The sequence below is a fragment of the Heterodontus francisci genome, chromosome 27, assembly GCF_036365525.1.
Source record: "Heterodontus francisci isolate sHetFra1 chromosome 27, sHetFra1.hap1, whole genome shotgun sequence".
Classification (NCBI taxonomy): domain Eukaryota; kingdom Metazoa; phylum Chordata; class Chondrichthyes; order Heterodontiformes; family Heterodontidae; genus Heterodontus; species Heterodontus francisci.
The window spans coordinates 22,998,949-23,143,127 of NC_090397.1; the positions used below are offsets into that span (position 1 = coordinate 22,998,949).

The following is a 144,179-nucleotide window of genomic DNA, read 5'->3' on the forward strand; positions in this document are numbered from 1 at the left end:
GGTGAGAAGAGCCCTCCCCGTCAGATCCTTCCTGCACACCTGGAGTCTCACCCCTTCCGCACAATGCCCTCGAGGTGGTTGTAGTGGGGAAGAGACATTTGCCCCCCTCCTCCTGGAATGTGTCTTTGCAAAGCAGGTGTGGAAAGAGAGGTTCATCCCAAGCAGCTCTGTAACACAGGAGTCTGTGCTCTATGGGCTGTTCCCAGGGACACACACCGAGATAAACATCAACTGCTGCTGGAGCACCATCAATTCGGTGAAAGACGCTCTTTGGTCTGCCCAAAACTTGCTGGTCTTCCAGCGCAAAGAGTTGTCCACGACCGAGTGTTGCAGACTAGCACATTCCAAGGTCCAGGACGACGTGCTGAGGGACACACTAAAGCTTGGGGAAGCTGCAGCAAAGGCTCAATGGGGAAAGACTACTGTGCAAGGTCCCCCCACCAAGCTGAACTGAGGGGCTGGATCCATGGAAAACCCCTCAGGCAGTATCCAGAAAATATGGTTTTGCTGCAAAATGGACATGGCATGTAAAATGAAATGGAAGGGTTGTGAGGCAACTCACTCCTGTATTGAAGGAAACTGATCTCCTTTGCACTCTTTGTATTGTTGACTTGGTGCTGTTTTGAACTGTTTTGTAATGTATTTTTTACAGATTTTTATGAATAAAGTTTATTTTGGAAAAAAAAGATTAGCAACTCTATAACACGTTCACTGTGTCATACCACCTATCCTTCGTGGAAAAGTTTCTGCGGAAAAACACCTTTGACCACCAATCCATCAGGCAGTGGTCTGCACGGAATGTCCTCAAGGCCCTACAGGAAAAGGAGAAGCTGGATCCGGTCGGATGGTACCCCGAGCAGACTGCCAAAGTCATTTGGCGGAATGTCTTATCACCAGAACTTTCAAACAAGCACCAAGATGTAGCTTGGTTGGTGGTGAGAACAGCCCTCCCCGTCAGATCCTTCCTGCATGCCTGGAGTCTCACCCCCTCCGCACAATGCCCTCGCGGTGGCTGTGGTGGGGAAGAGACGGTTGCCCACCTCCTTCTGGAATGTGTCTTTGCAAAGCAGATGTGGAAAGAGATGCAGTGGTTTTTGTCGAGGTTCATCCCAAGCAGCTCTGTAACACAGGAGTCTGTGCTCCACGGGCTGTTCCCAGGGACGCACACCGAGATAAACATCAACTGCTGCTGGAGGACTATCAATTAGGTGAAAGACGCCCTTTGATCTGCCCGAAACCTGCTGGTCTTCCAGCACAAAGAGTTGTCCACGACTGACTGTTGCAGACTGGCACATTCCAAGGTCCAGGACTATGTGCTGAGGGACGCACTAAAGCTTGGGGCAGACGCGACAAAGGCTCAATGGGGAAAGACCACAGTGTAAGGTACCCCCACCAAAGTGAACTGAGGGGCTGGATCCTTGGAAAACCCCTTGAACTGTATCCAGAAAATATTTGTTTGCTGCAAAAAGTACATGGCATGTAAAATGAAATGGAAGGGTTGTGAGACAACTCACTCCTGTATTGAAGGAAACTGATCCCCTTTGCACTCTTTGTATTGTTGACTTGGTGCTGTTTGGAACTGCTTTGTAATATATTTTTTACAGATTTTTATGAATAAAGTTTATTTTGGAAATTTAAAAAATCATTTGCAACTCTATAACGCATTCTGACAATTTAGTATCAGCAAAGTCACAATATTGAGCTTTGTCTTAGCACCTTGCAACAAACTGGTCAATGGACTCCGTTTGCCTTTGCCGGTAGGTCCTGAGCTCAAGCCTATGTATGGGGGAAAGTTAGCTGCTCTAGGAATGTCCAGATCTTATTCGGGTCCTTCAGATCTTCATCTGACAAACCTGAGGTATTGAGACGTTTCAAACCTTCGCTGCCCAGTGCAGTCTTAAACTTCGTAGCTTGTTTCTCTAGTTCAGTAACTTCCATGTGTAAGAAACATGGCTCCATTTTCTGTCAGAATAATTTAAATGCAGGCATCTTCCTTTCCATTACTGGGTATCTGAAAGCCATTGGCTTCATGATCCTTCTTTTTTTAATGAATGTACTTTAGCAGGCATTTCTCACAGGAACAGTTTTTTGTTGCCCTTTTAAGAGAGATCTGGTACCTGACCCTTTTAAGGGAACTAGACAGTTGTTTGCATAAACAGGCTGCCTGTTGACACAGCTGTTGTTTTTTGAAAACAAAGTGGCTGGGATTTTACAGCGGTCTCGACGTCGTGCTCGCGGCGGGAGGGGCTGGTTGATCATTCCGGCAGCTGCCCGCCATGGAGCACAATGGCAGGAGTGCCAGGCCGGGCCTGATCCTCCCGGCAGTGGTGAGGCTCCGTGGCTGCCCTCCTGCTGCTGGGCAACAGGACCCGGCTTTCCATACTTGAATGAGCACAATGCATAAATTGAAATAAACATACCTGCAATCTTACGGTACGGCCATTACTCACAGGCATTCACTTTCCTGTCTGGGGAAAGCAGGCGCCACAGTGGTGGGGATGGGGAAGAACCTAAGATTTTTAGTGCGGAGGGGGCGGTGAACGGGGTCAAATTTTTATCCTTCGTGTAGGGGATGGTGGGAAGGGGTGACCTCTGCACTTTGTTCAGTTTGGGTGGTGGGGAAGGTCATGTTTGCAAGGTAAGTGTTTTGGGGAGGGAAGGGCATATATTTAATGTTATTGTTATTGGGGGTTGGGAAAGGGGCAATAGAATTTTGAAAGGAACACTGCGGGGGGAGGGGCGGGGGCTTCACTTTAAAAATGTAAATTAACCAGCAGGGCTGCCTGCCTTTTAAAAATGGCGCCTGCGCAAAGGCAGCTGACACCATTGCCAGTGTCAGGGAGCCCATCCCCTCCAAGCGATTCGAGGGGGTGAGCCAACCGACACATTTAAGTCAGCCGTCGCGTGGTAGATTGAGGCGCGCAGCCTGCAAGTGCTAACTTGCAGTTACTAACAGCTCCACACTCTTTCTTACAGTGCTGGGCCTCCAAGTGGTACTGTCTTTTTCTTCCCATTCTTTTGGGCTTAGGGCCTGCCCACGAAGGAGAAAAAAATCTGGGAAAGCTGAAACAGTAATGGTTCCAGCCACAGCCCATAAAACTTTTTGACCCACTGCCAGACAGGTGAAATCTCAGATCTCGCAGCAAATTGCCTGCTGTATTTACAGAGCTCCAACCTCCCAGGGTCCTGAATGTTTCCCTGCTCACAGCAGTTTTGTGGGGTATCTTGCTAGCTGTTCTCCCGCTGTATCTTCAACCACTCAGGTAGGCACCTTGCTGTTGTTGTTCTCTTTTTCGATGTATTCTTTGGGAAAAATGAAAAGTTGCCACAATGATTTCCGGTCGCCTTCAGAAAAAAATGAACAGATTCCGATGCTGCCAACACGTAATATTAATTACCTTTTGGTGTGTAATCGCTTGTTAAGAGTTACAGGAATACAAGTAATATTCATAATAAACATGGGGTTTTATTATAACAGAAGTGGAACAAATATACAAGTAATAACTGCAGGAGCTAGTCTTGAACATGTCTTACTACGTCAGGCTCCTCTCACAACTAACTGCTCATGTGTGACTCGACATCAATTCCTCTGATGATGTTTATTTGCAGTCCTTAAGGTGGTATGAAGATATAAATGAAGAGCAGGAGTAGGCCATTCCACCCTTCGAGCCTTCCTTTCAGCAATCACCCTGTCAAGTCCCCTCAGGATGTTATATGTCTGAATAAGGTTACCTCTCATTCTTATAAACTCCAATGGATACAGACCCAACCTGTCCAACCTTTCTTCATAAGATAAACGCCCCCCATCCCAGGTATCAGTCGAGTGAACCTTCTCTGCACTGCTTCTAATGGATTTATATCCTTTCTTAAATAAGGAGACCAAAACTATAAACAGTACTCCAGATATGGTTTCACCAATACCCTATACAACTGCAGCAAAACATCACTACTTTCTATTCCCCTTGCAATAAACAACAACATTCCATTTGCCTTCCCAATCACTTGCTGTATCAGCATGCCAACCTTCTGTGATTCATGTACCGGGACCTGAGGTGCTACGTTTAATGTCCCGTGAAACTGTATCCTTGAATCCCTTTGCTCTTCCACAGCACCATCAACTTCCATTCAGAGTATAATTACTGCTTTCTTTTTACAAAGTGCTTCACTTCACACTTACTGATACTGAATTCCATCTGCTTCTTGCTAGCCCATTCTCCCATATCGCTTTGAAGTTTCTTCTAAAGAATTAACTATATCTTCGAGTTTGATATCTGAAAATTCCAGCACCACTCCTTCTAGGTCTATACCCAGCCATAGATATTCAAATCATTGCGCCTGCGTTTTTCATGTCCTTTGGGGATTTCCTATATCAAACTGACTCTACTGTGTTCTTGTCTGAAGTTACTGGATATAATAATACTTCTGATGAGGCATTATGTACTGGTTCCATTAATAAAATTTCCTCAGGGAAAGGGACTGCAGCTGTTGGTGATCGTGTCAACGGCAGGCTATAATCTACCCACAGTCACAATGCACTCTTATACGTCATGTTGTTGAAAAGGGAAGGCTTGATAAGCCCAAGCCAAGCCGCAATGTTAAATAGAACAAGCCTGGGCTAAGTGTCAGTATCAAAAACAGAGTCAGAGTGAAATAGATAACTAAATATACTGGTATCTATTCATTTAGACATATGATGTTAAAAGGATATTAAATAGAAGCTCTGCTGCTACAGATTAAAAAGAGTGAATGTTGCATCAATATTGAATTGCAACTTTGCACCAGTAATGAAGTAAGGGAGCTTTCTCTGTGAATTGCTCGTATGATCAACAGCTACAGGGTGGAATTAGAATTGTTGCACAGAAAACAGCACCTTTATTTATCATGTAGTCAACGAATATTACACTGGAAAAACAAGACATTCGGACCTTCATGTGTATACTAGGGTTGCTCCACATGAGGCAGCTAATCTAATCTCGCTCCTCACTCTTCTGTTATCTTCCCCATTCCTCCTATTTATTAAACAATTTAGCACATTCCAAGGTCCAGGACTGCATGTTGAGGGACACACTAAAGCTTAGGGCAGCCTCCGCAAAGGCTCAATAGGGAAAGGCCACTGTGTAAGGTCTTCCCGCCTTAGTATACCGAGGGTCTGGAACTCGTGTTATACCCCTTGGGCTGTATGCACCAAAATATGTTTTTGCTGTGTAATGCATATGTTCATTGCATGTAAAATGGAATGGCAAGAGTTGTGAGAAAACTCATGTTCTGTATCGAAGGAATCTGATCTCTACTGCACTTTCTAAAATGTCAAGTTTGAACTGTTTTGTAATGTATTTTTTTTTACAGATTTTTATGAATAAAGTATATTTTGCAGAAAAAAAGCAATTTAGCACAAAAATCTTTGTTGTTTATAACTAACTGGCTTGATGAATTAAAGCAGGAAATATACATATCTTTGGCTACAGCGATCCAACAAGGGCGGCACAGTGGCGCAGTGGTTAGCACCGCAGCCTCACAGCTCCAGGGACCCGGGTTCGATTCCGGGTACAGCCTGTGTGGAGTTTGCAAGTTCTCCCTGTGTCTGCGTGGGTTTTCTCCGGGTGCTCCGGTTTCCTCCCACAAGCCAAAATACTTGCAGGTTGATAGGTAAATTGGCCATTATAAATTGTCACTAGTATAGGTAGGTGGTAGGGAAATATAGGAATAGGTGGGGATGTTTGGTAGGAATAGGTGGGGATGTTTGGTAGGAATATGGGATTAGTGTAGGATTAGTATAAATGGGTGGTTGATGTTCGGCACAGACTCGGTGGGCCGAAGGGCCTGTTTCAGTGCTGTATCTCTAATCTAATCTAAAACTGTGTTTAGAACCTGGATTCATTAGCGGTGCCACCAATTTTTTAAAATTTTCAGTCGATATTGAACAGATTAAAAGCATGAAATTTTCTTTTGCAAGTCATATATCTGAGGGGACTAAAAACATAAACATGCCTCCTTTATACTTTACTTTTACATTGTTTCTCTTTCTCCTAAACAGATTACTTGGATAGTTGTCAAATTTGCAAACTTCTTTTACTTTCTCTGAAGTGCTCTGTAGATTTAATTGCTTGAGCCACCATCACTACGAATCCTGGGGTAGCCCTGCCTACACAGACGTTTATCACTCTCAAACACTGCCAATAAAAAATAAGGACATTGCAAACATAACTTATTAGAACAAGGCAGTGGGAGTCAATGGGCTCCACACAGTTTTCAGTGCTCACTCATTTTAATGATTGGAAAATCCTGTAGGCTGGACTGAACCCTGTGCCCAAATTCCTAGTATTGCCATCCCAGCATATTAAGCTCAGTGTTGGAAGCCCAGACTAGAAAAAAAGCAACTCTCATAGGGCTGGCCTGACCGTATGGGATGGATGATAATTCAAATGCCTCCATAAAAGCTCTCCACCCATTTTGTGGGTGACTACTTTCATTTTGTTTTTTTTTCTCTGTAAGTACACCTTGAACCTTATTGGTGATTATGGTTTGTATGCTTGCACGTCTACTTGAATACTGAGTGGCAGAAAAGCATGGCTTTGTGTACTCTGAATGGCATAGTGAGGATCCTCAGGTGCAGGGGTCAAACAACAAGTGATATAACGTGTGAGTTCTTTTTGTAAGTCTTGCTCGTGAGTGGTACAAAGTCTATGGCCAGCAGCCTATTCCCAATCACAGCATCATAAGAAATGGGAGCAGCAGTAGGCCATTCAGCCCCTCGGGCCTGCTCCCCTAGTCAGTAAGATTATGGCTGATCTGACTGTGGCCTGAACTCCACTTTCCTGCTGGCCACCATAAACTTTGAGTCCCTTTTAGATCAAAAATCTATCTAACTCAGCCTTAAATATATTCAATGACCCAGCCTCCACTGCTGTCTGGGGAAGAGAATTCCAAAGATTAACAACCCTCTTGAGAGAAGAAATTCCTCCTCATCTCCATCTTAAATGGGAAACCCCTTATTTTGAAACCATGCCCCCTAGTTCTAGATTCCCCCATGAAGGGAAACATCCTCTTAGCATCTACCTGTCAAGCCCCCTCAGAATCTTATATGTTTTAATAAGATTACCTCTCATTCTTCAAAACTCCAATGACTATAGTCCAATCTGCTCAACCTTCCTCAAAAGGTAAACCCTTAATCCCAGGAATCAGCCTGGTGAATCTTCTCTGAACTGCTTCCAATGCAAGTATATCCCTCCTTAAGTAAAGACACCAAAACTGTACAGAGTATTCTTGGTGCAGTCTCACCAATGCCCAGTACAGCTGTAGCAAGCCTTCCCTACTTTTATACTCCATCCCCCTTGCAATAAATGCCAACATTCCATTTGCCTTCCTAATTACTTGGTGTAACTACATGCTCACTTTTTGTGATTCATATACGAGGACAGCCAGATCCCTCTGTACCGCAGCATTCGGCAGTCCCTCTCCATTTAAGTAATATTCTGCTATTCTATTCTTCCTGCCAAAGTGGACAACCTCACATTTTCCCACATTATACGCCATCTGCCAAATTTTTGCCCACTTACTTAACCATCCATATTCCTTTGAAGAGATTTTGTGTTTGTACACGTTGTCACAGACTTGTAATTATTTTTCTCCTCGGATTAAAAAGAGTGTGTATGCTTTTAAGACCCTGTTAAAAACAGTGCACCTTTAAGGGAGAGAAGATTCTGGAATTCCTGAGACACAGTGTGCAGCAGCTGCATTTTTGTTACCCTGGGCAACAGTAGGAGAGAGAGAGGTCACATGGTAATGCTTCCACTTAACGGTTTGTGGAGCTGGCAGGGACTGGTCTGAACCAGTTAGTTCTGAGAGACTTTCCAGCAAGGTGTACTTAAGAAAAAGGAGCTGTTTTATTTCCTCTCAGCAGAAATTATACAAGGAGCTACAAACCTGAGTAAAGAAGAAAAGACTTATTTTTCAAGAAACTGTTTATATTGCTGTGCTCATAGTTCAAAGAGCTGTTTAATGCCTACTGCAGCCAATGAGTTGAATGCTTATCTACTGAAGGACTATTTTCAACAGATCCACATGAAGACTTTGACTATTTCCACATTAGAATTCCTCATCCATCAGGAACGTAACCTACAAAGACTTTCTTATTTTCCTTATTCTTAAGAAACAGCTAATTTTAAAACTCCACTTTTTAAAAACCGGTTAGTTACTGGTATTATGTGTATGTGTGTGAATTAGATTAAAATGAGAAGTTATACGCTCTTTAGACATAGGTTTATCATAATAGTGTGTTACAAACAAGTGAGGAAGGGGTCTAGGGCTCCCCCCTTGACCTTTTCCTGGTTTGGCCATAACAGGGTTTGACTTTTAAAGCACAGTGTTTTTAGTCCTTGCTCACTACTCTCTAATTGTAATTGTAAAGGAATCAACCAGACAGGTTTTCTTAGGTTTAAACAAGATAGGTGTAAGTTTTTTTAACCTTTTCATGCAGGTCCCCACCTGCCAAGAATCTCCTTTTTTTATCTTTGGCCTCCTTGTCTTGAGCGACAATGGGTGAGCGCCTAGAGGTGGTCAGTGCTTTGTGAAGCAGTGCCTGGAGTGGCTATAAAGGCCAATTCTAGAGTGACAGACTCTTCCACAGGCACTGCAGATAAAATTGGTTGTCGGGGCTGTTACACAGTTGGCTCTCCCCTAGCACTTCTGTCTTTTTTCCTGCCAACTGCTTAGTCTCTTCGACTCGCCACTCTTTAGCTCCGCCTTTATGTCTGTCCGCCAGCTCTGGCGATCACTGGCAACTGACTCCCACGACTTGTGGTCAATGTTACAGGACTTCATGTCACGTTTGCAGATGTCTTTAAAGTGGAGACATGAACGGCCAGTGGGTCTGATACCAGTGACGAGCTCGCTGTACAATGTGTCCTTAGGGATCCTGCCATCTTCCATGCAGTTCACATGGCCAAGCCATCTCAAGCCTCGCTAGCTCAGTAGGGTGTATATGCTGGGGATGTTGGTTGCCTCGAGGACTTCTGTGTTGGAGATACGGTCCTGCCACCTGATACCAAGGATTCTCCAGAGGCAGCGAAGAAGGAATGAGTTGAGATGTCGCTCTTGGTTGGCCTCGCTGCCATAGAGCAAGGTACTGAGGACACAGGCTTGAAACACTCGAATTTTTGTGTTCTGTGTCAGTGCGCCATTTTCCCACACCCTCTTGGCCAGTCTGTACATAGCAGCGGACGCCTTTTCTATGCACTTGTTGATTTCTGCATCAAGAGACAGGTTACTGGTGATAGTTGAGCCTAGGTAGGTGAACTCTTGAACCACTTCCAGAGCGCGGTTGCCCGATATTGATGGATGGAGCATTTCTGACGTCCTGTCCCATGATGTTCACTTTCTTGAGGCTGATGGTTAGGCCAAATTCATTGCAGGCAGCCGCAATCCTGTCGATGAGTCTCTGTGGACACCCTTCTGTGTGGGATGTTAATGCAGCATCGTCAGCAAAGAGGAGTTCCCACTACCTAGAACTGTACTCCAGGGAAAATGTTGTCACTGATACCGCCCTCAATGGAGCCCAGTCTCTGCCAGTCATGGATGAGCTGGACGAACAGCCAACAAAATCGGAACTCAGTGATGCCATTGATTCTCTAGCCAGTGGAAAAGCCCCTGAAAAGGACGGTACTACCTCTGACATAATCAAGAGTGCCAAGCTTACTATAATCTCAGCACTCCATGAACTGCTTTGCCTGTGCTGGGATGAGGGAGCAGTACCACAGGACATGCGTGATGCCAATATCATGACCCTCTATAAGCACAAGGTTAACAGCGGTGACTGCAACAACTACTGTGGAATCTCCCTGCCCAGCATAGTGTGGAAAGTCTTCGCTCAAGTCGTTTAAACAGGCTCCAGAAGCTGGCTCAGCATGTCTACCCTGAGGCACAGTGTGGCCTTGGAGCAGAGAGATCCACCATTGACATGCTGTTCTCCCTTCGCCAGCTACAGGAGAAATGCCATGAACAACAGATGCCCCTTTACGTTGCTTTCATAGATCTCACCAAAGCCTTTGACCTCGTCAGCAGACGTGGTCTCTTCAGACTACTAGCAAAGACTGGATGTCCACCAATACTGCGAAGTATCATCACCTCATTCCATGACAATATGAAAGGCACAATTCAGCATAGCGGTGCCTCATCAGACCCCATTCCTATCCTGAGTGGCGTGAAACAGGGCTGTGTTCTCGCACCTACACTGTTTGGGATCTTCTTTTCACTGCTGCTCTCACATGCATTCAAGTCTTGAGAAGAAGAAATTTTCCTCCACACAATATCAGATGGCAGGTTGTTCAACCTTGCCCACCTTAGAGCGAAGACCAAAGTATGGAAGGTCCTCATCAGGGAACTCCTCTTTGCTGACGATGCTGCATTAACATCCCACACAGAAGAGTGTCTGCAGAGACTCATCGAAGTCCTGTGACAAGGGGTTGCCAGGCCCTTGGCTGGAAAGACATTTTTGCATATTAACAGACAGTGCTTGGAATAAAGGAGTTATTCCCTGCTCCAATACATCCGCAAACAGATCAAACCAGTTAGTCACATGACTAACCTGCTTGGCAGTCTGGGCTTTTTTTCTGAATCGTACAGTTTGAACTGAGAGTCAGCAGAAAGCTGTTTTCACCTGGATGAAAAGACCTCTCCTGGCTGGCTCACCATAGCCTCTCCTGTCTGCTCCCATCTCTTTCTCATGAAACTCCAAAACCCACTGAAGTTACATGGACCCCAAGAGAGAAAAGTCTCCTCCAGTGAACAAGGTTTAAGAAGAACACTGGGCCCCAATGAAAAGCAAGATCTATCTATAATCAAGGACTCTACAGCAAGCCCGAAGCACAGTAACAAAAAAACCCTCTTCAGAGATTGCCTCAAACTTTTCCACTTTATTTTTCTTCTGCTCTTTCTGTCCCTATCTGCATGTGTGTATCGTGTATGCATGCTAGTGTGGGCACATCATGTATCCATAGGCGTTACCCGAATTAGAGTTTAAGTTTACGTTTAATAAATTTCACTTTTCTTCTTTAAACCTGAGAAAACCTGTTGTGCTGGTTTCTTTGCCTTATAATTGGAAAGCGGTGAACAAGGATTCACCAAGGGGGAACTAAAAACATGGTGTGTTTAAAATTAAATCCTGTTACAGTAAGACCAGGTGAAGGCTGAAAGGGAACCCTAGACCTCTTTCTCACCTGGTTGTAATAACCTTAAAACTCCAACTCAGATAAAACTAATAAAAATACACAACATGACCACGCTAGCATGCATATGTAATAAACACATGCACAAATAGATACAGAGGAGGAGAAAGAATTAAAGGGGGAAGATTTGAAGTAGTAGGCGGAATTCAGTTACTGGTTTTGGGTTGGATGTAAAGTCTTTGATTGAAGTTAAGTCTATCAGTTCTCGTTGGGGCCCAGTGCACACTTTCAAACTTGTTTTGCTGGTAGCAGAAGGTTGCAGGGATCTTCTGTCTTGAGGCTTTAGTTACTTCTGTGGGTCCCTGGAACTTCGCGTGAGACAGAGAGACAGAGAGAGAGAGAGGCCTGGCTTATCTTTCATCTTCAAAAGGCAGTCTGCCTCAAAACATTTCTGTGAGCACAAATGAATCAATCCCCAGGTTGGCCAGCAGGTTAGTCATGTGATTAGCTCCTTGTTTGAAACAACATCTCCTGTAACGTTTGTTGATTCTAACAAGCTTCCCAGACACACTCAATGGTGGGGGGGGGGGGGGGGGAGCGGAATGCTGGCTCTTACACATTCAATGACTCTCATTGTCTCTTGATCATCACTATTGACAAAACGCATCTGGCTAATTGAATCCAGGAGTACTTCCATTGTCTCTCTGGGCAACTGTCTCTCAGAATGAAAATGTGCAGCCATGTTTTCAGCCATTGCACTCTGGTCTTTTTGAACAAGTTATTTCAATGTCCAGTAAATGTTCAAATAATGTTCCATATGACAAAATTAATATGTTTCCATTTGGCAGGTGTGGTGTTCCGTCACTCGTGTTTAAGGTTTAGTTTTTTAATAAATAGTTAATTTGTTGTTGTCTAAAGATTCTTGGTTTAGTTTGTTTCATTCTGGTGTTACTGGAGTGTTTAATTTGGCTGTTTTCCAAATGGCTGTGAAAGGTTAATAATATGACCTGTGGAGTGATGGGACTGAACTGACAGTGTGTTTCTCCCATCATGGCCGTAACAACATCTATCATTAAATGAGACAAAAACAGAAAATGCTGGAAATACTCATCAGGCCAGGCAGCATCTGTGGAGATAAAAACAGAGTTAATGTTACAGGTCTGTGACCTTTCTTCTTCATCCCCTCCCCTTTCACTTGCTCAAAACCTATTAAATTTCTAACTTTTGACAGTTCTGAAATGTTATCTCTGTTTTTCTCTCCTCCCTGACCTGTTGAGTATTTCTGTTTTTGTTTCAGATTTCCAGCATCCACAGTTTTTTGCTTTTGACATTAAATTAGACATTTGGCTAAATAGCTGTTGTGCTAAACTTGCAGTGAAGCAGTTGAATTGCTATCTCTGCTGGAGTGTTGACATTTTTGATATGAAGTGACAGACATGACATAATTAGGAGTCTGATATTCCATACTAGTGTCTGTGATAACAAGATTATAAAGCACCATGCAACAACATTACTTTGAACTAGGTCATTATTTGGTTTTGTTTCTAAGTAAATAGTTTCTATTTATCGTAGGTGTGTGGAGGCATGCTATAAATGTTCAGTTGTTCATCGTCTTCAAATGCAAAATATCTATTAATCACTAGAATGGCATTGTGACTCAAACCCGTTCCACCAGTACAACCTTCTTTGTTTACAAAAAGCTCATTCTTCTTTCATACAATGTGGGCAGTATACTATTACAGAAGTTTGAATGTCGTACTATTTGTAACATAGCAAATGTGCCAAGAAACTGCTGCCCTGTTTAATCATTTGATTTCTTGGGCTCAATTTCCTTCTAGAATTCTGCTAAGTTAGTCCAAAGTGCAAGCTGTTATGAGCGAGGTGGGAGGAGTGCACTGTCTTTCTCTAGTTCCACTTCTCCACAGGTCACAACATATATTTAAATGTTTACCCAGTTACTGAAGCGGTCAATCATACACTCGACTCTTGATCCCAGAATAAAATACACCATTCAGTTTTCTTTAATAAACAACAAAATTATCAGTTTATTATTTTTCTTTATTTTGGGCCTCCTTATCTCGAGAGACAATGGATACACGCCTGGAGGTGGTCAGTGGAGTGACCTCTCCATGGCGCATGCCTGGGCAAATTTATGGAGGTTGAGAGTTGCCCAGTCGTCAAAACCCCCTTATAAAACAAGGCTTATCCAGTAAAGAAGCAAAGCAATAACACTCAGATTGAAATATGAAAATTCCATTTTTAAATACCCAACACACATACAGTCACTTAGATATTGTTAAAGAAAAAACAAAGTAGTTTTCTCTGCAGAGGTCTTTTACAAAAGAAAACAAAAAAACTTTGGCCAAATACTTGTTAATTCTTGAAGAAAAAGGATGAGATATGTTGTGTCCCAAAAATGGCTTACAGTCTGGCATCTGAGTACACAGATGAGTCACTGGGATCTTTTCTGGAGCAGTTCTTTAGTTTAGTTTTTAGTTTAGAGATACAGCACTGAAACAGGCCCTTCGGCCCACCGAGTCTGTGCCGACCATCAACCACCCATTTATACTAATCCTACACTAATTCCATATTCCTACCAAATCCCCACCTGTCCCTATATTTCCCTACCACCTACCTATACTAGGGGCAATTTTATAATGGCCAATTTACTTATCAACCTGCAAGTCTTTGGCATGTGGGAGGAAACCGGAGCACCTGGAGGAAACCCACGCAGACACAGGGAGAACTTGCAAACTCCACACAGGCAGTACCCAGAATTGAACCCGGGTCGCTGGAGCTGTGAGGCATCAGTGCTAACCATTGCGCCACTGTGCCGCATCAAGGATTAATCTGGCAGGCTTTCCAAGAGCTTCTCAGGAGAAATGTGGCATCAGGAGTTTTAGCTCTCACATACTGGATTCACAGGTTTTTTTTCAAAGAGGTAGAGAAAGAGGAGCTAGGTGTTTTAGATCTAATACTATGTAATGAGGAAGGGCTAATTAATAATCTTGTTGTGAAAGAACCTTTAGGGATGAGTGACCATAATATGATAGAATTTTACATTACGTTTGAAAGTGAGGTAGTTCAATCTGAAGCCAGGGTGTTAAATTTGAACAAAACAGATTATGAATGTATAAGGGGCAAATTGGCTGAGGTGGATGGGAAAATACATTAAAAGGTATGATAGTACATAGGCAATGGCTAATCCTTAAAGAAATATTACATAGTTTATAGAAACTATACATTCCTTCAAGGCACAAAAACTCCAAAAGTAAAGGCAGTCAACCGTGGATAACAAAGGACGTTAAGGATTATGTAAGAATAAAAGAAAAGGCCTATAAAGTTGCCAGAAATAGTAGTAAACCTGAGGATTGGGAAGATTTTAGAATACAGTAAAGGAGGACAAAGAAACTGATAAAGAAAGGGAGAAAAGAATATGAATGTAAGCCAGCAAGAAATATAAAAATGAACTGTAAACGCTTCTATAGGTACGTAAAAAGGAAACATTTGGCTAAAACAGATGTGGGTCCATTACAGGCAGAGTCAGGAAAATTTATAATGGGGAATAGAGAAATGGCAGAGAAGCTAAATGATTACTTTGTGTCTGTCTTCACTGAGGAAGATACAAGAAATCTCCCAGAATTAGAGATCCAAGGGATTAGGGGGAATAAGGAATTGAAGGAAATTAATACTAGTAAGAAGGTTATATTGGGGACTGAAAGTTAAAAAGTCCCCAGGACCTGATATTCTACATCCCAGAGCATTGGAAGAGGTAGCTATGGAGATAGTGGATGCATTGGTGATCATCTTCCAAAATTCTATAGATTCTGGAGAGGTTCCTGCAGATGGGAAGCTCACAAATGTCACCTCACTATTTAAGAAGGGAGGGTGAGAGAAAACAGAGAATGACAGACGTGGTAGCCTTACATCAGTCGTTAGAAAAATGCTAGAATCTATTCTAAAGGATGTGATAAATGGACACTTGGATAATAATGACCTGATTGGCCATAGTCAACATGGATTTATGAATGGAAAATCATGTTTGATGAATCTGTTGGAGGTTTTTGAGGATGTTAATAACAGAATTGATAAAGGGGAGTTGGTGAATGTGGTCTACTTGGATTTTCAAAAGGCCTTTGATAAAGTTCCCACAGGAGGTTGATTAGCAAAATTAAAGCACATGGGATAGGAGGTAATATACTGGCATGGATTAAATATTAGTTAACACCCCCACCATTCTCCTACCATTTACCTACACTAGACGCAATTTACAATGGCCAATTTACCTATCAACCTGCAAGTCTTTGGCTGTGGGAGGAAACCGGAGCACCCAGCGGAAACCCACGCAGACACAGGGAGAACTTGCAAACTCCACACAGGCAGTACCCAGAACTGAACCTGCATCGCTGGAGCTGTGAGGCTGCGGTGCTAACCACTGTGCCACTGTGCCGCCCATGATGTTGAGCTTCTTGACTGTTGTTGGAACTGCACCCGTCCAGGCAACTGGAGAGTATTCCATCACACTCCTGACTTGTGCCTTGTAGATGGAGGACAGGCTTTGGGGAATCAAGAGGTGAGTTACTCGCTGCCGAATTTCCATTGCCTGACCTGCTATTGTAGCCACAGTGGGCTGAAATTTATACTTCCTCCGCTTTAATTGGTGGCAGATGTAAACAATGGTGGTCCGCCTGTGCGGGCCACACACCGTGAAGCCGCCGCAATATTAAGCGTGGCGGCTCATTTAAATAGCTGGGGTGGACCACCCACCCCGATGACATGGAGGGGGCGGGCAGTCCGTCCCTGGCAATATCATTAGCTGCCTTTGCGCAGGGGCTGATGCCATTTTTATAGGGCTTCGAGCCCTACATTTCAATTTAAATATTTAAAGAAATACTACATTTAAAAATTAAATAAATTCATCCTGACCCTCTCCCACCCCCTCCCCAGTGACCACAGAATTAATTACCTGCTCCCCCCTCCCCACCAGTCTTCGGATGGGGATCCGAAGGCACGGGAGTGCCAGCCACTGGCACCAATATCGCATCGGGACAGACAGTGGGAGGGGAAAGATAATCAATTTGTCTATTTAAATATTTAAATGGGGCTCCCGTCGCCGAGTGGCGGTGGGGTGGGGTGGGGGGCTGCGGTTGCGGGAGGGCGCCATGCGGTCTTGCCACCACCAGCAATATTGGGCCAGGCCTTCCCGGTGTCGAAGCCCTTGGCGGGCCTCTGCCGCAGGCATTTTCCAGCCCTCACCCCCAACATGACTCCAACGTCAGGGGCCTGTAAAGGTCAGTCCAGTATTTATACAGCCTGTCCAGTTAAGTTTCTTGTCAATCATAACCTCCAGGATGTTGATGGTCGGGTAATCAGCAATGGTAATGCCATTGAATGTCAAGGGCAGATAGTTAGATTCTGTCTTGTTGGTGATGGTCATTGCCTGGCACTTGTGTGGCATGAATGTTACTTGCCACTTGTCAGCCCAAGGCTGAATGCTGTCCAGGTCTTGCAGCATGTGGACTTCTTCAGTATCTGTGGAGTTGCGAATGGTACTGAACACTGTACAATCATCATTGAACCTCCCCATCTCTGACCTTACAATGGAGGGTAGGTCATTGATGAAACAGCTGAAGATGGTTGGGCCTAGAACTCCTTGAGGAGTTCCTGCAGTTCTGTCTTGGGACTGAGATGTTTGGCCTCCAACAATCACAACAATCTTCCTTTGTGCTATGTATGACTTCAACCAGTGGAGAGTTTTCCCCCTGATTCCCATTGACTTCAATTTTGCTCGGGTTGAAGATGTGATTTAAGTGCCTCAACAGATCTGGGGCACCATTCAGTGTGTCCAGGGGTGTCCAGAAAGGTAGTGGGCTGCAGTACCAAGTGCAATATCGTGCTGCAGAGGGGAGGAAGGTGAGGACTGCTCTGCATTCTCAGAGGACGAGGAGGAGCAGGAGCCTGAGGCAGCTCACTGAACTGCCAGAGAAGTCACGATGGACTCACCCAGCATGGTTCAGATAACCTGTGTGTATAAAGCATTATGGCACAACAACATTGATCCCACTGCCCCCCACACCACCTCCAACACACATCAAACATCCGTCTATCTATTCACACTCTTTGCTCTGGTCATTCCATTCACCTGAAGGTTAATGTCCATTTTGAAGGCGGGAAGCAACAATGGAGATGAGCGGACAATGGAAACATGAAGTAAAGTGTACAATTCATCTACATTTTGCAATAAATTAACACACTGACATGTTATGATCCCTTTGTGTAACTAAAAATTCTTTCCTTTCCTTTTCTGATTACTTCTACGTAGTACTACCCCTGTGGCTTCAGCAGAGCTAGAGGCAGGCTACTCATTCCCTTGCTCTGACAGCTGAACTGCCCATGGCATCTGTCTCTGCCTTTTGGGGCCCACAAGGGCCCCGCCAAAAACTGCCTCACCTGCATCTGTACAGAGATAGACTCGGTCATTAGGGCAAGAGGCAGCAAGTAATGCTTTGACTGAGGGGAATGGGACAAGGGATGAGAAGTGGCTGTGCCTTGAACAGAGTCCCCACATACATGTTCCCTTTCTCCATCTTCCCTCTCATGGCTCACCCACAGTTACCTGTTAGTAAAGAGCTGGAGAGCACTTTGCTGCACGTCAGGGAGGTGCTGAACAGCCAAGGCGAAGCTTTCCTTCATCCTGCTTAAAGTGTTCTGAGTGTGCGGGCATTGGTCAGGGCAAGCATGCACTCAGTTGCCTGCTGTGTCTGCTGCTCCAGCAAAAACAGGTTCCTGACCTGCTGCCAGTTCCCCTACCCCAAGCAGGTCAGTTCCATTAAAACTCTGCCCTGAATTTTCACGCTTGATTATTAGCTGCAATTTTGTATCACACTGGTAGATTTATCGTAGACAAATTCTAAGGAGAAAAATGAAACTGGGAAGGAAAGGACAAGATGATGCAGGAATGTGAACCATCAGCACAGAGAATGGACATTTTAATCCAGATAACATCTGAAAGAATTGAGGGGCAGGGACCTTCCTGGCTAACTTTGAACTTCTTGAGGAAGTGACATCCCAAGTAGACTGCGGAAAACCTTTTACCTGGTGCACATAGACTCCCAAAAAACCTTTGTCAAAGTTCTATGCCAAAGTCTTAAGCTTGAAGTACTGGGGATTCAAGAAATGGATAAGAAATTGGTTGAAGGTTAGAATGCTTCATAGGAGAGTGAAGTCATTTTGGGGGGGGAAGTGTTGATTCTGTATTGCATTATGGTCATGCACCATTGCCAGTTTTTAAACAACATTAACCACTTGATGTCAGAAACAATGCAAACTGCCCAGATGTGTGAATGAAACCAAAACAGAAGGGATAAGAGGGCCACATTTGAATCAAAAGTAACAGTCCGGGGCTACAAAATAAGTTTAAGAAAATATGCAAATGTGTAAACTATTGATGGACATTTAATATTGAAGAGAATAAAGTACTGCATAAAAAGTAATTAGGCAATATATGGTTTTTCTGCATAGTTTTGAAATAGGGCGGAACTGAAATAGTGGCTTTAGTTATCTCGATGCTTATCACATCCAACTACTGCAGAAAGGTAAACAACACAGGAAATGGAATGCTGAGTTATATGGCCAAACAGTGGGCGGGATTTTCATTCCAGGGACAGGAAGCCAAAGACTAGATCAGTTCCGGGTCCTGACCCCACACCGTGTCAAGGTCAGTGACATGACGGGCTTTTTAAAGGGAAAGGTCCTAATTGGCCCAAAGGTGTGTTAGTCACCCAATTCGGGGTGCCGGGCATGGGGAGGAGGTGGGAACTAGTTCTGGTGGGCACTTTTAAAAGGCAAATGGCAGCCATTACTGGGCTTGCTGTTGCCTGGAGGAATGGAGCAGGCAGGAGTGAAGAGGGCCAGCAGCCTCACAGTCCACACAAGTGCCCAAACATTCACTGCTCAAGTACTCGAGCCTCTCTGCTTAGGTGATGGGAACTTTGTGCCACAGCATAATCACCTCAGTTTGACTGTCCTTTTTTATACAAGGTTTTTCATTAGCAATTGCAATCAATAATGGCTCCCCACTGTACTCCTGACAGCTGTGCACTAACGTGTCCTACACTGTTTGCTCTTCCCATTATTACCTTTGGAAATTTGATTCTGTCCCTCTCCAACCTGTTAAGAAGCTCATCAATGAGCTTAACAGCTAGTTAATTTGGTTTAAAAATTCCAGTGTGACACGATGGTTTCAGAAAACTGATATACCATCCGAGTGCGCTATTTTCAGAGCACGCCCACACCTGACTTCGCTCCCTAGGGCAACTGAAAATCTAGCGCAGTAGTGTACAATTATCAAGAGTTATGCCAAAGATGTATTTTTCTCTGGTCAGGCTAGACCTTGAGTATTGAGTCGGCTTGTGGGCGCTGAGGCACAGGGAGCACTGGAGGTGGTAAAAAGAGAGTTTGACACCAGCATAAAGCAAATCTTGGACTGAAATTAGACGCTCTCCTTATCCTGCAAGGGAATGGGCTTCTGAGTAGAACAATGGAAGCAACTGGCAAGCACACTGGAAGCAATTTAATGCTGCAATGGGGGTGGGAGATATGGATTCCCTTTGGATTGATGAACTAGGATGAGTTGAACAGTCTATCTTCTGATTTTATGAAATTCATGCCATTTTATATGAAACTGTTCTGTTTTTAAACTGAAAGAGTCTAGAATGACTTTCTTTTGGAACTAAGGAAATAAAATTAGAACAGAAAGCAGCACAGAGAGCTGTCCGTCTGTCAGTTTTTCTTCAATTACCAGATTTCATCCAATGCTTACAACTTTACAAACAGAATTCAAGTGTACTTATCTATCTTATGACAAGCTTTGTCTCTGTAATATAATTACGTAGAATTTACAGCACAGAAACAGGCTAATCGGCCCATCTGCTCTGTGCTGCTGTTTAACCTCCACACAGGCTTCCTTCCCCTCATCTTCATCTTACTCTAGCAGCATAACCTTTTACATTGTCTCTGACATTTCTTGGTAATTGTGTGATGCTACAATACTTACAAGAACACTTGGTAAAATACTTATTTGAATTTATTTTAGGGTTCTTTGTAATACAGGATGGAATGTGAAAAAATCATAACTTTACTATGGTTTAAAACGTTACACACAGCAGAAATCAGTACCTCAGTTCTATCTCCAGAGTCAGATCAGACAGACGCCTATTTCATGTATTATATGACAGTTGGAGCAATGGCAGCTGGCATGGTGCTTTGTTGTTGTGGCTTTTAGATTTTTTGGCAGTGATTCCCAGGGGATTCTCCCACAGACGCCAATGGCTGTCTGGTGTGCTAGTAACACTATTCTTCATCTGGATGTCTAGGCACCAGCACCAGCTGTTTCAATATGGCTACAGGAAAAATTTTATTTCATGGAAATGCCTACTTAAGTGCTCTGCTCTTCAAATAGCTTCTGGACTCACTGAACCTATTTCCACACCTGAACATCAGTCTGTCGTCCAAAATCCCTACCATTCAGTACTTCTTGACCTTCCTTGTCTCCTGCCCCCAAGCCAGACATGATTCCTCTTAGATAATACTACAGCTTCTCTTGGTGCCTCTTTTGCATCCTCTGAGGGCCCACTGAGACACTCGTCGCTGCCTCCTTATGAGTAGCAAGCCCAAATGTCCCAACTTACTCTGTCCCTGGCCTTCCCACCCAACACATCCACTGGTTGCTAATCTTACCAACCTCCTTATCCACTTACCATTCCCAGCACTGACCTATTGGATTCTTCTAGCGGATTGACTGTCACTTCACCTGTCTTCACCACCTTCCGGAACATGCATTCAGTTGTGAATAGGGTGCTTACCATCCATGAGCTTATAGTAGATGATCGCATTAACATCACGGCCTTGACAGAGACCTGGCTGAGGGGTGAGGACACCTTCCCCATCAGGCTATACCTTTCACTACTAAATCACCCCTTGGTCCGTCCTCCTACTCCTCTTGCAACTTCTCAATCTTTGAGCACCTCACCTTGTTCTACTCCTCTCACCTCTCATTTAAAATCCTCATTCTCTACTGCCTACTTAAATATCACACTGGGTTTCTTAACAAGATATCCTCACTGCTTTCCTCCCTCAGCCTCTGCACTGAGCAACATCTCATCATTAGTGACTTCAACTCCCATCTCAACCGATCATGCTTTCGCTCCTCTATGTTCAATGCCCTCTTATCCTCCTCTTATCTTTCCCTCCTACCCATATTGGTGACCACCCCTCAATTTTGCCAACTCATGTGGCCTTGCTACTCCAATTGTGTCAATCACAGATAAGGGCCCTCTCTGATCACGTCCTTGTATTCCTCTCCACCCACAACCCCACTTCCTCTCATGTTCATCCCAGAAAACACTCTTCCCTCAAGTCACTTACAACTGTACTTTCAATTTCCCAACTGTCTAGCTTTTGGCCCTCAATTCACAATGGCATTTCTGCAGCTACCCCATCTACTTAATCATACCCCCGATGCCCTTGTTGAATTATTTGGCCCATCATGTCCACACCACCCGACAAGTTGCCCTCCAGCCTAATCCCACTTTCCAGCTCTTGGATCGTAGCCTTGTATGTTCTGGCACTTCCAGTGCATAGCCAAGTACTTTTTAAATATTATAAGGGTTTCTGCCTCTACCACCCTTTCAGGCAGTGAGTTCCAGATCCCCTCACCCTCTGGGTGAAACAATTTTCCCTTGAATCCCCTCTAAATCTCTTGCCTCTTACCCTAAATCTATGCCCCTTGGTTATGGACTCCACAACTAAGGGGAATAGGGCCTTCCCATCCACTCTATCTAGACCCCTCTTAATTTTATACACTTCAGTTAGGTCTCCCCTCAGCCTCCTCTGTTCCAAAGAAAACGACCCACACCTATCCAATCTTTCCTCATAACTAAAATTCTCCAGTCCAGGCAACAACCTCGTAAATCTTCTTTGTACCCTTTCTAATGCAATCACGTATGAACTATAGTGTGGTGATCAGAACTGTATGCAGTTCTCCAGCTGTGGCTTATCTAGTGTTTTATACAGTTCCAGCATAACCTCCCAGCTCTTAAATGCCTCGCCTAATAAAGATAAGTATCCTGCATGCCTCCATGACCACCTTATCTACCTCTTCAATCACCTTCAGGGATCTGTGGATATGGACTCCAAGGCCCTTCTGTTCCTCTACACTTCTCAGTATCCTACCATTTATTGTGAATCCCCTTGCCCTGTTAGCCTTCCTCAAATGCATTACCTCACACTTCTCCATTTGCCACTGCTGTGCCCATCCAACTAGTCGATTACATCATTGGCAGTCTACAGCTTTCTTCCTCATTATCAACCACATGGCCAATTTATGTATCGTCTGCAAACTTCTTAATCATACCCCCTACATTCAAGTCCAAGTCATTAATATATATCACAAAAAGCAATGAACCTCATACTGAGCCCTGCTGAACTCCACTGGAAACTGTCTTCCGGTCACAAAAACAATCATCAAACATTACCCTATGCTTCCTGTGTCTAAGCCAATTTTAGATCCAACTTGCCTTCATTAAAGCTATTACCCATTCTCACCTTAGTCATTCCTGCTAGTATGGCCCTCATCTCCCCTCCCTTACATCTAAAAGATGAAGAGTTCAACCTTTATGATGGGCAACTGACTTAACCATTCCTTGCCAGATCTTGTTAGACAACTTAAATAATTATCGGGTCCTGTTGTCCTTTATCAAAACTGTTCAACATTCCAGGATCATCCTGGAATGCAAAAAGAACCCCCGGCTTCTCTTCTCCACTACAAACTGTCTTATCAAACACCTCTGCCCTGCCTTGTCTGTCCTCACTTCCAATCATAACTGCAAGGATCTCTTGGACTTTTTTTGCCACAAAGATTGAGACCATCTGTTCACCTGCCTCTGTCACTTCCCTCCCTTCCCCTTGCCCACTGGGCCAATCTTCCCCTAAGGCGCCCCTCTGTCCTAGCTCTGAATTCTCATTTTTCTCTAGTTTATCATTTATCTTCTGTCACGCCCTCTCCAATCTCTTCTTGTCCATGAGACCTACTGCCTGCTTCCATGACTATTCCACCAAACTGCTGACCGTACAACAACCCTTCCTGGCCCTCATGTTAGCCGATGTTGTTCTCTCTCCTCAGATATTGCCCTACTCTCCTTTAAATCTGTCATCACCTCTCTTCTCAAAAAATCCAACCTTGGCCCGATGTCCTTTTACACTACTACCCATCTCTCACCTCCTTTTCCTCTCCAAAGTTCTTAATGTATTGTTGCCTTGCAAATTCATGCCGATCTTTCCCACAATTCCACATTTGGTTCTGTCCAATCAGGTTTCCCCCCAACCATGGTACCAAAACAGCCCTTATCTATATCAGAAATGACAGTCTATGTGACTGTAATAGCAGTAAATTATCCCTCCTCATCCTTTTCAACCTTATGCAACCTTTGACACAGTTGACCACAACATCCTCTTCCAACCCCTCTCTCCTATTGTCCAGCTGGGTGGAACTGCCCTTGCCTGGCTCCATTCCTATGTATCCAACTGTAACCAGAGAATTACCTGCAATGGCTTCTCATCCCACTCCCGCACCATTGCCTCTGGTGCCTCCCAAGGATCTATCCTTGACCTCCTCCTATTTCTCATCTTCAGTGACATCATCCAACAACACAACAGCATGTACACTGCGACATCCATCTCTACCTCACCATCACCTCTCTCAACCCATCTGCTGTCTCTAATTTGGCAGACTGTTTGTCCGGCATCCAGTACTGGATGAACAGAAATTTCCTCCAATTAAATATTGGGAAAACTGAAGCCATTGCCTTCATTCCCCACCACAAACTCAATTCCCTAGCTACCAACTCCATCCCTTTCTCTGGCAAGGGTCTGAGGCTGAACCAGGTCTTTCGCAACCTGAGTGTTGTACTTGACACTAAGATAAGCTTCCAACCATGTATCTGCTTCCTCATCGTCTACTTCCTTCTCTGTAACATTGCCCAACTCCTCCCCTGCCTCAACACATCTGCTGCTGCAACCCTAATCCATGTTTTTGTCACCACTAGACTTGATTATTCCAATGCTTTCCCGGCCTGCCTCCCATCTTCCACGCTCCATAAACTTGAGCTCATCCAAAACTCTGCAGCCTATGTCCTTACTTGTGCCAAGTCCCGTTCAACAATCACCCCTGTGCTCGCTGACCTACATTGGCTCTCCTTGCCTCAATTTAAAATTTCTCATCTTTGTTTTCAAATCCCTTCATGCCCTCTCCCCTCCTTATCTCTGTAATTTCTTCCAACCACTCAAACCTCCGAGATATCAACACTCATCTAATTCTGGCCTCTTGAACATCCCTGATTTTAATTGTTTCACCATTGGTGGCCAGGCCTTCTGCTGCCTAGGCCCTAAGCTCTGGAATTCCCTCCCTAAACCTCTCCACCTCTCCTTCCTCCTTTAAGACACTCCTTAAAACCTACCTGTTTAATCAAGCTTTTGGCCATCTGCCCTAATATCATCTTTTGTGGCTCAGTGTTAGATTTTGATTCATAAAGCTTTTGTGAAGTGCCTTGGGACATTTTGCTACATTAAAGACAAAATCTAAAGAAAAGTTGTTGTTGTTAAGAGGCTGTTTCTAAGGCAACATTTATCGTCCATAGCAAATCTTCTGAATTCACACTCCCAGCTTGGAGCTTTGCCCAGCCAGTGTCATGCATCATGAAATTGGGTGAGGCAGTCAGTGGGATTTTCCATCTATTAATCCTGCGTGACCCTGTGCTTGAATTCCTGGCACTCAATTTCAGGAAGATGAAACTCTGTGCCAGGAGTCATGGTTTTGTAAAATCTATTCTTAAAAACCTGTAACATCTGTGCAATGTGGAACCCCTTCACACCAATGCCCCAGTTATAGTGACAGCCTATGTTACAAGTCTGATTGAGACATCTGTATAAATTCAAGATAGATCTTGACAACATAAGACCATCATTTTACTTACTTTTTATTTTTAACTTTCTATTTTTAATGATCCTGCCTCTGGTTTTTGTGCTCTCCCAGACCCACTCTGGGCCTCACCCCACCCAGTCTGCAACGTTCCTGACATGCCTTCTGACCACTACATCCTGCCGTTCCTCATCCTTTTCTTTTACTCCTCCTCCTTCACTGCCAGCAACTGCTCTGCTCCCTATGATTTTATCCCTGGCCTTCCTGCCCTCCTCTGCAATATGACTTCTGTGCTTGTTTTATTTGGGGCACTACATTTATTCACTGCCTGTGCTGGGTATAAGCAGGACAAGATTTACAAACATCAACATGGCTGCTTTCTGGTTAACTGTTAAACGGCCATCAGCTTCAGGGAATTCTGTGGTTTTTGGCGGCATTCTTGAGGGCTTAACGCACTAAGTGTGATTCTGATAAATCTTCTCGTATTCCTAGAACTCTGCTGATGAATTAACTGCACCTTTATTTCTGCAAAATTTATGTTACATGCAATAAAATTACAAAAAAAAGGAATAAGATTACTTCTAGCGACCTCTTGTTTGGTTTTCTCTAGTGCTTTCTCTAGTGTTGCTAGCTTTTGCTTCTGTGACAATGGTATCCATTTAGGCAATGCTTTTTCTTGTTTATTTTACTGATAAGGACTCACTTTCTAAATGTACACTCACAATGCCAAGCCTTGTCCATGGTAAGTTGTGTGTTGGGAAATCACGAGAGTACATTCCTGATGGGTGAGGCTTAGGGTTGCCAAACCTCCCACTTTGGGCAGGAGTCTCCTGAAGGCTGTGCCTCAGGACCAGTTCTTGTATGCATGATTTGCACTTGTACAGCACCCTGGCTGTTCTGGCTTGCAACTAATCCGCGTTGACTGGGCCCTGCTGGGCACCCCACTATTCGGAACACACCATTTTCTTACTGTTGTGTGGATGGTGGTTTCATGGCCAATGAAAATCACCTGGAAATTCTATGAGTCCTGATTACAGAGAGAGAAATTCAAATTAGAGGTGGGAGTGGGAATGGGTAGAAAAGAGAAACACCAACTAGTGGGGGAGAGGAAGACAGCAACACAAACTGGAGGGAGGGAGGGAGAGTTCATGTTGACCTGCGATGTGTGCTGCTGTATAATGTGTTTTATTACAGCAGTCAGGCAGCTTTGGTGCTTCTTCCTGAAGAGAGCCTCACCTCCTGGAACTAAAAACAGAAAATACTGGAAATATTCATCAGGTCTGGCAGGTAGACGGAGAAGCAAAGTCAATGTTTCAGGTCGATGATCTTTCATCAGAATTGGAAGACGGACAGCTTTTAAGCAAGTACAGAGCTAGGGAAAAGGAGCCTGGAAAAGAACAAAAGGAAGAGGTTTCTTTAAAACAATGGGCCCGATTTTTTCAGTCAGCGGCGAAGCGAGGGTGCTCTCTGTTGACTTACAAAGTAAGTCTTGCTGAGGGATCTGGTGATCTCTGTAGTGAGAATTTCATCTCTATTCCGTGCAGTGGTACTGCAACTGATTGCAGCGTTCTTTACTGGGCATTCCCAGCGTGGAGCCACGATGATGTCATCAGGCTGTCCATGCAGCCAATCACATTAAAGGATTTTCCAAACAGGAAACAAAAAACACTAAAACAAAATTGCTTTTGAAATTTTTTACATAGAACAAATTGAACATTGGGACATACACATGGGATGAAGGTAGAAGATAAAATATGCTGTAGAAACTTAAAAAAAAATACTATTAAAAATTTAGCTTAAAAAATCGACTAATCATTCATTTAACAACACTCCTTGATTATAAAATAATTTTTTCAGGGCCGGTTCTGTTGTTCATCAAATTTTATTAATCATACCACCGTTTAAAGCCCAGTCATACCTGACTGAATAGGTATAACTTTTTAAGGGGTTTCAAAAGGCGATGTGGGGGCAGGAAAATTAAAATTCTCATTGATTTCAGCGATTGCCAGCTCTGATGGCGTGGTGGGGGGGTGGGGGGGGGGAGGGTCAAAGCACAGCCTGCGCCAGAGCCCTGAGTAACAGACCGCAACTTCAGGATTCCCATGCTCAATCTGCCCATGCCCAATATCTTGATGCTGTGATAAAAGCAAAATACTGCAGATGCTGGAAATCTGAAATTAAAACAAGAAATGCTGGAAATTCTCAGCAGGTCTGGCAGCATCTGTGGAGAGAGAAGCAGAGTTAACGTTTCAGGTCCGTGACCCTTCATCAGAACAGATCCAGATCACTGACCTGAAACGTTAACTCTGCTTCTCTCTCCACAGATGCTGCCAGACCTGCTGAGAATTTCCAGCATTTCTTGTTTTAATTTCAGATTTCCGGCATCTGCCGTATTTTGCTTTTATTTTAGCGTAAGCATATCTTTAGATTGTATGAAAATATTATGGGATTGAAAATTACAACAGATTAGGTCACTAGAAGGCAGATTGTAGGTGAAGTATTTCCAGCGCTTCAAACAGAAAAGGAACGGATGAAGAAAAAGAGAATGAGTAAAAAGGTCTTCTAATACCAACTTTGACAAGAGCTCAGGGAGTCACAATGCATCTAGATGAAAGTAGCAGCAATAAACCAAGGTGAGGCTTATTATCAGGGTTGGTTTGGGTGCCCGACAAATACAGTATTTTATGGTTGACCTGGTACATGAGGAAAGTAGGAATGTCAGGTGGATCAGCAGACACCTAAGCAACACTGCTGCAACACTCATTATGCCATTAATCAAATCTGCAGACTGTCGCACACTTGCCAATGACCAAGGTCAACTGCTTCTGTAGACTCCAGGTCATCAGAAAGTCAGTTTCAGGCCCTTGGCATCTGCTGCCAAGGTATCTGCACCCAACCTTCAAGGCAGGTTCAGCACTTCCAGTGGCAATCAAAGTCAGCACTGCACTCAAAGTTGCTGCCTGCTGTTCATTCCAGGTTAGTACTGCTGCAGCAGGTAATGTGCTGTCCGCACGCATATCAAACAGACGTCTGATGTGCCAGCTGCATAGCTAGTACATTCAACTCCTTTTCCACTGAAGAGCAACAGAAACATAGTATAGCTGTTCAATTACTGCTACATTTGAGAAAGTACTGGGGGGGAGTGTCACTGATGGTTCGGCATGTGGCCATCTAGCCAGCAGGTCTTGCTCTTCCTTGCTACTGCCATATGCTTCCCTCACCAATGATCTATGATTCACACAATGTTACTTCCTGAAGCCAACTTAACTGCACCTCCAAGATGTGTGCAGCTGTGTTGGTACTTGCACACTTTTTTTTTTATTCATTCATGGGATGTGGGCATCGCTGGCCAGGCCAGCATTTATTGCCCATCCCTAATTAGTTTAGTTTAGAGATACAGCACTGAAACAGGCCCTTCAGCCCACCGAGTCTGTGCCGACCATCAACCACCCATTTTATACTAATCCTACATTAATTCCATATTTCTACCACATCCCCACCCGTCCCTATATTTCCCTACCACCTACCTATATTAGGGGCAATTGCTAATGGCCAATTTACCTATCAACCTGCAAGTCTTTGGCTTGTGGGAGGAAACTGGAGCACCTGGAGGAAACCCACGCAGACACAGGGAGAACTTGCAAACTTCACACAGGCAGTACCCAGAATTGAACCCAGGTCGCTGGAGCTGTGAGGCTGCGGTGCTAACCACTGCGCCACTGTGCCGCCCTTGAGAAGGTGGTGGTGAGCTGTCTTCTTGAACCGCTGCAGTCCATGTGGGGTAGGTACACCCACAGTGCTGTTAGGGAGGGAGTTCCAGGATCTTGACCCAGCGACAGTGAAGGAATGGCGATATAGTTCCAAGTCAGGATGGTGTGTGACTTGGAGGGGAACTTGCAGGTGGTGGTATTCCCATGTATGTGCTGCCCTTGTCCTTCTAGTTGGTAGAGGTCGTGGGTTTGGAAGGTGCTGTCTAAGGAGTCTTGCTGCATTGCTGCAGTGCATCTTGTAGATGGTATACACTGCTGCCACTGTTGATGTTGATGAAAGGTGCTATGAGGAGCTGAAAGGCTGTCTTGCAGGTTTACAATGACAGAAAATGTTTAAATATTAAATGCTGGCTCGAAGACACACATTCAAACAGAGATTGCATTCCAAGATACTGTGTGTATGCTTGTGTGGGAGTGAAAAAGAAAGGGGTCAAGACATAGGGCAAGATAGTACTGGCCGCAAAGTAGGGCCTAGTAGGGTCTTTCCTAATCCCTCCAGTCCAAAGTACGGAAAGTCCTCATCAGAGAACTCCTCTTTGCTGACGATGCTGCTTTAACATCTCACACTGAAGAGTGCCTGCAGAGTCTCATCGACAGGTTTGCGTCTGCCTGCAATGAATTTGGCCTAACCATCAGCCTCAAGAAAACGAACATCATGGGGCAGGACGTCAGAAATGCTCCATCCATCAATATTGGCGACCACGCTCTGGAAGTGGTTCAAGAGTTCACCTACCTAGGCTCAACTATCACCAGTAACCTGTCTCTAGATGCAGAAATCAACACGCGCATGGGTAAGGCTTCCACTGCTATGTCCAGACTGGCCAAGAGAGTGTGGGAAAATGGCGCACTGACACGGAACACAAAAGTCCGAGTGTATCAGGCCTGTGTCCTTAGTACCTTTCTCTACGGCAGCGAGGCCTGGACAACGTATGCCAGCCAAGAGCGACGTCTCAATTCATTCCATCTTCGCTGCCTTCGGAGAATACTTGGCATCAGGTGGCAGGACTATATCTCCAACACAGAAGTCCTTGAAGCGGCCAACACCCCCAGCTTATACACCCTACTGAGTCAGCGGCGCTTGAGATGGCTTGGCCATGTGAGCCGCATGTAAGATGGCAGGATCCCCAAAGACACATTGTACAGCGAGCTCGCCACTGGTATCAGACCCACCGGCCGTCCATGTCTCCGCTATAAAGACGTCTGCAAACGCGACATGAAATCGTGTGACATTGATCACAAGTCGTGGGAGTCAGTTGCCAGCATTCGCCAGAGCTGGCGGGCAGCCATAAAGACAGGGCTAAATTGTGGCGAGTCGAAGAGACTTAGTAGTTGGCAGGAAAAAAGACAGAGGCGCAAGGGGAGAGCCAACTGTGCAACAGCCCCGACAAACAAATTTCTCTGCAGCACCTGTGGAAGAGCCTGTCAATCCAGAATTGGCCTTTATAGCCACTCCAGGCGCTGCTTCACAAACCACTGACCACCTCCAGGCGCGTATCCATTGTCTCTCGAGATAAGGAGGCCCAAAAGAATCCCTCCTACTGCAAGAATCTCCAAGGTAGTTTCCCTCCAAGGAATTAAGATTTTGAGATTTCAGAACACTTCTCCAATTCAGTACTGTTCTCTTGAATTAGGTGTGACCCTGCCATGCAAACAATAAGTATTATCCAGAAGTTAAAAAAGCACATATATAGTGGCAGACATATGCCCAACCTGCAGTGCATACTATATGCCAATAGGTGACCATGTATCATGTAGGTTGTATTACAAAGACTTGATGTCTGAAGCCCTTGGAAAATGTCAGTGTATCAGTGTTTAAATTTTACGTTGCTAGTACTGGAATGCAATAGATGCTATGAGGTTAGATGTAAAGTTTTGGGGGGGATTGGCACAGGCATTCTGTAAATGTAAGCATCTGGCATGTAGTTTTAGGCCATCTATCTGATGCGTACTGCTGTTGGATAGTCTTATTAGTTCAGGTTTCTTAAGGTGTTCCATTTTAGTTCCAGGTCCTACTAGTACAGTGCACTGCTGTTGGCTCCTCCTAGCTATGGCACACAGGTCTTTTGGGGATGGTTCAAAATGCACCAGCATTTCCACTTTGCTAGTCATTAGACAAGGGATTTGGGTTTTATGTTGCTATGCTACTTGCCTACAGACCCTGTGCTCTGTATCTACATTGGAATTTCCTTCCTTTGCACCCTCCCCCCACCACTCCCAGTGCAGCCTTTGGGAAGGCTAACAAACTGTTTTCAGCCTTTAGAAGAACCTTAACATTTTTAACCCTCTTACCTTTAAGAAGCTGCATCGATACAAATTTCCTCAGAAGCCCTTTACAAACTGTTGGCTCACCAGATATCACTTTCACACACGTGGTGCCTGGACCAATGCACCTAGGGAACGTGTTCAATCTACTTGCACAAGCCAACAAATCAGGCAAGGTTGGCTCTCCTGCCAAAATGCACATGGTGAATATTTAGCTTTTTTGGAAAAAATGGGTTAGAAAAATAGAGGTAAGAATAAAAGATAAAAGGCTAAAATAGAAGATTTTTTTAAAAAAGAGACCATAAGAAGACCCGCTAACAACAAAGACTATAAAGCCTGTTCCTGTTTCAAATGATTGACTTCAGCTCTATGCAATTAAGTCACCAAGGGAGACTATACTGCAGGATAACACAACAAAATGGGTTATTTCATGCAGTGTCCATTGAATGGAAATAATGGTTTTCATGTCAATATTGTACAACAGAATTAAGGATTGTGTCCTGATTAAACAGCTCAATCCATGATTTCTGCTACAATTTGGGCTTTCTCACAACACACTATAATCAGGCTCTGCTCAGCTTCTATAGTCTGCTTATGAACTTAAATTTAGTCTGACTCATGAAATGGGTGAGACAGTATGTACTGCTGTGGTTTGCACATGCTACACTATCAACCTCCAGCTGAAAAATGCCCTGCTAACAGCCCATATAAGTGAGGCTGATGTACAAATTGTATTTTATGGTAACATGCAAATTTAACAAAAGCAATCTGCAGATAAAGAGCAATGCTACTTAACTTTCAGCAATATATTAAACTATTATTTGAGATCAAAACAACAGACATTTTAGAGCCCACATACTTGAATCTTGATGATTCTATGTGGAGCATTCACAGATAATTAGCTTATGCCTGCCTCTAACCAATATTCTACCCAGAGGCTGTCAAGACAAAGAACAAAAGAAATCTCATCAGAAACAGCTGGCAAAGCTCCTTAAAAAAACGTCTCTGTGCATTGGTCTAGCGATAGCTTCACAGGAATAGATATAATAGAGACATTTTATGACATGATGCAGGACAGACCTGACAACTAGCAAAGTCTCTTTCAACAGGCTGCCTGTTCACAATTCTTGTTAATTTATTAGATTACAATTTAAATCCATGGTTTGAAACATTGAGTGGCAAGTACTGCTCTGAGAATGCTGTGCTTGTTTCAATATTCATGTGATTGTGACATCACACGACTGAGTTGAGAACTTACTGTCTAACCCTGATTCTAATTTAAAGCCTCTGTTAGAAATATGTTGAGCAGTAAAGTGAATGTCCATTTGATGTTACTCAGTGTATACTCATGTGGATCAGAGATAGCACAATAATGTTGTCACACCAATTCTCTTTGAGAGTAGAACCCCGCTGGAAACATGGGATTGGTAAATTTAGCCTTTCATATTAGCAAAACATCAACATTTTTGTGCTATGCAACTAATTTTGTATTCTCTATGGCTGTGTACCCCCATCCTTTTGAGGTGCAGTACAAATATATATCTCGTTGTATCCTTTCATTCCCTGTGCGTTTCCTTGCTGCTGTTATTATTGTCCTGGTTAACCAACTACAAGGAATAGGTACCAGTACTAGAGGCAAGTTACTATAACAGGTATTTTAGATTTTTAGTACACCTTTTTCAATGTCAAAATAGCTAGAATGTTCTCTTGTCCCTGGGAGTTTGCATGGTGCTGTTAGTTGCGCCGACAACTCCATTATCTTTGTAACATGCAACTAGCAGGATGGTAGAAAACAAACCTGATGGTCCTTTTTCATCTAGCAGTTCCTATGGTGCACTAGGTAGAATGTTACCCTTTCACCCATGGAGCTGGGTGCAAATCAAATCCAGTGATTCATCAAAGATGCTTTTCAGCATTCATTGTAAGTCTTAGCTGAAACATGCTTGAGCAGTCTCAGTCTAGTTCCTGGTGGGGCTGGACCCAGAAAACAAAACTGCTCTTAATTTTGCAATCTCTCCCAGAAAGATAGAAAATGTGTTTAAGTTCAAGGTGTTGTGCCAAATGTACCAAACACTATAACAATGATTAGTAGACTAAACAAAGGGTTCTTTATTGAAGAGTAACAGCATTCTCAAGAGAGCTCTTCAATTCACATGCTACCTGCTGACTAATACTGCTCCAACTACTGTATCACGTGTTAACTTGTATCACTTCCTGTAATGATATATACTAAACTATTTGTATATTGTCGGGCAATGATCCTGAGCTCCAAGCACCCACTGAAGCAGGTGGACTGTGGCGGGACAAAATCTTACTGCCTGGGGGCTGCCCGGTCTGAGGCAGGCGGTAGCTGTCCATTGAGATGCGATGACCTCTCTCACCGACAAAGGCTCAGCATAGTGGGGAAAGTCTTCGCTCGAGTCTTTTTAAACAGGTTCCAGAAGCTGGCTGAGCGTGTCTACCCTGAGGCACAGTGCGGCTTTCGAGCAGAGAGATCCACCATTGACATGCTGTTCTCCCTTCGCCAGCTACAGGAGAAATGCCACGAACAACAGATGCCCCTCTACGTTGCTTTCATAGTTCTCACCAAAGCCTTTGACCTCGTCAGCAGATGTGGTCTCTTCAGACTACTAGCAAAGATCGGATGTCCACCAAACCTACTAAGTATCATCACCTCATTCCATTACAATATGAAAGGCACAATTCAGCACAGCGGTGCCTCATCAGACGCCTTTCCTATCCTGAGTGGTGTGAAACAGGGCTGTGTTCTCGTACCTACACTGTTTGGTATCTTCTTCTCACTGTTGTTCTCACATGCGTTCAAGTCTTCAGAAGAAGGAATCTTCCTCCACACAAGATCAGATGACAGGTTGTTCAACCTTGCCCGTCTAAGAGCGAAAACCAAAGTACGGAAGGTCCTCATCAGGGAACTCCTCTTTGCTGACAATGCTGCATGAACATCCCACACAGAAGAGTGTCTGCAGAGACTCATCAACAGGATTGCATATACACCCTACTGAGCCAGCGGGGCTTGAGATGGCTTGGCCATGTGAGCCGCATGGATGATGGCAGGATCCCCAAGGACACATTGTACAGCGAGCTTGTCACTGGTATCAGACCCACCGGCCGTCCATGTCTCCGCTTTAAAGACGTCTGCAAATGCGACATGAAGTCCTGTGACATTGATCACAAGTCGTGGGAGTCAGTTGCCAGTGATCGCCAGAGCTGGTGGACAGCCATAAAGGCGGGGCTAAAGAGTGGCGGGGCTAAAGAGTGGCGAGTCGAAGAGACTTAGCTGTTGGCAGGAAAAAAGACAGAAGTGCTAGGGGAGAGCCAACTGTGTAACAGCCCCGACAAACAATTTTATCTGCAGCGCCTGTGGAAGAGTCTGTCACTCTAGAATTGGCCTTTATAGCCACTCCAGGCACTGCTTCACAAACCACTGACCACCTCTAGGCGCTTACCCATTGTCTCTCGAGACAAGGAGGCCAAAGATGAGATGATGATTTGCATGTTCCGTAGTATGTTAATCAGTATTAAAGTAATGAAAGCAATATCACAACTCAAGGCACCTGAAAAGATTACCTCTCCTCCCCCATACCAAATACAAGTACAAACTCGCAGCTGCCTAATAATGAATATTGATATTACCACACCATCCTGGTGAGATGGCCTCACCCTTTACCCAATTAACCCACTGAAACTGTTGGCAGGGGAAGAGGACACATATTTTACCACTAAATTATTGTGCTTTAATGCCATTCATCTTAAGATCATGAAAGTATATCAAAAAAAAAATCCAAAAGAAAACTTTTTGTACCACTTATCCAATCACCACAAAGGTAATTTCAGAAGCACAAGTCATGAAAGAGCAAAAAGAGACAGTTGGTAGTGGAGAAAGTAAGCTGGGGTTATCTTTGCTTTCTAGGATGACCCTAGAGTATGGGATAGTTTTAGCAGAGGAGAGTAATGAGGCCCAGTAGAGCGAGACTTGGCTCAGCCAAATTAGTGATGGCTGGCTCGGCCAATTGTGCAGCAGATGTTCTCAAACCTGCACCCCTTCTCCTTGAGCAATTGAAGATGTGGGCTATATTCAAGAAACAACTGGGATGGGAAAAACTCAATATTTTGCTGGAGACAGAGCTTTCAAAAGTGAACAAATCAACAACTGCAGAGCTATTGTGGTTAATGGAGAGACAAAGGCTCGGCAATTGGGGGTCTTAATGTAATTGTAAGAGAATGACTTGTGGAGTGACAGATGGAGGAGAGCTTTTTCAAGGGACAGATGCAGCAGAAAATGGTGTTTCAAGGGGATAAGCATATACAGGTGGTGAACTATACAGAGGTTAAAGACTGTCAATAAAGTCAATGTTTATCCACATATTGGCATGGTTTGAGTTGCAACCAAGCTGCACATGGAGAGTATGTTTCCCTCCAATTAACATATGTTTTCCCATTGATAAAGGTTGTTTATATGGTCCTGGAAAGCAATCCATGACTTCTCAGACTTTGGGAGAACTCAGTAAAGTTAAACTGTTTCATCCTTGTCACTCTTTGTCTATGACGAAGTTGATGAAATTGCTTGCTATCGAGAGCAATCAATCTGTGACTTGCCACATATACACAGTGGTTTGGCTTATGTTACATAATCTCCCCAATGGTAGCCTCGAATACTCTGTGACCTAGAAGCTAAGGATGATCTTATCAGCTTTGGTGAAGCAGTACTTTCAGTAGAGGTGGCTGCAGCTTGGGCCACAACTTTGTGATAGCCTCCTTTGTGAAGCAAAGCCTCTGCAGGCATTGCTCATTGGTTCAAATGTAGGTGGGAGCACCTCTGCCTATAAGCACTGGGGTGGGCAGGGTGGGTGAGTGTGCTGAGGTGTAGATTCAACAGTGTGGTCTTCCTTTGTTGCTCTTCCTCAGCTTTGAAGAAGCAAAGATAGAGAGAAATCCTCAATGGGAAATCCACTGTACCTGGCATGAAAAAAGCAAATAGCAAAATGCAGATGGCCAAGTAGGTGAACGCAGTAAAAAAAACAAAGAAGATTCTAATAATCTCAGTATCTGAATAAGTTTGTTCTTTTAAACTTACTTTTGCATTCAGTGCAATGCCTAGTGTTACAGACAGATGGGGGTTACACATGAACATGAGAATTAGGAGTAGGAGTAGGCCATTTGGCTCCTGAGCTGTTCTGCCATTTGATAAGATCATGGCTGATCTGATTGTGGCCTCAACTCTACTTTCCTGTCTACCTCTACATCCTTTGACTCCCTTGGCAATCAAGAATCTATCTAACTCAGCCTTAAAACTATTCAATGACCCTGCCTCCACTGCTATCTGGGAAAGAGAATTCCACAGCCCATCGACCCTCTGAGAGAAAAAAATTCTCCTCATCTCTGTCTGAAATGGGAGACCCCTTATTTTTAAACTGTGTCGTCTGGTTCTAGTCTCTGTCATAAAGGGAAACATCCTCTCAGCATTCATCAGCTGATAAGGATGGTTTCCCCTTTTTCACCTCTCAAATGACCAAAGACCATGTTTTAAAAAAAATGTTTTATCCCCTGAGCATTTTAATGGTTAACAAACAGACAAATGACAGGTTTTTGTCAGTTTAAAAGATAAATATTTTTTATACAACAATGTACGCAACTTCACCCACTATCACACACTTACAGATACACACACACACACACACGAAAAGATAGAAATTAAAGGATAACATGCATTTAGGTCTGATGGTTTAAAAGTGTCCTCCATTTAACTTGTGTTTCCCCAGGGTGAAGACTTGGAATGGTGCAGACCTGTATTATTTTCCCTTGTTCACAGAAGGAAGACTTGGGAGGTTTAGGAAGATGGTTGCACTGCAGCAGACATTGGTAAAGTCCTGGCACGATTTCTCAGGTAGGGTGTTCAAGGCCAAACTCCAGTTGCTGCCTATGTGTAGTTCAATGTTGGTAACTTAGGCAGGATCCTGTCTCTTCAATGGCATAGATGGATCTCTCTCTCTCTCCTTCTTCTTCTGGCTTTGTCTTCCCAGCATACACCTTTATTATGCTCCTTATCAGAAACCTGGCTTCTGTCATGTGACCAGAGTTTCTCTCTCATTGTTCTCATAAATGGTGTCTGATGGTGAGCCCTTTGTTAGACAATGGAGTCTGGGCGCTATTCATCTTCTTTCCATCTTCATAAAGTGGAGCTTTTTTCACACCCATTATCTTAAGTTTCAATTTGGAGTCACCAAGTCTGCAATGCCATTGTTAACCCAATTAGTTGGAGAGAAGTAGCCATTAACATAGAATGGGTTGTTTACATTTTAATGCCTTCTCCAAGGCTTGTCCAGATATGAAGATTGGCTGAGGGTTCTTGCAGTTTCCATGTGTATTAGCAGTATAGGATAAGATCATCTGACCTCTCCACTCCATATTGTTTTGGGTTTGTTTCATAAGTTCATTATATAGTTCATAATTTCTCTTTGCATAAACGTGACACTAGCAAACATGGATGTCACTAACATACTGGCATGAGTCAGATTCAGTGTAAATGAGATAGAAGTGATAGAAAGTGGTGGGTGCTGTTACCATGACATTACCACTTCATTTACATATGCTCATCCAAAAGTGGGTGAGTGCTTATGCCAGAAACAATGGCGGGAAATGGAAAAAATTGGTTGGGGGGGGGAATGCAGTGTCATGGATTCCCATCTCATTTCCTGGTCAATTAGTGTCTCAGGTTTAGGTCAATTGCAGCAGGAAATCTGAATTATTATCATTACAAGTTACAAATCTCACTATCTTCAAGCATCATACTTTTGGCCTATCACAGAGTTATCTTGATACAACACCAGCAAGGAATGTGCCTTTAAAATTTTCTGATTTCTTTCAGTGGGTTGTTCTTTCACCGTCTGCTGATCACACCAGTGGGACAAACAGTGTCCTCACACAAGATCACATGATATCCCACACAACATTTTTTGGCAAAAGAGTTGTGTTTTTGTGCATTTTTACAATCTATCTGAAGAAAAATAAGCCTTTTCATATCAGCATAAAAAAACTGATACTAAAACTGAGGCAGTTGCTCCTGGTTTTGTATAATAGTGTAATTAAACATTAATAGCTTGTTCTAACAACTTGTACCCATAATTTGTGCAGAAAATTGCTCCCAAAGTTGATATATTCCTGCTTTGCACTTCCTTTTAGTTTGGAATACTGCATTCCTCTTTGATTTGTGCATGGAAAACCTGGGTGTGGCAGCTTTAAAGAAAACTTCAGCAATTGCTATTTAATACACAAACATGCCACCAGTTTCTCTTCAATCCACTCTTCCTCTGCTGGCTGAAATGCTGGAGGTCACAGCTCTGTGCATGCTTTGTTTCCATCTGCACAGTGCAAGATAGTCATTAAACAGCAAGAAAAATCTCTGTTTTTTTTAAGAAAAGCTTTGGAATGAAATAGGGCACTAGTGAGAGTTCCAGGTTCTCTGTATTTCAGCCAATAACAAGCTATACTAGAACAACAACAACTTGTGTCCAATTGGAACTGAATGTATTGACTGATAAAAGGCAGCTGTTCCCAATAATAATTTCAAAAAAGCCCACTCACTTTGAAATAGGCTTTGGCTGCATAGAGTTAAAGAATGGATCACTGCCATCAACTAGAGACAGGAATAGTTTTCTGGGTTGTAGACTGGATTTTTCCTTTTAGTTGTTATCTTTAGAAAGCCCAGTAAATCAGTTTCTCACAAAGCTACAGAACTTGCGGTTATACTGCAGTTTATTCCCATATCACTGAAGATGAATCATTTTATTTTCTCACTGTTGATTTGTTTGATGAGTGGAAAATGTCTGCAGAGGCCTGTGTGGACAGGTTAAGTAGCAGGGATGGACAACCCAGATGGGAAATCAGGATTGGGAGATTCCCCAAGTGTTCCATAGCACTGTTGCCAGTTCAAACTGGAACCCTGACCTCCCTCCAGGGTTCATGTTGATTCTCTTTTACTCTGCCCCAGTTTAAACTGACACCCTTCCTCCTCATTGATCTTTCTTGCCTCTCCATCCTAAGCACAAATACTAACTTCTTCTTTTGTTGTCCCTGAAGCACCACACCCAGCTTCTACCTCTTCCATCTCTCTTTCATTAAGATCCATTTTCCTCCCTTTCAATGTTATCCATCTCTCACTTCTCTCACCCATCATTTCCATCCATTGCCTCCCTCCCCTTTCGCATTTGTTAATTCTCCTCTCCCCTTCATTGCAACCCACTCTTCCCTTCTCCTTCATTATCATCCATTTTGCCTGTCAGCTTCTCCTTGAGTCAGTAGCTAATGCACAGAGCTAGTCCTTTGCTCCTCTCCACACCACTCCCAGTGCAAATGGCAGGGATTGTGGCCTCGATGAATCTTACAAAAACTGAAGTTTTATAACATCTAAAGATCGGATGTCCACCAAAACTACTAAGTATCATCACCTCATTACATGACCATATGAAAGGCACAATTCAGCACAGCAGTGCCTCATCAGACCCCTTTCCTATCCTGAGTGGTGTGAAACAGGGCTGTGTTCTCGCACCTACACTGTTTGGGATCTTCTTCTCACTGCTGCTCTCACATGCATTCAAGTCTTCAGAAGAAGAAATTTTCCTCCACACAAGATCAGGTGGCAGGTTGTTCAACCTTGCCCGTCTTAGAGCGAAGACCAAAGTACGGAAGGTCCTCATCAGGGAACTCCTCTTTGCTGATGATGCTGCATTAACATCCCACACAGAAGAGTGTCTGCAGAGACTCATCGACAGGATTGCAGCTGCCTGCAATGAATTTGGCCTAACCATCAGCCTCAAGAAAATGAGCATCATGGGACAGGACGTCAGAAATGCTCCATTGATCAATATCGGCGACCACGCTCTGGAAGTGGTTCAAGAGTTCACCTACCTGGGCTCAACTATCACCAGTAATCTGTCTCTCGATGCAGAAATCAACAAGCGCATGGGAAAGCCGTCCACTGCTATGACCAGGCTGGCCAAGAGGGTGTGGAAAAATGGCACATTGACACGGAACACAAAAGTCCGAGTGTATCAAGCCTGTGTCCTCAGTACCTTGCTCTAAGGCAGCGAGGCCTGGACAACGTATGCCAGCCAAAAGCGACGTTTCAACTCATTCCATCTTCGCTGCCTCTGGAGAATACTTGGCATCAGTTGGCAGGGCTGTATCTCCAACGCAGAAGTCCTCTAAGCGGCCAACATCCCCAGCATATACACCCTACTGAGCCAGCAGTGCGTGAGATGGCTTGGCCATGTGAGCCGCATGGAAGATGGCAGGATCCCCAAAGACACATTGTACAGCGAGCTTGTCAGACCCACCGGCTGTCCATGTCTGCTTTAAAGACGTCTGCAAACGCGACATGAAGTCTTGTGACAGTGACCACAAGTCGTGCGAGTCAGTTGCCAGTGATCGCCAGAGCTGGCGGACAGCCATAAAGGCGGGGCTAAAGTGTGGCGAGTCGAAGAGACTTAGCTGTTGGCAGGAAAAAAGACAGAAGCGCAAGGAGAGAGCCAACTGTGTAACAGCCCCGACAACCAATTTTATCTGCAGCATCTGTGGAAGAGTCTGTCACTCTAGAATTGGCCTTTATAGCCACTCCAGGCGCTGCTCCACAAACCACTGACCACCTCTAGGCGATTACCCACTGTCTCTCAAGACAAAGAGGCCAAAGAAAGAAAGATTTTGTGATAGGTACTTAGACAAATTGTTAAACTTTAGAGTGGTTGCAGATCTAGGCGAATTCCAGTCTCCTTCAGACATCTTTTAATTTTAAGTTCATACAGTGATCCAGAAACAAACTATTACAACATTAAGGTCACTCAATAGTTTCTACATTACTGTTTGAGCCTTAGACATCAAAAGAAGACGTTTGATGTAGATAGCCAGTCCAATTAACAGAAATAGTTTAAAGACATTTACCCTCAGTACCTAAATGGAATAAATTCTGAAAGATCCCTGAACCAAACAAAAGGATACGTGTCCCCAACAAAAGTAACTATGTCTAACTTATAGAATTTTAAAATTACTAAAGAAAGAATTTGCATTTATAGAGTGCCTTTTATGAACTCAGTACCTCCCAAAGTGCAGTAAAAGGGTTGTTATCCAGCATGTACCAGACTGAGAGGTGCTGGATAAGCAAAAATTCTGGGTAATGAAGATTTGTATTTACCAAGGCAGGTGGAGAGCCGATCTTCTGCTCCAAAATTATTGCTGGGAGTGTGACAGGTACCCAAGGCCCGGCATTGTGAAAGCCAATTCTTAATTTTTCCTTAATCCTTTAGGGTCGGTGCAACAATACAGCACAAGGGAGAGTCCGCCTTTTCCAACGAGCCATCCCTGATGGAGATTGGACGGCCAACTCGGAGCTAAATGCTTCTGACCGCAAGGACCAAGAATCCCCTTGGTGAGTGGGGAACCAGTCACCGAGGCAAGGTCGCATTTCTAATCGCTGGTGGCATCTGGATAATTGATCTTGCCAGTTGTTAAAGTGCCGGATAATAAAGCTTTAACCGTACTACACAGCCAATTAAGTATTCTTGAAGTGTGGTCACTGCTGTATTGTAGGAGAAAGTGGAAGTCAATTAGCTTAATAATGATCAGAAAATCTGTTTTAGTGATGTTCTTTGAGGAATAAATGTTTGCCATGGCATTGAGAGAACTCCTCGGCTCTTCTTTGAGAAATTACAAAGGATCTTTGATCTTCACCAGAGGGCAGATTGAGTTGGCTTTAACATCTGATTCAAAAGACAGCACCTTCGCCAGAGCAGCACTTTCACGCTGAACCGCACTATCAGCTTGGATTATTGTGCGCAAGTCTTTGGAGTGGGTCTTAAACTTTCTGACCCAAAGACAGAGCGAACAAGGCCAACAGCTTCATGATTACAAATGAAGAACACTAAACTCTAGTATGAACAGTGGATGCTGATCAGGTCATTTAGCTTTCATTAACTTTTAACAGTTTATTTGTAGTTATAAATTTGAGTTTGCCATTGATGCCTTCTCAGATTTAGTGGCATCAGCTGCTCCCAAAAGCAATCCAAGTGTCTTATTTTTATGGAAGTTGACTTGCAATATTCTATATTTACTTGCACAATAACATAACCTGGGGGTGTAAGAATAGTAGTCCCTAGTGACTTGAACTGGATATTTGTATCTTTTGCACGTTTTAGTTTTTAGTTTTCGAGATACAGCACTGAAACAGGCCCTTCGGCCCACCGAGTCTGTGCCGACCATCAACCACCCATATATATTAATCCCACACTAATCCCATATTCCTACCACATCCCCACCTGTCCCTATATTTCCCTACCACCTACCTATACTAGGGGCAATTTATAATGGCCAATTTACCTACCAACCTGCAAGTCTTTTGGCTTGTGGGAGGAAACCGGAGCACCCGGAGAAAACCCACGCAGACACAGGGAGAACTTGCAAACTCCACACAGGCAGTACCCAGAATTGAACCCGGGTCGCTGGAGCTGTGAGGCTGCGGCGCTAACCACTGCGCCACTGTACCACTGTGTACTTCTTCAATCTCTTTGAAGGAAAATACTTGGTAAGAAAACGCTTGGTATGAATTGTTCAGCTGTGTAAACATACACGAAAGTAGTCACGATCAGATTCTAGTAGATCGGCACTTATCTTCCTATATATAATTCAAAAATAAGATGCACTCTATGCTTCTCCACATTAATGGGTGATCTTTATGGACTTAAACAAACTCATTTCTAACACTTCCTGCTTTACATCCTGCTCATATCCTTCTTCTGCATTCCATTGCTTTGCAACCTTCAGTTTTAAAAGCCCTTTGTGGACTAAATTTGATAACCACCGAAATAGCCTTCGCACCCATTCATTGCAATGCAGGCAGCAGGCCAACTTCATGCAGGCTGCTGATTTGAATGATTTCAGCGGTCAGTAAGCACTAATGGCTGCTGATCGGTTGGATGCATCAGCAGGGGGGCAATATTGTGAGAGGTTAGCCTCACTTTAAGCTAGCCTGCAGATCTTAAAGGGGAGGTGCATTATGGCTAGAGCAGGTGCTGAAAATCATGCAGGAAGTGAATCTGACTTGGGAAATATTGGAAAATGGCACAGCATGGGAGAGCACAGGCTCCAAGGCTTTCACGCATTGCACTGGAGGTCGGTGGAAGAATTGGAAAGCCGGAGAGATTTCCGTATCTACAGAGGGCCAGCAGGCCTCTAGACACATGCTTAGAAGCCTTGGAATGTTAGGAGTCAAGCCCCAAGGACCTGGATGCAGTGTCGCAAAAAGTTCAATGATCTCACAAGAGTGGTCAAGGTCAATGAATGCATCTTCAAATGTTAAATCCTACCAACTGCACCACCAGCCTCAGCAACTGCTCAGTGCACACACTCCCATTACTCACCTACCAAGAATCTCTTTCAATCAGAACTCGTACCTAACACCCATCCTTCCTCTCACCCTCACACACTTAGCACTGCTGCAAGTCTCACACACATCTCATTGCTTTCACGCACTATTAGCTATTCAACCATGACAGCCACATTACCCAAACAGATTGCATGGCACTCACTGACCACTCTCTTGCGGGACAAGGTGGAGCACAACTTGAGGCAGCAGGAGCTAACTGGAGGGGGACAGGCACACCTGCATGTCCTAACCCCCAAGTAGGAGATGGTGCTGGTCATTACTGAAGCCAGGGGGCTAAAAACATCGAAAATGATGCTATCCTCATGCCTAATCCTCCTTCGCACATTCAACCTCCCTCTCAGTGTTGTAGTGTTCAGTCGAAGTTGAAATATTACAACGTTATAGCATAGAAGGAGGCCATTCGGCCTGTTAGGTCCTTGCTGGCTATTTACAAGAGCAATTCACCTTGTTCCACACCCCGCCTTTTCCCTGTAGCCCTGCAAATTTTCTTATAAATATTGGCCAGGACACCAGGGTGAACTCCCCTGTTCTTTTTGAAGCAGTGTTGTGGGATCTTTTATGCCCACTTGAGAGGGTAGACAGGGAGTCAGTTTAATATCCATAAGACAGCATTTCCGATAGTGCAGTACTCCTCAGTACTAATGAGCCACAGTTGACACCTTAGGTGTGGTAGAATATGTTATGTTGGGAAGTTTCTGTTCTTTAGTTCAATAACATAAATTATAATCTTTTGCATGGCTTTTCTATATTGCCTTTTCTTGCTTTTTGAGTGGAAGTCCCTTTTTTGATGATGAATGGGAAGACATGACAAGGCCCAATGAAGCAATGTGCAAGGAGTGATTGGTTGTTTGCAGAACTGCTTTGTATTAGTGACATTGGGGATAGTAAATTTCTTCAGTGCGTCTCGGATAGTTTTCTACAGCAGTATATCCTAGACCAACAAGGTGGCAGGCCGTGTTAAATTTAGTAATGAGCAATGTCAAGAAAATCCTATATGCCTAATGAGAAATATTAATTTTATCAGTTGCAAACTTACATTAGACTTTTAATGGAGAAAATCTTGCAGTTAAGTTTTTTAAAAACCGGCAGCCAAGATGGCCACTTGCAATTTGAATCTGAAACACTTTTGCACATTACAAGGCCCCAATCAGAGCCAGAAGTCAAACAGGAAGCCCAGCCAGAACAATGCTTTGGCTAACTGAGTAGATTACCCAGATCATCCTTGTTATCGGGACATTCAAAGCCATCTCAAGGCATTCATAAGTAGAGACGTCCTTCCAGGGAGTAAACACTGACAAGACCACCTGAGAGAGCTTTTGGGTTTTAGATTTTGGACTTCATTAAAAACAAAGAGGATTGAGAGATCCATGTGACCGTCTGTCCATCTTTGAAAAACTGGGAATTTTGTTACACACGGAAGAGACAAGCATTAACTGAGTGTGCAGCAGCACAGAAAGCTGTGTGCCTCCCTTTCTTTCTCCCTCTCTCTTGCCAGAAAACATCAAGTTTGAAAACCATCTGTGATTGTGGACCCTCCAAGCCTACAGACTGCTACAGCCAGAGACCAGGGGAAGAGAACCACCTACCAGTCTTCCTGGGCAAAGCAGGCCAGTCACAAAGTGCACTTTGACCAACCAACGACTTCAGGAGTACAACTCCAGGCGGACAACCACCGAATCATCCAACTTCAAACCACGTATTTAACTTTTATTTATTCTGGACTTTAATCCAACCAAAAACCTACTTTCTACTTTGTAATCTATTTGTGTGTGTGTGTGTGATTCTTGTGTGAATGTGTGCATAAATGTGTTGCGCATTTTTTATTATTTTTAAATCAGGGCTAGTTTGTTAAGTAAAATAAACTTGCCTCTTTCTTGTTTAAACTCAAGAAAGCCTGTCCAATTGGTTCTTTCCAGATCATAGTAAAGAAAAAAGGTAAAACGCTCACAGAGGTGGTAAGCACAACCACTGTTTAAAAGGATAAAATAAGAGGAAGGGCAAGAGGGGAGCCTGAGCCAGATTTAGTTAATAGCCTAAAGGGGCGTGAACATTTATCTAATGGTGACCATACTTCAATATGATCAAATTCAACATAGTGTTTGAAAGGAAGAAACGCGAAACAGCTACTAAGATCCTAGATTTAGGTAAGGCTGACTTCAATGGGGTGAGACAGAAACTATCCACAGTAAACTGGGCAAATCTGTTAATGGGTAAAATGACAGAACTTCAGTGGGAGGTGTTCAAAAAAGAATCAGAACCAGTTTATACACTTAAGGGGCAAGAGCTTTAATTTCCAAAAAAAGCTAAGAACAACTAAAGAGGTAAGAGACAACATAAAACTAAAAGTATAAAATATAAAAATGCAAAAAATAGAACACATCCTAACAAATGGGAAAGATACAAAGAACAGCAAAGGGTGGCAAAAGAGAGATTAAGAGCTGCAAGAAGGGAGTACGAAAAGAAATTTACAAGGGATATCAAGATCAACAGAAGATTTTTTTACAATTATGTTGGGAAAAAGAGGTTGGTCAGGAGCAATGAGGGGCCCTTGAAAATTGATAATGGTGATATTGTCAATGAAAATAAGGAAATGGCAAACAGGTTGAATAATTACTTTGCGTCAGTAGTTACGGTAGCCGAAGAAGTCAGCATGCAGGCAATTTCAAGGAAATTAACATTGAATCAGGAACAGGGATTCACCAAAATTCACAAAAGCAAAATAATAGTAATGAAGAAAATAAGAGCACTAAAGAGTGACAAATCCCCAGGACTAGATGGTTTCCATCCCAGGGTTTTAAAGGATGTAGATGAGAACCACCTCTGGAGACTGGCAATGGTTTCATGGAGCATTGGCCTGCAGTCCTTCTCAGAAAGATAGCATTCGTCTTCCCACCCCCACCACTCCACCAGTGCCTTTACTGTTGCCTATTAGCCAGCCAGCCCAGACTGCTGCTGCTCATGCCGAGGTGGTGCAGTCAGAAGCCAGACCTTTTAGGGCCATCTGCAGTCTCCCCACTGAAAGTCAGCAGTCTTCCACCAGCCATGCTGCAGCCTCTGGTGTAGCATTGTATAGGAGGACAAGGACAGGCAAAGGTACACGGAAGAAGGCACTAAGGGAATGCACAAGGGTGATTATTGACTTTTGTGTGTAATATGGCATGGTTACATTGACATATTTGTTTGTAATGTTTATTTGTGGTGGCTTTTATTTCCGCATTGTTGCCAAGTGGACACTGTGATGATCAGTGACAGAGGGTAGTTAAGGTGCAGGACTGCTGGTGAACAGGGAGTTGCGGTTGAGGCTAACTTGCATGAATCCTTCAAGGACAGCCCGGTCAGAAAGGGGCTGTCTAGGTTCCCTTCACCCTCTGTCTTCTTCCTGCTCCTCATCATATAGTTGTTAGCAAGGGTTGTCACCTTGTGATGGCAAGGTTGTGCAGCATGCAGCAAACCATCACAAGTTTTGACACCCACTCTGCCGAGTACTTCAGGAGTCCTCCAGAGCGGTCCAGGCAACTGAAATGTTGTTTCAGCACACCAATGATCTGCTCTATCATATTTTGTGTGGCAGCACGGCTGTCATTATATGCATGCTGTGCACGTTTGCCTACATTGCACACTGGAGTCATAGGCCATAGGGTCAGTGGATAGCCCTTGCTGCCCAGTAGCAGTAGACACACCACTCCCTGTACACTTTTGCAACTTTAAGCAATTGTAGAAAGCACCAAACAGTTGCATAAGCAAATCAGCAGCCAGAAGAAATAAACCAGCAACTAACCTGTAAGTAGCTGATGATCGCTTTAAATAGTGCTGGTGGGGGCTGGGCTGGGGGGTTACTTCCTGCTGCCAATTGCGTACTCAGCTGTACAAGCTCCAAAAAAGGAACAGCTGGAGTCAGATCAATGTTGCATGCTAACTTACGTCACGACCTGCCTGCTCTGTATACTTCTGGCGGTCAGTCACTGCCTGCGCGCTAACACCCTCACCAATATGTCATCCTATGTGATTCACCCTAAAAGTGGGCGCACACACTGTGGACACCATTTTGGAGCTCTCACAGTACACGTTGCATCCAAAAACTGGGTGCAAATGATCCCAATTTCTCACCCTTTCCGTCAGTATTTATCTCTTGCCATTCAGCCAGAAAAAGGAAGTTTGCCACATTCCTGTCAATGCTCAGGGCCAGCAGCTCCCCAGTCAAATGGATATGAGGAGTTCATTGAATATGGAAACAAGTTAATTTAATTAGGATACATCATCGAAGCTAGCTCATTTGCATATTAAACATTTATTGTCTCAAATTCCTCCCCTTTGTTAAAAAAAAGACTTGCAGGACTGCACAGCTTAAAAAAGGTGCAACTTTTTCCAAATCTGTTCTGTGGAAAAATTATGAAATAAATGACCAAACTGTGATCAGTATATTCTTTAACTTGTCTGTACATGTGCTACCATGCTACTTGGTGTTCAAAATGCTGAGGGGTCTTGATGGAGTAAATGGATAGAAACTGTTCCTATTGTCAGAAGGGTTGAGAACCAGAGGACACCAGTTTAAGGTGAGTGGCAGAAGAACCAAAGACGACCTGAAGAAAAACTTTTTTACACAGCGAGTGATTAGGATTTGGAATACACTGCCTGAGAGTATGGTGGAGGCAGATTCAACCATGGCTTTCAAAAGGGAATTTGATAATTATCTGAAGAGTAAGTTTTGCAGGGCTACAGGGTAAGAGCAGGGGAGTGGAACTAGCTAAGTTGCTCTTGCAAAGAGCCAGCACAGACACAAAGAGCCCAATGGCTTCCTTCTAAGCTGTAACCGTCTTACGTTCCTACGATAGAGTTCAAATATCATTCAAACCACTTTGAAAATCTTACTCACTGCAGCAAATGGTGCACGAAAGGCCAGATTCCCTACAGCATAGGCATAAATAGAGGTTTGTGCAGTGTTAGGAGTGAAATGTTTAGGATATTATTATTTCCAAAATATACTTTATTCCTTAAAATCTGTAAAAAATACATGAAGAAATCTTTAGGATAGGAATGGGCTAAATTATCGCTATTTATTTTAATACCATCAGATTCTGTTTGTGTTTAAGGTGCTTAATTGAGTTATCTCACATCAAGGTGAATCCAGCTATTGCTGAATATTCATGACTCAAATAAACTACTGTAAATATTCTTTTGATTAACTTGTTAACCATGCAATCTATAAATTCATAAAGGTAAGCAAAGCAAGTAGAACTTGCATTTATCTATTGGGTTTAATGTAGCAATAATATTCATTGACTTTGCATCTTGGGTTAGATCAGAGTAGAAGGGGAAATGGGGTTGTACCAAACGTACAATTGAAGAGGTAGGTTTGAAGGAAATTCTACAAGGTGGGAGGCTTGAACCGAGATAGATGGTTTCAGAAAGTGGATGCAAGGTGACAGAACTGTGATAGGTTGGGAGGTTTTTCCAGAGGTTGGCAGGACCAAGACTATGGAGGCATTTGCAGATATGTATGAGGATTTTCAAGTCAGACAGAGAGGGGAAGGGAGCCAATGGAGTTTGGTAAAGATGGTATTTTAGGTGGCTGAGACCTTTTACAGGATATGAGTTGGAAGTTTATGTAGTTTTAGAAATACTCATGCCTATTCATTTATTGATCTCTAGTAATGCTATCTTTGAACATTCAAGCTATTGCCAAAATAATTTTAAATTAATTCAGTTATTCAAGTTGATTTAATGCAAGAAAACTTAAGCAAGCTAAGTACTGTAATACATATTAAATCTTAGACACACATAATTTCTACTTTATCAGGAGACTTATCTGGTACTTAGATTTCCCAACATAGCTCATCAGTGCTGCAATGTGAACTAAAGTGTGAATTAATGATGTTATCATGGTATATATTAGAAGGTAGCTAATTAATTTAAGAAATGCAGCTGCTCTAACTTACAGAATATATAATATAGCAACATTTCAAAACGTAAAGTTTCACTTGGCAAGCAAATTACATGCTGCAAGATTGCTAGGAAAAACAGTATTACTGTAGTCAAAGGATTATTTATTTCCTTCTTGTTGATTTAAAAATATTCTCAACCTTGTTTTCAAATCCCTCCATGACTTTGCCCCTCCCTATCTCTGTAATCTTCTCTAGCCCCACAACATGCACCTGAAGCGCTGTAACCTGCAAGTCTATGGACCAGGTGCTCGAAGGTGGGATTAGATTGGGTGGCTAGTTTTCTTTGGCCGGTCACGATGGGCTGAATGGCCTCCTTCTGTGCCATAACTTTTCTATGGTTCTATGGTTCTAACCCTCCAAGATATCTGCGCTCCTCTAATTTTGGACTCTTGTGCATCCCTGATTTTACTTGCTCCACCATTGGTGGCCCCAAGCTCTGGAACACCCTCCCTACATCTCTCCACCTCGCTTTCCTCCTTTAACACACTCCTTAAAACCTACCTCTTTGACCAAGGGTTTGGTCATCTGACCTAATATCTCCTTTTGTGGCTCGGTGTCATACATTGTTTTATAATGCTCCTGTAAAGCACCTTGGGAAGTTCTATTATGTTAAAGACACTATATAAATATAAGTTGTTGTCGTTGTTACAAAGTTACTGTGGATAAAGTTCTAAAGTTCACATTTTATGTTGTTTTGATATGTTATCTTACCCAATAAATGTCTTCCTTCCAGATTTTACTATTCAGTACTTGGCTGTTGCTGGACAGGGATGGGCTTACAAAATTGCGGATGGCACACTTTCAATGCATAGCCCTGCTGTCAATCAAAGATAAATTCTTGGAGTTGTAGGCAGCGTGGTTACACAGACGGATGAGTTACCTAAGTTTTGGCTGGTAGCCTCATTGGGAAGCTCCATAAATTATAGGCCCCAGCTTCTCAGGGGCACAGGCCACTAATGGTAAAGGGAAGCTTAGTAGGGTCACTTCAAATACTCTAATGTTACTGCGTGTACATACACATACATTTTTAAAAGCTTTTATTATATCAGAATTTCTAATACTACATTTCCCAGTTTAATAAGAAAACAAGACGGTGAGCAAAAGGATATTTGGAGTAATTTACTTTTTGTTTAAATATCAACAGCCATTTGCTGAATTCTGCTACTGATTTGAGTGTTTTCATATATTCCTAGTCATTTGATTAAATGTTTATGCATTCACTCCGAATTGTTATACTTCTAACAGTTTGTAATTAGTTGCTAATTTATGAATAGGAAATATGAGCCCATCAGGTGAGCCAGAAATTACATCTACAAAAGAGAAACTAAACAGTTACTAGCCATGAAAACTTTTCCTTCCAGATAGATTCAAAGAATATACTGCAACCATGCAGATATGAAATTAAATAGAAAAAACTTTCTGTACTATAATTTAACATGTGGCACAGGACAAAAATTTTCTAATGTTCTTTGGTTTTCCTGAACTGGGAAATAAAATACTGCTCTATAATAAAGTCACAAAAATACTGGAGTAATTGAAGTAATTTCCTAAAATGGTAATTTGTGGCACAAGTGTTAACAGTGTTCAGCAGTTACTGGATAAGTATTAAAGTACAATCTGCATGCAAAACATCTTGAATTACTGTGGAATGAAAATGGGATGTTAAGGGTTAGATATGATTGTACAGAAAAAAAATCATGACAACAGGCCAGAGTGAAAAAATACCACAGTCATATGTGTGAAAGAAGCAATGATTAACACATGCATAGAAAAAGGCTGCTACATTCAGAACTACGACAGCCACGTACTGTAGTTTTCAAACACGAGCAGAAGCAATTCTATATTAAAAACAGAAAAGCTAATAATGGCAGTGTTGTTAATTAAATTTCACATCTTGGATACATTTAGAATATAGTGTTATGGAAGGTGGTGGGGGAATAACATGGTGCATTTTATAGAAGTGCTCTTAGATTGTTCGAAGTGTTTATGAGAAAACATGAGCTTCCCCACATTCCCTCAGCTTCAATGTCAGATCAACAATTGGGAGAAAGAGTGATCTGGAACCTCCATGCACTACACATTCCAAAACATCTAGGCACAGCATTAATGAGGAGTGGAAAAATGTCTTAATGACTGCACAATTGGCAACAACACAGCTTTGGGACGGTGGGGAGTGGGGGGCGTGGTTGGGCAGGGGGGTAGTGTGGGTGGTGGTGACAGGGGAGAAAAGAGATGTGAGGAGAGAGAGGGAGAGGGAGAGAGAGAGAGGAGTGGTTAAAAGAAACTTCCAGTCTAAGCTGTTGACTGGAATGCCCTTTGATTTGGTAGCATTCAAAATCGTCGCTGATTTTGAACTGTCAGTTACAAGACATTACCAGCAACAGCCAGCTCGACAGTTATGGAAGCAGCTCAGAAAGGTCACTTTAAAAAAGATTTAATGGCCGGATAAAAAAAAACGAAACAAAGATCAAGTATTTTTAAAGCAAACTCCAAATGAGCAAATCTACGATTAGGTAAATTCCAATTAGATTTTAAGCAAAGAACACTGTAGAAATTAATGCTATGCAGTCATCTTCAGTTTCCTGTGATAGATTGTAGGCATGAGTAAGCTTGTGTTACGCAACTTAAGCTCATATTTTCTAAGCAGGCTATTTAGTAAGTTAAACTCAATACACAAAGGCCTGGTTCGTCCTACCGGAAGATACAGGCTTAGTGGATACACAAGATTTATCGGTGCAAGGAGGTTATTCGGGATCTCAAATAATATAATTCTGCTCTGTTAGCATTTAAGAATTTTAAACTTTACAAAAAAATGTGTTTATTAAAATGACTTGCAGCCCAGGTGTAAAGTGCAGATTGAATCTCTCTCAACTCCTCTTACCTTCCACCCCAATTACAAAAATACTCCCTAAATGGCTTACACATTTAGCTTCATTCTGCCCAAAATACTACTTACATTTTCTTACATTAGAGTTTACTCTGAAAATCTGAAGCAACACAAACTTGAGCTCAACAGTCATACTTAGTTACACGTTTTCTGCCTATCCATGAGGACAATGTCCAAAAATATAACCTACGTAGACATTGGTAATGCTCTGGAGACATGAGTTCAAATCTCACCACGGCAGCTGGTGGAATTAAAATTGATTGATTAATTAATAAATCTGGAATGAAAAAGATAGTCTCAGTAATGGTGACCATGAAACTACTGGATTGTCATAAAAACATATCTGGTTCACTAATTTCCTTTAGGGAAGGAAATCTGTTGTCCTTACCCGGCCTAACGTACATGTGACTCCAGACCCACAACAATGTGGTTGACTCTTAACTGCCCTAGCAAGTCAGTCAATTGTAACAAACCGCTACAGAAAAGTCAAAGAAGAATAAAATCAGAGGAGAAAACTCTCCACTACTTGGAGTCATACCCAACACAAAGGAAGATGGTTGTGGTTGTTGTAGGCCAACCATCTCAGTCCCAGGACATTGCTGCAGGAGCTCCTCAAGGTAGTGTCCTAGGCCCAACCATCTTCACATGCTTCATCAATAACCTCCCCTTCATCATAAGGGAAGGAGTGGGGATGTTCACATGATTGTACGATGCTCAGTACCACTCGCAACTCCTCAGATAATGAAACAATCCAGGTCCATATGCAGCAAGACCTGGACGACATTCAGGCTTGGGCTGATAAGTGGCGAGCAACGTTCATGCCACAGGCAAAAACAAATTCCAACAAATTAAAATCTAACCATCTCCCCTTGCTATTCAATGGCATTTCTTTTGGGCCTCCTTATCTCGAGAGACAATGGATACGCGCCTGGAGGTGGTCAGTGGTTTGTGAAGCAGCGCCTGGAGTGGCTATAAAGGCCAATTCTGGAGTGACAGGCTCTTCCACAGGTGCTGCAGAGAAATTTGTTTGTTGGGGCTGTTGCACAGTTGGCTCTCCCCTTGCGCCTCTGTCTTTTTTCCTGCCAACTACTAAGTCTCTTCGACTCGCCACAATTTAGCCCTGTCTTTATGGCTGCCCGCCAGCTCTGGCGAATGCTGGCAACTGACTCCCACGACTTGTGATCAATGTCACACGATTTCATGTCGCGTTTGCAGACGTCTTTATAACGGAGACATGGACGGCCGGTGGGTCTGATACCAGTGGCGAGCTCGCTGTACAATGTGTCTTTGGGGATCCTGCCATCTTCCATGCGGCTCACATGGCCAAGCCATCTCAAGCGCCGCTGACTCAGTAGTGTGTATAAGCTGGGGGTGTTGGCCGCTTCAAGGACTTCTGTGTTGGAGATATAGTCCTGCCACCTGATGCCAAGTATTCTCCGAAGGCAGCGAAGATGGAATGAATTGAGACGTCGCTCTTGGCTGGCATACGTTGTCCAGGTCTCGCTGCCGTAGAGCAAGGTACTGAGGACACAGGCCTGATACACTCGGACTTTTGTGTTCCGTGTCAGTGCGCCATTTTCCCACACTCTCTTGGCCAGTCTGGACATAGCAGTGGAAGCCTTACCCATGCGCTTGTTGATTTCTGCATCTAGAGACAGGTTACTGGTGATAGTTGAGCCTAGGTAGGTGAACTCTTGAACCACTTCCAGAGCGTGGTCGCCAATATTGATGGATGGAGCATTTCTGACATCCTGCCCCATGATGTTCGTTTTCTTGAGGCTGATGGTTAGGCCAAATTCATTGCAGGCAGACGCAAACCTGTCGATGAGACTCTGCAGGCATTCTTCAGTGTGAGATGTTAAAGCAGCATCGTCAGCAAAGAGGAGTTCTCTGATGAGGACTTTCCGTACTTTGGACTTCGCTCTTAGACGGGCAAGGTTGAACAACCTGCCCCCTGATCTTGTGTGGAGGAAAATTCCTTCTTCAGAGGATTTGAACGCATGTGAAAGCAGCAGGGAGAAGAAAATCCCAAAAAGTGTGGGTGCGAGAACACAGCCCTGTTTCACACCACTCAGGATAGGAAAGGGCTCTGATGAGGAGCCACCATGTTGAATTGTGCCTTTCATATTGTCATGGAATGAGGTGATGATACTTAGTAGCTTTGGTGGACATCCGATCTTTTCTAGTAGTCTGAAGAGACCACGTCTGCTGACGAGGTCAAAGGCTTTGGTGAGATCAATGAAAGCAATGTAGAGGGGCATCTGTTGTTCACGGCATTTCTCCTGTATCTGACGAAGGGAGAACAGCATGTCAATAGTCGATCTCTCTGCACGAAAGCCACACTGTGCCTCAGGGTAGACGCGCTCGGCCAGCTTCTGGAGCCTGTTCAGAGCGACTCGAGCAAAGACTTTCCCCACTATGCTGAGCAGGGAGATTCCACGGTAGTTGTTGCAGTCACCGCGGTCACCTTTGTTTTTATAGAGGGTGATGATGTTGGCATCGCGCATGTCCTGGGGTACTGCTCCCTCGTCCCAGCACAGGCATAGCAGTTCATGTAGTGCTGAGAGTATAGCAGGCTTGGCACTCTTGATTATTTCAGGGGTAATGCTGTCCTTCCCAGGGGCTTTTCCGCTGGCTAGGGAATCAATGGCATCACTGAGTTCCGATTTGGTTGGCTGTATGTCCAGCTCATCCATGACTGGTAGAGGCTGGGCTGCATTGAGGGCAGTCTCAGTGACAGCATTCTCCCTGGAGTACAGTTCTAGGTAGTGCTCAACCCAGCGGTCCATCTGTTTGCGTTGGTCAGTGATTATGTCCCCCGATTTAGATTTGAGGGGGGTGATCTTCTTGATTCAATGGCATTACCATCACTGAATCCCCCACTATCAACATCCTAGGGGTTACCATTGACCAGAAACTGAACTGGAACAGCTACATAAATATTGTGGCTACAAAAGCAGGTCAGAGGCTGGGAATTCTGCAGCAAGTAACCCACCTGCTGACTCCATAAAGCTTCTCCACCATCGACATGGTACAAGTCAAGAGTGTGATGGAATACGCACCACTTGCCTGAATAAGTGCAGCTCCAACACTCCAGAAGCTCAACACCATCCAGAACAAAGCAGCCCACTTGATCGGCATCCCACCCACCACTGACGCACAGTGGCAGCAGTGTGTACCATATACAAGATGCACCCCAGCAACTCACTACACCACCTTCCAAAACTGCAACCTCTTCCACCTCGGGCAAGGGCAGCAGGCATGCGAGAACACCATCTGCAAGTTCCCCTCCAAGCAACACACCATCCTGACTTGGAAATATAATCACTGTTCCTGGATCAAAATCCTGGAACTTCCTTCCCATCAGCACTAAATGTACCATACCAGATGGACTGCAGCAGTTCATGAAGGCAGCTCACCATTTTTCAAGGGCAATTAGGGATAGGCAAAAAACACTGGCCTCATCAGCAACAGTCACATCCCACAAAACGAATAAAAAAAACAAAGGCAGTGTGAGGGTCCATCCACACGCTGTTATATAGGGAGCTCCAGGATTTTGACCAAGCGACGATGAAGGATGGTGCGAGCCTTTAAGGGACATTTGGAGGTGGTGTTGCTCCCATTGTCCTTCTTGGTGGTAGAGGTTGAGAGTTTTGGAGGTGCTGCCAAAGAAGCCTTGGCGAGTTACTGCAGTGCATTTTATGATGTTATGTCAGTGGTGGAAGCAGTGAATGTTTATGCTGGTGGATGAGGTGCTAATCAAGCAGGCTGCTTTGTTTTGGATCATGCTGAGCTTCAAGTGTTTTTTTTAAAAAAACGAGCTGCAGTCATCCAGGCAAATGATAAGCATTCCATAACACTCCTGACTTTTGCCTAAGTGTTGGAAAGGCTTTGGAAAGTCAGGTGAGTCACAAAATACCCAACCACTTACCTGTTCTTGTAGCACAGTGTGTGTGTGTGACCGGTCCAGTTAATTTTTTGGTCAATGGTGATCCCCAGGAAGTTGATGGTGGGGGATTCAATGATGACAATGTCACAATGCGAAGGGGAGATGAGTAGACCCAATTGATGATTATTGTTTGACAGTTATGTGGCATGAAAGTTATTTGCCACTTATCAACCCAAGTCTGGACACTGTCCAGATCTTGCTGCATGTGGACACAGACTGCCTCCTTACCTAATGGAACACTGGCCTTTATTTCAAAAAGGCTGAAAGTCAAAGGAGTGGAAGTTATGTTACAGTTGTACAGAGTCTGGCTAGAACCCTTCTGGAGGTCTGCTGCCAACTTGACTGGCACCCCATCCACCAGCTTAAACATTCACTCTCTCCACCACTGGCATAACATTGCTGCAGTGTGAACCATCTACAAGATGTAGTGCAATAACTCGCCAAGGCTTCTTCTGCAGCACCATCTAAACTCAACTATTATCACCCAGAAGGAAGGATATATTGGCCATGAAGGGGGTGTCGCACAGATTCATCAGAACAATACTGGGATAAAAGGGCTAAATTAGGAGTATAGGCTGCAAAGGCTAGGCGTGTATTCCCTTGAATGAAGATCAATGGTGATATAATTGAAGTGTTTAAGATGATTAAAGGATTTAAGAGTAGATGGAGAGAAACTATGTCCTTTGGTGGGGCAGTGCGGAACAAGGGACATACCTTAAAATTTGAGCTAGGTGTTCAGGAGTGATGTCAGAAAGCACATTTTCACACAAAGCATAGTGAGAATCTGGACCTCTCGCTGTTGAAGCTAGATTAATTGAAAATTTAAATTGAGATGGAAAGGTATAAGGTATTTTGGGTTGTAGAACCAAGGCAGGTAGAAGGAGCTAAAAGAATGATCAACTATGACCTAAATGAATGGCAGAACAGGCTCAAGGGGCTAAATGGCCTACTCCTGTTCTTGACTTAATATAGAACTATTTCTTGGAGCCAAGATTGAAGAGAACATGATGCTTGCCTTTAAAATGTTAATTGACAGATGATGCGGATATAAGCAGGCTTGACGTGTGATCACAAAGCTAAGGCTGATATTAAAAATTCACAATTTCACACAAGTAACAATAAGAAATTGCACCACTCTTGCTCATTTGATTCCCATCAAAACCAACAGAGTCAATTAATTTCTCAAAAAGTGCTGACAAATATCTGATTACCTAAAGTCTCAATTAAATAATTGAGGGGATAAGATGTTTCTTATACAGACATAAATTGACTGTATAAACAAACATTCTTGATTTTTGCTCAATTACCTTTGGAGTTTGGGGGATATTTATACAGAAGACTTTCCCTTCATGTAATTAAATAGATTGGGCCGAGGGTACAAGGGTATATGGAAGGACTGTCCCTAATAATGTTGTCCCTCAATACCAATTTCCTTTCTATACATTCAAAAAGATCCATTTTCTCGAGGTTCAAATTTAAACTTTATTTTCTCAAAGAAAACAGGCAAATCTGGTATCTACAGGTTGTAACTTTTTAAACAATCAAAATACTTTAAAGGATTTATTAAACTCTGGTAAGTCCAAGATTCAACATTATGCTTTTGCTCTTTTGAGCCATCAGATTTTGACAAAACATTTAAACATGTGATACCTATTTAGCTTAACTAGTTCAGCATCTTAAATTTCAGATCTGCATCCCTTCTAGAACTTCAAACACTTTCAATTTGAACAAATAAAACAAATATACATCTTTAAAATTATCGATAACCTTAAAGATTTCAAAGTTTACTGCTTGAATTTCTCTCAACTCATTAAACAACAAAACAACAAAATGTGGACACATTAAACATTTTTTTTTAGTTAAGTTATCCAGAAATTTTAAACCGAATACAAAAAGTGAAAAAAATTAAATGTTTACTAAAGTTAAGCTGTTAACAAGAAGCAAATATTAGGCAAAAATGCATTCCATTACTGAATGGCACGATTGTTTTTAACTACTCTTTAAATCATCTCTTTGTTGTTGCGGATGGCACAGCACAGCACCATGCTGAAAATCATGCCAAAAATCTGGGGGAAAAAACAAACAAGTGTTACTATTTTTGTAATACAACCTAAAAAGTAAAACTTTACAAGAGAGTTATTTCAAAACCTGAGTTGAGCCTGCTTTACTTACCATTACAATTCCAATGCCAATCCCAACTGCCCCAATGATGTAAAGCTTTTCGTTGAATACTTCTTCAATGACTTCCGGGCATGACTGCACACAAGATCAAAAATGGCCAAAGTTTATTCAAGTTAAACTTTAGGAAGCTGTTATGCATTCAGTTAGCATAAGTATGGCAACATATAAAATAGGAGGTGTAAGCCATTTGGCTCTTTGAGTCTGTTCTGCCATTCATTAAGATCACAGCTAATCTTCTACCTAAACTTCCTTAGTATCCAACATTCTATCATCTCTGTCTTGAATATATTCAAGAACGGTACATTCACGGCCCTCTGGGGTACAGAACTCTAAAAATCCACAATCCTTTAGAGTGAAGAAATTTCTCATCTCAGTCTTAAATCGCCACCCACGTATTCTCAGACTGTGACCCCCAGTTGTAAAATTTCCAGCCCAGCATCTAGTCTATCAAGCCTCTTCAGAATTTTTCATGTTTCAATGAAGTCACCTCTCATTCTTCCAAATGTCAGGGAATATAGACCTAGTCTACACAATCTCTCCTCAAAAGTACTTCACTGGCTGTGAAGTGCTTTGGGATATGTGGCGGCCATAAAAATTAAAAATGCAAGTTCTTTCTTAAATATTTACCATTGGAGATTATGGAGTCAACCTTTCCCATTCAATCTTGCTACGTCAATATATATTAAAAAAAAAGTCAGGAAATGATCTGGACAATGCAATAGGCATTGTCCCTCCAAAAGTAAAGTTAAGCAATGTGAACAGAAAATCTAGCAGTAAGTGGAAGGACTTAATTTACCCACAAACAATCTGGTCATTGATAAAGCAGAGGAAACATTTTTAACTCAAAAGAATGTTTATTTGAACATCAATTGCCCTAAATTAAGATGGAAACAAGTGCATCTGCAGAATTTGTAATTGGAACATTAGGACAGGAAAAAGTAGAGCACATTTCTGTAATAAAAAAAATCAAGGATAAGAAAAGCCCATTCAGCTCATCTATGCTCATGCTTTTAGTACTTTAATCCTGTCTGGAATTCTGGCATATTTCAAGCTCTCACAAACCTTTGGCTCCACTATGGTTTTAACAGAAGGTCACCCCCCCAAAAAAAAAAGTTTTAAATTGATTGTAAAATTTACTTTATTAATGTCCACATGTCCTTCTACAATGACAACTTAATATTCTGGATCTTAATGACAATATATACCTCAAATGAGTCCTTTAAATATTCTCTGCAGATTGGAGAGCATAAGCACATTTATTTTCCCTAAAAGTTCATTTGATTTGCACTGGGTATCATTCCTTTTGTTTCATCCTTGGACCCTTCAATATACTGAGCTGCACCTCAATGAGGTTGAAGTGATTTCAAGTATTTTGGAAATTACAAATGCCTTTGAGGAATACTGTTCAGCAGAGCCCTAAGCTATGAACAGTTGCTGAGCTGGGTCAGTGCATCACACATGCTTATTGCTTGACAATTTATGATGCAAGCACAATAACATGGCTCAGTACATTTAAAAAAAGCTGGAGACCCAGGTAAACATAGGTCTCCGCTACCAAAGCGAAGGGAAGACAGACAGACGTTTCACACTGCCAAGTGCATCCAACAATGGGACAACTGTTGCTTTGCTGTCACCTGCAACTTTGCAAAGCGAATTCCTCAAAATTAAGCTACAGGATATATCAGGATTGGTAGTACTGCATCCGATTCTGCCCCCAACTCATTGAGTCTTAGGGTTTTGAAGGGTACCAGACAGAATATTTTAATTGTCACATGACAAAGGAATTGTCTCCTTTGTTTTCCTCACAATATTAATGGGGAACGCGTTTTAATAATTTACTGTGCATTAGCGTTAGGAACAGTACTATCAAAAAAAAATGTCTGAGTCAGAAATCAAAATTCTTAATCCACTTTTACGATATTATTGCTCCTACACCACCTCCTGTTCAAAGTGGAGTCAGATTAATTTAGAAGAGAAAAGCCCATACTGCTCAGCAATTCAAGTTTATTTGACTAAACTAAAAGCATAGCCAATATTAAAAGGATTATTGTTTGGCATCACATAATTGAACAGGTCACCCCCATTAGTCTTTGCAATCAATTGCATTGCACATCTCTGCTTTACCAGATGATAACCAAGTGTAGCTGTTTTGCTAATCTAATTGGATTAGCAGTTATTTGACAAAACTGATGGAGGGGTTATTTTAACCTAATTTGGCAGATGGGAAACCCACAGGATTGGGTGGAATCCCAATTTGACAACCTGCCCAATATTATTCGGCATTGACTTCAAAGAATAAAACTGGACAGGGTGTAAAACCCATTAAAGTTAGATCTCCAATTGGTGGGTTCAGTTAAAATTACTGCTGAAATATTTCCTGCTTCAGCAGAGAGCGCTTATTTTTAGCCATCCACCTCTTGACCCAATTTGCATTTCAATAATTCTAGCTGAGCAGGTAGGTTCTTGAGGCCCACACAACAAATGCACTTGTTAGTCATTATTGTTTTTAGTAGATGGGACATTCCCCATAGGAAAACAGATTCTACAATAATTTTTTAAAAATATCAAAATACAAGTTTAAAGCTATACTGTATCATAAAATGAGAAAGGAAATAATACCTTTCTTGTGAATTCTCCAAGTACATCTGCTGATGGACAGGTGGCCCGAACAAAAATTTCAATAATTCCTCCAATTCCACAGCAATCCAGCTAAAATAAGATAATTTTCTCAGAAACAATCTCGCAAGGTCATAGAAAACAGCTTCAACATGCATAACTAAAAAAAAGCCAATATAGCAAGTTTAAAATTTTCAATTGCACATAAGTTCTCCTTTTTGCAAAGCAACTAATATCATTACAGTTTACCATTCGAGAAAACTGAAGCTGTGCTTTTTGAAAAAAAAAAAATTGTTCATGGGATGTGGGCATTGCTGGCAATACCAGCATTTATTGCCCAACCCAAACTGTCCTTGAGAAGGTGGCGGTGAGCCACCTTCTCAAACCGCTTCAGTCCTTGTGGTGTAGGTACACAACAGTGCTGTTAGGGAGGGAATTCCATGATTTTGACCCAGCGTCAGTGAAGCAGCGGCGATATATTTCCAAATCAGAATGGCATGCGACTTGGATGGGAACTTGGTGTTCCCACCCACCTGCTGCCCTTGTTCTTCTAGGTGGTGGAGACCATGGGTTTGGAAGGTGCTGTTGAAGGAACCTTGGGAGTTGCTGTGCATCTTTCAGATGGTGTACACTTGCTACCACTGTGCGCTGGTGGTGGATGGGGTGCCAATTAAGTGGGTTGTTTTTTCCTGGATGGTGTCGAGTATCGACTGTTGTCAGAGCTGCACTCATTCAGGCAACTGGAAAGTATTCCATCACACTCCTGCTTTGTAGATGGTGGACAGGCTTTGGGGAAGTCAGTAGTCAAGTTACTTGCCATAGAATTCCCAGCCTCTGACCTGCTCTTGTAGTCACAGTATTTACTTGACTAGTCCAGTTAAGTTTCTGGTCAATGGTAACCACCAGGATGTTGATGGTGGAGGACTGAGTGATGGTAATGCTGCAGAATATCAAGGGGAAATAGTAAGATTCTTTCATGTTGGAGGTGTTCATTGCCTGGCATTTGTGTAGTACAAATGTTACTTGCCATTTATCAGCTCAAGCCTAAATGTTGCCCAGGTCTTGCTACAGCAGGCAAACTGTTTCATTATCCACAGAGTCACGAACTGGACTGAACACTGCAATCACGTGAACATCCCCACTTATGATCTTATGATGAAGCAGCTGAAGATGTTTGGACCTGGGACACTACCCTGAAGAACTCCTGCAGCAATGCTCTGGGGCTGAGATTGACCTCCAACAACCACAATCATCTTCCTTTGAATTCATACCTAGCACAATCAGTGGAGAGTTTTCCCTCAGATTCCCATTGACTTTCAATTTTACTAGGATTTCTCGATGCCACGCTCAGTCAAATGCTGCCTGATGTCAAGGGCAGTCACTCTACCTCAACTCTGGAATTCAACTTTTTTTGTCCAAGTGAGCCATGTGGTTCTGACTGAACCCAGACTGGGCAGATTATTGCTACATGATAGCACTGACGCCAATATCTTTCATCACATTGTTGGTGATTGAGGGGAGGTTTTTGGGGTTGTAACTGGTTGGATTGAATTTGTCTGGATTTTTGTGGACATGACATAGCTGGGCAATTTTCTACATTGTCGGGTAGATGCCAGTACTGTGGCTGTACTGGCTATGGGCGTGGCAAGTCTTCAGCACTACAGCCAGGAACTTATCAGGACCCACAGCCCAGTAACAGTACAACACAGCACAGGATTTACAAGAGAAAAGTGACATCCATCAAACCACAAGCATTTCCATATTTTTTTAAGTCAATTAGTACCATGATCCTCTCACTGAGTTTAGACAACTCATAAATCAAACTTCACTTGTGTTTGAGCATCAAATCATTTATTGCTGTAGTCCATTCCTACTCATCTGGCACAAGCATAGGTGGACACATTTAATGCACACAACTGTGTACTTTATTTTGTAAGGTGCAACAACCCAATGAGGTGATATTCACAGCTCTATCAGAAAAAGCTACATTGAATAATGCAAGTATTTGTCTGTCCAGCATTCTTTAATTGACCCTAGTTGTTGGGTCCAGATGTTGCAACTCCTCTAGAATTACTGCTAGTGAGTATAGGAATAGGAGGATAGAGCAGATGAATGCGTGGCTGAAGAGATGGTGCAGGAGGGACGGCTTTAGATTCTTGGATCATTGGGTCTGTTTCTGGCGAAGGTGGGACCTGCACAAGTTGGATGGGTTGCACCTGAACGGGACCAGCATCCTTGCTGGGAGGTTTGCTAGTGCTGTTGGTGGCATGGGGGTTTAAACTAATTTGTCAGGGGGATGGGATACACAGTGGAGGTACAGTACGGGGTGATGCACAGTCAAATATAGAAGAGAAACTGAGACAGTCTGGAAGGCAGAGCAAATACAGTCCTGTTAAGGCACAAGCGAATAATGCAAGGCTGGATTGCATCTATTTTAACACAAGGAGTCTTGCTAGTAAGGCACATGAATTGAGGGTGTTGATTTAACACATGGGAATATGATACTATTGCTATCACAGAGACATGGTTGAGGGAAGGGCAGGACTGGCAGTTCAATATTCCAGGGTATAGAATCTTCAGGCGTGACAGGGGAGGGTGTAAAAGAGGAGGTGGCATTGCACTGTTGCTCAAGGAGTCAATTACTGCAGTAAGGAGGGATGATATCTTAGAATGTTCCTCAAATGAGGCCATATGGGAAGAACTTAAAAACAAAAAAGCAGGCAATCACTTGGCTGGGAGTGTACTACAGGCCTCCAAACAGTCCGGGAGAGACATAGGAGCAGATATGAAGGCAAATCTCAGACAAGGGTCTGATAGGGTAATAGGGTAATAATAGTAGAGGATTTCAACTTCCCCAATATTAACTGGGATAGTCTTACTGCAAAAGGCATAAAGGGGGCATAATTCTTAAAAGTGCATACAGGAGAGCTTTATGAGCCAGCACACAAAGTCCTACAAGAGAAGGGGCAGTACTGGACCTAATCCTGGGGAATGAAGCTGGACAAGTGGTAGAAGCGTCAGTGGGGGTGCATTTTGGGGATAGTGACCATAACGCTAAGACTTAAGGTAGTTATGGAAAAGGACAAAGAGGGACCAGAAATAAAAATACTGAATTGCGCGAAGGCTGATTTTAATATGATAAAACAGGATCTGGCCAAAGTGGACTAGCAGCAGCTACTTGTAGGAAAGTCTACATTACACCAGTGGGAATCATTCAAAAAGAAAATAGTGAGAATTCAGGGCCAACATGTTCCCATAAAGGTGAAGGGTAGGACCAACAAGTCCAGGGAACCCTGGATGTCAAGGGATAGGAACATAAAAATATAAGAACTAGGAGCAGGAGTAGGCAATTCAGCCCCTTGAGCCTGCTCCACCATTTAATACGATCATGGATGATCTCATCTTGGTCTCAACTCCACTTTCCTGCCCGTTCCCCATAACCCTTCAAACCTTTACTAATTAAAAATCTGTCTATCTCCTCCTTAAATTTACTTAATGTTCCGGCATCCACCGCACTCTGGGGTAGTGAATTCCACAGACTCACGACCCTTTGAGAGAAGTAATTTCTTCTCATCTGTTTTAAATCTACTACCCCTTATCCAAAAACATGAGCTCTTGTTCTAGATTGCCCCACCAGAGAAAACATCCTCCCTACATCAACTTGTCAATCTCCTTAATCATCTTACATACCTCAATTAGATCTCCTCTCATTCGTCTAAACTCTAGAGTGTAAAGGCCTAAACTACTCAATCTCTCTTCTTAAGACAAACACCTCATCTCTGGAATCAATCTAGTGAACCTCCTCTGAACTGCCTCCCTACTCAAGTAAGGGGACCAAAACTGTACTCAATACTTAAGGTGCGGTCTCACTCACGCCTTGTACAGTTGCAGCAACAATCCCCTACTTTGATACTCTATTCCTTTAGCAATAAATACCAAATATGGAGGATTGGATAAGGAATTAAAAAAAGGAGGCTTATGACAGATTCAAAGCACTGAAAACATCGCAAGCCTTAGAGTATAGAAACTGTAGGGAGGTAGTTAGAAAATTAGGAGAGCGAAGAGGGGACATGAAAAAACACTGGCGGCAAGATAAAGGAAAATCCCAAGGCGTTTTATAAGTATATTAAGGGCAAGAGGATAACCAGGGAAAAAGAGTAGGGCCTAGAGTGGTAGTGTGTGTGGGGAGCTTGAGGACATAGGTGGGCTTTTAAATGATTACTTTTCATTTGAGTTCACTATGGAGAAGGACGATGTAGGTGTAGAGATCAGGGAGGGGATTGTGATAAACTTGAACAAATTAGCATTGAAAGGGAGGAAGTATTAGCTGTTTTAGCGGGCTTAAAAGTGGATAAATCCCCAAGCCCAGATGAGATGTATCCCAGGCTGTTATGTGAGGCGAGGGAGGAGGTAGCAGGGGCTCTGACAAATTTTCAAATCCTCTCTGGCCACAGGAGAGGTACCAGAGGACTGGAGAACAATGAATGTGGTAGCATTATTCAAGAAGGATAGCAGGGATAAACCAGGTAATTACAGGTCAGTGAGTCTAGCATCAGTGGTAGGCAAGCTATTGGAAGAAATTCTGAGGGACAGGATTAATCTCCACTTGGAGAGGCAGGGATTAATCAGGGATAGTTAGCATGGCTTTGTCGGGGGAGATCGTGTCTAACTAACTTGATTGAATTTTTTGAGGAGGTGACTAGATGTGTAGATGAGGGTAAGGCAGTTGACGTAGTCAACATGGACTTCAGCAAGGCTTTTGATAAGGTCCCACAGGTGAGATTGGTCAAGAAGGTAAGAGCCCATGGGAGCCAGGGCAATTTGGCAAATTGGATCCAAAATTGGCTTAGTGGCAGGAGGCAGAGGGTGAGGTCGAGGGTTGTTTCTGCAAGTGGAAGCCTGTGACCAGTGGTGTGCCGCAGGGAACAGTGCTGGGACCCTTGCTGTTTGTAGTGTACGTTAATGATATAGACGCTAACATAGGAGGTATGATCAGTAAGTTCGCAGATGACACGAAAATCGGTGGTGTCGTAAACAGTGAGGAGGAAAGCCTTAGATTACTGAAGATATAGATGGGCTGGTAAGATGGGCGGAGCAGTGGCAAATGGAATTTAATCCTGAGAAGTGTGAAGTGATGCATTTTGGGAGGACTAACAAGGCAATGGAATACACAATGGATGGTAGGACCCTAGGAAGTACAGAAGGTCAGAGGGACCTTGGTGTACTTCTCCATAAATCACTGAAGGCAGCAGCACAGGTAGATAAAGGTGGTTAGGAAGGCATATGGGATACTTGCCTTTATTAGCTGAGGCATAGAATACAAGAGCAGGGAGGTTATGCTGAAGCTGTGTAAAATGCTAGTTCGGCCACAGCTGGAGTATTGTATACAGTTCTGGGCACCACACTATAGGAAGGAAATGATTGCACTGGAGAGGGTGCAGAGGAGAATAAGCCGGATGCTGCCTGGGCTGGAGCATTTCAGCTATGAAGAGAGACTGGATAGGCTCGGGTTGTTTTCCTTAGAGCAGAGAAGGCTGAGGGGGGACCTGATTGAGGTATACAAAATTATGAGGGGCATTGATAGGATAGATAGGAAGAAATTTTTCCCTTAGCGGCGGGATCAATAACCAGGGGGCATAGATTTAAGGTAAGGGGCAGGAAGTTTAGACGGGATTCGAGGAAAAAATTTTCACCCAGAGGGTGGTTCGAATCTGGATCACACTGCCTGAAGAGGTGGTAGAGGCAGGAACTCTCAACATTTAAGAAGTATTTAGATGAGCACTTGAAACGCCATAGCATATACAGCAATGGGCCAAGTGCTGGAAAATGGGATTAGAATAGATAAGTGCTTGATGGCTGGCACAGACACGATGGGCCTGTTGCTGTGCTGTATAACTATGACCAGGAAAGCCATTAAATGATATACCATTAGCCCCATGATGCAACTTGATATTAGGATTGCAGATTTACTCCTGCTCTTCTACTGAAGCTCATACTCATCCATTTCAGAGCTTTATTCTCCTCTAGTCAGCTGACGTCATTACATTTGTTCAAAAATTGTCCATTCAACAATGTTGACCTTCAGCAAGTTCCCAGGTTTTCAAAAGCTTTAAGCCAATTCTAAAAAGGAACCTCAATTTGCACCTTACCATGTATATATTTTCAAAAACAATTTTCCTACTTTACAACAGTGACTACACATCAAAAGTACTTCATAGGCTGTCAAGCACCTTTGAGACATCTAGTGGTCATGTAAAGTGCTATATAAAGGCAAGTTTTTTTTTTATTTTCAAATACCTGAGCTCTGTATTTCTGGCATTTCCCCATCAAGAACATGAATCCATAATGCCCTTTTGACCTTTAAGTAACTAACATTCAGTAGCTTTAAAAGTAACTAGAAATACGACATTTCCAATACAAAAAGTGAAATTGTGTATTTCCACACTCCCTCCCAACACCACCCCCCACCCCAGCCCAGGGTGTTGAAGTTGGAGATGAAGATGAATGAACTATGAAACAATTTTCAGAGGTGCTAGAACTTCAATTGACAGGTCAGTTAAAAATTGAAGATTGGCATTTTGGCCCAAGTACTCTACTTATGTTAGAGAAGGTCTGATCATCATACTGAAATAAATGCCACCTTACAATCATGATTTAGAAGTGATGGTGGTCGTCAAGTCATATAGCCCATAATGTCAATAAAAATCTGGGGAGCATTTACACTGCTTTAGCATTGATGCAATTTTATCTCCCCAGCAATCAAAGTACAGCTTGAATTCCGGGTTCAAATGGAGGTAAGAGTTTCACTGCACTTCCCGTCCAAAACCAGTCAGGCCTTATGAATATGCACTACGCAAGTTTACAGTCAGTGTGAAAGCAAAGCCCCTTTACACTGAACTTGCAAAGTAAATGGACTGCAAGTTGGTAAAAGCTACGACATTAAACATATTTTAAAAAATGGAGAGAAACAGTTTTCACTATAGAAGAACTGGAGAGCACAATTATAAACAAAAACTGATTTAATCAGGAGATTAATAACTTACTCCTTTCTGTACTGCAGTTAGAGCTGCTTTCTTACTCTCATCCTTTGTAGAGACGTATTCCCCATACAAAGATTTATAGAAATCCTGCACTTCCGTAGTGACCTGTGGGGTACAATTCAAACATGAGTCAATTTATTCAAAGTACACAGAGATTGAAGTTAAAAGGCATGACAAGCTAAAAGCAACCTCCTATACCATAGCTCCAATCAAAAAAAAAATCTGGCTGCATTACAACCTGAAAATAATTTAATCAAAGCCACAAAAAAGCGAAGCAAAAATTCCGAGAGTTTAGTACCCGAAATATCAACTGGTGTTCTCTCAACAGATGCTGCCTGATCTGTTAAGCATTTCCAGCATTTTCTGCTTTTTGTATTAGGTTCCCAGCATCTGCAATACTTTGCTTTTTAAAATCATTGCTAAGTTTCATTAGTTAAATGTTTTTCATGAGCAAAACCTTAATGTGAACTAACTGCAGACAAGATAACATAATAGATGATAAAAGCATAAACCAAAACAAGGAAAAGAATGCTTCTGCAGTACTTACTACTCTCTCCTCTCTGACACATTCTGAGGCAGTAAAGTGCTGAGGAAGTTTATAGTGCAAGTTTTCTCAATTTGGCACGAAATTAGTTCAAATTATTTACTAGGTTCTTTTTGGCGCTCTAAATAGGGAAAGAGTAAAAATACTATCTATGCATCATCTCAAACCAATGAAAACAATAATAATCAGGTTTTAGTTCCATTACAGATGATTTTAAAATAGATCTACGTGGGAGGTACGTATCTTTATATTTGGTAGTCTCTCAATTTATTCAATTTTATAGGGATTTAATGTCATTTAGTTCTGTCCTCAAACAAGTTTCAGTTAACTGCACTGTCTACTTCAAATATTTCATTTCAAATGTACCACTTCAGTGATGTTAGAATAGTTTGCTTCCAGATCACTGTCTGAAGCTAAAATTGAAAACATGTGTGAAGGAGTCAGGAATTTCCTTAGATTTTCTGTAACTCCAATATACAGCCATATATCCACATGGCAGACATCAGGGAAGGGGGGACAGTTACCTGGACACTTTGTTCCAGGAGGCAGTCACACCCCCTTAGATCAGGTAGTACTGTAGAGCTGGTCGCTGGTCAGGGGCAGGAAGGTGTGCCTGTGATGTACACAGGTATGAGAATCCAGGATGTTGTGATGGAAGAGCTTCGGCCCTTAACATAGACCAACAGGCATGAGGTACTTGCTACCTGTGCGGACGAGAACAAGGACTGCAGGCTGGATGAGCAAACTGGCCATGGCGCAGGAGGCCATTCAAGTGGGGAGACTCAAAGGAACATCGGAATGATAGGGAACAGTAGAGTTAGGGGAATAGATACTGTTCTCTGAAGCCGCAACTGGGAGTGCCGGTGTTGTCTGCCTAGTGCCAGAATTAAAGGCATCTCCTCATGGCTGGAGAAGAACTTGGAATGAGGCTGGGGTGGGGAGGAGAGCATGGATATCCTGTTATCATGGCCTAGGTAGGAACCAAATCCATAGGTAGAACTCAGATGGAGGTTCTGCTGACTGTTTGAGGAGCAAGGGTCCAAATTGAGAAGTAAAACCTCAAAGATAATAGTCTCTACTCTGTTACCTAAGCCATGGACCAAGTGACATAGGAATTAACAGATTAGAAGGTTAAATGTGTGGCTGAAAGAGTGGTGTGGGAAGCAGAGGTTTTGCTTTGTGGGACACTGGTACTGGGCAAAGAGGTAGCTGTTCCATTGACACAGGATTCATTAAACTGGGCTGGGACCATTTTCCTGGTGAAATCGAATAACTAAGGCAGTAAGCAGAGTTTTAAACTAATAAAGAGACGGGAGGATTCAGGAAAGGGTAAATTCAAAAGCAGATCAGGTCAGGAAAAGACAGAACAAAAGTAATAGGGAGTTAGTGATTAAGGTATCAGCAGAAATTAGAAAAAGTCAAAAGCTAAAAGTTACTATATCTGAATGTGAAAAGCATTTGCAACAAATTAGATGAATTAATAGCACAGATAGAAATTAATAGGTTTGATCTAATTGCAACCACGTCTCTAATAGCTAAGTGCTAAGGTTGGGAACTAAATACTCCAGGATATTTAACTTTTGGAAGAGATAGGCAAAATGGAAAAGGAGGGGTAGCCCTAATAAAGGAGGAGAAAAAGGCAGTAGAAAGGATTTTAGCTCAGAACATCAAAAGGCTATCATTTTGCGTGGACCCAAGAACAGCAAGGGGTAGAAAATATCGGTGGGAGTTATTCAGAGGCCACCCAACAATAGTTGTAGTGTAGGGCAGAGAATAAGTCAGGAAAACAGAGGTACATACAACAACGGTAATACAGTAATCATGGGGGGCTTTATTCTCCATATCGACTGGGCAAACCAAATTTGCAGTAATAATGTAGAGGTCAAGTTCATGGAATGTATACAAGATAGCTTTCTAGATCAGTATGTCAAGGAACCAACCAGGGAACAGGCTACTTTAGATTTAGTATTGCGCAATCAGAAAGGATTAATTAATAACCTCGTACTAAAGCAGCCTTTAGGGAAGAGTAATATGATGAATTTTACACGGAGTTTGAAAATGATTTAGTTAAGTCTGAAACTAGGGTCTTAAATCTAAACAAAGCCAACTACATAGGTATGGGGGCGAACTGGCCAAGCTAAAGTGGCAAGATTAAAAGATACAATGGTAGACAATAGCCAGCATTTAAAGAAATAATGCATAATTTGCAACAAATATACAGTCCTTTAAGGCGCAAAAACCCCACAGATAAAATGGTCCAACTGTGGCGAACAAGAGAAGTTAAAGATCGTATTAGATCAAAGGAAGACGCTAATAATGTTGCCAAAAGGAGTAGCAAGCCTGAGGACTGAGAGGATTTTAGAATTCAGCAAAGGAGGACCAAGAAATTGTTGAGGAAAGAGAAAATAGAATGAGAGTAGACTAGCAAAACAGGTTGTAAACATTTCTATAGGTATGTAAATAGGAAGAGAGTGGTGAAAGTAAACGTGAACAATTATAGGCAGAGACAGGTAAAATTATACTGGGGAATAAGGAAGTGGTAGAGACATTAAATAAATAATTTGTTTCTGTCTCCACGGTAGAAGACAAAAAAAAGCACAATCTGGAAATAATGGGAAACCAAGGGTCTAGCAAGAATATATTAGCATGGGTTGAGGATTGGGCTAATGGACAGAAAAGCAAGAGGAGTAAATGGGGCATTTGAGATGGCTATAAGAGGCAGGGTATTGCAAGTATCAGTACTTGGGCCTCAGCTATTTACTATCTATATTAAACACTCAGTCCCCTCAGCTGACTGAAAAGTATCCAAGTTTAATGATACAAAGTTACATGGAAAAGTAAGCAGTGAGGAGGACGCAAAGAGAGCGCAGAGGGATATAGATAGGTTGGGTGAGCGGGCAACATGGTAGATGGAATACAATGTAAGACTGGGAAAGGTTTGCATTCAGAGGGACCTGGGTGTTCTTGTATATGACTTACAGAAAGCTAACATGCAGGTACAGAAAGTAATTAGGAAGGCAAATGGTATGTTAGCTTTTGTTTGAAAAGGATTGGTACACGAGAGTTCTTTTAAGAAGTCTTATACAATTACAAAGGACACTGGTGAAGCCACACTTGGAGTACAGTGTGCAGTTTTGGTCTCCTTACCCAAGGAAGGACATACTTGCCCTACAGAAAGTACAATGAAGGTTCACTAGACTGGTTCCTCAGATGAGGGTATTTTCCTATGATTAGAGATTGAGTAGACCAGGTCTGTATTCCCTGGCATTTAGTTGAATGAGAGGTGATCTAATTGCAACATATATAATTAAGGGGTTTGCAGGGTAGATGCTGAAAAATTATTTCCCCGATTGGGGAATCTACAACATGAGGTCACAGTTTTAGACTAAGGGGTCAGCCGTTTAGGACAGAGAGGAGGAGAAATTTCTTTATGCAAAGGGTTGTAAATCTTTGGAATTCTCTCAATCAAAGAGCTGTCGATGCTCAGTTGTTCAGTATATTTATTCAAGACAGAGGCTGATGGATTTTTGGTACTAAGGAAATAAAGGGATATGGGTATCATGCTGAAAGGTGGCATGGAGGTAGAAGATCAGCCATGATCTTTCTGAATGGTGCAGAAGGCTCGAAGAACCAAATGGTCTACTCCAGCTCCTATTGCTTATGTTCTTATAGTATCAATTTGAGAGATAGAAATTTAGCCAAATGTTAACCCATTTTACTTCTTCTGACAAAGGTTTATGTATCGGAAGGTGACTGACCCCCATGATACCCATAGCAAGGAGCCAATCCCCCTCAGAAGAGATGGGAAAAATTCATAAAAACCACAGCAAGTCTATTTTGCCAATTCTGAGTTCTTTTTATGGGTCTGGAGAGACAAGGGGGCAGACAGATGCTGGAAAGAACAAAACTGTTAAGTAAGAGAGGACCTTGTGGCTCTGTGGGTTATACTTTGGCCTCTCACTTTTTGTACTAAATTCAGCTCAGACTAATGGTGTGAAAGTCTCCTCTCTCTCTGCTGTAAGAAGCATACCAATATGGGAGCAATTAGACAATCTCAGTCCAGTTCCTAATTGTTATGGACCGACTTTTCCAACCTCAACAAGCTAGCAATCCGAGTTAGAGACACTGATGATTGGTGTGGGAAACAGAAAAATGGCACATGCCCTGACAGGTACAGGGCACACAGTCATGGTACAGTAGTAGTAGTAGCTGTACTACTTCTAACTTGAGAGCAGCTGGTGACAATGTGTGCCTGAAAACAGGTTAGCATTCAATTCCCCAGCACCAACAGCCATTACTTTGATCAGCACAAAAAGTGATTAAGCAATCAGACAGGTTTAAAGCAGAAATAGATTCATACCTTGTCCTTATTCAAAAAGCCCCAAATTCCAGCTGCTATTTCAATTGCAAATATGACCAGGAGAAAGGAGAAGAACTGAAAGAGAAGAGTGTTAGATTACATATAAACTATTTAAAAAACAAAATCAATGCTGTACAAAATCAGAGCTTACAGAAGAACAAAGACTTTACTTCCATATTTCTAAGGATTCATTTATACGATAACTAGTGTTCAAAAGCAATCCACTTTGTATCGAAGCTGCAGTGATAGTGTGAATGGAACCTTAATCCAGTCAGGTCCTGATGTGACAGCACTGGAGTGAGACTCTCTGGAGGAGGCTATTTTACTGTGCTTCACTTCACAATTAGTTCAGACCTGTCACCCAATTTATACTCTAGAAATTTAGTGTTGATGTGAAGCTGAAACCAACTCACCCAAACACTAAACTTATCATTCAAATGCATTATTATTCTTGCCTTGGATCAGCTAACTAAAGACTATATCAGCCAGAAATCTGCAGCAAATAGAGAAATTTCATTTGACTGAAGAAACATTTTTGTTTCAAAACCAAATATATCAAGTCTAATTTTTAAAAAAATCACAATACTCAGACAACCAAAACACTTTCATTCCCCCACCAGATATTTCTCATCTTGTACATTGTTAAAGCCCCCAAGCGTGCTCATTCCTTACTGAAAGCTTACCACATTTGATATTTAAATAATTTTGTACAGTAAGTTAAGATGTCTGCAGATACTTGAAAACCACTTTTATTGGCCTAGCTCAGCTTTTTAGGAACCACAATGCAGCAGATAGACAGGCAGTTGGAGGCTGAGATGCAAGGGAGGAAAGAAGAATGCCGGTCAAGAAAGAGTTTTACTGGCCTGAACTCTCATGTGCTTCCAATTAACAAGTGGAAAACATGGTGAGCTCAACCCTTTATTAAATACACTTTGAAATTGCCCTTCAGTTATTTCTCAACCTTCAGAATAAATTATTTACTTTTCACTGCTGAAATCACACTGGAAGTTTGTCAGACAGGTTACTTATTGATCTTCTTATAACTGGGTAAAACATTTGATTTGTGAAGTTGAAAGCTGCCAACTGAGACTCCGAATAGGATTGCCTCTCCATTTTGTCTCCCTCACCTGTCACCTCTGACCTGAAGAACATATGTAGGATGCTGCTTTGCAAGCAATATTAACTCAGTGAGCAGTTTTCATTTGCAGCTGTACAAACACATTGTCAATCTACTCAACTGGGGAGACACCACATCAATACCATGCTGGACCACCTGGACAGTCTTTGTGGACCGCATTAAAAAGGCCATTCTGGTCCTTCCTAAGCAGGTGACAGTTCTCTTACATGCTTGAGTTTCTCAGTGGAAAGCTTACAAGTGACGAGCTGGTAGAGTATGTTTAGGTGGTTGAACTCCATTAGGACCTGAAGCACATTTGAGTGTTGAGCTTTGGTACTACCAACCTGTACCTTAGCTCGCTGTATAGTTAAATGGGATGTCTGTATATGGGGAAAATCGTACACTATATTAGGCAAACAGATTCAACTGAGGTGAATTTGTCAGTAGCTTGGTTTTGAGATTTACCCCCACTATAAATCTCAGACCAAAAATTAAAAAGTTAAAAAAGGCATCAAAATGTATGACTATATTTTTAATTTCTATCATTTCAACTGCACATGCACATTTTTGTAAGACAGACCTAGTCTACAAGAATGCTTCTAATCATGGGACATTACTAGATCATTTATCTATTTATCCATGAATTTGAACTTACACATCCAAGCATGCATGTAGATTCTTGAATTGCACCACAGCATCCTAGGAACCCAACAATCATCATCAGTGCACCAGCTCCAATCAAGATATAGACACCTGTAAGGAAACGCATAAACCATGAATGAGAATAGGTGCATGGGAACACCATCACTTCCAAGTTCTCTACCAAATCACACACCATCGCAACTTGGATATCAATCACCATTTATTATCACTGGGGCAAATCCTTCAATTCTCTACCAAACAGCACTGTCAGACTATCTTCACATGGACTACAACAGCTCAAGAAGTAAGCTTACACAACATTCTCAAGGACAACTAGGGATAGTTATTAAATTCTGGCCATGCTGGTGACACCCAAATGCTAAAAACATTTATTTGCCCTAAAGTCAACAAATGTAATACCCAGTTCACATTTGCATCAAGTTCAGTACAAATCCAGCCAGGTTACAAAGCCCCATTTTGATGTGCCCAGGCAGCCTACTGGAGATAAACATTCTGTGCACACATCCAAGCAACTGTGTCCAAATATCCTTTGGGGTTGATCTCAGTGCAACCCATGATTATGTGAAGCTGGGAGTTAACTTGTCAGCTGATTAAAATGTGCACCCACGATGTGCAGTCTGAAACCAATAACCCACAGCTTAATGTTACTTTGAATTATATTTACAGCTACCATACACTCATCCTAAAATGGATTTGCCAATTTCTATCAAACACAATGTACAAGCCAAAAATTTTTTGTTTGATCAGTGCTAATGCAGTTTTAAGAATTAATCTCAATCCAACCACTTCCTAAAAATAACTCCCAAAATTAAAACACAACACATTTAAATGTTCCGGAAAGCGGAACTGCACTTCTTGCATGACATACAAAAGTATCAGAAGCACCATTCAGCATGTTGCTGTAAATGATTAACACTTTCTGCAAAGCCATTCTTTACTAACAAGGAACAGTAAAGATTAATGTACAAGGTTGCTCTATGTTTAGCAGTTTCAAATGTTCTAGCTGTTATCATTAAAATCAACTGCAAGACATCCAGGATCATCAGGGTTAGGTCACTCACAAACTACATTTGTAAACATTTTATAAAACTAAATTTAAAAAAAAAAAACTTAAAACCACTATGGTCTAGTGTACTGAAAGTAGACAGTTAGTAGGAGTGGATCCATGGTCCGGCACTCCTAGATGGTACTCACAGACAAGATATCTTGTGTGTGAAGCTCATGATTTTCTATCTATTTATTAATTTAAATAGATGGAAAGTCATGGGCTACATGCCTATGATTTCCTAGCATTTGCACATCATAAGTTCTGGATAGAAGCATCACCCATCCTGTAAAAACTAAGGACTGAATTTTCCCAGCCCTGTGGTGACAAGAGTGGAGGCGGGGGAAAGGAAGATGTGTCAGGACTTCTCCCCAGTGCATTGCTGCCACAGGCTAGTTTCCCAGGGACGGCTGGGAAGTAGATTGCGTGTCCAATGCATGGAGGTGGGCAGACAATTTAATCAGTTAAAGCGCCAATGACAGTGATTTTGCCAGCAGCAGAGGTGGTGTGTGGGAAGGTTGCCAGCTCCCTGGAGGGGCCAAAGAGGAGGCTGCCAACAGGAAAAGCAACCCCAATGGTCCCAACGACTCATTGAGACCAACGCTTTGGGTGGAGGATTATGCATTCAGGCACATTTGCAAACATATTTATATTGAAGCAAAGTTAAAAATGGCACATTTTTGAAACCCTATTTTCGTCGTGGGAGTTTGCCTGAAGACAATAGTTTTTGTATATCGAGACTTGATTTTCAGCTGGTCTTATGCAGTAACGACTTTATTTTTAATTAAAAATCTGCTTAGCTTGAAATGTTTGTTCTGAAAATTGTAACAAATGCAAGATGCCATCTCGTCCATCTTTTCATAGAAACCTAAAACTCTTCCCATCACAGCATCCAATTCTAAGCTTTTCTTTGTACTATCGTACCCAGAAACTTATACCTAATATTAAGTCACTGTGCTAAGTGTTTCCTGGCATTACTCCTAAATGTGCCTTTTGCCAATTTGTACCCATCTCCCCTAGTCTTCAAGAATTTGAAGCATTGTTCCAGATTAACCCTCCTCTTCCACTTATTTTATATAGCTCAGATTTCCTTTCATTTACCTCCTTTCACAAGCAAAGAGTTCATTTTTAAAATTTTTTTAATAACTATTAACACTGGGGATCTACCTTGTGGCTCTTCCTTACACCCTTCTAGGTTCCTGTGTACCTCCATCACCAGCACTGAACATAGCATTCAAAGTACAACCGGATTATAGCATTATAGAGCTTCAACATGCTAGACTTGTGCTCCACTGATTTAGTAATTATGGCTAGCATTGTTTGCCTGGTTTAGTGCTACTCCACAACGAATGGAAGGAACAGATCTCTAACTGGGTGCGAGTTGGGTATTGCGTAATTATCACGTCCCCTGACCATTGGTAGGCTATCCCCCTTTAACTTCTAGGTTCAGCCTCATTTAAAGAGTCGGCAAGCTTGCAACATCAAGAATGTTGGACACTGGAAGCCTGCTGTACAGTGGGGTGCTGCTGCTGATTTGAAGGCCTGTAACATTTTAAAGGGAAATGTATTTCCTGCTGCTGATCTTTAATGCAGTCCCACCTTCTGCAGGCTGCACAGTGAGACATGGGCATCTTTGTACGCCCACCTGACAATTTGAACGCGTCCACTTTTCTATTTTGTTCGAAGACTAAATAACAAAAGGGAAGTATTACAGATTGAGGAGGACCTCCGACCTACATCCTCCTACAAGAAGCCAGCCCTAGAAATTCCAGGCAAAGAGAGCACCAGACAGAAGGTTTTTTAAAAAAATTCATTTCATGGGATGTGGGCATCGCTAGCAAGGCCAGCATTTGATATCCATCCCCAATTGCTGTCTTCTTGAACCGCTGCAGTACTTGGAGTGTAGGTGCTGTTCGGGAGGAAGTTCTAGGATTTTGACCCAGCGACACTGAAAGAATGGCAATATACTTCCAAGTCAGGATGGTGTGTGCCTTGGAGGAGAACTTGCAGATGGTGGTGCTACCATGTGTCTATTGCCCTTGCCCTTCGAGAAGGAAGTTGCAGGTTTGGAAGGTGGCATGGCGTGCAGTGTATCTTGTGGATGGTGACACTGCTGGCACTGTGCACTGGTGGTAAAGGGAGTCAATGTTGAAGGTGGTGGATGGGGTGTTGATCAAGCGGACTGCTTTTTTCTGGATGTTGTTGAGTTTCCCGAGTGTTGTTGGAGCTGCATTCATCCAGCCAAGTGGAGAGTATTCCACCACACTCGACTTGTTGCTTGTAGATGGAGGAGAGGCTTTGGGGAGTCAGGAGATGGGTTACTCGCCACAGAATTCCTAGCCTCTGGCCTGCTCTTGTAGCCACAGTACTTATGTGGCTGCTCCAGTCCAGTATCTGGTCAAGAGTAACCCCCAGGATGTTGTAAGTAGAAGATTCAGCAATGATAATGCCATTGAATGTCAAGGGAAGATGGTTAGATTCTCTCCTGTTGGAAATGGTCATTGTCTGGCACTGTGATGTGAATGTTACTTGCCACTTATCAGCCCAAGCCTGAATGTTGCTCAGGTCTTGCTGCACATGAACATAGACTGCTACAGTTATCTAAGCAGTTGCGAATGGTATTAACATCGTACAATCACCAGCAAACATCCCTCCATCATAAAGTCAGAAGTGGGAAAGGTCCTTGATGAAGGGTGGGGAAATTCAGAACCCTGTTCTTTGCTCAGTACAAAACCACCTTTTGTTCTTTCTTCTTACCTTATTCAATCAAGTGTTTAGTACCAAACAATGAAGCTCAATTCTGCTGAAAGGTAGATCTGAAAGGTCCTCAAGGACAACATTGTTCCTGTAGTGTTACACAGTAAACAGAGCCAGGGCCCAGTGCTACTGAGCAGGCTACAATAAGCAACATCACTCACTAACTCTCCAACTCGCAAGTTCAGACAGATCAGGGCTGACTGACAAAGGAAACTCTGGTGGAGATCCTGAACACCCATTTGACCGTCAAATTCAATTTTCAAGTGTGAAGCACTTCCACCCAAAAGCATGTGGGAGCTTGCACACATAGCTTTATGACAGAATCATGTATAACAGCCCAGCAGGTGGCTATTTGGCCCATCGTGACTATGTCAGCTCTTTGAAAGAGCTAGCCTAAATGTTTCCAATTCAGGTATTAATCTAATTCTCTTTCAAAAGAGATTACTGAATCTGCTTGCACCACCTTTTCAGGCGGTGTATTTCAGATCATAACTCCCCGCCTAAGTTTTTTTTCCCATTTTGCCTGACTTTTTCCTAATTACCTCATATCTGGCGGCACAGTGGCGCAGTGGTTAGCACCGCAGCCTCACAGCTCCAGGGACCCGGGTTCGATTCCGGGCACTGCCTGTGTGGAGTTTGCAAGTTCTCCCTGTGTCTGCGTGGGTTTTCTCCGGGTGCTCCGGTTTCCTCCCACAAGCCAAAAGACTTGCAGGTTGATAGGTAAATTGGCCATTATAAATTGTCACTAGTATAGGTAGGTGGTAGGGAAATATAGGGACAGGTGGGGATGTTTGGTAGGAATATGGGATTAGTATAAATGGGTGGTTGATGTTCGGCACAGACTCGGTGGGCCGAAGGGCCTGTTTCAGTGCTGTATCTCTAATCTAATCTGTGCCCTCTCGTAACAGACTCTTCTTCCACTGGAAGCAGTTTCTTCCTTATTTACTGCATCAAAATCGTGAAAGGTTTCGACAGACTATCAAATCTCCTTTGTAATGCTTCATACTAGTGGCCCTCCCCACGTCATGATAGTTTAAATCCTCTCCCACAGCACAAGTTAACTTCCCTTCAAGGTCATTGGTTCCAGCACTGTAGAGGTGCAATGCATCCATTATCTACAGGTCCCTCCTGCCCTGAATTGGGCCCAATGCCCCAGGAATTTGAAGCTCTCCCCTGCACTATTTTTCTACATGTTAACCGGTTTTACTTTATTATGCCTACACTTACTAGCATGTGACACTGGGATAAAGCCAGATTACTATCTTTGAGATCCTACTTAAACTTCCTCCCTAGCTCCTGAAACGGTCTATAGGACCTCCACCCTTTTTCTACCTAGGTCATCATTTTCAACATGAACCATGATTTCTGACTATTCCCCTTCCCCGCAGTAAAATGTTCTGCACCCATTTACTGGTGCTATAAATAACATCCTGTATTGTCAGTTACAGGACATAAACCATTCCGCATTGAGGAAAAAGTTGAACAAGTTCTGCTGTCACGTGTAGTATAACCCATTGTGAATGACAAGTGCCGCTGTCCACTTGAACTGGACTATAGCAACCCCTTTGTAAATGCGGTGATACAACAGAAAGCTACTTCCAAATGAACGACAAGAGTGCTATAAGTTCTGAAAAATCTTAAGGGTTAAATATTTAATAGGAAACAGCCTTGTTTTTGTGTCAAGAACTCAAGGAAAGGGGCTACGGCCACCTGTTAATACTAATCTTTTTTCGATGCCAACTTTCCAATGTGACCTCATATTACTACTATATAGGTGTAAACTCAAACCACCCTGCGTCGTCAAGTGGTCATCCACACACAGCTTTAGAAAATAAAGGCAGAGATATCATGATTATAGATGATGATGCAGGGTGCATCTTTATGTAGTATGGGTGACCTGTAAATGGGAGTCTTACAATTCAGAGTGCATTTGATTTTAGCATGGATTTTCCAGTCAGTTTAATTCATTAGTGCTGGCATTAAAATAGCACCTGTTGGAAGATCCAAGTTATGTCATGTGTATGTCATGCAATAGAAATCAATATAGATGATCTCTCCATTTCTTTACTTTTCTCCCTTCCTCCACAATTGGATATCTTACCTATATAGAATGTAGAAGGATGTTTCTCAACTTCAAATATGTCCCTGGTTGTTGGATCAAAACGAAGCCATAATCCAATTGCCAGGACCGCAGTTCCTGCAAGCTGAGACACAACAGAAACAAGTATTATTGGACTAGTCACACTTCCAAAAACCATTCCACCATCTTACATGTTTAGCCAATGTTTGCCATTTCAGTACTTGTGAACCTGTGGGTTTTCATCCATTCACTTTAATGGATAAGGAGCCACAAGCTGGTGGCCACAGAAGCAGAAAACTCTAGCCTTATGGAATAGAAAGTCAAAAAGGACACAAAATGCATTAGTATATTTAGAAGTCTTATTTATAAATTGCATGTGTTTGTACAATTACATGTATAAATATTCCATTCACATGCCACAGTGTCCATTTCTCAAGCTCATCCATGCTTTCACCAGTAAGTGGATGCTAAAACTGGTGGAGTCAATACAAATTTTAATGTAACTGCAACAGGGCAACAATACACCTTCACTGATTTACACAACTGCATTAAGTTATGTGCTCAGGTTTAATTAGATAACTGAGCAGTACTTGAGGGTGATGCATTTATTTAACTAACCTACTAAAAATGAGTAGCTGTGGTCAAAAAGCAAATTCGTTATCCATGAGGAATACCAGAGATCCATTTGTGTTTTAACAGTGAACAGTATCAGCCATGGCTCAGCTGGTAGCACTCTTTCCTTTTGAGTCTGAAAGTCATGGGTTCAACCCCCTTTCCAGAGACTTGAGCCCTTAATCCAAGCTGACACTTCAGTGCAGTACTGGAGGGAATGCTGCACTGTTGAATGGGCCATCTTTCAGACGAAGCATTTAAAACCCAAGCCCTTGTCCGCCTTCCCAGATGGGTGTAGAAGATCTCACAGCACAATCCTCCCTGGTGTCCTGGTCAATATATATCTCTAAACAGATCATCTGGCCATTATCATTTTGCTGTTTGTGGAAGCTTGCTTGCACAAAATTGGCGGCTGTATTTCTTCCATTACAACAGTGACTACACTTCAAAATCATTTTGTTAGCATAAAGCACTTTGGGATATTCTGAGGTTGTGAAATGCACTGTGTTATGACTGAGGCAGGAGAAATGCCAATTCAGTCCCATTACTCCGCAGGTCACAGATTATTAAAGTTTTCCACCTACCAGAAATTAGCCAAATTAGACACTTGAACCCCCAGAAGGAAAAAAACGCACCAAACCAGGTATTTTTAAACAAATTAACTATTTATTAATAATCTACATCTTAAACAATACAGAGATAAATCTATGTCTAAAAAGACTTTATAACTTATTCTTCTTAACTCTCATGCACACACACATACCTTCAAAAACCAACAGCTAACCGATTCTAAAATGATGTTTTAAAATTAGAGCGGTTTCTTAGCAATAATAAAACAACTGGGTTGTAAGCCCTGGTTAGTTACTTTCCCGAATCAGTGAGGTGGCCCAGAATCGAATAGTCAGATGCCAGTCAAAATCTCCAGGTGAGTTTGATGAAAAGTCTAATGGATAGGTGTTCACAGCACTTCAGCTGCAGTAGGCGTCACACAGATCTTTCAATAAGGAGGAGTAGAGCAGCAGGTCGATTTGGATTTTGAATCAGCAGTCTAACAGTAGAAACTTTACTGAACTCCCAGGAACACAAAAGGCAACAAAAAGTCACTTCCGAGGCAGAGACCTCTTAGAGACATGGGTAAAAAGGAATTTGCTACCCCCAAAAATGCAAAGATTCCTTTCCAGGGGTCTTTTTCCTCTTTAGGAGAAAGACAGTCTATAGGCCAATGTAGATTTTCTGCTGAGAGACACATCCTTCCTTCAAGGAGAGCATGGTCTGCCAGATCAAACTGACTCTAGCCAGTCTTACACACAATCAAGCTGATACAATATGGCATGTGACCTCATCTCTCCTACTGTTGCCTAGGAACAGCTGCAGCTCGCACACTCTCTTCCCAAAGAATATAAAAACAGCTTAGTCTTAAAGGCACACAGACCCCCCTTTTTTTTTTAGAAAAGAAAAATCACTCCCATGACAACTATATAAATGTAAGTCTGTCTTCCTTCTAAAATGGCCAATTTGTCAGCCAGAACTTTAAAAAAAAAATGTATCAGCTTAATGACAGTGTATCATGAGCAGAATTACTACTGCAACTTGTGAAAACAGAAGAACCTTTACTCAAAATAATGGCTTTAGATACAAAAACTGACCAGTTTTATCAGGTGTATAATTTTGCATCATAAAGTATTTCTTTGGGCCTCCTTATCTCGAGAGACAATGGATACGCGCCTGGAGGTGGTCAGTGGTTTGTGAAGCAGCGCCTGGAGTGGCTAGAAAAGCCAATTCTGGATTGACAGGCTCTTCCACAGGTGCTGCAGAGAAATTTGTTTGTCGGGGCTGTTGCACAGTTGGCTCTCCCCTTGCGCCTCTGTCTTTTTTCCTGCCAACAGCTAAGTCTCTTCGACTCGCCACAATTTAGCCCTGTCTTTATGGCTGCCCGCCAGCTCTGGCGAATGCTGGCAACTGACTCCCACGACTTGTGATCAATGTCACATGATTTCATGTCACTTTTGCAGACGTCTTTATAGCGGAGACATGGACGGCCGGTGGGTCTGATACCAGTGGCGAGCTCACTGTACAATGTGTCTTTGGGGATCCTGCCATCTTCCATGTGGCTCACATGGCTAAGCCATCTCAAGCGCCGCTGACTCAGTAGTGTGTATAAGCTGGGGGTGTTGGCCGCTTCAAGGACTTCTGTGTTGGAGATATAGTCCTGCCACCTGATGCTAAGTATTCTCCGAAGGCAGCGAAGATAGAATGAATTGAGACGTCGCTCTTGGCTGGCATAAGTTGTCCAGGCCTCGCTGCCGTAGAGCAAGGTACTGAGGACACAGGCCTGATACACTCGGACTTTTGTGTTCCGTGTCAGTGCGCCATTTTCCCACACTCTCTTGGCCAGTCTGGACATAGCAGTGGAAGCCTTACCCATGCACTTGTTGATTTCTGCATCTAGAGACAGGTTACTGGTGATAGTTGAGCCTAGGTAGGTGAACTCTTGAACCACTTCCAGAGCGTGGTCGCCAATATTGATGGATGGAGCATTTCTGACATCCTGCCCCATGATGTTCGTTTTCTTGAGGCTGATGGTTAGGCCAAATTCATTGCAGGCAGACGCAAACCTGTCGATGAGACTCTGCAGGCATTCTTCAGTGTGAGATGTTAAAGCAGCATCGTCAGCAAAGAGGAGTTCTCTGATGAGGACTTTCCGTACTTTGGACTTTGCTCTTAGACGGGCAAGGTTGAACAACCTGCCCCCTGATCTTGTGGAGGAAAATTCCTTCTTCAGAGGATTTGAACGCATGTGAAAGCAGCAGGGAGAAGAAAATCCCAAAAAGTGTGGGTGCGAGAACACAGCCCTGTTTCACACCACTCAGGATAGGAAAGGGCTCTGATGAGGAGCCACCATGTTGAATTGTGCCTTTCATATTGTCATGGAATGAGGTGATGATACTTAGTAGCTTTGGTGGACATCCGATCTTTTCTAGTAGTCTGAAGAGACCACGTCTGCTGACGAGGTCAAAGGCTTTGGTGAGATCAATGAAAGCAATGTAGAGGGGCATCTGTTGTTCACGGCATTTCTCCTGTATCTAACGAAGGGAGAACAGCATGTCAATGGTCGATCTCTCTGCACGAAAGCCACACTGTGCCTCAGGGTAGACGCGCTCGGCCAGCTTCTGGAGCCTGTTCAGAGCGACTCGAGCAAAGACTTTCCCCACTATGCTGAGCAGGGAGATTCCACGGTAGTTGTTGCAGTCACCGCGGTCACCTTTGTTTTTATAGAGGGTGATGATGTTGGCATCGCGCATGTCCTGGGGTACTGCTCCCTCGTCCCAGCACAGGCATAGCAGTTCATGTAGTGCTGAGAGTATAGCAGGCTTGGCACTCTTGATTATTTCAGGGGTAATGCTGTCCTTCCCAGGGGCTTTTCCGCTGGCTAGAGAATCAATGGCATCACTGAGTTCCGATTTGGTTGGCTGTATGTCCAGCTCATCCATGACTGGTAGAGGCTGGGCTGCATTGAGGACAGTCTCAGTGACAGCATTCTCCCTGAGTACAGTTCTAGGTAGTGCTCAACCCAGCGGTCCATCTGTTTGCGTTGGTCAGTGATTATGTCCCCCGATTTAGATTTGAGGGGGGCGATCTTCTTGATGGTTGGCCCAAGAGCTCTCTTCATGCCATCATACATTCCTCTGATGTTTCCGGTGTCTGAGGCCAGCTGAATATGACTGCATAGGTGTTGCCAGTAGTCGTTTGTGCAACGCCTAGCTGTTCTTTGTGCAGTACTTCTGGCTGCTTTAAGTGCTGCGGATGTTAAATCGCTGGGGGCTTTCTTGTAGTTCAACAGCGCAATGCGCTTAGCGGCTATGACAGGTTCCAGCTCTTCATTATGAGATTGAAACCAGTCTGCATTTCTCTTCGCACTTTTGCCGTAGGTGGTCAAAGCTGACTCATAGATGGCGTCTCTGATGTGGGCCCACTTGGTCTCAGCATCCCCTGTGGGAGTGTTTTGAAGGGCTGTTACAAGTGAATTTAGAAATTTTTGTAACAGCTGTGGGTGAGAAATTCTGCTCGTGTTGATGCGCGGGTGGCCCTTCTGCTTGGAATGATGCAACTTCTTTGGTCTGAGTCTAACCTTGCTGCACACCAGGGAGTGGTCGGTGTCGTAGTCCGCACTGTGGAAGCTGCGTGTGATTTGAACACACTTTAAGGCGGCTCGCCTTGTGACAATGAGGTCTAGCTGGTGCCAACGACGCGATCTTGGGTGCCTCCATGAAACCTGGTGACAGGGTTTAGTGTGAAAGAACGAGTTGGTGATGCAGAGATCGTAAAGTATATAGATTCTATTTCATGTAGGTTCTAATGAGATTGAAACTTTGAGAATCATCACGTGCACCAGCATACTGGATCCATCAAGAACGTTTTTGATCATAACTGACGACATCTTGGTCAAGCCAATCATTTACAACTAATCTCTTTCCTCCCCCAAGATGCACAAAGAACATAAAAACAGATGCACAACTGAACAATTCAACTTGTCATCTTAAATTGGTGTCATGCACGCTGGAAGTGCGATGATACAAATTATGGACTAATTATGAAGAGTTTGAAAAACTGACAGTCTTTTAAAAATGAACCTTTATTTTAGAAAGTGAACAATAGTCCAAAATTGCCAAAGAAAAAAAAAGGATTGGCCTTTATATATAAACAAATTGTCTGGCAAAGACGAAGGACAAATCTTCAAAGTGAAGAGGTGTCAATTGCACCCCATACCCCATCCTATAACATGCCAGAATTGAATGTATTCTTCTGAAACAAAGAAGGTGTGAAGTAGCCATGTCCTGGGCCATTGCACAATCACCATAGGGAAAGAGATCAGAAAGTCTCCTATCAGGTGGCAAGAAGTAACACAGCTTGATCTTAAAAAAAAAGAGACAGCCAGGGAAAGAGAGAGAAGCAACATCCAGCAGCTTGTTTTCCAGCAAGCCAGAAGGCACATACCCTGTTGTAGAATCCTATATCAACATTAGACAGCAGTGAATTAGAAATGACCCACCATCTTCAACTGAACTTTCAATCGAGAGAAATGTCCAATCATCGCAGGCCTGCACCCATCGAGAACTTGATTTCCAAGAGAATTCAACAGGTTTATCGTGACCTCCTATCTCCCGCCCCCAAGCAAACATCACTTCCCCTCTCTACATCACTTCACGTGTATGCGTGCAAGTGAATATGAGTGGATGCGGTTGCGGCAATTTCAGGATAAGGCGTATTTTTTTTTAAACCTACAAGCAAACCTGTCACTGTTTATTTGAAAAATAAAATATCAAAGGGGGTTAAACCCCAATAACAAAATACTTGCTGCTGTCAGGTGGGACATTTTACAGTGGGAACCACCCACATCGTACCACGTGGCTGTCATTGGCAACACAAGAACTACAGAAGCATCAAATTTCAAATACAATAATAGAATGTTAATGGATTATAATTCTGGTTTTTAAAGGTGGTACTAAAGCAATAGTACTGTAGATTAAGTCCTTCTATCTAGGAGAATCAGAAATCTTCAGGTCCTTCTTCTAATAATCTTGAACGATAAATCCTAGCACAAGGCATTTTGAACTGTGAATTTCTACAGCTTGCACCCTACATTTGTAAGTTTTTTTCCCCTTCAAGATTGTGTGTGGGGTTCAGTCACTGAAGTGACCCTGCTCTGTTATTGTGCTTTCTGGTATAGATTATTATTAGGAGCACAGAGAAGAGCCTCAAGTATCACTAGCAGTACAACATGATATCTCCGCGTGCACTGGATACTGCAAAAGCTATGGGCCCTGACAATATTCCGGCAATAGTACTGAAGACCTGTGCTCCAGAACTTGCCGTGCCCCTAGCCAAGCTGTTCCAGTACAGCTACAACACTGGCATCTACCCCGCAATGTGGAAAATTGCCCAGGTATGTCCTGTACACAAAAAGCAGGACAAGACCAACCTGGCCAATTGCCACCCCATCAGCCTATTCTCAATCATCAGTAAAGTGATGGAAGGTGTCATCAACAGTGCCATCAAGCGGCACTTGCTTAGCAATTACCTGCTCAGTGACGCTCACTTTGGGTTCCGCCAGGGCCAATCAGCTCCTGACCTCATTACAGCCTTGGTTCAAACATGGACAAAAGAGCTGAACTCAAGAGGTGAGGTGAAAGTGACTGCCCTTGCCATACTCGATCAAATGCTGCCTTGATGTCATCAAGGAACCCTAGCAAAACTGAGGTCAATGGGAATCGAGGGAAAACCCTCCGCTGGCTGGAGTCATACCTAGCGCAAAGGAAGATGGTTGTGGTTGTTGGAGGTCAATCATCTGAGCTTCATGACATCACTGCAGGAGTTCCTCAGGGTAGTGTCCTAGGCCAAACCACCTTCAGCTGCTTGATCAATGACTTTCCTTCAATCACAAGGTCAGAAGTGGGGATGTTCGCTGACGATTGCACAATGTTCAGCACCATTCGTGACTCCTCAGAAACTGAAGCAATCCGTGTAGAAATGCAGCAAGACCTGGACAATATCCAGGCTTGGGCTGATAAGTGGCAAGTAACATTCACGGCACACAAGTGCCAGGCAAGGACCATCTCCAACAAGAGAGAGAGAATCTAACCATCTCCCCTTGACATTCAACGGCATTACCGTCACTGAATCCCCCACTATCAACATCCTAGGGGCTACCATTGACCAGAAACTGAACTGGAGTCGCCATATAAATACCGTGGCTACAAGAGCAGGTCAGAGGCTAGGCATCCTGAGGCGAGTAACTCACCTCCTGACTCCCCAAAGCCTGTCCACCATCTACAAGGCAGAAGTCAGGAGTGTGATGGAATACTCTCCACTTGCCCGAATGTGTGCAGCTCCAACAACACTCAAGAAGCTCGACACCATCCAGGACAAAGCAACCCGCTTGATTGGCACCCCATCTACAAACATTCACTCCCTCCACCACCGACACACAGTGGCAGCAGTGTGTACCATCTACAAGATGCACTGCAGCAATGCACGAAGGCTCCTGAAACAGCACCTTCCAAACCCGCAACCTCTACCAACTAGAAGGACAAGGACAGCAAATACATGGGAACACCACCACCTGCATGTTCCCGTCCAAGTCACACACCATCCTGACTTGGAACTATATCGCCGTTCCTTCACTGTCAAAATCCTGGAACTCCCTTCCTAACAGCACTGTGGGTATACCTACCCCAAATGGACTGCAGTGGTTCAAGGCAGCAGCTCACCACCATCTTCTCAAGGGCAATTAGGGATGGGCAATAAATGCTGGCCTTGCCAGCATCGCCCACACCCCATGAATGAATAAAAAAAACCTCTATGCCATATGTTGCACAGTACATACAGCGGATATCCTTGGAAGTGGTTCAAGAGTTCACCTATCTAGGCTCAACTATCACCAGGAAACTGTCTCTAGATGCAGAAATCAATAAGTGCATGGGAAAGGCTTCCTCTGCTATGTCCAGACTGGCCAAGAGAGTGTGGGAAAATGGCGCACTGACACGGAACACAAAAGTCCGAGTGTATCAAGCCTGTGTCCTCAGTACCTTGCTCTATGGCAGCGAGGCCTGGACAACGTATGTCAGCCAAGAGCGACGTCTCAATTCATTCCATCTTCGCTGCCTCCGGAGAATCCTTGGCATCAGGTGGCAGGACCGTATCTCCAACACAGAAGTCCTCGAGGCGGCCAACATCCCCAGCTTATGCACACTACTGAGTCAGCGGCGCTTGAGATGGCTTGGCCATGTGAGCCACATGGAAGATGGCAGGATCCCCAAGGACACATTGTACAGTGAGCTCGCCACTGGTATCAGACCCACCGGCCGTCCATGTCTCCGCTTTAAAGACGTCTGCAATCGCGACATGAAATCCTGTGACATTGATCACAAGTCGTGGGAGTCAGTTGCCAGCGTTCGCCAGAGCTGGCGGGCAGCCATAAAGGCGGGGCTAAAGTGTGGCGAGTCGAAGAGACTTAGCAGTTGGCAGGAAAAAAGACAAAAGCGCAAGGGGAGAGCCAACTGTGTAACAGCCCCGACAAACAAATTTTTCTGCAGCACCTGTGGAAGAATCTGTCACTCTAGAATTGGCCTTTATAGCCACTCCAGGCGCTGCTCCACAAACCACTGACCACCTCCAGGCGCTTACCCATTGTCTCTCGAGATAAGGAGGCCAAAGAAGGGAAGTATCCTTGGACCAGGTGTCAGATAGTTGAAGGTTCTGTTTACACTCAAAAACAAAATACTGCATATTTACTTTGTACATTTTTAAAAGTTACAAAAAAAAACTTTTCCCAGTTTCACCTCTATTCCATGTGTCAAGAGGAGAGAGGGGAGAGGGAGGGAGGCACACACATTAACAACGGTAAAGAGACCCATATTAGCCCAAGTTTTTGCTTTGAACTGTTTATGGAAGTTCAGCTGGCTCACAGTGAGTGCTTAAAACTTCTGCTACACAATACCCCAGGTGAGGCTGGCAATTAGAGTGTAGTTAAAAACAAATAAAGCAATTATCTACAAACTCAAATTTCAGTATATTCTGCTTAGAAAACAAGTAGCTTAACAATTTTTCTGACACTTCCATTTTAGATCATTTCTTAAATTAATTCAATTACTTCAACAGATTCTTACATTAGAATAAAGACCAACATTCACTGAAAACCAAATAAAAATGACTAATATATTTAAATGTTGTAATTTAAAAGCACCTTGTATTCAATCAATGTAGTTCTAGGTAAAAGAAGTAGGTAGATGGGTTACCGTCAGGGGAAGGAGAGGGAACCAGCAGGCAGTGCAGGGATCCCCTGTGGCCGTTTCCCTCAACAACAGGTATACCGTTTTGGATACTGTTGCGGGGGACGACTTACCAGGGGTAAGCGATGGGGTACAGGTATCTGGCACAGAGTCTGTCCCTGTTGCTCAGAAGGGAAGGGGGAAGAGGAGCAGAGCATTAGTCATTGGGGACTCCATAGTTAGGGGAACAGATAGGAGGTTCTGTGGGAACGAGAGAGACTCACGGTTGGTATGTTGCCTCCCAGGTGCCAGGGTTCGTGATGTCTCGGATCGTGTTTTTGGGATCCTTAAGGGGGAGGGGGAGCAGCCCCAAGTCGTGGTCCACATAGGCACCAACGACATAGGTAGGAAGAGAGATGGGGATTTAAGACAGAAATTCAGGGAGCTAGGGTGGAAGCTTGGAGCGAGAACAAACAAACAGAGTTGTTATCTCTGGGTTGTTGCCCGTGCCACGTGATAGCGAAGCGAGGAATAGGGAGAGAGGAGTTGAACACGTGGCTGCAGGGATGGTGCAGGAGGGAGGGTTTTGGTTTCCTGGATAATTGGGGCTCTTTCTGGGGTAGGTGAGACCTCAACAAACAGGATGGTCTTCACCTGAACCAGAGGGGTACCAATATCCTGGGGGGGGGGAGATTTGCTAGTGCTCTTCGGGGGGGTTTAAACTAATTCAGCAGGGGAATGGGAACCTAAAATGTAGTGCCCGTGTACAGGATGTTGAGAGTAGTGAGGTCAGGGATAAGGTTACAAGGACGCAAGAGGGCACTGGCAAGCAAGAACCTGGTTTAAAGTGTGTCTACTTCAACGCCAGGAGCATCCAGAATAAGGTGGGTGAGCTTGCAGCATGGGTTGGTACCTGGGATCTCGATGTAGTGGCCATTTCGGAGACATGGGTAGAGCAGGGGCAGGAATGGATGTTGCAGGTTCCGGGATTTAGATGTTTCAGTAAGAACAGAGAAGATGGTAAAAGAGGGGGGGGTGTGGCATTGTTAATCAAGGAGAGTATTACAGCGGCAGAAAGGACGTTTGAGGACTCGTCTACTGAGGTAGTATGGGCCGAGGTTAGAAACAGGAGAGGTGAGGTCACCCTGTTGGGAGTCTTTTATTGACCTCCAAATAGTTCCAGAGATGTAGAGGAAAGGATAGCAAAGATGATTCTCGACAGGGGCGAGAGTAACAGGGTAGTTGTTATGGGGGACTTTAACTTTCCAAATATCGACTGGAAATACTATAGTTCGAGTACTTTAGATGGGTCAGTTTTTGTCCAGTGTGTGCAGGAGGGTTTTCTGACACAGTATGTAGACAGGCCAACCAGGGGCGATGCCACATTGGATTTGGTACTGGGTAATGAACCCGGCCAGGTGTTAGATTTAGATGTAGGTGAGCACTTTGGTGATAGTGATCACAATTCGGTTAGGTTTACCTTAGCGATGGGCAGGGACAGGTATATACCACAGGGCAAAAATTATAGCTGGGGGAAAGGAAATTATGATGCGATTAGGCAAGATTTAGGATGCGTAGGATGGGGAAGGAAACTGCAGGGGATGGGAACAATCGAAAAGTGGAGCTTATTCAAGGAGCAGCTACTGTGTGTCCTTGATAAGTATGTACCTGTGAGGCAGGGACGAAGTTGTCGAGCGAGGGAGCCGTGGTTTACTAAAGAAGTTGAAGCGCTTGTCAAGAGGAAGGCGGCGGCTTATGTTAGGATGAGACGTGAAGGCTCAGTTAGGGCGCTTGAGAGTTACAAACTAGCCAGGAAGGATCTAAAGGGAGAGCTAAGAAGAGCAAGGAGAGGACACGAGAAGTCATTGGCGGATAGGATCAGGGAAAACCCTAAGGCTTTCTATAGGTATATCAGGAATAAAAGCATGACTAGAGTTAGATTAGGGCCAATCAAGGATAGTAGTGGGAAGTTGTGTGTGGAATCAGAGGAGATAGGGGAAGTGTTAAATGAATATTTGGCGTCAGTATTTACAGTAGAGAAAGAAAATGTTGTCGAGGAGAATACGGAGATTCAGACTACTAGGCTAGATGGGATTGAGGTTCACAAGGAGGAGGTGTTATCAATTTTGGAAAGTGGGAAAATAGATAAGTCCCCTGGGCCAGATGGGATTTATCCTAGGATTCTCTGGGAAGCTGGGGAGGAGATTGCAGAGCCTTTGTCCTTGATCTTTATGTCGTCATTGTCGACAGGAATAGTGCCGGAAGACTGGAGGATAGCAAATGTTGTCCCCTTGTTCAAGAAGGGGAGTAGAGACAGCCCTGGTAATTATAGACCTGTGAGCCTTACTTCGGTTGTGGGTAAAATGTTGGAAAAGGTTATAAGAGACAGGATTTATAATCATCTTGAAAAGAATAAGTTCATTAGAGATAGTCAGCACGGTTTTGTGACGGGTAGGTCGTGCCTCACAAACCTTGAGTTTTTCGAGAAGGTGACCAAACAGGTGGATGAGGGTAAAGCAGTGGATGTGGTGTACATGGATTTCAGTAAGGCGTTTGTTAAGGTTCCCCACGGTAGGCTATTGCAGAAAATACAGAAGTATGGGGTTGAAGGTGATTTAGAGCTTTGGATCAGAAATTGGCTAGCTGAAAGAAGACAGAGGGTGGTGGTTGATGGCAAATGTTCATCCTGGAGTTTAGTTACTAGTGGTGTACCGCAAGGATCTGTTTTGGGGCCACTGCTGTTTGTCATTTTTATAAATAACCTGGAAGAGGGTGTAGAAGGGTGGGATAGTAAATTTGCGGATGACACTAAGGTCGGTGGAGTTGTGGATAGTGCCGAAGGATGTTGTAGGGTACAGAGGGACATAGATAGGCTGCAGAGCTGGGCTGAGAGATGGCAAATGGAGTTTAATGCGGAAAAGCGCGAGGTGATTCACTTTGGAAGGAGTAACAGGAATGCAGAGTACTGGGCTAATGGGAAGATTCTTGGTAGTGTAGATGAACAGAGAGATCTTGGTGTCCAGCTGCATAAATCCCTGAAGGTTGCTACCCAGGTTAATAGGGCTGTTAAGAAGGCATATGGTGTGTTAGCTTTTATTAGTAGGGGGATCGAGTTTCGGAGCCACGAGGTCATGCTGCAGCTGTACAAAACTCTGGTGAGACCGCACCTGGAGTATTGCGTGCAGTTCTGGTCACCGCATTATAGGAAGGATGTGGAAGCTATGGGAAGGGTGCAGAGGAGATTTACTAGGATGTTGCCTGGTATGGAGGGAAGGTCTTACGAGGAAAGGCTGAGGGACTTGAGGTTGTTTTCGTTGGAGAGAAGGAGGAGGAGAGGTGACTTAATAGAGACATACAAGATAATCAGAGGGTTAGATAGGGTGGATAGTGAGAGTCTTTTTCCTCGGATGGTGATGGCAAACACGAGGGGACATAGCTTTAAGTTGAGGGGTGATAGATATAGGACAGATGTCAGAGGTAGTTTCTTTACTCAGAGTAGTAGGGGCGTGGAACGCCCTGCCTGCAACAGTAGTGGACTCGCCAACTTTAAGGGCATTTAAGTGGTCATTGGATAGACATATGGATGAAAATGGAATAGTGTAGGTCAGATGGTTTCACAGGTCGGCGCAACATCGAGGGCCGAAGGGCCTGTACTGCGCTGTAATGTTCTAATTCTAATATGATGGATTCCTTGATTATGAAAGCAACTAAATTACATGGTGACACCCTTATTGGCTCCAACATAGGAGTAACTAAACTATTACCACAAATTGCCTCAAGTTCAGAAACAAATCTGTAATTTTACTTGGTCAGTAACAAGAATATGTCTGGAAACAGACACGAGCTCTCCATGAGTGCAAGCTCATGTACAAAATGAAGCTCATTAAATGAGAAGGTTGGAAAAACCTGCAGCATTCCCCACAAAAAATTTAAATCTAGAAATTCAGCATTGAAAGTGAGTGTATATTCAGACCCTGATTTGGAATGTTTCACATTTTATATAGACTTTTCACAAAGAACAAGTAATGACCAAGCTTACATTCTGTATCCTTCAACACATTTTCCAGTGCAAGTGCAAGTCACTTCTTACTCAGTTCTAATCTGCACCACTCCCAAGTCATTTCCATTTTACTCCCCTGAATTCTGGCAAACAACTTCTGAGAACTGGGAGGCAGGCTGCTGTAAAAATAAACTGCTAGAATGTTGACCTCACCATCATTGTGCCCACATGGAAGTACAGCACAATGATGATTTCCATAATTTGTAGGCAACTCAAATTTTGGCAATTTTATTAAAATACTCAAAAGGGCTGTGTCCCACCTTTGCAAACTGTATCAGCTCATTAGTGCAATTCCAGAAGCCAGAAATCCAATACAGCAGCAGCACTGTCAAAAGGCAAACACAACATTACTAACACTCACGCTAAAGTAGCTCTGAGTGAATGAGGCAGTAATCAAGTGCCCTAGCTACTGAGGACAAACATTTATGGTGATGTAATTGTTTGGGTATGGGGCAGGAGAGGTGGCGAGTAGAGAGAGATGAAAAGGCATAAATAAGTATATTACATGCGATCCTCTGCTGTGATATTGCTCACAGGTAGTCTGGGACCTGGAGTCATTCTTGATGTTTACTTGGGTCCTTTGGTTTGCCACATTGTTCTATACAGAAAATTTAAGGGAAAAAAATTCTTGTATCTAAGGATCATTGAAGTTATTCTTCAATTTGATGATTTATAAACTCAGATTTCATTTTTCAAAAAGAAAAGTTGGGGAAAACTGGACCAACCCCAACAAAACTTAGGTAAATTTGAAGAAAAAAAAAAATTTATGTTGAGCATCTCTACAATTCAAGAAAACAAGCAAAGTCTTAATAAAAGCCTAGTTAAGCGAAATGACAATCAGAATAATTTAAAGATCAGATGCTGCTTTTTACAATGATTCCAAATACCCCAGTCACTAAAGCATAAATGTAATGCAAGGATAGATTTTGAGCCAAAGGAATTTGTATTTGCATTGTGTAGAATCCCTAAAAAAAGGACTGTTGTACAGTAAACAATTCCATTCCTGGCACATTATTTCCTCAATGTTCCATTGCCCTCCCCCCCCGCCCCTTTACATAATTAAGATTTTTTCTTTGCTACCTACGGGATTGCAGTTAATGTTAGTGTGGTTGTATACAGCAAACACTAACAGAGCACTTCATGTTTTAATCTCACTGAAATCAGAAATGGAAAAACCAGCTTGTGGCAGGAAATGCTGTCCAGAATTCTGTTCTGGCATTCCCTGCCACCACACCTCCCCCTCCCAATCCACCTGACCACCCCCCACTGTTAGCCCATTCAACATAACTGGAGACTAACCCACACCAATGTTTCCAAACTCTATCGCTTCCAGTTCTCCCTAGGCTTCATACCACAGGACACCATTTCTTATAAACCCAGGATTGTTTTTCCCCCCTTACCACCAATCCCCACCACCCACAATCCTAGGTCCACAATGTTGGAGATCACAGGATCCCTCCATTTCCAATACTCCAACATCCCGGGTCCACACTCCCAATTTTGGCAGACCAAACTACACCCACACCTGCCCTTAGATTCCTGGACCTCCCCCTCCAGTGCTTCCAAATATCTGGGGCCCTAATGTTACCAGGTTTGGTGCTTCTCTTCCCCCTCATGCCCTAGCCTTGTATTGGAGTCTTTTCACTTAACCTCTTCCATCCTCAAGTAATTATGTTTGAACCATGTAGAAAGGTACATTATAGAAGCAACATGCATGAATAATTCAATTTTACATCATATGGTTAAGAAATATTCCCCATTTGCTTCAGTAGTTCAAATTATGAGATTATGTACTCTATGAAATATATCCTTCCAACATAGACTAGTTCTACTGCCAGAACTCAGCAATATAACTTTTCCAGCCAAGGGTCACACCACAGCAGCAGCACAAGGTTGAAGCTGAGGGCCCAAAAGGGGCCAGGTGGAGGTCACACCAAAGTGCATTAAGTCTCCACCCCTCTCAATGCAAGCAGGCCAAAAATCCTTTTACCCATTCCTTCTAGATAGACTGTTGTGATTTTGGTTTAGCAACCCATTCTATTTACCCAGCCTTGATCCACCCATCTCTCATCTGATAAAACCTAAAGAATAAAATGTCAATGAAGTTTTCCTATTCCTTTATTTAAAAAAAATACTAGTTTCATTCTGTAATCATATATTCCTCCTTGCCACTGGAGCCTGATTTTACAGCTGAGTAGTACAGTTCAACAAGTAGTCAATTTGAGTCAAAGAATAGATTACAATTTTCTACCCACAGACCAGCAACAGTAGGCAGGTGGCTAGGGGACCAGTCTTTGATTCCTTGAAAAAAGTCAGGAGTCTATATTGCAGGCCTCAAAATAGTATTAGCAGCATTCTCCCTCATCCACAGCAAGGAGAGAGAAAGCACTTTCCTCCCCACACACAACCACAACAAGCAGCCTTCACTCCACCACATAGTGAAGTCATCCCAAAGGTGCAATTATGCAGCAGACTCTCATCATGGGGTCAAATCCAACTGGAAAGTCCGCATTATGGATCTCAGAAAGACCGTATTTTGTCTGTCTCTTGTATAAAAGGGCCAATATTGCAGACAGCTAGCGTGTGAACACAACGCCACTCTTTATTTTAACCTGAGAACTACATGCATATCCAACACCAAAAAAATCACCTGCCACATAGAACATACAGTGCTAATTTATACATTAAATGTCAATATTTACATAAAATATTTCATACTTAATGGAAATTGTAAACAATTTCACTTTTAACCAAAACTCCCTTTATTACTTAATCCATACAGATTTAGCTTTTCATATACATCTTATTTCCCATTAACTTAATTGATTCATAATTTCCACACATACACCAATCTATTTTGCAATTTAACCCATCATTCACTTTATCGATATAATCTTTCTAGCCTTTAAAAGTACTGCATTCTCCAACTCTCCATGAGCAATACAATGACAAATTCAACATTAAAAGTGTCACATGTCACATGTACTTGCTGCAATGCTCATCATTCATGCTTACGGTTACTTATTCGAATGTAGACAAACTTGAACACTTTATATCTAATCAATTGATTCTGACACACATCCCTGGCCCTTCCAGCTCAGCCTTCCAGACTTGTTCCTCATCTTCTGCCCATTCAGACCTTCTTCCCCCTACACCTCCCATTTCCCACATTGTGTTATTTTCCTGTTCGGACTCTTACATGCACAACCACACATCAGTTTGCACATTTATTCCTGCGCTGACCCCAGGCTCGCCAGGTTTACCAATGAGACCTCTTTATCCATCCACCTCCCATCCCACCCCCCCTGCCCAACTCCTGACCGGTTCCAACGTCCTCCCAGCTGCTAGTGTTTTTAAGTGAGCTGATACCCAGTCACCTTTAGGTCATTATGGAGGACTAGGATGTGAAAATCCAAGTTCACATCATCCATTCCACCATGTTTCACCCTTCCCCCTGCCAGACCCTGTTTTCACCCCCTCCCCCAGTACCAGGTCCGTCCATCCTCGTTTTCAGCACTTCACTTTCACTAAGTTTATATCTCCCCCAGCTATTCCCAGACCACACACCTTCAATCATCATGTAATGTCAAACATCTCCCCACCATCTTCAACAAAAGCAAAATATTGCGGATGCTGGAAACCTGAAACAAAAACAGAAAATGCTGGAAATACTCAGGTCAGGCAGCATCTGTGGAGAGAGAAACTGAGTTATTGTTTCAGGTCGATGACCTTTCATTTCCAGATGCTGCCTGACCTGCTGAGTATTTCCAGCATTTTCTGTGTGTCCCCATGATCTTCCTTTGTTCCGAGCTTCAAAAAAAAGGTCAAACCTAATATTCAATAAACAGCTTTAAATGCCATTAAATTGGACAGCTGGCAGTATTTGTAAATTCTAAAATGCTTCGGAAAAGCAATGCTTATGTCCACAGCAGTATGATCATTTGGACTTCAGTGAAGAATAATGAGCACTTGAAATATTTACACTCTAACAATGGGAAACATCGAACACTAGTTCGAACATAGATTTCAAACAAACTGAGTAGCAACACAGGCCATCATTCCAGATAGTACATAACAGGCTCAATTTGGCATCAGGATAGAAACTAAAATAAGCTTCTTTGGTTAATTGATCTGGAATTGCCCATTTTGTACAAATGCATTAGAAAAGTATCACATCACATCACTCAGATCATTGACTATACAGGTGAGAGGAAGCATTGCCTAACAATGGCTAAACAGCAGCTTACGGTTCCTAATGTTGGCAAGGTTACTTATACCAATTATTCGTGCTTCCTGGTAGAGGGGACAGCAATTAAACCTGTGGATCAATTTCAAGTCTGACAAATATGAATAGAAGCTATTGTATTCAGCAACCAAAATGCTGGGGAAAATCAAAAGGACAAAGTTTGAGAGAAAAAATAAAGGTCATAACCATTGAAATACAAGATAAAAAGCATTCTGCAATTCCCCCACCAAGGTTTAACAGGTAAATGCAGCAGATTGTAGAGATCAGAAGAGTTCCCAGTTCGATCACTATTCTGCACCAAGTTAGTCCGCTTGTGACGAAAGAAAGTAGAGAGAAAGGACTGCGCCAAGGGTCCTGTTTACTATTCAACAGCCTATAATCCTGGAAAGAGATAACACGGTGTCCACTGGTATGCTTGAAGCCTTGCACGACCTGATGGGCACCACAGGATATAGGTTGCATCATTGGCCAAGAGGATCAAACTTCAAATTTAAACCACATAGAAATTTCCTTTAGATAGGCCACTCATTACTGGTGATGAGCATTTAGTTTGTTATAAAAACAGAAAATGCTGGAATAAACTGGCAAAAGGCCATCAACCTGAAATGTTAATTCTGTTTCTCTCTCCACAGATGCTGCCTGACCGATTTCCAACATTTCTTTTTATTGGGTTCCGAAGAAGGGTCACTGACCCGAAACGTTAACTCTGCTTCTCTTTTCACAGATGCTGCCAGACCTGCTGAGTGGTTCCAGCATTTCTTGTTTTTATTTCAGATTTCCAGCATCTGCAGTATTTTGCTTTTATTTCCTTTTATTCGTTCGGAGGGATGTGGGCGTCGCTGGCTAAGCCAGCATTTATTGGCCATCCCTAATTGCCTCGATTCCATTTTTATTTCAGATTTTCAACATCCGCAGTATTTTTCTTAATAGTTTAAACTAGTTTCCATTTCACAGCAACATAATAGTGGTATAGCTCCCATTCTGAATGAAGAGCACAGTGAGCGGTTCCCAGCCGTCTGCGTTTGACACAAATTGGTCAAACCTGGTTTAAAATCTATTCAAACAGGTCCGCTTGGACTCCTTGGTAACGTAACAACTTTTTTTTATATTCAATGTTAAATGAACATGTTCTGGCTTTAAAATTGAAGAACAGGAAGTGGAGCTCTGTGCATTTGTAAAGCAGAGATATCTCATATTCCTGCTGTAAAACTCTGACTCTATGATTCAGACTTAAGCAGTATGCAAGGGAGTGTTACCATCTCGGTGGTTTCCAGATTCTTCCCATTCCATTAAAATGGACCATTTGCACAGGCAAGTGCACAATTAATGCAAACTGAAATGGGAGGTGATCTGGGAGGCAACATGCATTTGTGTGAACAATAAACTATGTTGCTGATAAACTAATTGTAAAGAGTACCAGCTGTCTTGCACTCTCCTGGGCTGTCCAATTGAGAGACCCTATATCTCAACCTGTAAACTACCAATTTCATTAAGAAATATTAACTGAAGTAACAGCAGATTTCACTAGATTACAAAAATGCTCAGCCCCTGTTCCAAAGCATTAAAAAAAACTCAAACGTCCTGAGGCTCTCCAGGATGACACTTAGCATTGGCATTGCAAATTTTACTCTCAAAAATTGAGTCAGCAACCATCCTGAATAGTTGGCTTGGCGAAGTAGAAATTCACTCAACAGCCCAGTACCATCTTCTGTTACGAAACCTGACCTAATAGGATATCAAATAAAATATAACCATCGATCAATAGTGTTCAAAGGCATCAGACCCACCTCTCAGAAATTGGTTTCATACTATCTATTCCCTTTCAGAGCAAGGCGACCTGTGAGGGCATTGGTAGCAAGATCGATTGATTGTGCTACCATATACAATTAATTCGGCTCCCTTCTCATAGCCAAAGAACAATGTTAATTGTTTGTTGCCAGTTGCCAATTCATTCTCCTTACTAAAGATATAACAGACATTTGAGGCATCTAATCAATTTGCTCTCAGTCTGCAGTAAACAAATTAAGACAATTGTAACTTACAAAAATGTATTTAAAACATTTTTTTTTTAAGTCTCATGATTAGAATCTCTGAGCAGTCACAAGATATAATCAGCTTTCAACAACATTTTTCTGGTGCAAGCCCATAAATGTATTGAATTCAGATACCCAACCTTTTGGATATTAGTCCACTAGTATATCCATTACAGTCTAGGGAGAAAGCTCATGTACAAGGCAGGATGTTACATGTGGATGATGTGCCACAGGGCCCAAATACCTTTGCCAACACTCAAAAGTGAACAGCCAATACTACCTTTCTTATTTTTCAAGTAAACAAAGATGGTAAGCGAGATGGGAACTGCCACAAGTTGTCTTCCTTTATTTACCAGATGATAATTTTGTTCAAGATGCATACATAAAATACATCATGCCAGCAACTTTGGATCCAACCACCAGGTCATCCAACACTGGTTGGCTGCCTTTTCTCTATATTCTATTTTAAATTTAAGACTTTTATTTCAACCACAATTTGCTCCTTAAAAATACATTTAAGAAAGTCCTGTTATCTCTACAGAACAAATTATTTGTTCATTTGTGCTTATATGCTTCACTCAAAAAGGAACTTACCAGTTTCACTTTCCCCAACTGATAAGCACTAAACATTTGTGCAGTGAGGGAAGAAAAACCAGGTGCAAATTATGAAACCTGATATTTCTCCAAGATGTTTGCATATCTGCAGGTTCAAAAAAATGCAAGCTTGTTCAAAATGGAAACTAAAAAAGGTTTGACCAGTCAGAATACTAGACAATGAACCACCACCATTTACATGGCATATTTATAAAGAAAAATAATTTGCCAAAGACTGTGCCCTATTTAGATTCAAGAAAATTAAACACAAGAACTAGTATAGAGTGAAGGAACTTCAGAATCAAGATCAGATATTTGATCCTCCCTCTTACCTTGGTTTTAAAAGATACGTCTCAAACACAAAATGCGCACACACAAAGAATAACATGTTTATATAGCATCTTTAACATAGGAAAATGTCCCATGGCACTTCATAAAACACAATCAGATAAGATTGATACTATCCAAAGAAGGCAATATTAGTAGGGATGACTAAAAGCTTGGTTATAAGTTAAGTTTTAAGGAGCTCAAAGGAGGAGAAAGGTTTTGGAAGTATTTTCAGAGTTTAGGGCCTTTTTGGTTGAAGGCATGGCTGCCAATGGTGGGAGCAAAGGGAATGGGGGAACACACAAGAGGCCAGAGTTGGAGGAATGCAGAGTTCTTGGAGGGTTGTAGAGCTGGAGGAAGTCAGACATCTGAACACAAGAACATGAGAAACAAGAAGAGTGGACCATATGACCCCTCCAGCCTGCTCCACCATTCAATATCATGGCTGATCTTCTGCCTCAAATCCACTTTCCTGCCCAGTCTCCATATCCCTTGATTCCCGAGACACCAAAAATCTGTCCATCTCAGCATATTCAATGATGGAGCATCCACAACCCTCTGGGGTAGAGAATTTCAAAGATTCACAACCCTTTGTGTGAGAAAATTTCTCCTCATCTCTGTCCTTAGTGATTGACCCCTTATCCTTATATTGTGCCCCATGTTCTAGATTCCCCAGCTAGAGGATATCAAGTCCCTTCAGAATATTGTATGTGTTAATGTTTCATGAAGTTGATAATTCTAAAACTGAGGCATTAGTGATAAGGAGCCATTGTAGGTCAGCAAACACAGTAGTGATCGGGTGAGTGGTACTTGGTCTGGTTTAGGATGAGGTCAAGTTTAGGATGAGGTCAAGTTTAGAGAGTGAAAGGACAGGGCGGCCAGGAAAACACTAGAATGGTCAGCCTGAAGGTAACAAAAGCATAGATGAGGGTTTAAGCAGATGAGCTGAGGCAGGGATGGAGATGGATAGTATTAGAGGTGGAAGTCATTGTTCTGAGAGATGGAGGGATCACAGGGTCAGATGCTCATCTCAGAATCAAATGGGATGCCAAAGTTGCAAACAGGCCAGAGAAGCCTGAGACAGTAGCCAACAAGAGGCAATAGAATTGATGGCAAGGAAATGGAATGTGTGGCAGAGTCCAAACCCAATAGTTTCAACTTCTGACTGTTCACTGAAGGACTAGACAATCCAAAGGCAGCTGCGGGGTCGAGCTGAATGTTGTCAATATACATCTGGAATTGATGCCATGTCTTGTAACATTAGCAAGGGTCAGAAAATAGCACATACCCAATTAAGTGATAATTAAGTTATTAGCCAAGTTACAGGAGTTGATACTTTAAGAAATGCCATGCTGAACTAGGATAGCAGGGTCATTTGAGCGGGGAGGGAGGGAGAATCATTCTTGCCTTTTTGCAAGTTGCCCCAGGTCCCGTTAAGGGCCCCATGCTCAGGGTTGCAAGCCATGGCCAATGGCAGAACCAACAAATTTTCAGTGGTGATGGAAGAGCTAGAACCTCGAAGGACAACAGCTGCTTACAGGCAGAGAATCCTAAGGAACAGGACTTGTGTTCCCTTTAAAGAATACAAGGAAGGCAATGGGAACCCACCTCATGTACTTTTACCCAACTCATACTGCTCATTTCTTACAGAAGTTAAAAAAATGGGAGGCTCTTAAACAATTGAATCAAGCAAGCACAGGACTACGAGGAATCATGGAATGGACAAGTAGACAGAGGATCCAACCACCATTACTGCCATACAGAACAGCCTTCCAAAGGGGGGGGTTTAAAAATATTAAAATCAACCAAGCACATCATAAAAACAGAAAATGTTGGCAATTGTTATAACAACGTGATTACTCTTAATCACAAGTACTTAATGAAGTCAGGGCCTTGTAGAGCAATGAACATTTTGCAGAATTGCCCAACTTTTCAGCCTATTAGAACCTTCCATCTATAAACAGGTATTTCCACACTTTTCTAACCGATGAGGACATATAACAGCCATGTTTGCCTTTAGCACGCATTCACCTGGAGATTTCAAACAGATATCAACACATCTCACACTGACGAAAACTATCTTCTACTTCACAAACAGAGTCAAAAAGTGAAACTGCTTCAAGGAACTTGGTAAGGTGGGGAGCAGTAAGAAAGGCAGGGCCCAACCAAGTTAGTGCAAATGTTACATCTCAGAACAGGTCTAAAACAATTGCAAATTCAGACTGATTTAAAAATAATCTGTCGAGTTTTAAACTCCAGGAGCTTTAAGCTCGACGGGGGGGGGGGGGGGGGGTGGTGAAGCAAAACGACTGGTCCCATAAACCAACAAATACCTTTGTACGCGGTTACTGAAGACATACGAATTCTTGTTTTCTTCTAGCCACTCAGGCTGAACATTTTCAACAAGAGGGAAAATAGTCAAACTTACCCAGAATAGGAAATTAAAGCCAAACAGTAAGTACTTCACGCACTTCATGCCACCGTGCACCATCTTGACGTTTGAGGAGGGGTCTACTTTGCCCGAGTCGGGAACGATAAATCGCCGCGCTCCGTTCCAAGGATTCAGCAAACAGACGCGTGCGCACAAGTGCGGAATGCGACCTCGCCCTTGGAGCAGATTGTTCCCAGGTGTAGAGACGGGGCGGGGAGGGGGTGAGACTGCGCTGAATCGCTACTGTCTGCGAGCAGCCTCCAGGTAGGTGATGAGCAGGCGCTGCTTGATGCCCACTGCAGGTTCTCTCACTGCGTGTGCTGCTCCCTCCACTGCTCAGATTAGAATGACGGCGCGGTGGTTGACGTCTTTCATGGCGGGTCAGAGATTAGTTTCCATGGAGATGTTTTGGTATCGTTCTTAGATCTGAGGTGCATCATATGAGACAGGCTGAGTTTGGGACAAGTGGAAAGAATTGCGAGGAGGAGCTGGGGCGTGTGTATATATGATAATTTGACTCTGTCACCACTTCTTGCAAAATGCAGTTCATTAGTGATCAGAGTCAGCCTTTAGTCATGGGAAATGCAACCTCTGTCTCACATTAGTTCTCTCATTTCAAATGTATGATTAACCAAAAAAAAAATCAGCAGTGCCAAAGTTAGGTTTCCTTTTCCGACTAGTCCACTGTGTGAGTACAATTGAAACAGAGGAATTTTACACCATTGGATGTGTTTTAATGCTCAGGTTTGGCAGCATCTGTGGAGAGAAACAGATTAAACGTTTCAGGTCTGTGACCTTTCATCAGAACTGGCAACAGTGAGAAAAGAATTGGGTTTTAAGCAAGTGAATTTGGGGGGGGTGGTATGCCTTCCTTTTTCCTCAATCGAGGATTCCCCCCACTGTGGTTGACAAGGCCGATCCACTTCCCACACTTCTGCCCTCACCCCTTCCCCTCCCTCCCAGAACCACGACAGGGTTCCCCTTGTCCTCAGTTACCACCCCACCAGATTCCACATCCAAAGGATCATCCTCCGCCATTTCCACTACCTCCAGCGTAATGCCACCACCAAACACATCTTCCCCTCCCTTGTCAGCATTCCGAAGGGATAGTTCCTTCCGTGACATGCGGGTCCACTCCTCCATTATCGCCGACACCACATGCCCTTACCATGGCACCTTCCCATGCAATTGCAGGAGGTATAATTCCTGTCCTTTTACCTCCTGTCTCCTCACTATCTTAGGCCCCAAACAAACTCCTTCCAGGTGAAGCTGGGATTTACTTGTACTTTCTTCAATTCGTATACTGTATTTGCTGCTTACAATGCAGGTTCCTCTACATTGGGGAGACCAAACGTAGATTGGGTGACCACTTTGCAAAACACCTCCGCTCAGTCCAAGCTTTCGGTTGCTTGGCATTTCAACACCACCCCCCCCCCCCCCCCCCCCGCTCTCTTGCCCACATTTCTGCCCTTGGCCTGCTGCAGTGTTCCAGTGAAAATCAACGTAAGCTCGAGGAGAAGCACCTCATCTTTCGATTAGGCACTCTACAGCCTTGCGGACTCAACATTGAGTTCAATAATTTCAGAGCATGACTGTCCTTTTTTCTCTATTTTTCTTTTTATTTTATTTTTTAACTATGTGCCTGTTTTTCATATTTGTGCTTTTGGACAGAGTTGCTCAGTACTCTGCCATTAACACTCTCTGTGGACTAATGCTTTGTCTTTCACCACAAGTGTTAACATTCTCTTTGCCTTTTTCCCATGACATCTTTGTTATTTAATCTCTCCTGCCCTCTGCCCTGTCACACACCTCCCCTTTTGTTCCCCAACAGCACCACCCCCCCCCCCCAACTTGTTGAAAACCTAATTCTTTTCTAACCATTGCCAGTTCTGATGAAAGGTGACAGACCTGAAGCGTCAACCCTGCTTCTCTTTCAACAGATGCTGCCTAACCTGCTGAGTATTTCCAGCACTTTCTGTTTTTATTTCAGATTTGCAGTATTTTGCTTTTATTTCAATGTTCAGTCCCTTGGCATGATACCATCATTGTGCAGCTTCTGGAGGAGCAGGGCAACTTGGACTGCAGCTTCCTGATTTCTACATTTAATTGCATATGTTGACACCTGAAGTTGCTTTCAAATTTATGCTTTAATAATTTAGGAAGGATGGAAATGCATTGGAGGGGCTGCAGGTAAGATTTACAGAAATGGTTTGGGGATGAGAAACTTCACTTCTGAGCATAGACTCGCGAAACTGGTGCTATTCACTTTTGAGATGAGAAGTTTGTGAGGAGATTTAATAGATTTTTTTTATTCATTCATTGAATGTGGGTGTCACTGGCAAGGCCAGCATTTGTTGCCCATCCCCAATTACCCTTGAGAACTGAGCAGCTTGCTAAGCTATTTCAGAGGGCAGTTAAGAGTCAACCACATTTCTGTTAAGTCTGGATCCATGTAGGCCAGGACAGGTAAGGATGGCTGATTTCTTCCCTAAAGGACATGGGTGAACTAGATGGGTATCTACAACAGCCAATGATAATTTCATGATCACCATTACTGAGACTAGCTTCCAGTTCCAGATTTTAATTAATTTATTGAAATTTTTAATTTAATTAAAATTCCTCCAACTTCCATGGTGGGCTTTGAACCTATGTCCCCCTAGGCATTATCCTGGATTTCTGCATTACACCCCCAGCTTATACACACTACTGAGTCAGCGGCGCTTGAGATGGCTTGGCCATGTGAGCCGCATGGAAGATGGCAGGATCCCCAAAGACACATTGTACAGCGAGCTCGCCACTGGTATCAGACCCACCGGCCGTCCATGTCTCCGTTATAAAGACGTCTGCAAACGCGACATGAAATCGTGTGACATTGATCACAAGTCGTGGGAGTCAGTTGCCAGCATTCGCCAGAGCTGGCGGGCAGCCATAAAGACAGGGCTAAATTGTGGCGAGTCGAAGAGACTTAGTAGTTGGCAGGAAAAAAGACAGAGGCGCAAGGGGAGAGCCAACTGTGCAACAGCCCCAACAAACAAATTTCTCTGCAGCACCTGTGGAAGAGCCTGTCACTCCAGAATTGGCCTTTATAGCCACTCCAGGCGCTGCTTCACAAACCACTGACCACCTCCAGGCGCGTATCCATTGTCTCTCGAGATAAGGAGGCCCAAAAGGAAAGGAGTTCAGGGACATTACCACTATGCCATCGTCAAGAGGGGGCTGAACAGAGTAGGTAGGGAGTAACTTCCCATTGGTGGAAGGGTCAAGAACCAGAGGACACCGATTTAAGGTGATTGGCAAAAGCAGTAATGGCGACATGAAGAAAAGTTTTTTAATGCAGCAAGTGGTTTGGATCTGGATTGCATTGGAGAGTGTGGTGGAGGCCAATTCAATCTTGGCATTCAAAAGGGAATTGTATAATTATATGAAGAGAAAAGAATTGCAGGGCTCCAGGGAATAGGCAGGGAAGTGAGACTGAATAGCTCTAACAGAGAGCGGGCACAGACATGATGGGCCAAATGGCCTCCTTCTGTGCTGTAACCATTCTATGATTCTATAACAGCAAGTGCTGAAAGTCGCACCATTTTACTGCAAAATCTGAGCCTTTTTATTTTCTGTCATTATCACTCCATTTGCACTGGACATTAATCATGACTGTGTAAAACTGGCCTCCAGTGTTGCTGGGTAGTAAGTTAAATGTGGAAAATCAAATACAGTTTAAATAACAATTATAAAATCCTTGCCTTTTTTGCTGCTTACAACTTCTCATGGCAGCCATACCTTCAGCAGTCCAAGGCTTAAACTCTTGTAGACTTTACATGTGCATATTAGCTTCCAGTCCAGTTTCCTTTGCATACATGTTCGGGAGAAGGCCAAAGATTGGTCTTGTTACCTATCGTATAGACATGAACTTCAGAAATTCAGATAAAAGATTTCTTACATGTCAGATGTGGTTTAGCATCTCGACAGTGTTCAATAATGAATTTTTTTTAATCCTCTTCTATTGATGCAGGCGATGGGACTGATAAAGAGAGCATGTGGGTGGAGTGATATGTGTGGGCGGAATGTATAACTCCTTGTACTTTGGAGAATGCAGTTTGTCCATAGAATTGCAGTGCTCTGTTATGCTAGCCCCAGTTGTCCGGGGTGAAGTGAACTGGTTTTCTCGAGCAAACAATGGATCTGAAAGAAAGACTTGTATTTATATAATATCCATGACCACAGGACCTCCCAAAATGCTTTACAGTGAATGAAGTGTAGTCACTGTGGCAGTGTAGGAAACTGATTTGTTTGATGCATCGGTGCACAGCTGATTGATTAATGTTACTGATTTCCCCATAGGCAGCTTGAAATGACCTTGTTGCATGCAGACTGACTTTCACAGTTATAATTAACACACTGCCTGCAGTGGAGGTGGGCTGCAGGTGAGGTTGCAGGATGTGGTATAACATATTGATGGCCTCCCTTATGAAGCATAGCCTTCACAAGGGATGTTCCTGGGCAAGTTGGATTTAGGGGCCCCTTGATTTATATAATCTGGAGTGTGGATACCAGAAGGTGGGTGCCTTACACTACCTGTGCTGTCTGGCCAACTTCTCTTCTTTCATTCCTCCTCTAAAAAAGCAGATACAGGAGCATTTTCAATAAGAAACCCGTTAGTGTCTCTAGACTTGGGGAGAGGACAAAAATGTGATCCCGACAACACAAGACATAACGACAACTTGCATTTATATAGCACCTTTCACATTGTAAAATATCCCAAGGCACTTCACAGGAGCATTATCAGACAAAAAAATTGGCACTAAGTCAAAGAAGGAGACATTAGGACAGATGACCAAAAGCTTGGGTCAAAAAGATAAGGTAAAGAATGTTTTCAAATAAATAACAGGGCATATGTGAATCACAGAGAAGCACATGTATATTCCCCAGAACAATAACCGTTTTAGGGAGGCACTTTGTATCATATTCTTTGCCTCAAAAGTAAAATCACTCGGTAACACTCATATTAAGCTTCTCACATCGTACAATGCCTATTGAAGTCTCACAATCTAGGACCTTGCTCCCCAACCCCTACTTCCATTCTATGAATCCTGACTGATTGTGACTGCAGGACCTGAAGACCACTTGGTCAATTTACACTTAAATTCCTCCTAGAGGAGAAGATGGAACACAATGCTGGGGAATACCAGGCTACTGGACAACAATGTCCATAGTTGGCTTCCACTCTGTCCTGGCTGTCGAGAGTGGAGATACAGGAGTCACTGTCTTCAGTGGGTTTGTGAGAACTAGTGTCATAAAGTTTCACAGCACAGAAACAGGCCCTTCGGCCCAACACACCTGCGCCGACCAAGCACCCGTCCAAACTAATCCCATTTCCCGCACTTGACCCATAGCCTTGTATGTTATTGCGTTTCAAGTGCTCATCTAAATACTACTTCAATGTCGTGAGTGTTCCTGCCTGTGCCACCCCTTCAGGCAGTGTTCGAGATTCACCCTCTGGGTGAAAAAATTCTTCCTCAAATCCCCTCTAAACCTCCTTCCCCTGACTTTAGATCTATGCCCCCTAGTTATTGACCTCTCCGCTAAGCGAAAAAGTTTCTTCCTATCTATCCTATCAATGCCCCTCATAATTTTGTATACCTCAATCAGGTCCCCCCTCAGCCTTCTCCGCTCCAAGGAAAACAACCCCAGCCTATCCAGTCTCTCTTCATAGCTGAAATGCTCCAGCCCAGGCAACATCCTGGTGAATCTCCTCTGCACCCTCTCCATTGCAATCACGTCCTTCCTATAGTGTGGTGACCAGAACTGTACACAGTACTCCAGCTGTGGCCTAACCAGCATTTTATACAACTCCATCATAACCTCCCTGCTCTTATATTCTATGCCTCGGCTAATAAAGGCAAGTACCCTCTGTGCTCTCTAGGGTCCTACCATCCATCGTATATTCCATTGCCTTGTTAGACCTCCCAAAATGCATCACTTCTCAGGATTAAACTCCATTTGGCACAGCTCCGTCCATCTTACCAGCACATCTATATCGTCCTGGCTTTCCTCCTCACTATTTACGACACCACCAATTTTCGTGTCATCTGCGAACTTACTGATCATACCTCCTATATTCACATCTAAATCATTAATGTACACTACAAACTGTAAGGGTCCCAACACTGATCCCTGCAGTACCCCACTGGTCACAGGCCTCCATTCACAAAAACAACCCTCTACCATCACCTTCTGCCTCCTTCCACTAAGCCAATTTTGAATCCAATTTGCCAAATTACCCTGGATCCCATGGGCTCTTTCTTTCTTAACCAATCTCCCATGCGGGACCTTATCAAAAGCCTGACTGAAGTCCATGTAGACTACATAAACTGCTTTACCATCATCTACACCTCTAGTCACCTCCTCAGAAAATTCATTCAAGTTTGTTAGACACGATTTCCCCCTGACAAAGCCATGCTGACTGTTTTCTTATTTCATGTGTCTGTGCATTCTTCAATCTCTCCACCAGCTACCACTTTCCTCATTAAAAAAATCAGAAAGTAGCTGATTACAGTAGAATGTTGCTCAAGAACACCAATTTAACTTTTTTTCCTCCTGAGACTGTAAGGGGTATGCATGTGCCATCTGTCTCTGGTGATCGCACACCCACCCTGTCATTCACCCTCATTCCAGCTCAGAGAATCATGCACATGGAGGTACAGGTTCTGGAGATTAGGAATTGACGTCCTGTGTGACACGGAACACAAAGAAGCCAGAGGATGCAGAGGAAGAGTTGGAGCCTGGTGGAGTTGAGGAAAAGTACAAGACAGATCAGTCCCTTGCTGCACAGAAAACAGATGGTGCTGTCAGGGGTCTTGCCATAACATTTGGCCATGGCTCAGTTGGTAGCACTCTTATCTCTAAGTCAAAGGTTGTGGGTTCAAGTCCCACTCTAGAGAGTCGAGCACAAAATTTAGGCTGGCACCCCACTTCATTATTGAGGGATGCTGTACTGTCAACGGTGCCACCATTCAGATGAAATTTAAAACTGAGACCCTGTCTGCCCTCTCAGGTCGATATAAAAGGTCCTATTGCACTATTTCAAAGAACAGCCAGGAGGTTCCCTGACCAACATTTACCCCTCAGTGAACATTGCTAAAGCAGATTATCTGGTTACTGTTTCACTGCTGTTTGTGGGACTTTGCTGTGAGCAAATTGGCTGTCATGTTTCCTACATTACAACAGTGGCTGCACTTCAAAAGCACTTAATTATCTGTGAAGGGGTTTGGAACATTGAGATAGTAAAAGGCAATATATAAAAAACAAATCTCTTTTTTTTATTAAAGAAAAGGATGCTCACAGAGCATCAGGCCCATATAGAGGTTCTGTGCAGCAAATGGCTGGGATGGAGTCCAATACATATTCTCATGCAAGTAAATGCTTGCTTTCCTGGCAGCTACTTTCATTTTAAGGCAGTCTACCATGTCTGCACCCTTTCAGTTAGAGAAGGAAGTGCCTAACTGAAGCCTAGAGGATCAAAATCACCCTCTACAACCTGGTGACACCAGTGCAGCAGCTGGGCATGCCTTATATGTTCATTCTATCAGCAGAGTCTAAAGCACATTATTGGAATTTGAAGGCATGTTAAATTGATGGATAGATCTGGGAATGCTCTACAGTATAGCCCACCCTGTGTTCAAGGTTAGTGGTGGTGTGCTGCCCAACTTTGCCTTACAAACAAGCGTCCTGGAGGAGGAGGGCTCCAATGCAGGAATGTCAGACCGATGCTGCTGCAAAGTTGGTGCTGCAGCGGATCTTGCAAACTATGTCCAATGGTTGTAACCAAAGTTTGCATGCTAAATGGTCTTTGATGGTGTCTTTCCCTTTAAGCTGCTGCAGGCATTTACATCCTATAGCAGCACACCATGTCCCACCCCATCCAGTGGTGAGTTCCCAATCAGAAGTGGGAATAAATGCTGGGAGCCTACATAGATTCTTGAAGTTAACTTGACGTTAGAAAATTGCCATGGTTATTGGTGCTTCAGTACAGTGTGCATTCAGAGGTTAAATGCCACATTGCCAGAAAGGAAAACTTAGTGAAGTCTGGAGAATCTTTAGACAGCAAATTTCGAATCATACACCTAGTTTCCTAATACGGTGCCCTCCTGTGTGCCACAGATATATATATGCCAAGCAATCTGGTCGGGGGTGGGGGGGGGTGGAGAGTGGGGATTATGTTCCACCTGCTTCTCTTCCTCCCTCAATACTCACTCCCTGTTGCCTGTTCACAGAGATAAACTCCCCTCCCACTCTCACAGAAATTCTTCCCTTCCCCTCACCTCTACTGAGATACTCTCTGCACTCTCCATTCTCACTTCACAAAGAGAGTGTATGCTCCCCCTCCCCTTTTACAGAGAATTTGTATGCTATCCCTCCATAGAAGTCTTTCTCTAAGTTCTCGTAGTTGGGCATGATAATCCAAGTACATTTAAGAACTTTGACATTGATAAAATGGTGATACTAGACAGCTTAAAGAGCACAAAACAGAAATCCATGTAGACAGATAGATAGGGGACCAGTAGCATCGTGGTAATGCTACTGGACTAGTAATCCAGAGGCCCCAACTAATACTCTGGGGGCAGAAGTTCAAATTCCACTAAGGCAGCTGGTGGAATTTAAATTCAATTAATTAATAAATCTGGAATATAAAACTAATCTCAGTAATGGTGACCATGAAACTACCAGATTGTCATTAAAAACACATCTGGTTCACCAATGTCCTTTACGGAAGGAAATCTGCCGTCCTTACTTACTGTGGTCTACATGTGACTTTCAATGTACAGCAATGTGGTTGATTCTTAACTGCCCTATGAAATGGTCTAGCAATCCAGTCAGTTGTACCAAACCACTACAGAAAAGTTGAAAAACAATAAAACTGGACTGACCACCCGGCATCGACCTAGCACCGGAAATGACACCAGCATACCCTGCCCAGTCAACCCGGCAAAGTCCTCCTTACTAACATCTGAGGACTTGTGCTGAAATTGGGAGAGCTGACATTGTCATGCTCACGGAATCATACCTTATAGCCAATGTCTCAAACTCCTCCATCACCATCTCTGGGTATGTCTTGTCCCACATACCCACAGCACAGACCCACCAGAGGTGGAGGCACAGTGGTATACAGTTGGGAGGGAGTGGCCCTGTGAATCCTCAACCTTGATTCCGGACCCCATGAAGTATCATGGCATCAGGTCAAACATGGGCAAGAAAACCTCCTGCTGACGACCAGGTACTGTCCTCCTTCAGCTGATGAGTCAGTACTCCTCCATGTTGGAAGAAGCACTGAGGCACTGAATGTACTGTTGGTGGGGGACTTTAATGACTCAGTGGCACTGGTACTGACCAAGCTGGCGGAGTCCTGAAGGACATAGCTGCCAGACTGGGCTTGCAGCAGGTGGAGAAAGAACCAACAAGAGGGAAACCCTGCTTGACCTTGTCCCTAACAAACTGCCTGCCGCAGATGCATCTGTCCGTGACAGTTTTGGTAGGAGTGAACACTACACAGTCCTTGTGGAGACAAAGCCTGTCTTCACACTGAGGGTACCCAACATCATGTTGTGTGGCACTACCACCATGCGGTTAGCACCGCAGCCTCACAGCTCCAGGGACCCGGGTTCGATTCCGGGTACTGCCTGTGTGGAGTTTGCAAGTTCTCCCTGTGTCTGCGTGGGTTTTCTCCGGGTGCTCCGGTTTCCTCCCACAAGCCAAAAGACTTGCAGGTTGATAGGTAAATTGGCCATTATAAATTGTCACTAGTATAGGTAGGTGGTAGGGAAATATAGGGACAGGTGGGGATGTTTGGTAGGAATATGGGATTAGTGTAGGATTAGTATAAATGGGTGGTTGATGTTTGGCACAGACTTGGTGGGCTGAAGGGCCTGTTTCAGTGCTGTATCTCTAAGCTAATCTAATCTAAATGGGATAGATTTAGAACAGATCTAGGAGCTCAAAACTGGGCATCCAAGAGGTGCTGTGGGCCATCAGCAGCAGCAGCATGGTATTCAACCACAATCTGTAACCTCATTGTTTGGCATATCCTCCACTCTACCATCACCATCAAGCCAGAGGATCGACCCTGGTTCAATGAGGAGTGAGGAGAGCATGCCAGGAGCTGTACCAGGCATACCTAAAAATGAGGCTCCAACCTGGTGAAGCTACAACACAGGACTACATGTATGCTAAACAGCAGAAGTAACATGTGATAGGGATAAGTGATCCCACAACCAACGGATCAGATCAAAGCTCTGCAGTTCTGCCTCATCCAGTCGTGAATGGTGGTGGACTATTAAACAACTAACCGGAGGAGGAGGCTCCACAAACTTTCCCATCCTCAATGATGGTGGAGCTCAGTACATCAGTGCAAAAGACAAGTGCTTTGTGGATCATCCATCTCTGCCTCCTCCTGACGTCCCTAGCATTACAGATGCCAGTCTTCAGCAAATTCGACTCATTCCACATGATATCAAGATACGGCTGAAGGTACCGGATATAGCAAAGGCAATGGACCTTGACAACATCCCAGCAATAGTAGTGAAGACTTGTGCTTCAGAACTAGCTGTGCACCTAGCCAGGCTGTTCCAGTACAGTTACACCACTGGCAACTACCGGACAATGTGGAAAATTGACCAAGTGTGGCCCGTCCACAAAAAATAGAACCGATCCAATCTGGCCAATTACTGTCCCATCAGTCTACTCTCGATCATCAGCAAAATGATGGAAGGTGTCGGTGACAATGCCATCAAGTGACACACAGCATTAACCTGCTCACCAATGCACAGTTTGGGTTCCACCAGGGCCATTCGGCTTCAGAGCTCTTTGCAGCCTTGGTCTAAACATGGACAAAAGAGCTGGATTCTAGAGGTGGATTGAAAGTGACTGCCCTTGACATCAAGGCAGCATTTGACCAAGTGTGGCATCAAGGAGAGCTGGTGGCATAGTGGTAATATCACTGAACTAGTAATCCAGAGGCCCAGGCAAATGCCCTAGGGCATTCCACCACAGCAGCTGGTGGAATTTAAATTCAATTAATTATTTTTCTTAATTCTGGAATTAAAAGCTAGTCTCAGTAATGGTGCAATTATCGATTGTCATAAAAACCCATCTGGTTCACTAATATATTTTAGGCGTTGTTACCTGGTCTGGTCTCCATGTGACTCCAGACCCACAGCAATGTGGTTGGCTCTTAACTGCCCTCTGAAATGGCCTAGCAAGCCACTCAGTTGTAAATTAGGGATGGGCAACAAATGCTGGCTTTGCCAGCCACACCCACATCCCATGAAAGAATAAAAAAAGGAGCCCGAGCAAAATTTAAATCAATAGGAATCAAGGGAAAACTCACCACTGGTTGGAGTTATACATAGCACAAACATGGTTGTGGTTGTTGGAGGCCAAACATCTAGGCCCCAGGATATCACTGCAGGAGTTTGTCAGTCCAAGGCACAGCCATCTTCAGCTGCTTCATCAACGACCTTCCCTCCATCATAAGTCAGAAGTGGGGATATTTGCTCACAATTGCCCAGTGTTCAGTACCATTCACAATTCCTCAAATACTGAAGTAGTCCGTGCAGAAATGCAGCAAGACCTGGACAACATTCAGGCTTGGGCTCGTAAGTGGCAAGTAACATTGCTTGGCATTTGTGTGGTGCCAATGACCATCTCCAACAAGAGAGAATCTAACCACCTCCCATTGACATTTAACGGCATTACCATCGCTAACCCCCCCACCATCAACATTTAGGGGTTATGATTGACCAGAAACTGAACTGGAGCAGCCATATAAATACTGTAGCTACAAGAGCAAGTCAGAGACTGGCAATTCTGCGGCGAGCAACTCACCTTCTCACTCTGTCCACCATCTATATGGCACATGTACTCTCCACTTGCCTGGATGAATGCAGCTCCAATAACACTCAAGGAATTCAACACCATCCAGGACAAAGCAGTCCGTTTTATCGACACCCCATCCACCACCTTAACATTCACTCCCCCGGCCACAGTAGCTGCTGTGTGTACCATATACAAGATGCACTGCAGAAACTTGCCAAGCCTCTTTCAACAGCACTTTCCAAACCTGCGACCTCTACCACCTGACTTGGGTCTGTTGTACTGTTGTTGGGTCAAAAACCTGGAACTCCCTCCCTAACAGCACCGTGGGTGTACCCACACCAGATGGACAGCAGCAGTTCAAGAAGACGGTTCACCACCACCTTCTCAAGGGCAATTAAGGATGGATAAAAATGCTGGCCTTGCCATTGATGCTCACATCCCATGAAAGAATAAAAGAAAGACCAAAGGCATTTATCTGAGAACAGCAATTAAAATGGAATTTGTTAAGCACAAGTACTGACAGCCTACCTCTTTCCCCAAGCACTGTGTAACCCTCCATGTCATCTGTGCAATTTTTCAGAAAGTTATAAGTACTGGGTCATACTCATATAAGGTCAAAGACCAGTTTATTATTTTTCAGAAGCTATGTATTGCAATGTAATTTTTCAGAAATATTGGTCCAAATCTTCCTATTAACAGATACATAGTTCTTTCATGTGCAGTTTTTGAATTCAGAATCTCCTCTGTTCCTATTTTTCAGCACTATTTTGATCAGATACTTATTTCTCTCCTCGTCACTGTTCCAGCTGCTAATTTCATCAAACTTTACTCTTCTGATTTCCCCAAAAAGAATCAAAAGGACCTTTCCTTTATTAAGCTCTATCCTGAAGGCAATAGGTGACCGATGTCCTGTTTTTATAATCAGAATGTTAAGATCAAAATAATTTCTCAGTATGTTCCTGGGGTTTTGTTTTTAAGGAATGAAAATAAACTATGAAACTAGACAGGAGGTTGGAAAGATATTTTGCTGTCAGTTTATTTATTGCAATGTTCTGCTATGGCCCAGTGTCAAAGAAGCAGCAATATAACCAGGGTAGTGGTAGGTGGTGGCGTAGTGGTATTATCACTGGACTAGTAACCCAGAGACCCTGGGTATTCCTCTGGGGATATGGGTTCGAATCGCACCACAGCAGAAGGTGGAATTTGAATTTAATTAATAAAAAATCTGGAATTAAAAGCTAGTCTAATGATGGCCATGAAACCATTGTCGATTGTTGTCATAACCGATCTGGTTCACTGATGTCCTTTAGGGAAGGAAATATGCTGTCCTTACCTGGTCTGGCCTACATGTGACTCCAGACCCACAGCAATGAAATGTCCTAGCAAGCCACTCAGTTGTACATAACCGCTACAAAGTCAATAAAAAGGAATGAAACCGGATGGACCACCTGGCATCGACCTAGGCACCGGAAACGACAACGGCAAACCCAGCCCTGTTGACCTTGCAAAGTCCTCCTTACTAACATCTGGGGGCTTGTGCCAAAGTTGGGAGAGCTGTCCCACAGGCTAGTCAAGCAACAGCCTGACATAGTCATACTCACGGAATCATACCTTACAGACAATGTCCCAGACACTGCCATCACCATCCCCGGGTATATCCTGTCCCACCGGCAGGACAGACCCAGCAGAGGTGGTGGCACAGTGGTATACAGTAGGGAGGGAGTTGCCCTGGGAGTCCTCAACATCAACTCCGGACCCCATGAAGTCTCATGGCATCAGGTCAAGCATGGGCAAGGTAATCTCCTACTGATTACCACCGACCGCCCTCCCTCAGCTGATGACTTAGTACTCCTCCATGTTGAACACCACTTGGAGGAAGCACTGAGGGTGGCAAGGGCACAAAATGTACTCTGGGTGGGGGACTTCAATGTCCATCACCAAGAGTGGCTCGGTAGCACCACTACTGATCGAGCTGGTCGAGTCCAAAAGGACATAGCTGCTAGACTGGGTCTGCAGCAGGTGGTGGGGGAACCAACACGAGGGAAGAACATACTTGACCTCGTCCTCACCAATCTGCCTGCCGCAGATGCATCTGTCCATGACAGTATTGGTAGGACCGCACAGTCCTTGTGGAGACGAAGTCCCGCCTTCACATTGAGGATACCGTCCATCGTGTTTGGCACTATCACCGTGCTAAATGGGATAGATTTCGAACAGATCTAGCAATGCAAAACTGGGCATCCATGAGGCACTGTGGGCCATCAGCAGCAGCAGAATTGTACTCAACCACAATCTGTAACCTCATGGCCTGGCATATCTCCCACTCTACCATTAGCATCAAGCCAGGAGACCAACCCTGGTTCAATGAAGTGTGCAGGAGGGCATGCCAGGAGCAGCACCAGGCATACCTCAAAATGAGGTGTTAACCTGGTGAAGCTACAACCCAGGACTACTTGCATGCCAAACTGCGTAAGCAGCATGTGATAGACAGAGCTAAGCGATCCCATAACCAACGGATCAGATCTAAGCTCTGCAGTCCTGCCACATCCAGCCGTGAATGGTGGTGGACAATTAAACAACTAACTGGAAGAGGTGGCAACACAAATATCCCCATCCTCAATGATGGGGGAGCCCAGCACATCAGTGCGAAAGATAAGGCTGAAGCATTTGCAACAATCTTCAGCCAGAAGTGCCGACTTGATGATCCATCTCGGCCTCCTCCTGAAGTCCCCAGCATCACAGATGCCAGACTTCAGCCAATTTGATTCACTCAGTATGATATCAAGAAACGACTGAAGGCACTGGATACTGCAAAAGCTATGGGCCCTGACAATATTCCGGCAATAGTACTGAAGACCTGTGCTCCAGAACTTGCTGCGCCCCTAGCCAAGCTGTTCCAGTACAGCTATAACACTGGCAATGTGGAAAATTGCCCAGGTATGTCCTGTACACAAAAAGCAGGATAAGTCCAACCCGGCCAACTACCGCCCCATCAGCCTACTCACAATCATCAGTAAAGTGATGGAAGGTGTCATCAACAGTGCCATCAAGTGGCACTTGCTTTGCAATAACTTGCTCAGTACCGCGCAGTTAAGGTTCCGCCAGGGCCACTCAGCTCCTGACCTCATTACAGCCTTGGTTCAAACATGGACAAAAGAGCTGAACTCAAGAGGTAAGGTGAGAGTGACTGCCCTTGACATCAAGGCAGCATTTGACCAAGTATGGCATCAAGGAGCCCTAGCAAAACTGAGGTCAATGGAAATCAGGGGGAAAACCCTCCGCTGGCTGGAGTCATACATGGCACAAAGGAAGATGGTTGTGGTTGTTGGAGGTCAATCATCTGAGCTCCAGGACATCACTGCAGGAGTTCCTCAGGGTAGTGTCCTGGGCCCAACCATCTTCAGCTGCTTCATCAATGACCTTCCTTCAATCATAAGGTCAGAAGTGGGGATGTCCGCTGATGATTGCACAATGTTCAGCACCATTCGTGACTCCTCAGATACTGAAGCAGCCCGTGCAGAAATGCAGCAAGACCTGAACAATATCCAGGCTTGGGCTGATAAGTGGCAAGTAACATTCACGCCACACAAGTGCCAGGCAATGACCATCTCGAACAAGAGAGAATCTAACCACCTCCCCTTGACATTCAATGGCATTACCATCGCTGAATCCCCCACTATCAACATCCTAGGGGCTACCATTGACGAGAAACTGAACTGGAGTAGCCATTTAAATACCGTGGCTACAAGAGCAGGTCAGAGGCTAGGAATCCTGAGGCGAGTAACTCACCTCCTGATTGCCCAAAGCCTGTCCACCATCTATAAGGCACAAGTCAGGAGTGTGATGGAATACTCTCCACTCGCCTGGATGGGTGCAGCTCCAACAACACTCAAAAAGCTCGACACCATCCAGGACAAAGCAGCCCGCTTGATTGGCACCCCATCTACAAACATTCACTCCCCCCACCACCGACGCACAGTGGCAGCAGTGTGTACCATCTACAAGATGCACTGCAGCAATGCACCAAGGCTCCTTAGACAGCACCTTCCAAACCCCTGACTTCTACCACCTAGAAGGACAAGGGCAGCACATACATGGGAACATCACCACCTGCAAGTTCCCCTCCAAGTCACACACCATCCTGACTTGGAACTATATCGCCGTTCCTTCACTGTCGCTGGGTCAAAATCCTGGAACTCCCTTACTAACAGCATTGTGGGTGTACCCAACCCACATGGACTGCAGCGGTTCAGGAAGGCAGCTCACCACCACCTTCTCAAGGGCAATTAGTGATGGGCAACAAGTGCTGGCCTGGCCAGCGAAGCCCACATTCAAATGAATGAATTTTTAAAAAAAAAGCAGCATTGGCACCAGGATGAGCCCAACTGGGAGGAAAGTCCATTGGCAAGGGAGCAGGAAGGGACAGCGGAACAATCCGAGCAACAAAGTAAAGCACAGTTGGGAGCGAAAGGGGAAACAACATATGCAGAACAAAGGGAGGGAAACTTGGGCAGGATGGGACAGCTCAGCAGGGAGGGCAACAGCAAAGATGACATCAAGGCTAATTGGGAGAGGCAGAAATCTTAGCAATAAAAAATGACAAAGATAAACTTACCCACACTAACAAGGAAAAACACCTGTCTGGAAGAACAGAATTCCAGAAATTGACAGCATGAAAGGAGGCCATTTGGCCCATTGTGTATGCGCCTGCAGACAAGGAGTTAGCCAGCAAAATCCCGCTTTCTAGCACTTGATCCATAGCTCTGTAGGTTACAGCAATTCAAGGGCATATCCAGCTACCTTTTAAATGATATGAGAGTTTCTGCCTTTACCACCCTTTCAGGAAGTGAGTTCCAGATCCCCACCACACTCTGGGGAAATTATTTCACCCTTGAATCCCCTCTTAACTGCCTAGCTCTTAATCTAACTCTCTTCCCTCTGGTTACGGGCCCCTCAACCAGGGGAATAGAGCCGTTCTATCCATTGTATTGTTTCCCTCATTATTTTATATACTTCAGTTTGGTCTCCCCTCAGCCTCCTCTGTTCCAAACAAAATAACCCTCGCCTATCAATCTTTCCACATAACTAAAATTCTCCTGTCTGGGCAACATCCTAGTAAATCTCCTCTGTACCCTCCCTCCTGCAACCATGTCTTTCCTATAGTGCGGTGACCAGAACGGCACACAGTACCCCAGCTGTGGCTTAACTAATGCATTATACAGTTCCAGCATAACCTCCTAGTTCTTATATTCTGTGCCTCAACTCGTAAAGACAAGTATCCCATATGCCTTCTTGACCACTTTATCCACCTGTCCAGCCACCTTCAGGGATCTTTGGACTTGCACTCCAAGGTCCCTCTGTTCCATTACACTTCTCAGTTCTTCTTCTTTGGCCTCCTTGTCTCGAGAGACAATGGGTAAGCACCTGGAGGTGGTCAGTGGTTTGTGAAGCAGCGCCTGGAGTGGCTGTAATGGCCAATTCTAGAGTGACAGACCCTTCCACAGGCACTGCAGATAAAATTGGTTGTCGGGGCTGTTACACAGTTGGCTCTCCCCTAGCACTTCTGTCTTTTTTCCTGCCAACAGCTAAGTCTCTTCGACTCGCCGCTCTTTAGCCCCGCCTTTATGGCTGTCCGCCAGCTCTGGCGATCACTGGCAACTGACTCCCACGATTTGTGATCAATGTCACAGGACTTCATGTCGCATTTGCAGACGTCTTTAAAGCGGAGACATGAACAGCCAGTGGGTCTGATACCAGTGACCGAGCTCACTGTACAATGTGTCCTTGAGGATCCTGCCATCTTCCATGCGACTCATATCGTCAAGCCATCTCAAGCATATATTGCCTACCATCTATATTCTTGGCTTGAAAAATAATTACATTTGAGTAAGTAGCTAACGGAATGTATAATCAAGGCCAAAGATTTCTAGTTTTCATGGAAAAATGGACAGAATCAGAGAAGACCAAATCAACCTATTAATAAGATAGAATGGCTTGTAAAACTGAATAGAATAGTGGCCTACTGTTCAAAGATATACCACCATAATATTCATGCATATGAAAATGGGAATTACCTTCCAGTCATAATTGCCCATTCTTATTTTGTGTTCACAACTTGAAAATATGATCCTTGTTTGTACATATTGGCCCCAAAATTGCAGTGGCAGGCCAATAAACAGTGCCCATTGTTAGTAAGACTGGCCCTTGCCCATTTAATGTTGACCACATTTTGCTTTGCATGTTCCCCTGTAAGTGGGAGATGGTCTTGGCCTGGTGCAGCACCTAGGATCTGAAGGGGCCAAGTAACTGTGTCCCGACTTGATTAAGAGAGAGAGGAGAAAAGAAACGTATTTTTTAAAAAGTATTTAAAAAACAATCTCCTGCACTTGAAACCTGGGGAGGCAGTGGCATAGTGGTATTGTCACTGGTCTAGTAACCCAGCGACCCATGGTATTGCTTGAAGGACATGGGTTTGAATCCCACCACAGCAGAAATGGAATTTAAATTCATTTAATAAATCTGGAATTAAAAGCTAATCTAATGATTGTCAATGTCAATCGATGTAAAAGTTCAGCTGGTTCACTAATGTCCTTTAGGGAAGGAAATCTGCTGTCCTTACCTGGTCTGGCCTACATGACTCCGGACCCACAGCAAGGTGGTTGACTTTTAAATGCCCTCTGAAATGGCCTAGCAAGCCACTCAGTTGTATCAAAACCGCTACAAAATCAATAAGGAATAAAACTGGACAGACCACCTGGCATCGACCTAGGCATCGGAAACAACAATGGCAAACCCAGCCATGTCGACCCTGCAAAGTCCTCCTTACTAACATATGGGGGCTTGTGTCAAAGTTGGGAGAGTTGTCCCACAGACTGGTGAAGCAACAGCCTGACATTGTCATACTCACAGAATCATACCTTACAGACAATGTCCCTGACACCACCATCACCATCTCATCGGTCTACTCTCAAACATCAGTAAAGTGATGGAAGATGTCGTCAACAGTGCTATCAAGTGGTGCTTGCTTAGCAATAACCTGCTCAGTGAAACTCAGTTTGGGTTCTACCAGGACCTCTCAGCTCCAGACCTCATTACAGCCTTGGTTCAAAAGAGCTGAACGCAAGAGGTGAATTGAGAATGACTGCCCTTGACATCAAGGCAACATTTGACAGAGTATGGCATCAAGGAGCCCTAACAAAACTGGAGTCAATGGGAATCAGGGGTAAAACTCTCCACTGGTTGGAGTCATACCTAGCGCAAAGGAAGATGGTTGTGATTGTTGGAGGTCAATCATCTGAGCTCTAGGATATCACTGCACGTGTTCCTCAGGGTAGTGTCCTAGGCTCAATTATCTTCAGCTGCTTCATCAATGACCTTCCTTCAATCATGAGGTCAGAAGTGGGGATGGTCGCTGATGATTGCACAATGTTCAGCACCATTCGTGACTCCTCAGATACTGAAGCAGTCTGTGTAGAAATGCAGCAAGACCTGGACCATATCCAGGTTTGGGCTGATAAGTGGCAATAACATTCACACCACACAAGTGCCTGGAAATGAATATCTCAAACAAGAGAGAATCTAACCATTCTCCCCTTGACATTCAATGACATTACAATCGTTGAATCCCCCACTATCAACATTCTGGAGGGGTTACCATTGACCAGAAACTGAACTGGAGTAGCCATATAAATACCATGGCTACAACAGCAGGTCAGAGGCTGGGAATCCTGCGGCGAGTAACTCGCCTCCTGGCTCCTCAAACCCTGTCCACCATCTACAAGGCCCAAGTCAGAAGTGTGATGGAATACACTCTACTTGCCTGGATGGGTGCAGCTCCAACAACACTCAGGAAGCTCGACACCATCCAGGACAAAGCAGCCCACTTGATTGACACCCCATCCACAAACATTCCCTCCCTCCACCACCAACGCAGCAGTGTGTACTATTTACAAAATGCACTGCAGCAACCCACTAATGCTCCTTCGACAGCACCTTCCAAATCCATGACCTCTACCACCCAGAAGGACAAGGGCTGCAGATGCAGGAACACAACAACCTGCAAGTTCCCCTCCAAGCCTCACACCATCCTGACTTGGAACTACATCGCCATTCCTTCACTGTCGCTAGGTCAAAATCCTTGAACTCCCTTCCTAACTGTCGGTGTACCCACCCCACATGGACTGCAGCAGTTCAAGAAGGCAGCTCACCATCACCTTCTCAAGGGCAACTTGGGATAGGCAACAAATGCTGTTCCAGCTAGCAATGCTCATGTCCCATGAATGAATAAAAAAAAATGAGGCTCCAAATTTGTAATAGCTAATTTTCAATGCCTAAGTGGTTGACTGACAGTAATTAGAACATAGCACATCATTAAAAGGGTGCTTAGAATTAAAGGCCAGAATTTTACGGCCCCCTAATGAGCAGCCTGGTGGCAGGGGTGGCCAAAAAATTGAGTGGGAGGCGGGGGTTGCCATTCCAAACACCTTCCCACCCCCGCTGCAATCTTATGCAGGGTGGTGGCAATTTAAGGACCTCCTCCTACCACCGCTGGTGGCGGGGAGGGAGGAGGGGAGGGGAGGGGGGCCTTCTTAATCGCGCCATGTGCCGCATGGAGGGCACCCCCACCATCCAACCGCCCCCACCGTACAACACTCCCCCCTCCTCCTAATTGACCCCATTGCCAGATTTCCTCAGTGAAGCCCCAAAAACTTGCCTTCTTTCCGGGGTGCCGTCCCTCTTACTGCCATTGGCTGGTTGCAGTCAAAGCAGTGGACACTGTTCCCTGTGGCATTGCTGGAATTGAGAGTTGCTGGCCCACTGATTGGCCAGCAGCTCCATTAGGTGGTACTTCCTGCCTCAGAGAGGTGGACGTCCCAACCAAGGCCAATTAAAGGGCCTGGGATGCAAAAATTCCCAGCATTGATCCCCAGGCCCGGCGGAAGCGGGCTTCTCCCTGACTTTTTGGCTGATGGGTGGAGCCTCCTGTCCAACGTAAAATTCCGGCCAAAATATCAAAGACAGAAATGATGACATAAGAGCAGGAGATAATTAGATACTTAGTTTTTTTTTGTTGCATTTAGTTGCTTATTAAAAGTGGGTTATACCACATATGGATAAAATGTATCAGGAGAGAAATGCAGAAATGTCTATACCGTTACTAATGAGTACATCAAAATCTAAGTAAAAGCGTTAGTTTTGTTGCTATTCTATTTGCTCCTTTGCTGAGACAAAGAAAAGATGGGCGGCGCAGTGGTTAGCACTGCAGCCGCACAGCTCCAGCGACCTGGGTTCAATTCAGGGTACTGCCTGTGTGGAGTTTGAAAGTTCTCCCTGTGACCACAGGGGTTTTCGCAGGGTGCTCTGGTTTCCTCCCACAGCCAAAGACTTGCAGGTTGATGGGTAAATTGGCCATTATAAATTGTCCCTAGTATAGGTAGGTAGTAGGGGGAATTGAGGGAAGGTGGGGATGTGGTAGGAATATGGGATTAATGTAGGATTAGTATAAATGGGTGGTTGATGGTCAGCACAGACTCGGTGGGCCAAAGGGCCTGTTTCAGTGCTGTATCACTAAATAAAATTTAAAAAAATAACTGTATTAGAGCATTCCAAGTGATGCAGATCAATTAAGCCTATACAGATTCATCTGCCGAACCTAAATTAAGACACCAGAGTTTTATATAAAGAAGGGCCCTTTATCTCAGATTTTTGTGTTCTTAAAAGTTTTTTCCCGCAATGACATAAAAGCAGCTAGTTACAACAAAATAATCTATGCAGCATTGATGATGTGTCAGGTAGATAGCCATTGATTTGGTCCTGGCCACTCTCATCCTGGCACACATAATAAATGTCAATATAACATAACATGTGTTGTAAAGGACAATGCCCACACACAGCTTTGAAGTGTACAGGATCTTCCTTTCAACTGTAGATTGAGAAAACTTGGAGGAGGATACAAAATAAACCACCAAATTCCCAGCAAAATAGATGCCTCTTTGTTAAATTTAACATAGATAAGGTTTAAACCATGATTGGGTTGAATATCCGCTAAGTTATCTCAGCGGACTCTGAGCAGAATTGACCATATCAGTGCAAAGGATCGGGGAATTTTTAAATGTGAGTTATGTGTAAACTTACTTAGCATTTGCATTTTGTGCAATCTTTTATGCTAGTTCAAGATTCAATTTATCCAAGTCAGGCTGCTCCCACAAGTTGGCAACAATCCCAGGGCAACATTGTGAGACTCCACCGATTTGCTTTGATTTGCTCATTTTGTCAGGTGCACAGGCACTAGTAGGTGGGTTTTAAAAGTTTTTCAGATCAAAATTTTTTTAATATGATCCCAAACGAGACTGTCTAGCATGGACCAATGAAACTATCAAATGGTTCAGTATAGCTTTTAGAAGTCATTTTCAGTGATCAGTCACAGGTGATGGACTGGACACTCCTATTAAGAATACTTATGTTTACTGATAAACCCATTTTCAGCTGTCGGTAGAAAACCGCACCAGGTTACCACTCTTAAATACATCAAGGAAAGCTTTTTCAAAGGCAAAATACTGCAGATGCTGGAAATCTGAAATATAAATAGAAAATACTAGAAATGCTCAGCAGGTCTGGCAGCATCTGTGGAGAGAGAAAGAGTTAAATTTTCAGGTCGATGGTCTGATGCCAGGTTCTGATGAAAGGTCAGTGGCTTGAAATGCTAACTCTGTTTCACTCTCCAAGGAATAATTTTTAACGGAAAGAGAAAAAAAAGAAATGATTAAGTTCTAATTCACTGCTTGATTGTGCTGGTTCACATAAGATTTTATATTTGTGATTATGCAAAGCAATTTTAGCAAAAAACTTGATTCCTACTCCAACCAATGCATTTCATGTGCGTTTTAAAACGTGAGTGTTTTTTCATTTATTTATTTCATAGGATGTGGGGGTGTCTGGCAAGCCAGCATTTGTTGCCCATTCCTAATTTCCCTTGAGAAGGTGGTGGTGAGCTGCCTTCTTGAACCGCTGCATCTGTTGCGGGTACAACCAGTGCTATTCGGGAGGGTGTTCCAGGATTTTGATCCAATGACAGTGAAAGAACGGTGATATATTTCCAAGGTAGGATGGTGTGTGGCTTGGAGGGGGACTTGCAGATGGTGGTGTTCCCATGCGTCTGCTCCTCTTGCCCTTCTAAGAGGAAGAGTTCGTGGGTTTGGACGGTGCTGTTGAAGGAGCCTTGGTGAGTTGTTGCAGTGCATCTTGTACGTGGTACACACTGCTGCCACTGTGCATTGGTGGTTGAGGGGGTGAATGTTTCAGGTGGTGGATGGGCTGCCGATCAAGCGGGCTGCATTGTCCTGGATGGTGTTGAGCCTCCTGAGTGTTGTTGGAGCTGCACTCATCCAGGTAAGTGGAGGGTGTTCCATCACACTCCTGACTTTGTGCCTTTTAGATGGTGGACCAGCTTTGGGGAGGCAATTCTACTCACCATAGAATTCCCAGCCTCTGACCTGCTGTTGTAGCCACAGGATTTATGTGGCTGCTCCAGTTCAGTTTCTGGTCAATCGTAACCCCAGGATGTTGATAGTGGGGGATTCAGTAATGGTAATGCAATTGAATATCAAGGGGAGATGGTTAAATTCTCTTGTTTCAGATGGTCTTTGCCTGGCACTTATGCGGCGCGAATGTTACTTGCCACTTATAAGCCCAAGCCTGAATGTGTCCGGGTCTTGCTGCATATGGACACAGAGTGCTTCAGTATTTGAGGAATTGTGCATGGTGCTGAACATCGTACAATCATCAGTGAACATCCCCAGTTCTGACCTGATGGTAGTGGGAGGGTCTTTGATAAAGCAGCTGAAGGCTAGGACACTACCCTGAGGAACTCCAACAGTAATATCCTGGGGCTGAGATGATTGGCGTCCAACAAACACAACCATCATCCTTTGTGCTAGGCGTGACAATTTCCGACAATCTCTAATCCCAATGAATAAAGTTGATTTTTGTGAAAAATTTCTGTCAAGTTGTTCTGGGCTTCTAGTTTACATGATAACATTTTCATTTTCTCTTGTGTGTTTAATCAACTACAATAGGGGTTGTAGTGATTCTGGAGTTTCAGCTGTGATGTGTTTGCTAAGGCCATACTACTCATAATATGCCCTAAGTTTCTCAAGAGGAAATTCCTTTGCAAGAGATTAGCTTTTGGCAGTTAGTCAACTCATAATAAATATTTGCCATTGACCCTGTAAGTATGGCATCATCCACATTCTTACATGGTAAACTACTGCTGTCCATAAGTCAGGACACAGTTGCTTATTTGTTTTAAATACATTAACATACCAGAATGATGTCCTCTCTCAATATTGACAAAATGAGAATTGCAAAATACTTGAGCAATTGTCAACCTTTTAACTGACAATCAGTGCTTTAACCCCATGGCCGGAATTTAACGTTGAGGTGGAGGTCCTGGCCAACCGCTGAAAAGTCCGGGGAGAGCCTGCCTCTGCTGGGCCTAGAAGCTATGCTGCTATTTTGTGTGGCCCAGTCCTTTGATTGACTTCGTTTGAGAGTTCCGCCCATCTGAGGCTGGAAGTCTCTCCTCCAAGAGCTGCCAGCCAATCAGAGGGCTTCCAGCTCTTCAGTCCCCAGCAGCGCCATTGGGAGCGTTGACCACTGCTGAGACTGCGTCCAGTGAGAGGAGCCACGATGCACACTGGCCTAAAACTGGTAAGTCGGGCGAGGCTCGCTGGGGCCAATTGGCCAGGTCCTGGCAAGGGGGTAGTGGGTCGGGGAGCAGGACAGGGGGCTAGTTTTAGCAGGCATAGCCTGGGCTACTGGGGGTCTCTCCGTGGGTCACAGGGTATCTGATCAGGAGGAGTCCCCCCAGTCAGGATGTATCGGTGATGGGCATGGCAGCACCCACCCCCCCCCCACCCTCTCCTGATTCGGTGGGGTGGTTTTGGGGGGGTGGGGGGCATCAAACTTCAGCTAATGTGCCAATTTATTCATGATTCACAACCAAAATTAATTTTATTCATTGGAATTAGAGATTACTAGAAATTTCCAGCTCACATTTAAAAGTTTTAAAATAGAAAATATTTAGAATGCAAAGCAGGTTGATCAGCACCTAAAAAGAGGAAAAGACAAGTTAATGGAAAAGCAAAATACTGTGGATGCTGGAAATACTCAGCAAGTTGGGCAGCATCTGTGAGAGAGAAACTGAGTTAATGGTTCATGTTGGTGTTCTTTCATCGGGACTGGAAGATGTTAAAGATCTAACCAATTTTAATCAAGGCCAGAGCTGGGGAAAGTGGGGAGGGGAAGAAAGAATAAAAGGGAAGGTCTGTGATAGGTTGGCAGGCAGAAGTTGTTTAAATAACAAAAGGCAGATTAAAGCTTGTTTGTGTAAACCGGCTTGACCATCAGAGCTCTGTTATGAAATTCTGTTCCAGTGATACTGACTCAGCCTTATCCAGGTTGAAGCTATTTAAAATTAAAAATTGCATACTTAAATTGTTAAAGTAGCATACCCTCAGTCCCCCTCTAGTTTCTAGGCTGCCAAGGGGTCCATGCTAGAGAAAAGTGCAATGATAAACCAGTTTCATCAAATGCACTGTCAGTGGGGATCATTCAGGTTGTCTATCATTGAAGGTTTCAGTTATTGTCAAATTATTGTGATGTAGCTAGGGTTAGATTTCCCAATGAAAGGAACAGCATCCTGTAAAATTGTTTGGAAGTCTGTACAACTATTTTTATTCTTATCTTTTTAATACCTGTGATCCTTCTTGGAGACATTATTAATTTGAAATAATTTTTTTTAATATACCTGTAATATAATATTCAAAATGCTAGACAATGCACCAAACAAAGTGTTTAAATTTAAAATTTCTGAAGGGGCATGTTTTCAGACTCTGCTAGATGTAAATTTCATGCCTTCAGCAGTCAAAACCTCTTCATTAATTCAGCATGCTGCTTTTAAACTTTTTTGTACTTTCCCTACAATAAAAGTTATGAAGTGTTGGGTACACCCAACAATTTAAGTAATGATGAGCCCATGCCCCGCTGCACTTTCAGTGTAAATTCCTGTCTCAATGTGTCATAAAGCCTATATTGGGGGCGATCAACATTCTCAGGACTGTGACACTTTCGGTTTCTACTAATTTTCTTGGTTGGCATGCATTTATTAATTCCTCCAACCCTGAGTCACCTTGGTGAACCCATTTCCAAATGTGGGCCGAGGAAGTGAAAACTCGCAGTGTAAGAGTTTCGGTGCTCTTTGACTTACCCTCTCCATGTCAATATCTCGGAGGGGTGTGGAAGTTTCACCCATTACCAGAGCCACTGGACTCTCCTGTCTAAGGCTGGAACAAGGCATAGCTTTGAATCAAAGAACTACTACCTTGGCTAGGCTTGATTCGTTGACATCTGCCAGATGAAACTACTTTTGATAACATGTTACAACTGGCCATCACACATAGGCCCAATATTGTCAGGGAGGGTGGAGGAAACCTGGAAAGACTCTCATATAACCTTTGTCTTCCATTGCCCGACTGGCAGCCGGCCAAACTGACAGGCTATCCGGCTGTAGCTCGCCAAAACCAGCTGCAAGAGGCCGCAGCCAGGGACCCTTGGGGATGTTTCCTGGCATTCTTAATCATGGAGCAGGTTGGCGGGGGGTGGGAGTGGGAGGGGATGGGAGTTGGATCGAACTGTGGGGCAGGCTACAGATCAAGGCGTGATGGGATGGGAAAGGTCATTCATTGTGGCAGGAGCTAGAGAGAGGGTTGAGATTGGCAGAGGGGAGGCTGAAGGCTACCTTGAGGGGTTGGGAGTGGCACTCCTCCTTCTCCTGGTCCACAGGGAGTACTGCAAAAGGCAATTACCAACTGGAGCCAAACAACGCCTGCGTTTGTTTCATTGCTGGGTTTTCCGAGCCCTAGAAAATCCAGCCGCCAGTGGTGAAATTTAAATCAGTCACCCAATTGTATGGTGGGAGATTGATTTAAATTGGGAGACTGATTTAAATATGTTAATGAAGTGTGCAGCATCTCTAAGATGGGACACTTACATGCTGTGAAATCCATGGGCCTCCTCCTACCCATCATTGGGAGTGAGAGGATTAACATCAAGCTATCATATAACCATTCAAACAATGTTTTACAAAGGTACACAGGATACTGGTGTAAAAGTCCAATTGTCAACAGATTGATATTGATAGTTCTATATTTAATATTGGCATATTTATTTCCCCATTTGTTTGTCAAGGATCAAGGTAATCAAGGATCTATGTTAACTAGTAACATTTACATACATACTGATTGTCAGTTGATCACAATTTCCAACTATTTCATGGGGTGGGGGTTTGGTATCATTTATACTACAGTGATAATATTAACTTCAATTCAGTTCAGACACAGAGCGCTTGATTTTCAAATTGAGGTCAGGAACCTCATGTCAGATAATTTCCGGATCCCGCCCCCACGCCACAGCTGTGTCGCTTGAAATGTAAATAATTGGGTCAGTGGCGAGCTCGGCGTCCAATTAGTGGTACTGAGTGTAACCAGAAGGTGTGAGCGTTAAAAGTGGACAGCAGGTATGATGGGGCCAGTCACTGTCTTGCAGAAGCGAACAGGAAGCACCCGAGAGGGCCATCAGCCTCACCGAGCACAAAAGTGGTCAAATGGAAAGTAAAGTGCATGATTTGATGCAAGATCTAATGAAATTAGGGCGGCACAGTGATGCAATGGTTAGCACCGCAGCCTCACAGCTCCAGCGACCTGGGTTCAATTCTGGGTACTGCCTGTGTGGATTTTGTAAGTTCTCCCTGTGTCTGCGTGGGTTTTCCCCTGGTGCTCCGGTTTCCTCCCACAGCCAAAAGACTTGCAGGTGATAGGTAAATTGGCCGTTGTAAATTGCCCCTAGTGTAGGTAGGTGATAGGGAATATGGGATTACTGTAGGGTTAGTATAAATGGGTGGTTGTTGGTCGGCACAGACTCGGTGGGTCGAAGGGCCTGTTTCAGTGCTGTATCTCTAAATAAAAAAAATAAAATAAATAAATTGTTCAGCATAAAAAAAACCTATCCTTCTGCCCACTTTGAACCCTACAACTGCACACTAATGTGCACCTTTGACCACCGGTCCATCAGGCAGTGGTCTGCACGGAATGTCCTCAAGGCCCTACGGGAAAAGGAGACGGTGGATCCTGTCGGATGGTTCCCCGAGCAGACCGTCAAAGTCATTTGGCAGAATGCCTCATCACCAGAACTTTCAAACAAGCACCAAGACGTAGCTTGGCTGGTGGTGAGAAGGGCCCTCCCCGTCAGATCCTTCATGCACACCCGAAGTCTCGCCCCCTCCGCACAATGCCCCCGCGGGGTCTGTGGTGGGGAAGAGACGGTCGCCCACCTCCTCCTAGAATGTGTCTTTGCAAAGCAGGTGTGGAAAGAGATGCAGTGGTTTTTGTCGAGGTTCATCCCAAGCAGTTCTGCAACACAGGAGTCTGTACTCTACGGGCTGTTCCCAGGGACGCACACCGAGACAAACATCAACTGCTGCTGGAGGACTATCAATTCGATGAAATACGCCCTTTGGTCTGCCCGAAACTTTCTGGTCTTCCAGTGCAAACAGTTGTCCACCACCGAATGTTGCAGACTGGCACATTCCAAGGTCCAGGACTACGTGCTGAGGGACGCACTAAAGCTTGGGCCCGCCGCAGCAAAGGCTCAATGGGGAAAGACCACACTGTAAGGTCCCCCCACCAAGCTGAACTGAGGGGCTGGATCCATGGGAAACCCCTCGAACTGTATCGTGAACATTTTCATTTGCTGTAAATATAAAACTGTAATTGGCATGACAATTGTGAAATGGAAGGGTTGTGAAGAAACTCATGATAGTATTGAAGGAAACTGATCTCCCTTGCAATGTTTGTATTTTTTGGTGCTGTTTGAAACTGTTTGGCAATGTAATTTTTACAGATTTTTATGAATAAAGTATATTTTGGAAATAAAAAAAAACTAATGTGCACCAGACAGTTTGGGTTCGGCGATTTGAACTTTGAAAATTACCTTCTCATCCCCCACCCCCGGTCCGTTAACAAGCTCCTCAAGGAGCTTAATGGGCCATTAATTGGAGATGAGTGGGTTCCGCACTTCCCACATCCCACTCTCCCTTTGAAAATTGCCTCACGTTCCGGAGGCGGCGGGATCCCGCACCCGTTACGAGGCTAGTGGAAATTGAAAATACAGGCCAGGAAGTGAATTCCTGTCCAGTTCAGACACATTTCTGGCCTGAAAAGTTACATTAACCAACAGGGCCGGTGTGACATGTTTTGTTGTTTTCTATGTTACAAGGAATATTAATACTAAAGCATAACAATTTGATTTTTTTTTTGCTAAAATGGGATTGGAAAATAAGTACTTAAGGCATATTTTGCAAACTTATTTTACTTCTACATCTGTGCAGTCTGCACCTAAGCATGAACTATCTCCCATAAACCTCATCAATCTTCATGTGTCCCAGCAGATGACACCACAGATGCTTCTATTCCTACCAGAAAGAATGTTTTAAATAAAATAGCGTAATGATCAAATGTTATGTATCACATGCTCAACATAATTCTAGGCTAATAAACATTACCAAACCACATAGGCGTTGATTTGTATTGACTGAAGTGCAGCTGCTGTTTGATCTTACCGAATCTTTCATTGCAGCAGCTTTTTCGGGAGCAGAGTGCGAGCGAGTGAGCAGCTGGGAAGGTCAGTTTGAAAGTAAACTTAATTTCCTTTTGTTTTCGGCGGAGGCCAGGGGGCTGCTGGGTAAGTAAAACACTATATATTTGGGCGGTTTCTGAACCCGAGACACCACACTTGTAGTGTCTCCCACCTGCCCTCCTCCTCTAACCAAAAAAAAAGGACTCGGTGAGGTGTTTATAAGGTAAGGCTTTTTCTATTTCTCTGGTTTTATCGTGATTGGTAAAAACTTTTCGTTCCTTTTTCATTTAACTAAGTTAAGCTTAAGATTAAAAATGGCAGGAGATCTCAGACCCGTGTCATGCTCCTCTTGCTCAATGTGGGAGTTCAGGGACATGGCTGATGTCCCTGACTCCTTCACGTGCAGGAAGTGTGTCCAACTGCAGCTCTTGTTAGACCGCATGACGGCCCTCGAGCTGCGGATGGACTCACTTTGGAGCATGCGCGATGCTGAGGAGGTCGTGGATAGCACGTTTAGTGAATTGGTCACACCGCAGATTAGGATTGCTGAGGGAGAAAGGGAATGGGTGACCAAAAGGCAGAGAAAGAGCAGGAAGGCAGCGCAGGAGTCCCCTGCGGTCACCTCCCTCCAAAGCAAGTATACCGTTTTGGATACTGTTGAGGGAGATAGCTCACCAGGGGAAGGCAGCAGTAGCCAGGTCCATGGCACCGTGGCTGGCTCTGCTGTTCAGAAGGGCGGGAAAAAGAGTGGAAGGGCTATAGTCGTAGGGGATTCGATTGTAAGGGGAGTAGATAGGCGGTTCTTTGGTCGAAAACGAGGCTCCCGAATGGTATGTTGCCTCCCAGGTGCACGGGTCAGGGATGTCTCAGATCGGCTGCAGAACATTCTAAAGGGGGAGGGTGAACAGCCAGTTGTCGTTGTGCACATAGGCACCAATGATATAGGTAAAAAACGGGATGAGGTCCTACAAGCAGAGTTTAGGGAGTTAGGAGCCAAGTTAAAAAGTAGGACCTCAGAGGTAGTAATCTCAGGATTGCTACCAGTGCCACGTGATAGTCAGAGTAAAAATGAAAGAATAGTCAGGATGAATGCGTGGCTTGAGAGATGGTGCAGGAAGGAGGGGTTCAGATTTTTGGGACATTGGGACCGGTTCTGGGGGAGGTGGGACTATTACAAATTGGACGGTCTACACCTGGGCCGGACTGGAACCAATGTCCTTGGGGGTGCTTTTGCTAACGCTATTGGGGAGGGTTTAAACTAATGTGGCAGGGGGATGGGAACCAATTGAGGAGGTCAGTTGACAGTAAGGAGGTAGTAACAAAAGCCTGTAAGGAACTAGATAATGAAGTCAGTGTGACTAAGGGGAAGAGCAGGCAGGGAGCAGATGATGAATGTAAAGGGACTGGTGGTCTGAGGTGCATTTGTTTTAATGCAAGAAGTGTAGTAGGTAAGGCAGATGAACTTAGGGCTTGGATTAGTACCTGGGAGTATGATGTTATTGCTATTACTGAGACTTGGTTGAGGGAAGGGCATGATTGGCAACTAAATATCCCAGGATATCGATGCTTCAGGCCGGATAGAGAGGGAGGTAAAAGGGGTGGAGGAGTTGCATTACTGGTCAAAGAGGATATCACAGCTGTGCTGAAGGAGGGCACTATGGAGGACTCGAGCAGTGAGGCAATATGGACAGAACTCAGAAATAGGAAGGGTGCGGTAACAATGTTGGGGCTGTACTACAGGCCTCCCAACAGCGAGCGTGAGATAGAAGTACAAATATGTAAACAGATTATGGAAAGATGTAGGAGCAACAGGGTGGTGGTGATAGGAGATTTTAATTTTCCCAACATTGACTGGGATTCACTTAGTGTTAGAGGTCTAGATGGAGCAGAATTTGTAAGGAGCATCCAGGAGGGTTTTCTAGAGCAGTATGTAAATAGTCCAACTCGGGAAGGGGCCATACTGGACCTGGTGTTGGGGAATGAGCCCGGCCAGGTGTTTGAAGTTTCAGTAGGGGACTACTTTGGGAATAGTGATCACAATTCCGTAAGCTTTAAAATACTCATGGACAAAGACGAGAGTGGTCCTAAAGGAAGAGTGCTAAATTGGGGGAAGGCCAACGATACCAAAATTCGGCAGGAGCTGGGAAATGTAGATTGGGAGCAGCTGTTTGAAGGTAAATCCACATGTGATATGTGGGAGGCTTTTAAAGAGAGGTTGATTAGCGTGCAGGAGAGACATGTTCCTGTGAAAATGAGGGATAGAAATGGCAAGATTAGGGAACCATGGATGACAGGTGAAATTGTGAGACTAGCTAAGAGGAAAAAGGAAGCATACATAAGGTCTAGGCGGCTGATGAAAGACGAAGCTTTGAAAGAATATCGGGAATGTAGGACCAATCTGAAACGAGGAATTAAGAGGGCTAAAAGGGGTCATGAAATATCTTTAGCAAACAGGGGTTAAAGAAAATCCCAAAGCCTTTTATTCATATATAAGGAGAAAGAGGGTATCTAGAGAAAGGATTGGCCCACTAAAGGACAAAGGAGGAATGTTATGCTTGGACTCAGAGAAAATGGGTGAGATTCTAAACGAGTACTTTGCATCGGTATTCACCGAGGAGAAGGACATGACGGATGTTGAGGTTAGGAACAGATGTTTGATTACACTAGGTCAAGTCGGCATAAGGAGGGAGGAAGTGTTGGGTATTCTAAAGGGCATTAAGGTGGACAAGTCCCCAGGTCCGGATGGGATCTATCCCAGGTTACTGAGGGAAGCGAGAGAGGAAATAGCTGGGGCCTTAACAGATATCTTTGCAGCATCCTTAAACACGGGTGAGGTCCCGGAGGACTGGAGAATTGCTAATGTTGTCCCCTTGTTTAAGAAGGGTAGCAGGGATAATCCAGGTAATTATAGACCGGTGAGCCTGACGTCAGTGGTAGGGAAGCTGCTGGAGAAGATACTGAGGGATAGGATCTATTCCCATTTGGAAGCAAATGGGCTTATCAGTGATAGGCAACATGGTTTTGTGCAGGGAAGGTCATGTCTTCCCAACTTCATAGAATTCTTTGAGGAAGTGACAAAGTTGATTGATGAGGGAAGGGCTGTCGATGTCATATACATGGACTTCAGTAAGGCGTTTGATAAGGTTCCCCATGGCAGGCTGATGGAGAAAGTGAAGGCGCATGGGGTCCAAGGTGTACTAGCTAGATGGATAAAGAACTGGCTGGGCAACAGGAGACAGAGAGTAGCAGTAGAAGGGAGTTTTTCAAAATGGAGACGTGTGACCAGTGGTGTTCCACAGGGATCCGTGCTGGGACCACTGTTGTTTGTGATATACATTAATGATTTGGAGGAAAGTATAGGTGGACTGATTAGCAAGTTTGCAGACGACACTAAGATTGGTGGAGTAGCAGATAGTGAAGGGGACTGTCAGAGAATACAGCAGAATATAGATAGATTGGAGAGTTGGGCAGAGAAATGGCAGATGGAGTTCAATCAGGGCAAATGCGAGGTGATGCATTTTGGAAGATCCAATTCAAGAGTGAACTATACAGTAAATGGAAAAGTCCTGGGGAAAATTGATGTCCAGAGAGATTTGGGTGTTCAGGTCCACTGTTCCCTGAAGGTGGCAACGCAGGTAAATAGAGTGGTCAAGAAGGCATACGGCATGCTTTCCTTCATCGGACGGGGTATTGAGTACAAGAGTTGGCAGGTCATGTTACAGTTGTATAGGACTTTGGTTCGGCCACATTTGGAATACTGCGTGCAGTTCTGGTCGCCACATTACCAAAAGGATGTAGATGCTTTGGAGAGGGTGCAGAGGAGGTTCACCAGGATGTTGCCTGGTATGGAGGGCGCTAGCTATGAAGAGAGGTTGAGTAGATTAGGATTATTTTCATTAGAAAGACGGAGGTTGAGGGGGGACCTGATTGAGGTGTACAAAATCATGAGAGGTATAGACAGGGTGGATAGCAAGAGGCTTTTTCCCAGAGTGGGGAAAATTACTAGAGGACACGAGTTCAAAGTGAAAGGGGAAAAGTTTAGGGAGGATATGCGTGGAAAGTTCTTTACGCAGAGGGTGGTGGGTGCCTGGAACGCGTTGCCAGCGGAGGTGGTAGATGCGGGCACGATGGCATCTTTTAAGATGTATCTAGACAGATACATGAATGGGCAGGAAGAACAGAGATACAGAACCTTAGAAAATAGGCGACATGTTTAGATAGAGGATCTGGATCGGCGCAGGCTTGGAGGGCCGAAGGGCCTGTTCCTGTGCTGTAATTATCTTTGTTCTTTTGTTCTTTGAGCCAGAAATAGACAAGAACTACTCACTCCTTGAATGCTTAACCACAGACTGAATCTGCAAATTAAAAACTCCTGGGAAACACCTGAAACTTTGGCTCATACCTGAAAATTGATTTTAAAATGTACATGGGAATTTAGGGACATAAGTCCACTGCATTAAATCCATTAATCAACTTAAATTTATAGTTTGTTCATTATTTATAACCACATAAATATTCCTTTGTTTTTAGAAATAACACAGCAGTATCACACCTCTGCTTCTGATCTTCAGTATTAACTAAATCAGTCACAGTACAGAATGTTTTCAGGTTTGCATAACTCTATGTTTTAGGGGTTGATTATATGCCCAAAATTCCACTGGGGAAGTAGCTCCTCCTAAGTCCCTGTCCCCAGCTAAAAAAGAGCAATAGCATTTGGTATATTTTCATTTTCAGTGATTGGTAATCCTATGGAGCTCATCGTCTGCTTTTATAGAACTCGTCTCTGCTTTCACCTCTCACCCACTGCTCACAACGGGACTTTTCATCAGCTTCTCCATTTGCCAGATCATTCTACCATTTCCACCAGCTACAATGTCATCCCACCAACAGGCAAATCTTCCCTTCCTCTTTCCTCTTCCCTTTTGTATTGTGACTGTTCCCTCTGTGTTATTCTTGTTCACCCTTCAACTACCCCAACCTCCAACTGCCCTTCCCTTGGCACCTTGTTGTGCAACTGCAAGAGATGCAACACCTGTCAATTTAAATTTTTTTTGTATTTTTTATGAGATGTGAGCATTGCTGACCAGGCCGGCAATTTTTGCCCATCCCTAATTGCCCTTAAGAAGGTGGTGGTGAGCCACCCATCACTCATCTACTCATCATTGTTTCTAACACTTCTACCATGTGAGATAATAATTTATGTGTACCTCCTCCAATCTAATATAGGGTATTCACTGCTAATGATGTGGTGTTTTCTATACTGAGCTCAAAAGCAAATTAGGTGACTCTCCGATATATCTGTTCTAGCTATTCTGAGCTAGCTCATTTTATCCCCAGCTATCCATTTTCACTCTGAAGCCTCTGTCTTTTGCCTCCTACATTGGTTCAGCAATACTCAATGTAATTTACAGGAATAGAATTCTATCGTGCATTCTGCAGGCTGACCATTGATTATAGTAACGTCAGGTCTTGTATTCTCCATTTTCTTGACAGTAGTGGGTGGCGATGTTGTAGAGTGGATGGTCGGAGTACAAGGAAAGTAAAGGTAGATTGCTGCTTTGGGCAAATACTCTTTACCAGGACACAATGCTGAAAGTACAGTACATTGATGATTATGATCTATTCTACTTATGATGCTTTTATCACTCATGGCTCACTAAAATAGATCAAATTGCCATGCTGGTTTCATTCTGATTATGGTAACAATTATTATGCCATGACTGCTCAAGACAAAGCCCCCTGTCAAAATATATGTTTCTGATTGCAGTGGGAGTCAGTTCAGTCCCGTCACTCCGCAGGTCACATAACATATATCTTTAGGCTTTCCCAAATCAAAGAAAGCCACGGCTGAGTTGAATAAACTAGTAACCCCCAATTGAGGTGAGCCAAACCAGGTATCTTTAGATATTAACAAATTACCTCTTTATTAGAAAGAAATCTACAATCTTAAACACTACTAAGATCAACCAATATCTAAAGACCTTATAACTTATTTAAAAATCTTACTCCCGCATTCGCAAACATATACCCAAACTATTGGAAGTTTGGTGTTTAATTAGCTATCCAGAAAAAAATAGAATAACAATTAAGTTTTTGCAGATTTACACTCCTGCCAAAATGGAATCTTCCCAATGTAGAAATGATCCAAGATTGCTTGAAGTCTTCGCAGTTGTCCAATGGGGAAAGAAAAAGGTTCTTCAACAGGAGGACAGTCAGTAGTCTATTTCAGTGGTTGAAGTGTTGCTCTTCTTCTCCAGCAATGAACACAACAATAATTTGCTACCACTTTCAAAAGAATCAAGCTGGCTTGACTTTTCAGAATTTTGAAAGAGAATAACAAATAGGGTTTAAATAGACTGAGGGGAGAGCTCTCCTGTTTCCTTCACGTGCCAGAACAGTCTGTCTCTCAACTGTATCTGCAAAGCCAGGTTCAAAAATCAAAATGCAACGTTGTATGTCCTGTTCTCTGTCTCTGAATGGTTGTATCCAGGGCAACAAAGATGCACCTACAGGTAACTCCTGAAGCTAGCTAGTTCTCCCTCTCTGTATGGTTGTATCCAGGGCAACCAAGATGCACTTTCACTTGGTAACTCCTTAAAGAAGTACTGATCTTTTGTTGCCTTAAAAGCATACTGCATTATTTCCCCCCAAAAAACAGGATCATGACACAATTATTTGGAAATGCCCTCCACATGCCAATTAAAGTAGCCCATATCCTCTACTGGGAGAAACACAAGACAATGCCATTCTTTTTTTATAATAAAAACAAGAAATTCTGGAACCACTTAGCAGGCCTAGCAGCATCTGTTCTTTGTTTGATTGTCTTAATTAATCTTTCTTTCCTCCTTCTGAAGACCTTAACAGTGTCCTGACTGACACAGGAAATTCTCTACACCTTATTCAAATGGTCATTATTCTTGTGTGAGACTTATCAGTAAGTCCCAACAAGCTTTTTGATCTGGGGGCATTGCAGCCCACCTCAATCTATTGCATACAATATCCACACAGCAGCAATCATGAGTGGAAACCTGGTCAACTTTCCCCTTCTGAACCATGTGATGCTCAGAGTAATTATTGTGATGCTGCTATTGCCCAGCTAAGATCAGCTAGCTCAGCAAAGATTAGGAATTGAATCTTGGGTCTTGGTTATTCAACTCAACTACTCACTGAATAAACTTCTGAGCCATTGGGAAATGCAATAGGGCAATGACCTTTAAATACATTTCTTGACTTCAGTCTTTTCATGTCACCAGAGTTCTAGCTATATGACTCCCAACCCATTGAAAAAAAATCTCCAGAAGCAGTGAGTTATTTTCCCTTTTGGCAACATCAGACAGTCCTCCATACTCTCCCAAATTGAAGTCAAATTTTCAAAGTTTTGTATATTGTAAAAGCTTGCATCATTATTTTGGGAGAAAATTTCTGTTCTCAGTTAATTCCATCACTTTTTCAACCACCAGTGAAACTTTTCATCCTTCAACAGATCTGAATCTTTCATACACAACATAGATACCCACAAAGCATAGCTAACATATCCCAATGGGCTCAGGATGATGTTCCAGAACCCGAAGAAACAATGGTCAAAGAGTCTGCATATCCTTTTGAGAAATTAAAGATAACCTTTCTATGCACTCTTCCACAGTATTTGTGACCCTGGTGCCTGTTTCCAATTGGTACCATTTTCCAGGACATTTTATCTTAATATATTGATCTGTTTTGGTATCAAGAATTGCTCTGCAATGACTGAGATCAACCAAAAACCCAGGATTGACCCAACTGAGCCAAGTTTCTTTGTAAAGTGCAACTAATGGGAGATTTTATTTATTCATTGGAAAAGTATTTGCAATCATTTCAGAAAGCTTTACAAGCTAACAATTAAGTTCTATCGAAACTGGAGTCAATGGGAATCAGGGGGAAAACTCTCCGTTGGTTGGAGTCGTACCGAGCGCAAAGGAAGATGGTTGTGGTTGTTGGAGGTCAATCACCTCAGCTCCAGGACATCACTGCAGGAGTTCCTCAGGGTAGTATCTTAGGCCCCATCATCTTCAGCTGCTTCATCAATGACCTTCCTTCAAACATAAGGTCAGAAGTGTGGATGGTCGCTGATTACACAATGTTCAGCTCCATTTGCGACTCCTCAGATACTGAAGACGACCGTGTAGAAAAGCAACAAGACCTTAACAATATCCAGGTTTGGCTGATAAGTGGCAAGTAACATTCAAGCCACACGGGTGCCAGGTAATGACCATTTCCCTTGACATTCAATGGCATTACGATCACTGAAACCCCTGCTTTCAACATCCTGGGCATTACCAATGACCAGAAAATGAAGTGGAGTAGCAATATAAATACCATGGCTGCAAGAGCAGGTCAGAGGCTAGGAATCAGGCAATGAGTAATTCACCTCCTGACTCCCTAAAGCCTGTCCACCATCTACAAGGCACAAGTCAGGAGTGTGATGGAATACTCTCCACTTACCTGGATGAGTGCAGCTTCAGCAACACTCAAGAAACTCGACACCATCCAGGACAAAGCAGCCTGCTTGATTGACACCCCATCCACAAACATTCACTCCCTCCACCACCAATGCACAGTGGCAGCAGTGTGTACCACCTACAAGATGCACTGCAGCAACACACCAAGGCTCCTTAGACAGCACCTTCCAAACCCCTGACCTCTACCACCTAGAAGCACAGGGGCAGCAGATGCATGGGAACACCACCACCTGCAAGTTCCCCTCCAAGCTACACACCATCCTGACTTGTAACTATATCGCTGTTCCTTCACTGTCGCTGAGTCAAAATCCTGGAACTCCCTTTCTAACAGCACTGTGAGTGTACCTACCCGACATGGACTGCAGCGGTTCAAGAAGGCAGCTCACCACCACCTTCTCAGGGGCAATTAAGGGTGGGCAATAAATACTATCCTGGCCAGCGATGCTTGCATCCCATGAATGAAAAAGAAAAAAAGAAACACAGATAGAAAGTTTATTCTCTGTCCGTCTGTAATCAAATTGAAATTTGCTGAGAGCATCCTGGTACCACGTGTATTTGTAACTGATTAGTAATTTACACCTTTTCCACTCAACTGTCGAAATTTACATTTCACTGGATGAAAAGGGTTAAAGTCTTTGAATGCTTGGCTGTGGTGTTTCTCACACGGGTCTCTTAGAATCTTATGCAATGTCAAAAACAGATCTTTGATCAGCACAACATACACTCGATGTCAGGAGCAACTTTAACTATGTACAGACATACTAAGTATTCCTGGAATCTCCTCTCTATGCAAGCAGAGTTGCGAGTCAAATAGTTATCATGACCTTGTAATGGTGTACTGTACTAAAACAAAAGCGTTTGTTGTGTATATAGCGCTTCTGTTTATTAAGTTGGAAAACTGTTAAAGCTGGGAATGAATAAAGATTTAATTTCTCTCCATAGTAAGTACATAGCATTAGGATGTGAGCTGAACCTAAATCCCAGATTTTAATAATCCAAAGTCCACTCAAGACTTGAATACTACTTCCATAACTGGGGAGGCTTCCCTAGCAACTCTTTCAGATAAACGTAAACACTTCATCTAATAAACAATCCTTGACTCATCTTTAGCCTCCAACTGTCACAATCTTTCTTGTCTTAATCAGTTTACCATGTTCATTCATCTCTAAACTTACCTCTCTTATTCCTCCTAACGTCTAAAAATGCAGTCCTACTCGATCATTCTTCTCCCTGTGTTGAAATCAATCTTTGTGGCACCATCTCCTATTCTAACTCCTTCTTTCTTAAGATCTCAGAGCAGTGGGACTAAAATCCTTCCTTCACCATTCACATGAATTTTTAAATCTCAAGGTTTGTGTTATCTAACCAGCTCATTGCTGATTTATCTTGTCTTCTTTCTTACTCTTTCAACATTGCTGGTGCCTTGCACTAGGAGCTTTGACACCAATACAAATGAAGGCCACAATTTAGTCAGTATTTTAAGAAAAACACAATTGGATGAAATCAGAGTCAGATTGGCCTGTTCCTTTAAAAAGTGGTCCTGTACAAATATGGAAAAGAAGCTTCGCTGCTTTGCCTCTTCTGTGTATCTGGGGTGCAAGTTTGAAAATTCTGGGAATCATTTTGCAGACTGCTGTGACTTCTTATGGTTGAATGGAAGTTAATTTACAGCAGAGATCCCTTTACTGTTCGTAAATTGTGTGCAACTTCGTGCAGAGTTGCAAGCCAGGTATTTTATCAATGATTTTCCTGGTTTGAAGTAGAGAAGTCACCTGTGGATCTTGGTACTAACTTTTCACCCTGTGAGGGAGAATTTAATGTTGCAATTAATTCCAGGACTGTTTCTATTTGAAGTGCTTCTGCAATGTCCTGCTTGCGTTGGAATTTTCCCTGTTCACATTGCAGGATAATGTTAGCATCATATGGAAACATTAAAGTGATCATGCACAGTTATTGAAGAGGCATGAATGTAATCTTATATTCCTGACTGTAGACCCAGTTACAGTGTCAGGTGAAGGCCCGTACAAACCAGAAATGCAAAAACTACAGTTGTTACCTGACAGCCAAGAGAAGCACTGAAGCTGCCTCTTGAACTGCTATTCCTTACCACCAGAGCCATTAGGGCCACACCGCTTATATTATAGTACTGGGCTGAAGTGAGGAATACCAACAGCAGCGCTTTAATATAAAATAAATACATCATACTTCTTGCTGCCTTACCTCAATGACATCATTGGAAATCAACTTGAGTCAAGA

At 43.5% G+C, this 144,179-nt stretch overlaps 1 protein-coding gene across 1 annotated transcript; it reads right to left on the minus strand.

The window, feature by feature from the left end:
* Positions 1–57,852: 57,852 nt before the first annotated feature.
* LOC137384702 (CD9 antigen-like) lies at positions 57,853–104,297 on the minus strand. The gene is made up of 8 exons (XM_068059003.1): positions 103,867–104,297; positions 80,820–80,922; positions 74,909–75,006; positions 73,137–73,211; positions 68,236–68,337; positions 61,196–61,285; positions 58,568–58,651; positions 57,853–58,461 (listed from the first exon to the last, which is right to left on the minus strand). Exons 1-8 carry the CDS (start codon positions 103,927–103,929, stop codon positions 58,396–58,398), a joined length of 681 nt encoding a protein of 226 aa, XP_067915104.1. The 5' UTR covers positions 103,930–104,297; the 3' UTR covers positions 57,853–58,395.
* Positions 104,298–144,179: the final 39,882 nt, after the last annotated feature.

Bases quoted from the DNA above. Each gene is read 5' to 3' on its own strand.
- LOC137384702 (XM_068059003.1), bottom strand. From the start codon at position 103,929: ATGGTGCACGGTGGCATGAAGTGCGTGAAGTACTTACTGTTTGGCTTT. The intron at 68,338-73,136 runs GTATGAATCTAT...TGTACCCCACAG, and splicing joins GCTTTTTGAATAAGGACAAG to GTCACTACGGAAGTGCAGGA. The intron at 61,286-68,235 runs GTAAGTTATTAA...ATCTTATTTTAG, and splicing joins TAACTGCAGTACAGAAAGGA to CTGGATTGCTGTGGAATTGG.